The 144,179-nt window shown below is 44.1% G+C and overlaps 1 protein-coding gene across 3 annotated transcripts; it reads left to right on the forward strand.

Annotated features, from left to right (window-relative positions):
- Positions 1 to 1,275: 1,275 nt before the first annotated feature.
- LOC132891477 (zinc finger protein OZF-like) lies at positions 1,276 to 115,300 on the forward strand. Of its 3 annotated transcripts, XM_060929070.1 has the most exons (7): positions 1,276 to 1,436; positions 4,451 to 4,523; positions 4,642 to 4,819; positions 21,092 to 21,363; positions 109,264 to 109,331; positions 109,504 to 109,694; positions 111,989 to 115,300. In XM_060929070.1, the coding sequence occupies exons 2-7, from the start codon at positions 4,461 to 4,463 to the stop codon at positions 113,398 to 113,400; spliced, it is 2,184 nt and encodes a 727-aa protein (XP_060785053.1). In that variant the 5' UTR covers positions 1,276 to 1,436; positions 4,451 to 4,460; the 3' UTR covers positions 113,401 to 115,300. The 3 variants fall into 3 exon arrangements, with proteins under 3 accessions (XP_060785053.1, XP_060785055.1, XP_060785054.1); XM_060929072.1 differs by lacking the exons at positions 1,276 to 1,436; positions 4,451 to 4,523; positions 4,642 to 4,819; positions 21,092 to 21,363 and adding exons at positions 99,511 to 99,772; positions 99,846 to 101,648; XM_060929071.1 differs by lacking the exons at positions 1,276 to 1,436; positions 4,451 to 4,523; positions 4,642 to 4,819; positions 21,092 to 21,363 and adding an exon at positions 99,511 to 101,648.
- Positions 115,301 to 144,179: the final 28,879 nt, after the last annotated feature.

The raw sequence follows: 144,179 nt of genomic DNA on the forward strand, positions 1-144,179 counted from the left end.
CAAAGCCCCACTGCGCATGCGCAGAGCACAAAACGTCATTTCTTGGCATTTGAACAGATTTTTGTCCTACATCAGCTGTGCTATAAACGGTGCAGATTAACAGCACGCATTCAATCTTTACTACTTAATCTAACATAACATATTTTCAGTGGAGATTACTTTTAAACGTAAAGATAACTTGAAAGAGAACAAGTTATATTACTTCATTTATTTGAGGCAACAAGTTTCCACCTTTTTTTCAAGTAAGCTTAACTTATTCTTTTTTACAGTGAGTGTAGTATATTCTGGTGGGGTCATTTGAATTGTCAAAACTTCCTACATTCATATGTTAATGTAAAGGCATATTCTGATGGTCATTGAGTTGTCAGAAAGTCCTGCATTCATATATTAAAGTAAAAGAATATTCTGACGAGGTCGTTTGAACTGTCAGAACGTCCTACACTCCTATTTTAATGTAGAAGCATATGTCAGAACACCCTACCGGTACATTCAAACATATTCCGATGGTCATTTGAATAGTCAGAACGTCCTACTTACTGTAGAAGCATATTCTGACGGGGTCATATGAGTTGTCAGAACGTCCTGCGGCGTCATTTGAATTGTAAGAATGTCATACACTCATTTTAATAGAGCAAATGGTACTTGTGAATAGTGACAAAAAAAAACTATTAATTCTACATATTCTGACAGGGTTGATTGAAGAGTCAGAGCGTCCTAGATTCGTATGAATGTAAAAGCATATTCTGACAGAGTCATTTGAATTGTCAGAACGTCCTACATTCATATGAATTCTGACAGGGTTGGTGGACGTTGTATCAATGTAGAAGCATGTTGTTTGCAGAGGGAAAAATCGCGAACTATGACTAAAAGTTAAAGTTGAATCACACTGTAGGATTTCCGGCAATGTAGGACTGTTCGACAGACATGTCTGACATCCCCTCCTACCGTAGGACGCTTCGCGGATGTAGGACCGTTTATCAGAACACCGGCAGGGTGGCAATTCTCTGACCAATGGTGGCCGTGGCCCCCCCGGCCACGCCCCTGCTGCGACCTTCTACGGCGCTGAACACACGCAAGTCTCAAGCATGGCTTTGCCATTTTTATTTATTTCTTTATTTAATACCGTAGACCGCCCGTAATAGCACGTACGGCGGGTTGTGAGTGTGGTTTTGGGTTCGGATAGCGGTTTTCTACCCTGATATTCCACTCCACTCCAGTCCAGGTGGTGTCGGTAACGTGCCCAGTAGCTGCTTCTTCTCTGACAGAAAACATTGGCGAAGAAAAAGCTCCTGTTCGCCTGAATAGCTTTAGCCGACCGAGTTAATTATCACATTAATATATTAATATTTCTGACAGAGTATTGCAGTTAAAAATGAAAGCACGTTATTGTGTCTATTTCTGAGGATTTAAAACCTCATTCTGTTTTAAACCCTGAGGTAAGTTATAATGAAGCTGTGTGGTCGAATCCCAAATAGATCTCTACTTCACAGTTTAAGTGCACTACATTCAGTATGGAATAATGCGGTGTGCACTATATGTAGTGCACTCTTTATCGAAGAAGCAGATATTTGCAGTTCGGCCTTAGCGAGACGTTTTCATGTCGATAACCTGCTTCTTTTTATATTTAAAGTATTTAAATAATTTTAACTTATTCTGAGTCACTCCTTAGGACCAGCTTATGGTGATCAAGATATAAACAATTCGAATAAATTTTACTAACTAACGTAAACCTCTAAAAATATGTTCAGTATTTTTGTTATAGAGCGGCGCCTACAATTATCAACACCTTAACCGTCTTTTGGCCATTGCAAGTAGAAAATACTTTAAGTACGTAAATTGTGCATGAGTAGTTACGCAAACTTCCACTGGGGGAAAAATGAGTTGATTCCCAATTACTTAGTTTATAAGATCACGTGACACCGTTCCACAAGTACTGACACCTTTGTCCACAGTGATTGACACCGTTCCACAATTATCGACATCCAGATGATTATTTATCTAAAAAAAAATCTGTATGCGGTATTAAATTAACAAAACATAGTTTTTATTTAAAATGTGTTGAATATACACATATTTTGTACAAAATCTATTTTATATAAAGATATCAGTGTCAGTGCTTACGTAAATTAAGTATTTCTAATGTTTGTAAACAAATGAACTGTTAATGTTTAACCTGTGTCAAATATTTTTTTACACTTTCTAAGTATTTTTGTAGATCACATTTTGTTTATCATTCGCGGTTGTTTGTGTGAATTTCTAGTTTTGTAGTTTACCAATAAATGTCAACATTGTAACCACATGAAAATCCAGGTCAAAGGTCGCATATCATTCCTCAAACCAAAACTTCATCTTTTTACATCTAAAAATATAAAATGTCTACTGATATTGTAATATGTGGTAGATATTTACAACAAACTGAAAAAAAATTCTGAATGGAATAGAAAAATCTGTATTTCAAGTATGTAATTTTTTATATGCTAGGAATTTAATTTTGGTCCAATTCTATTTATTGCAATAGGATTCCAAATACTCTATAAGCATACTGTTATGAATCATAAAAAAAATTATTAATCACAGCACTTTTACTTTTTAAAAATACTTGATCTACTTCAACAATGTTACACAAAGATCAATACATAACAGTTGTAAATGTCACTTAGGCTACATCCACATGACAGCGGCAACGAGATTTTTTTTTTAGCGGGTAAAAAAAATATCACGTCCACATGGGCAACGGATCAGTAAAATATCGGGTACATATGGCAACGCAACGCTTGCTGAAAACGATGCAATACACATGCCACACCTCTACGTGCACTGTAAGACGGTCCCATCGGAGACACCAGAGCAATAGAAGAAGTAGGATGCATGCGCATAAACCCCTTCTTCTAGTCATGTGGTTGTGACATCATCGTAAACAAATCCGTTCTACTCATCCAGACGACTTCGCAATGGCGCCGTTGCCAGATTTTTCCACTCTGGAAACCGTTCTCAAAAAATATCGTTTTGGGGCACCCAAAACGCCGGTGCCGTGTGGACGCCAGGCCGAAACGATAAAAAATTTTATCGGATTCACCTGAATCCGTTGCCGTGTGGACAGGGCCTTAATTCCACAGGGTGTCGATAATGGTGGACACCGGTGAAAGTGATCACTATTATCGTGTCGATAATAGTGATCACTTTCACCGGTGTCCACCATTATCGACACCCTGTGGAATTAAGGCCCTGTCCACACGGCAACGGATTCAGGTGAATCCGATAAAATTTTTTATCGTTTCGGCCTGGCGTCCACACGGCACCGGCGTTTTGGGTGCCCCAAAACGATATTTTTTGAGAACGGTTTCCAGAGTGGAAAAATCTGGCAACGGCGCCATTGCGAAGTCGTCTGGATGAGTAGAACGGATTTGTTTACGATGATGTCACAACCACATGACTAGAAGAAGGGGTTTATGCGCATGCATCCTACTTCTTCTATTGCTCTGGTGTCTCCGATGGGACCGTCTTACAGTGCACGTAGAGGTGTGGCATGTGTATTGCATCGTTTTCAGCAAGCGTTGCGTTGCCATATGTACCCGATATTTTACTGATCCGTTGCCCATGTGGACGTGATATTTTTTTTACCCGCTAAAAAAAAAATCTCGTTGCCGCTGTCATGTGGATGTAGCCTAAGTGACATTTACAACTGTTATGTATTGATCTTTGTGTAACATTGTTGAAGTAGATCAAGTATTTTTAAAAAGTAAAAGTGCTGTGATTAATAATTTTTTTTATGATTCATAACAGTATGCTTATAGAGTATTATAGTTACCCGAGATGATCAGCAATTTGAGGAAAACCCAGATGTTATCATTGCAGGTAAGCATGGTGGAAAGATCATGGACATGTTTTTACTTCTTAAATGTACAGATATTTCATGATATCCTTGTTGAAACTTACTTTGTAACTAGAGTATTTATAGACTTCTCAAACGCTCGTTTAGATACAAAGTGGCAACTGCCAAATGAAAGAGTAAGAAACAAAGTAAGTTTCAACAAGGATATCATGAAATATCTGTACATTTAAGAAGTAAAAACATGTCCATGATCTTTCCACCATGCTTACCTGCAATGATAACATCTGGGTTTTCCTCAAATTGCTGATCATCTCGGGTAACTAGCTGTGTCATCAGATGATCAAAGGGCAAGGGGGTTTTCCGGTTGATTAATTAACCGATAATAACTGTTGTAACTGAAATTCACCTTTGTAAGATTGTTTGGTTTTTATTGGTAAATCTGAAAAGGTGTTGATAATTATGGACTGTCGATAATTGTAGCTGCCGCTCTAATTTTATTATTTTAGTTTCTTTTTAACAATAAAACGAATTGGCCTCTTGTTTCCTTTTATTTTTATAGACATGTACACATTATTATTATTATTATTATTATTATTATTATTATTTATCCTTGTTTAGAGCTGCTATAATGAATTCAGTAGGAGACAGACAGCACTCCTCCAGGAAGTCTCAGGCTCCTGATCACTCACAGGTAAAGCTTAATGATTTGGTTTGTTTAAAAAAAAAAAGTTTTCGGATTAGCAAACCATATAAACAGATTTATAAATAGTGTAGTTTTTTCTGAATCAGTGTTATTGTTTGATCTTTAGTTGTGTGAAGGCATGAAAATGGAGACTTCAGATGGAGGGACAGCTGATGCATCAGAAATCTGTGTGAAAAAAGAGGAGATGCTGGAACTGAACATCTACAATCATGGAGATGACCTTGACAACACACCTGAAGTTCTCTCCATTAAAGAGGAAGATCCTGATAATAAAGACTACCTCTGTAAGGCTACACTAGAGCTCAGTAACACTCTCACTGATTATTCTACCCTACACACTTGTCTCTTGCACAAATAGTCCAACAGGGGGTTATTTGGTATGTAGCCTCTGTCTCAGATTAGTCACCAAATTGTGACTAAGTGAAACTGAATATTTTTTTAATTGGTAAATTGTGAACTTGCAGGGTTTTTTTATATTTATAGAGGGTGTAATACCTAGGAGTGAGAGAAACTAAATAATTCTTTTTTTATTTCCTTGAAATACATTCCATACATCTCCATTATAAACAGATGATGATCACAGGGCTTGACATTAACTTTTTACTCCACTTGTCTAGTCGGACAAGCAGCAAGATTTTTCCTTTTTCCTGACCATGTATTAACCTGTCCTGACCATAACCTTTTTTATTACTATGTATTTACTAATTCAGTGAAAGGAAAGTGGTTAATAAAGTTTATCAAAAAGCAGGTATAGTTATGATGATCATTATGATTTAATAATTTATAATTTTTCAATAAAACTCAAACTTTAACTGTAACAATAACCCAAATCTATCCAATGCCCCATTATGGTGCATGTGTTGTTATAACCCATTACCTGATCTGCAGTTTTAAGAGTTAGACTCACCCAAATTCAAAGCTACTGGAGGAAATAAAGTTAAATCTTGATTAATCCAGTAAAACTTGAAGTATAAATTAATTTAAAGAAGTGAAATTGAAAGAAAAGGAGTTCAACATGATAAGGGTGACAGAATCACATTGTGAATGAAAACAAACTGTAAGGGAGTTCGGCACTGTTATAAAATTCCCCCGAAATATTTTACGACATTTGTGATGATTGATGTGTACTATACAAAATAAAAATGCAATGAATGTTTGAATGAAATGAAGAGTCACCACAGATATTTATTTTATTGCAGTATTTGAACATAATTTCTCCGATTTTGATGAATTCAGAGTCTGATAATCTATAATTACAACCCCGATTCCAAAAAAGTTGGGACAAAGTACAAATTGTAAATAAAAACGGAATGCAATAATGTGGAAGTTTCAAAATTCCATATTTTATTCAGAATAGAACATAGATGACATACAGTGGAGCAAAAAAGTATTTAGTCAGCCACCAATTGTGCAAGTTCTCCCACTTAAAAAGATGAGAGAGGCCTGTAATTAACCCCGCCGACAGTAGTCGGAGGGGTTATTATTTTCACCTGCGTCAGTCTGTGTGTGTGTGTGTGTATCTGTCTGTCTGTGTGTCTGCAAGATATCTCAAGAACCAATGGATCGATTTGGACCAAATTTTGTACATGTGTTGCCAATCACCCAGGAAGGAAACCATTAAATTTTGGAGGTCAAAGGTCAAGGTCATGGCAGAACTTCGAAATTTTCGCCCAATGTATTTTAATAGGGAAAAGGCGGGGTTTGCACTCGTTAGAGTGTCCCTGTCTAGTTTTCATCATAAGTATACCTCAACTATGAGAGACAGAATGGGGGAAAGAATCCAGGAAATCACATTGTAGGATTTTTAATGAATTAATTGGTAAATTCCTCGGTAAAATAAGTATTTGGTCACCTACAAACAAACAAGATTTCTGGCTCTCACAGACCTGTAACAACTTCTTTAAGAAGCTCCTCTGTCCTCCACTCGTTACCTGTATTAATGGCACCTGTTTGAACTTGTTATCAGTATAAAAGACACCTGTCCACAACCTCAAACGGTCACACTCCAAACTCCACTATGGCCAAGACCAAAGAGCTGTCAAAGGACACCAGAAACAAAATTGTAGACCTGCACCAGGCTGGGAAGACTGAATCTGCAATAGGTAAGCAGCTTGGTGTGAAGAAATCAACTGTGGGAGCAATTATTAGAAAATGGAAGACAGACAAGACCACTGATAATCTCCCTCGATCTGGGGCTCCACGCAAGATCTCACCCCGTGGGGTCAAAATGATCACAAGAACGGTGAGCAAAAATCCCAGAACCACACGGGGGGACCTAGCGAATGACCTGCAGAGAGCTGGGACCAAAGTAACACAGGCTACCATCAGTAACACACTACGCTGCCAGGGACTCAAATCCTTCAGTGCCAGACGTGTCCCCCTGCTTAAGCCAGTACATGTCCAGGCCCGTCTGAAGTTTGCTAGAGAGCATTTGGATAATCCAGAAGAGGATTGGGAGAATGTCATATGGTCAGATGAAACCAAAATAGAACTTTTTGGTAAAAACTCAACTTGTCGTGTTTGGAGGAGAAAGAATGCTAAGTTGCATCCAGAGAACACCATACCTACTGTGAAGCATGGGGGTGGAAACATCATGCTTTGGAGCTGTTTTTCTGCAAAGGGACCAGGACGACTGATCCGTGTGAAGGAAAGAATGAATGGGGCCATGTATCATGATATTTTGAGTGAAAGCCTCCTTCCATCAGCAAGGGCATTGAAGATGAAACGTGGCTGGGTCTTTCAGCATGACAATGATCCCAAACACACCGCCCGGGCAACGAAGGAGTGGCTTCGTAAGAAGCATTTCAAGGTCCTGGAGTGGCCTAGCCAGTCTCCAGATCTCAACCCCATAGAAAATCTCTGGAGGGAGTTGAAAGTTCGTGTTGCCCAGCGACAGCCCCAAAACATCACTGCTCTAGAGGAGATCTGCATGGAGGAATGGGCCAAAATACCAGCAACAGTGTGTGAAAACCTTGTGAAGACTTACAGAAAACGTTTGACTTCTGTCATGGCCAACAAAGGGTACATAACAAAGTATTGAGATGAACTTTTGTTATTGACCAAATACTTATTTTCCACCATAATTTGCAAATAAATTCTTTAAAAATCAGACAATGTGATTTTCTGGATTTTTTTTTTCTCATTTTGTCTCTCATAGTTGAGGTATACCTATGATGAAAATTACAGGCCTCTCTCGTCTTTTTAAGTGGGAGAACTTGCACAATTGGTGACTGACTAAATACTTTTTTGCCCCACTGTATCAAATGCTTAAACTGAGAAAATGTATCATTTAAAGAGAAAAATTAGGTGATTTTAAATTTCATGACAACAACACATCTCAAAAAAGTTGGGACAAGGCCATGTTTACCACTGTGAGACATCCCCTTTTCTCTTTACAACAGTCTGTAAACGTCTGGGGACTGAGGAGACAAGTTGCTCAAGTTTAGGGATAGGAATGTTAACCCATTCTTGTCTAATGTAGGATTCTAGTTGCTCAACTGTATTAGGTCTTTTTTGTCGTATCTTCCATTTTATGATGCGCCAAATGTTTTCTATGGGTGAAAGATCTGGACTGCAGGCTGGCCAGTTCAGTACCCGGACCCTTCTTCTATGCAGCCATGATGCTGTAATTGATGCAGTATGTGGTTTGGCATTGTCATGTTGGAAAATGCAAGGTCTTCCCTGAAAGAGACGTCGTCTGGATGGGAGCATATGCTGCTCTAGAACCTGGATATACCTTTCAGCATTGATGGTGTCTTTCCAGATGTGTAAGCTGCCCATGCCACACGCATCACACATCACACACATCAATGCAACCCCATACCATCAGAGATGCAGGCTTCTGAACTGAGCGCTGATAACAACTTGGGTCGTCCTTCTCCTCTTTAGTCCGAATGACACGGCGTCCCTGATTTCCATAAAGAACTTCAAATTTTGATTCGTCTGACCACAGAACAGTTTTCCACTTTGCCACAGTCCATTTTAAATGAGCCTTGGCCCAGAGAAGACGTCTGCGCTTCTGGATCATGTTTAGATACGGCTTCTTCTTTGGACTATAGAGTTTTAGCTGGCAACGGCGGATGGCACGGTGAATTGTGTTCACAGATAATGTTCTCTGGAAATATTCCTGAGCCCATTTTGTGATTTCCAACACAGAAGCATGCCTGTATGTGGTGCAGTGCCGTCTAAGGGCCCGAAGATCATGGGCACCCAGTATGGTTTTCCGGCCTTGACCCTTACGCACAGAGATTCTTCCAGATTCTCTGAATCTTTTGATGATATTATGCACTGTAGAAGATGATATGTTCAAACTCTTTGCAATTTTACACTGTCAAACTCCTTTCTGATATTGCTCCACTATTTGTCGGCGCAGAATTAGGGGGATTGGTGATCCTCTTCCCATCTTTACTTCTGAGAGCCGCTGCCACTCCAAGATGCTCTTTTTATACCCAGTCATGTTAATGACCTATTGCCAATTGACCTAATGAGTTGCAATTTGGTCCTCCAGCTGTTCCTTTTTTGTACCTTTAACTTTTCCAGCCTCTTATTGCCCCTGTCCCAACTTTTTTGAGATGTGTTGCTGTCATCAAATGAGCCAATATTTAGCATGAAATTTCAAAATGTCTCACTTTCGACATTTGATATGTTGTCTATGTTCTATTGTGAATACAATATCAGTTTTTGAGATTTGTAAATTATTGCATTCCATTTTTATTTACAATTTGTACTTTGTCCCAACTTTTTTGGAATCGGGGTTGTAGATATTACAACATGGTTATTTTTACACACGCACCTGCTGTACTCGACTTCCCTGGAATTTCGTAAACAATAACACGGCTGGATCACTGAGGTGATTTAACTAGTTTTGTTGGAACTTTATTAATGTAACTCTTGAATAATTGCTATAAAAATGGTGATTTTCAACAAATATTCAACTTGTCCTGTCGGACAGGCAGATGCAGATTTGACTTGTCCGGACCAAACATTTGGTTGTCCCAGACAGTCAGAACTACCGTTAGTGTTGAGCCCCAGATCACCTAAACAAAAAGTGTGGAATAACATATGATTGCTTATGTTGTTATTTAACAATTATTTGCCGAATGCGAGGTGAATATCGGCGAATAATAACTGAGACAAAGTCGAGGTTATTCTTCACTGATATTCACTGAGCCTGAGGTGGATAATTGTTTTAGTATAAATACACAGGTGATTATTATAATAAATAAATTGTATTTAAAAAATCATTTATTTCAGTCTTCAAAAGTGACATGCAAATGTAATGCGTGCAGGCTTCTAACTTATCTGTACCGAGTCACATAAAATACTTTGTTTTGAAATAGACAAAATAAATCACAATTCCACCTTACCTTTGAATAGTTTTAGACCAAACTTTCTAGCATCTTTAGTGCTTTGAGGAACAGCATTTTATTTCATAATTTGTAATTCTTCCTCGCTTATGGTGACGACACACTTGGCCACCATTTTGCCGAGTCACTGGAGGGGATTATTGAGAAATAATCCAAATCTCTTAACCAGTCAGCACGCGTGATTTCCTACAATCACCTCTATATTTATACTAAATAAAAATAATCTATGCCAGAGTGATTTATTTTCATATAACAACATAGTGCAGTGTCTTATTCCCCTTATACTGCAGTGATTTACCTACAATTAAATCTTATTTTTTAACAAATGACACATTGCACATTTTACATGTTTATAATTGCATTTAATGTTACAGGATGTCTGTGTTTCTGTTCTCATATTGCAGCTATAAACAGTTATCCTCTCTAGCCACTCCTGTGCTCGCTCTTGAAGTTAATGAGACAAAATATGCAGCTTCTCATGTGTCTGAGAAACCAGAATGCTCAAACTCCTCTGTACTGAAAACTGTTCCATCTCAGGAAACTTATGGACTAATACCTGGGACTCCTTCCATAGATGTTAAAGTGCTAGTTTTAAGGGAAATTACATCATAAAATCCTGGGCTTTCTGTGTGTGATATGCTCAAAAAGGTTGTAAAGTCACCGATAAATAAAAACTTGGTTCGAAAAATAATTTTTTTGCATTTGAATTCTGTTCCAAAAATCACTAAAAGTTTGTCCGCCATTATTAGATCACAGCGATTCACAGGCCAGTGGCGCTGCATGTGACGTCATATGTACCACTGCCTTCTTTTGTGTCCACGCAGACTCTATACTATTCTCTGCAATGGCATGCGTTCTTGATATCGATTCATTTGAAAAAGAAAATGAAAGCTCTTCAAATTCGCCCTCAATCTTTGGTTGGTTGTCTGAGGACGCTTTAGCCATGGAGTAAGAAGCGGATGAATATGCAAGCCAAGTCACTTGTGAAGAAGAGCAACAACTGCTTGAGTGGTTTTCTGGAACCCAGGAAGTTAATACATGGTACAAATCATAGTTTGCTTTTTTTTTTACTGATTTGGTGTTCAACTTTCACAGTTATAATAAAGCAGTATCTCTTTGTAATTGTCATCTTTGTAACCTCACTTGGTAGGCACAAGGCTAAATAATGGCAGTAATTAGGTACTTTCACTTTTTTTCCACTTTTTCACTTTCATCTTGCGCAAGTGTACAAAATTAACGGCGCACATACGAGAGTCCGCTCAGCGTGTGTGCGGTCTGAAACGTGCCCGAGAGTCCAGCTGATGCACATGCCACGGCGCGCAGGTGTGACAGGAAGATCATAGGTTTTGGAATTTTGAAAAAAATCTTTTATGGTTGCAGAGATATGGTGATTTTGTTAAAAATAAATAACGGTAATTGCGTGTTGACCTCCCCCACAACCCCCCCCCCCCCCCCCCCCCCCTTAACGTAGCACAAAATAGAAAGGATCTGCATGGTCCTAATTGGTACTGTTAGAACCAGAAAAGGTTGTAGTTTTATGAGCAGCTTAGTTTTGGAGATGAACCCTCACAAATTCCTGGCTGTTGCATGCTTGCTGTGCGCAATGTGTATGGCACAATGCGCCATTCACTCCTGCCAGCTCCAGCACTAAAAATGAAAGTGCCTCATTGCTGCCATTATTTACCCTTGTATAAAACTTCAGAACTGCTATCAGTGAAAAGGATAAAAGAATAAGGACAACTAATAAATTCAAGCAACAGGCTAAACACAAGCTTGACAAGCGGTGAGCACTTTGGGATGGCGCTTCTGACTTCTGTTTCCAGATCGTAGGAACTGCTCTGCATACCAGATGTCGCTCAAATCCTTCTTTGTGAATCTGTCTCACAAATTTATCTTTTTCAAAATGTATGGAGCGGACACCAAACCATCCTGTCGGCTTGAAGTTACTTCTCTTTGTCCATATAAATCGAACCCATTCCTTCCGTAAGTGTCCTGCCGACTTTGGGCTCTAATGGATCAAAATTCCAGTTTTTTCTCGGCTACACTTGAACAGCCTTGAATGACACACCTCTTAGGAGGCATGCTTTGGTTTTAGTTTTGTTGTGGAATTAAAAAAAAAAATCATTAAAAACATTCCACTTTGCAAAGCAGATGAAGCCAGAAATGCCGTGAACTTTCAAGCGTTGCGCATATGATGTCACTTCCTTTGAATTAACAGTAACTTACCAGGAACGCATTTGTGTAATGGTGGACTCAAAGAGCCAAACTTTACCAGCTAAATAGAACATGTTCCCAGTCTCCTATTAAAATACAATTTAGACAGTATACTATTTAATATGTCTAATTTTATAAGGTGTAATTTCCAGTGGTGATGTCATTTTCGTAAGACTAGCACTTTAAACAGACATCTCTTAACATCTTCACCACATTAATCATTCTAGGTTGTTGGTTTATTTTTCTTTTTTCCCCACCCATTTTTTTCCCCAATGCCGTCAACTACTAGTATCCACCCACCAGCCAGGTCTCTCTAATCATTAGGGTGAAGGCTAACACATGAATGAATGAATGAATGAATGAATGAACCCTTTATTATAACTAGTCACAAGTACCAGCGAAATTGACCATCAACCTGTCCTTACATACACACAAGGGGGAGTAACAGGACAGGAAGACAGGGATGAAAAGAAAAAATACAGAGTAACATGAGGAGAGGGGAGGAGAAAAAAAGCAACCCCCACACTATGCTCCTGTGAGGAGTACAGTGTGGGAACATTAAAAAACCTCAGCACATAAGCACAAAATAACACAAGTACACTTTACAACATGAAAACTTGGGACTTGGGGGGGAGGGGGGGCGATCACAGGTGGGGGGGGAGGGGAGGAGGTGGGGGGGAGGGGAGGAGGTAGAGGTAACCCAGCGCAAGCAAGCAGCCATCCGCTCCTGCAGCCATGATGGCGCTGGTCACGCACCCGCTTGTCACACTGGGGGTGAAGCAGCGACCGTGGGAAGAGGGGAGAGGAATATGAGAGAGTCTAACAGCAGTGACCTCTGGGGGGAATTGTTTCTCCAGCAATGGCCTTGGCCAAGGCCAGTGCTGTCGAAGGGAGCCAAAAGCAGATAAGATTGGGCTTGTTTGGGTTGAGCAGACGCATTCCTTTACATGACTACTCTGATTGTCCATACTGGCCTCTCGAATCCATTTTCCTCTGCAAAGCCAAAAGGTTCTCCATGATGTTATCCATGTTGTGGTTCAAGTTCTGAATAGCCACAGTCTGAGTGCCGACAGCTCTGCCCACTGCTTCAATCATGTCAGGTAGCTTTATGGGGCTTTGAACAGCTGTCACCGTTTTCTGATTTCCTCGATAAACCAGGGCAATGCCTAATCCAATCAGCAAAAGTCCTGTAATCATGGTTCCGAATAGGTAGATGTCTTCAGTGTCCTCCACAGAAAGAACCGCCAGGCACACGACCCGCCACCAGTCCCACGCATCCATCATGTAGCCAGCTGCGAACGTTCCGGCAGGACAGTCTGGTTCCCCCGAACCCAGGCTTCTCGTCAAGAAGATTGTTTCAATTGTGTGAAGAGACCAGTTTATCAATTCCATGGTTTTTAGTTTATAGAGCAGTGTGGAGAGAGTCTCTCAAAAGTATAGACACTAGACAGACGAGACAGCAGAAGCAGGAAAGATAAGGGAAGGGAGAGACAGAGAATGCGACCGCCTTCCACGAGAGCACGGAGAAGAACAACATGCTTCCTTCACGACATGTGAAGCCAGCCAACCTCATCTTTTCCAGTGCTGCTCATGCTACATCATGGGACAACAAAGCACACTCAGAGGAAAGCACTATATGGTTTCTTCCCCACGTGCATGAGCTCACAGCTGGCCACAATTGGCTGTGATTAATAGGGGACAGAGAGTATGTCCCTTTGTATGCCCCTGGAATGGGTTGTTCAACCAGCACATATGGGTGTGATGGTCAGGCGTCCAAATATCTGAATTTGTAGACAGACTGAGGGGCATCACAGTGACACAGCTTCAGGACCTCATAGCTTCAGGGTCTTGGATTCGATCCTGAGCTCATGCCTCTGTGGAGTTTTGCAAGTTTTCCCCATGTCCACGTGGGTTTCCTCCTGAGTCCACTTGTTTCTTCCAGAGACAGGCAAATTGGCTTTGCCAAGGTTGCCACTTAGTGTGAATGAGTGTGTGAATGTGTGGGTGCATGATGCCCTGAAATAGACTGGTGTGTGTAGACTGGTATATTCAGGTTTACTCCTGATATGGGCATGGCCTAAAACAATTTTTAAATTGCATATGAATCCTACAAAGATGCCACTAGAAAAATGCTTTGATCTATAAATGCCAGAACTGTCAGCATGATCAAATAGAGAAGTGCATGGGACTTATTTATTCTGCATACACAGTTATTTTTGTTTGTACCTGCTTGTGATTTCCTAGCACATTTAGTTGGTTCTGTTTCTCAAAATATAAACAAACAAGTAGCCTAATTTAAAACAACCATGACCCTGACCAGGCAGTTTCGAAGGATGCAGTAAATACATCACACAGCATTTCATATTACATTACATTACAGGCATTGAGCAGATGCTCTTGTCCAGAGTGATGTACAACAAGTGCAGAGGTGCTGAACTTCTGGACAAGAAAGTTCTAGTGCCAACTGTACAAGTGACAGAATAACATCTAATGTAATATTCTGTTGAAGTAACAACAATCAGCAAACAGCCAAGGAAAACAAGCCAACCATAAAAATTAGCTGAAGAGTACAGCAAAATATAGAAAAATTAAAACCCCAATGGCTAACACGAAGTCATCATGACCAGGCTAGACAGTACACAGCCTGGGTTGGTCAAGACAGCTACATGATTTACACAGTGGGCAGGGGAGAGGTGCAGCATGAAGAGGTGGGTCTTCAGTCTGTGGTTGAAGGTGGTCAGGGAGTCTGCAGTTCTGACCTTAATGGGAAGGTCATTCCACCAATGGGGAGCCAGGACAGACAGCAGTCTTGAGCGGGCTGGGCAGGAGCAGAGAGGAGTTGTCGTCAGGCGACCAGAAGCAGTGGAGCATAGGGATCTGGTTGACATGTAGGGTCAGATCAGTCTCTGGAGGTATGCTGGACCTGACCTCTTGACTGCCTGGTAAGCTAGCACCAACATCTGAAATTTGATGTGAGCTGCATCAGACAGCTAGTGAAGGACAGCAAGCAGAGGGGTAGCATGGGAGGAACAAAGGAGGTTGTAGACCAGGCGGGATGCAGTGTTCTGGATAAACTGCAGAGGTCTGGTGGCAGATGCTGGGAGGCCATTGAGGAGAGAGTTGCAGTTGTCCAAGTGGAAGAGGATCAGTGCTTGGACTAGGAGCTGAGTAGAGTAGGTGCTGAGGAAGGGGTGGATTCTTTGAATGTTGTAAAGGAAGAATCTGCATATCCAGGTGTGGCAGCGGGGGCGTGGTCAAGTGCCGGTCTGTGACAGGAGGGCGGAGCAAGGGAAGGTGAGTGGCAGAATCACTACACCTGACGGTAATTAACCTGTTTGTGTGTCTTCCCAGTAACTGCGCCCTATTTAAGGAGACAGAGGGAGAGCAGAGGAGAGCTCTTCCAGGGACGAGAACACAGCGTGTGTGTGTGTTACCTGAAATATTGTTAAACTGAAAAGTCTGGCAATAAAGCCTGTTCCTTACCTGAAGCTTTGTCCTGCCGTCCTCTGTGCTCCACCTACACCTAAGGGACATTCTACAGTGGTGCTGAAACCCGGGAAAAGGTGGAGCACCAACCCAGCAGCCCCATGGAATCCTCCCCGTTCACCGACCTGGTCCACGCCCTCGCCACGGCTCAGCAAAGCCAGCACCAGGCGCTCGTCACGCTCCGAAAGGAACAAGAGCGGCACTTCGAAGCCCTGGTGCTGGCCCAGCAGGAAGATCGCGAGGTGTTCCGGCATCTCCTCGCGTCGGCGGGGTCCACCAGCGCCCCGGCCGCGGGCCCGTCTCCCCTCACTGTGACCAAGATGGGCCTGCAGGACGACCCCGAGGCGTTCCTCACATTGTTTGAACAGGTCGCCGAAGCCTCAGGGTGGCCGATGGAGCAGCGCGCGGCGCGCCTCCTCCCCCTCCTGATGGGAGAGGCACAGCTGGCCGCGCTACAGCTCCCCGCTGACCGCCGGCTGGCCTACGCAGACCTCCGCCGGGCCATCCTCCAGCGCGTGGGGTGCACACCAGAACAACAGCGCCAGCGCTTCCACGCGCTGCGATTGGAGGAAGTCGGCCGGCCGTTCGCATTCGGCCAGCAGCTCCGGGACGCCTGCTGGCGGTGGCTGAGGGCCGACGATCGCGACGCTGAGGGAGTCATCGATCAGGTGGTACTGGAGCAGTTCATTGCCCGCTTACCAGCCGGAACCGCGGAGTGGGTCCAGTGCCACCGCCCAGCGTCGCTGGATCAGGCAGTAGGACTGGCGGAGGATCATTTGGCGGCTGTTCCGGCGGCAGGACAGCCGACGACGTCTTCTCTTCTCTCCTCTTCTCTCTCCCCCTCCACCTCCCGTCCTCGCCCCATTCCCCCACCACGGAGACGGGGGCCGGCTCCACCCCAGCCGGCCCGCCGCACCCGTGGTGCCCTCCTGTTTCTCCCTTCTGTGTCTGTCTCTCCCCCCCCCTCAGGTGAGTGAGCCCCAGAGCACTGGTGCAGATGGAAAGCCCGGGCCGGTTTGCTGGCGCTGCAGGGAGCCGGGCCACCTGCAACAACAGTGCGCAGCAATGGAGGTGGGCACGGTGGTACGGATCCCCGACGCGCCAGAGGCTGCCCTCGATCGGGCCGGAGTGTATCGCATAACGGTGAGTGTCCAAGGGGCTACATATCAGGTGTTGGTGGATTCTGGTTCCAATCAGACCTCGATCCGCCAAAGCCTGGTGCAAGACGAGGCATTGGGGGGAGCACAGGGGGTGAAGGTGTTGTGTGTGCACGGGGATGTTCACAGCTACCTTTTGGTGTCGGTCCACATATTTTTCAGAGGGGAAAAATCTATAGTAAAGGTGGTGGTTAATCCTCGCCTTACCCACTCTTTAATTTTGGGGACTGATTGGCCGGGATTTCGGGGTTTAATGACGCGCCTAGTAAAGAGTGGGTCCTGCCATTTGACAGGGGGAGGTCCCGGTGTCACTTTGGCTGGAGCTGCTGTCGCAGAGCCGTCTACGTCGTCATCGCGACAGAGTGAGGAGCTGCCGGCTCCTCCTCTTTCTGTTGGGGAATCCCTCGCGGATTTCCGATTAGAACAATCGCGAGACGAGACTCTGCGGCATGCGTTTGACCAAGTGAGAGTAATCGATGGTCAAACGCTCCAGCCGAACGCCACCCCGTCCTTCCCCTATTTCTCTATTATAAAGGATAGATTATACCAAGTGACGCAGGACACTCAGACGAAAGAGCGAGTCACACAGCTTTTAATTCCAAAGAGCCGCCGGGAATTGGTATTCCAGGCGGCTCACTTTAATCCCATGGCTGGACACCTATGGCAGGATAAGACACTAGCCCGAATAATGGCCCGATTCTATTGTCTGGGGATTCGCGGCGATGTCTGTAGGTGGTGTACGGCGTGCCGCGAATGCCAATTAGTAAATCCAGCAGCCATTCCAAAAGCGCCTTTGCGCCCTCTACCTCTAATCGAGACCCCGTTCGAAAGAATTGGGATGGATCTCGTCGGGCCATTAGATCGGTCAGCACGAGGGTACCGCTTTATATTAGTCCTGGTGGACTATGCAACGCGATACCCGGAAGCAGTGCCTCTGCGCAATATCTCCGCACGCAGTATTGCGGAGGCACTCTTCCGCGTCATCGCCCAAGTTGGAATCCCGAAAGAGATTCTGACTGATCAAGGCACTACGTTTATGTCACGGACACTGCGCAAACTGTTTGGGTTATTGGGGATTATTCCGATCCGCACCAGTGTGTATCACCCACAAACGGACGGTTTAGTAGAACGGTTCAACCGCACCCTGAAGAATATTATTAAAAAATTCGTAAGTGAGGACGCACGTAATTGGGATAAGTGGCTCGAACCCTTGCTGTTCTCAGTGCGAGAGGTCCCCCAAGCCTCCACGGGGTTCTCCCCGTTCGAATTGTTATATGGGCGTAAGCCGCACGGCATCCTAGACGTGCTGCGGGAAAATTGGGAGGAGGGACCTTCACAAAGCAAAAACGAAATCCAATACGTTATGGACCTGCGCGCAAAACTCCACATTCTCACCCACCTAAATCAGGAGAATTTGCGGCAGGCCCAAGAACGGCAAGCCCGCCTGTACAACAAGGGTACGCGCCTTAGAGAGTTCAATCCGGGAGATAAGGTACTCGTACTGTTGCCCACGTCGAGCTCCAAATTGATCGCCAAGTGGCAAGGACCCTTTGAGGTCACACGGCGAGTCAGGGACGTCGACTATGAGGTGAGGCGAACGGACAGGGGTGGGGCGCTACAGATTTATCACCTCAATCTGCTTGAACTCTGGAACGAGGAGGTCCCCGTGGCGTTGGTGTCGGTAGTTCCGGAGAAGGCGGAGCTGGGGCCGGAGGTTCAAAAAGGGACATTGGCATCACGTACCTCTCCGGTCCCCTGTGGAGACCACCTCTCCCCGGCCCAACTCACGGAGGTCGCCCAGTTGCAGGCCAAGTTTTCGGATGTGTTCTCGCCCCTGCCCGGTCGCACTAACCTCATAGAGCACCACATAGAGACGCCCCCGGGGGTGGTAGTGCGTAGCCGCCCTTACAGGCTACCCGAACACAAAAAAAAGGTGGCTCGGGAAGAACTTCAGACCATGCTCGAAATGGGCATCGTCGAGGAGTCCCACAGTGACTGGAGCAGCCCGGTGGTCTTGGTCCCCAAAGCCGACGGGTCGGTCCGGTTCTGTGTGGACTATAGAAAAGTCAACGCGGTGTCTAAATTCGACGCGTACCCAATGCCTTGTATTGACGAGCTGCTCGATCGACTAGGCACGGCTTGCTTTTATTCGACACTGGATTTGACGAAGGGATATTGGCAGATCCCCTTGACTCCACTATCCTGGGAAAAAACGGCCTTTTCCACTCCGTTCGGCTTACACCAATTCGTCACACTTCCTTTTGGGCTGTTTGGGGCGCCTGCTACGTTTCAGCGTTTGATGGACAGGGTCCTCCGGCCCCACGCCACCTACGCGGCCGCATATCTGGACGATATAATCGTTTATAGTAACGACTGGCAGCGGCACTTGCAACACCTGAGGGCCGTCCTTAGGTCGCTGAGGCGGGCGGGGCTCACTGCCAACCCGAAGAAGTGTGCGATTGGGCGGGTGGAAGTACGGTATCTGGGCTTCCACTTGGGCAACGGGCAGGTGCGTCCCCAAATTAATAAGACAGCAGCGATTGCGGCCTGCCCGAGGCCCAAGACCAAAAAGGGGGTGAGACAGTTCCTGGGGCTGGCTGGCTATTATCGTAGGTTTATACCTAATTATTCGGACGTCACCAGCCCGCTGACTGACCTCACTAAAAAGGGGGCACCAGATCCGGTCCAGTGGACGGAGCAGTGCCAGCGGGCTTTCTCTGAGGTAAAGGCTGCACTGTGTGGGGGGCCACTATTACACTCCCCTGACTTTTCTCTCCCTTTTGTGTTGCAGACCGACGCATCGGACAGAGGGCTGGGGGCGGTGTTGTCCCAGCAGGTGGAGGGGGAGGACCGCCCCATCCTGTACATTAGCAGGAAGCTGTCGGTGCATGAGGGGCGCTACAGGACTATTGAAAAGGAATGTCTAGCGATCAAGTGGGTGGTCCTCGCCCTCCGTTACTACCTGCTGGGGCGCCCTTTCACCCTCTGTTCGGACCACGCGCCCCTCCAGTGGTTCCACCGCATGAAAGATGCCAACGCGCGGATCACCCGTTGGTATCTGGCACTCCAACCCTTCAATTTCAAGGTGGTCCACAGGCCGGGGGCGCAGATGGTCGTGGTGGACTTCCTCTCCCGCCAAGGGGGAGGAGTCGGCTGCGGGCCGGACGGCCGCCCGGCCTGAGTCGGGCGGTGGGGGTATGTGGCAGCGGGGGCGTGGTCAAGCGCCGGTCTGTGACAGGAGGGCGGAGCAAGGGAAGGTGAGTGGCAGAATCACTACACCTGACAGTAATTAACCTGTGTTTGTGTGTCTTCCCAGTAACTGCGCCCTATTTAAGGAGACAGAGGGAGAGCAGAGGAGAGCTCTTCCAGGGACGAGAACACAGCGTGTGTGTGTGTTACCTGAAATATTGTTAAACTGAAAAGTCTGGCAATAAAGCCTGTTCCTTACCTGAAGCTTTGTCCTGCCGTCCTCTGTGCTCCACCTACACCTAAGGGACATTCTACACCAGGTCACTGCAGCGATGTTCACCAGAGAGGAGAGTCTGTCGTCAAACACCACCAGGTTCTTTGCACTGGATGAAGGTGATATAGAGCTGTCCCCCAGGGAGATGATGAAGTCCAAGGGTGGAGAGGATGGAGTGGGAATGTAGATCACCTCCGTCTTGCCTGGGTTGAGCATCAGATGATGGCTGTCCATCCAGGTCTGGATGTCACACAGGCAAGCAGAGATGCGAGCGGAGACCTATGTGTCAGAAGAAGGAAAAGAGAGAAACAACTGAGTGTTATGAGCATAGCAGTGGTAGGATAGACCAGAGATAATCAGGCCGAGAGACTGGGTGTAGAGGGAGAAGAGAGGCAGACCAAGGACTGAACCTTGGGGGACACCAATGGTAAGTGGCCGCGGTGCCAATACTGTACCGGCCCAGGAAACCTGGAAGGAGCTACCAGAGAGGTAGATCTTGAACCAATCCAGGGCTGTCCCACAGAGCCCCAGTGCTGATAGGGATGATAGGAGGATGGGGTGATCAATGGTGTCAAATGCAGCAGATGCAGATGTCTGCATATTAATGAACACAGTTTTGTTTGTCCTTCAAGCTTCATATCTGACCACTTGTTTTTGCCCACATTAAAGTAAAATCTTGTGTAAATTTTTTTTTCGTCCTGTATGATCTCGGTCCTGATCCATACCTCACGTCTCAACCAGATGCTGTGTGGACCATTCTCGCAAGCTTTCTTAGACAAATTTTTTTTATACAATTCTAATGTACATGTTCTTAGATACATGCACACATTTGGGCATCATTATTTCCCATTGTGTTTTTTCTACACCCAGATTGTGAGGTTTGCAAATCCTCCTTCTTCAACAAGTGTGAGGTTCATGGACCGCCCCTCTTCATCCCTGATACTCCAGTTCCCTTGGGAGTCCCGAACCGAGCCAGACAAACTCTTCCTCCTGGACTAGAGATTCAGAAGTCCGGTGTTCCTGACGCAGGCCTGGGAGTGTTTAATAAGGGAGAGACTGTTCTAGTAGGTGCGCACTTTGGACCCTACCAAGGAGAATTGGTAGACAGAGAGGAAGCCATGAACAGTGGATACTCCTGGGTGGTGAGTGTGTTATAAAGATTTTTAATACTTGCATATTTTTTAAGCAGCAAAATGTAACCACTGGATGATGGTAACTCCAATTAGTATCAAATTCTTCTTGCCAGTGATATGTGGAGATACATTAAACACACTTTCAGGTTCGTCAAACTGCTTGTAACTTACTGGTATTTGTACAGTTCACTGTAAACTCTATCCAGAGATATACTGTTTGTTTGTTTGTTTGTTTTTTCATAAAAAGTAACTAACTGATTTGCGAAAATGAACCGCTGGAAAAAATGTGTGGGCTTATTGTGAGGACTGTTACCTAAAAGATTTCATGTAAATTAATAGTGGAGCTCCTTGTGCATGAACCATAACTATAGTAATGATGTAAAGTGAAAGCGCTGGTTTACTGCTGTCCACCAGGCACCCAGCAGAGTCACACCATAATAAATGTTGTGGTGCTGTTTCTGGTGCATAGTATGTGGTGTCAAAGAAAGGAATAAATATGTATTTGTATCCGAGATGCATATCTCATTATTGGTATCACTGTCACAAGACAGTGCAGCAATTTGCTGACATGAAATACACTACACAATTTGATGGTTCATATGCTATAATATTATTCTATTCAAGTTGATTTTATGCCCTTGCAAATATTTTACTCATACACTCATTGGGAGCTCCACTTTTAGGCTGTGCCTATATGTATGTCACGCCACAGGATTTTTGTACCAGATACTCTGTTTACAGAACACGTAGAAACGACGTTGAAAAGCACACAATATTTTTCACCATTTTTGCAGGCTGATTCAGTAACTATCAACTAATAATTGCCTCAGTAGCACCCCTATGGGATACATTTACCACTTTTATGGTGCTTTTCAGGGGCGGCACGGTGGTGTAGTGGTTAGCGCTGTCGCCTCACAGCAAGAAGGTCCGGGTTCGAGCCCCGTGGTCGGCGAGGGCCTTTCTGTGCGGAGTTTGCATGTTCTCCCTGTGTCCGCGTGGGTTTCCTCCGGGTGCTCTGGTTTCCCCCACAGTCCAAAGACATGCAGGTTAGGTTAACTGGTGACTCTAAATTGACCATAGGTGTGAATGTGAGTGTGAATGGTTGTCTGTGTCTATGTGTCAGCCCTGTGATGACCTGGCGACTTGTCCAGGGTGTACCCCGCCTTTCGCCCGTAGTCAGCTGGGACAGGCTCCAGCTTGCCTGCGACCCTGTAGAACAGGATAAAGTGGCTAGAGATAATGAGATGAGATGAGATGGTGCTTTTCAATGCTGTTTCTACGCATTCTTTAAACAGAGCATCTGATACAAAAATCCCATGGCAACACACACACACACACGTATATATTATATATAAAATATTAAATTTAGTTTTTTATTTACAAACATGCATGCGGCACGGTGGTGTAGTGGTTAGCGCTGTCGCCTCACAGCAAGAAGGTCCGGGTTCGAGCCCCGTGGCGGACGAGGGCCTTCCTGTGCGGAGTTTGCATGTTCTCCCCGTGTCTGCGTGGATTTCCTCCGGGTGCTCTGGTTTCCCCCACAGTCCAGAGACATGCAGGTTAGGTTAACTGGTGACTCTAAATTGACTGTAGGTGTGAATGTGAGTGTGAATGGTTGTCTGTGTCTATGTGTCAGCCCTGTGATGACCTGGCGACTTGTCCAGGGTGTACCCTGCCTTTCGCCCGTAGTCAGCTGGGACAGGCTCCAGCTTGCCTGCGACCCTGTAGAACAGGATAAAGCATCTAGAGATAATGAGATGAGATTTACAAACATCTATAAAAGGAAACACTATAAAATATCTATAAAAGAGAGCTGAAAATTACAAAATGAACAAATAAAAAAGTGCCTCCTCGGCTTAAATGTTCTGTTCATGAAGCTCAGACTTAATTGCCTTAATTTTCTTTCTATCAAATCATTAACCTGAAACAACTTCTTGTTCTTCTACAAGCTGCTCCTGCTTCTCTCCGGGGTCACTGCAGCAGACAATCGTCTCCAGAGATCGTGGTCCATGTCATCCTCTCTCACAGACTTGATAATCTACATATGTTCCTTGATGTTGTCCCTCCACCTCCTGTTCGGTCGGCCCCTTTTTCTCCTTCCTGGCAATTCCATGTTCATCACTCTCTGTCCAACATATTCTCTCTCTTTTCTCACCACATGTCCATACCATCTCAGCCTTGATATTCTACATCTTGTAGTGATGTTTTGTACTCCCAAAGACTCACGCACCCTCTCGTTCCTCACATGGTCTCTCCTCGTCCATCCACATGCCTACCTACACATCCTCGTTTCTGTCACTTCTAACTGTCTCTCTTGCTTTGCTGTCAGGGGGACTGTCTCCATTGTATAAAGCATTGCTGGTTGCACCACCTTACTGTAGATCTTTCCCTTTACTTTTGATGGAACTTTCTTATCACACAGCACACCTGACATCATCTTCCAATTCCTCCACCCAGACTCGACTCTTCTTCCGACTTCTCTATCAGATGTTCCATTCTTTGTCAGCATACTCCCAAGGTACTTGAACTCCTGCACTTTCGGCACTTCAGCATTCTGCAGCTATATCCTCTCAGCTTCCTTTCCATGCAGGCATAGGTATTCAGTCTTGGTCCTTTATATCTTCAGCCCTCGCAATTCCAATGCCTCTCTCCACTTCTCAAGGTCTGCTTCCAGTTTTTCTTTGTTGGTAGCATATAGGTCCACATCATCCGCAACCATCATATGCCATGGGGCCCTTTCCCTGACAGGAATGCGCTGAGCGCTGAACCCTGATGAAGTCCCACATCCGCTGGGAATAGCTCAGTGGACCCAGCTGCACAGCGCACTATGGTCTCACTTTCTGTATACATATTTCACCACACGTATGTGTGGCACCAACTTCTCTCACATACACCAGTACAGTTCTTCTCTGGGCACTCTGTCATAAGCCTTTTCTAGATCAATGAAAACAGCATGCAAGTCCTTCATGGCCTTCATGGTGTTTCTGTTGAAGCTGCCTAAGTGCAAAAATCGCATCCACTGTCGATCTTCCTCTCATGAACCTAAATTGCTCATTGCTGATATTAACAATCTCTCAGTCTGTTCTCCACCATTCTTTCCAACAGTTTCCTGGTCTGGCTCATCAGCTTGATGCCTCTGTAGTTTCCGCAATTCAGGATGTCACCTTTGTTCTTGTAGATGGGTACTAGGGTGTTCTTTCTCCATTCTCCAGGTATTTTCTCTTCATCCATGATCATTCCAAACATCTCTGTCAGGTATTCCACTTCAACCTCTCCAGTATGCTTCCAGACTTCTACTGGGATGTTGTTGGGTCTAACTGCCTTACCATTCTTCATTTTCTTCAATGCTTTCACAACTTTTGCCTTTATGATGTTATTTACCTGCTCCTCCACTGTTGCTTGCTCTCCACTTCTTCTAACCCTGGGATTTTCTTCATTCACGAGTTTGTGGAAGTACTCACTCCATCTACGTAGAATTTCTTTGTTTGTAGACAAGACCACTCAATCACTATTCTTGATTAGCTTTGCCTGATAGATGTCCTTTGAGTCCTTGTTTTTCTTCTTTGCCATTCTCAGTGCTCTTTTCTGCCCTTCGTTGGTATCTATCAGGCAAAGCTAATCAAGAATAGTGATTGAGTGGTCTTGTCTACAAATGAAGAAATTCTACGTAGATGGAGTGAGTACTTCCACAAACTTGTGAATGAAGAAAATCCCAGGGTTAGAAGAAGTGGAGAGCAAGCAACAGTGAAGGAGCAGGTAAATAACATCATGGAGGCAGAGGTTGTGAAAGCATTGAAGAAAATGAAGAATGGAAAGGCAGTTGGACCCAACAACATCCCAGTAGAAGTCTGGAAGCATGGTCCTCACACAACCTCTCATAAGCCTGGGCTTTGGCAGTGGCCACTGCTGTCTTTGCTGCGTTCTTCTTCTCTTTGTAGGCTGCTTTGTTCTCTTCACTATTGTTTTCATCAGTAGCCTTCTTTGCCTCCCTCTTTGCTTGGATGCTCTCTTGTACTTTATCGCACCACCACCAAGTCTCTTTTCCACTTTGTTTTCCCAAGGACTTTCTCTGCAACTGTCCTGATGGTCCTGTGCTACATTCTCCCAGTTGTTGGTCCCATTTCTCCTCCTGCAGCCCAGTTTCTCTGACACTTGGTTCACAAAAGGCTCTCTGTGGGTCCTGTCCCTCAACTTCCACCATCTGATCTTTAGCTCTGCTGGCACCTTATTTGGTCAGACTATAACTGGTCTTGCAGTACACACTACTGGTCTGTGCTGCGTTGCCACACTCTCACCAAGGATAACTTTACAGTCTCTTATAGTTCCCCTACTTGTTTTCTGACACAGGATGTCATCAATCTGTGTTTTCACTCTGCCCCTCCTGTAGATTAGCTGTCTTTCAGTTTTCTTAAAGTAGGTGTTACTGATGGCCAGGTCCATGCTCAAGGCAAAGTCTATGAGTGTCTCACCCTCTTCATTTCTGGTCCCAAATCCATATTTCCCAATGACATCCTCTTTCCCGGTGTTATCACTTCCGACATGTCCGTTAAAATCTCCTCCAATCCAGAGTTCTTCTTGTCTCGGTATATCTGCTAGTTCTCCATTCACCTCTTCCCAGAATACGGCTTTTTCTGCCTCTTCACAGCCTGTCTGCGGTGCATAAATGCTCATGATTTTGACCATCTCACCTTTAAAGTCTATCTTTATCCACATCACTCTGTCCGATCTTCTCTTCTCTAGCAGCACGTTCTTCTTGAAGGCATCATCCAGAATTATGCCCACTCCATTTCTCTTGTTGTTGGTACCACAGTAGAACAGCTTAAAGCCATTACCAATCTAATCTGACTAATCTGACGCATGCGCGTTCTGTGTGACGTACTTCCTGTTTCCAAGTTGTTTGCGATGAGTCTTTTTTCCACGAGTGTTGGCATTAATCACTAATCTTTTTTATTTTCTCTACAAATAATTTCCAGTATTCTTTTCATTTTTATGCCTCTGCCACCGTAAGGTGCAGGAGGCATTATGTTTTCGGGTTGTCCGTCTGTCCGTGCGTCCATGAGTGCGTCCGTGCGTCCGTCCCGAAACCTTGTGAACGCCATATCTCAAAGGCTAATGAAAGGAATTTCACCAAACTTTCACCATTTGTGGAAACAGATAAACTGATTAGATTTTGAGATCAAAAGGTCTAAGGTCAAGGTCACTGTGAGGTCAAATATCTGTCCGTGTGCGTTCGTCCCGAAACATTGTGAACGCGATATCTCAAATGCTAATGAAAGGAATTTCACCAAACTTTCACCATTTGTGCGCTTTGGGACAAACATGAACTGATTAGATTTTGAGTTCAAAAGGTCTAAGCTCAAGGTCGCTGTGAGGTCAAATGTCTGTCCAAAAACCTTGTGAACACAATATCTCCAAGGCGAATGAAAGGAATTTCACCAGACTTTCACCATTTGTGCATTTGGGGACAAAGATAAACTGATTAGATTTTGAGATCAAAAGGTCTAAGGGCAAGGTCACTGTGAGGTCAAATGTCTGTCCGAAAACCTTGTGAACACAATATCTCCAAGGGAAATGAAAGGAATTTCACCAAACTTTCACCATTTGTGCATTTGGGGACAAAGATAAACTGATGAGATTTTGAGATCAAAAGGTCTAAGGTGAAGGTCACTGTGAGGTCAAATGTCTGTCCGAAAACCTTGTGAACACAATGTCTCCAAGGCTGATACAAGTAATTTCACCAGGTCACGATTACTGTGAGGTCAAATGTCCATCCCCAAATCACAACTTAATAAGGCATGTAGTCTACCGGGCGGAGGCATCCCCATCGACGCCGTTGACGTCGAGTTCTATCTAGTTTATTGTACTTTTGCTTTCCTTTTTCCGCACTTTAATTTTTTGGGAAAAACACCAAGACCGGAAGCTTTCTTTTTTTCTCCTCCTGCGTAAAGACCACAAGCGGAGGCCATCCACATCGGATCTGCTTTAATATCAACAGATCCTCAATTAAGGTACGTGAATCCTTTCATCATGGCACACCTTCAGCTTGTTCAGTGTGCTGAGTGCAGGATGTTTAGTCATTCTTCCTCCATCACTAGTGATAGCTTTATTTGTGATAAGTGCAGATTAGTTACACTTCTGTGATGGAGAAGATTGCAGCTTTGGAGGTGTGTATCCAGACTTTAGAGAGGGCTAGTGAGAATGAGAACAGTGTAGTTTCTGTAGGGGAAAGTCTGGATGCCCTAGGTGGAGTTAGTAATCCCCCAACTCTGGCACTAGAGCCCTCACAGCAGGGTGAAAGGGTGATGACTCAGCAGCATAAGCGTAGAGACAAAGCTCCTGCTGAGGCTCGCCCACTGAAGCACCATTCCTCTCCGCTTCATGTGTTGAACATGTTTGCCCTCCTCAGTGATTCACCCGCTGAGAAACCTGAAAGAACTCTGGTTATAGGGGACTCTATTATACGGCACATGAAATTAGCTAGGCCTTTAGGGGCACCAGCAGCTTTAGTCAGGTGTATACCAGGAGCCAGGGTGCCAGACATAGCAGGTAATCTTAGGGTTCTAGGCAAGCACAGGTTCTCAAAGATAGTTATCCATGTAGGAGCCAATGATATACACCGTCAGTCTGAGGTTCCTAAGAGTAACTTTGTAGAGGTGTTTAAATTATCGAAGGCGATGTCAGATGCTGTAGTATGCTCTGGCCCCATCCCAATGCGTTGTGGTGATATACAGCAGGGTTTTTTCTAAATAAGGGAACAGGGGCGCTGCGCCCTCATACTCCCGGCTTGCGCCCTCTTACCGGAATGCCGATTTAACCTAAGTCACACTTGGGCTGTGTACTTGCATGCTGCCGTACAACATACAATATTTCTCAAAATGATCTTTTCTCCGTGAAAATATCCCAGTACCACCACTTGACAATGTGTCTGTTCCCCAAATGTGTTATAATTACTCCAAAAATATTCCGATCCAAAAGTTTAACGGTGCAAAAACGATCCGAATCGGAGTTTCCCCAACCGAGTCGCCGTGTTGTTTTCTGTTCTCGCGAGATTTTATGTCTATGGGTAATATGTAAGATCAGCTGACTTGTAGAGCGTGATTTCTCGAGATTGAATGACCTTTCACCCACTAGCGCGGGCGCTTATGATTGCGAGTTTTGGTTTATGCTTGGGCATTTAAAGATGTCATCCCGCGGTACAAAACGGAAGAAAGCTAAAGAATGTCCGGGGCAGAAGAAGATGACTTCTTTTTTCGGTCACAAGCGGATAAAGATGTTTCCAATAGCGAGGTTGCGACAATCGAGGGATCGGTCCATGCCGACAGGTCCGGGTCCACATTGAAGGACGCGTCAACCGAGCGCTTTGACGGTGGCGCAGAATCAGCGACGAACGAAGACCAGGTGTCTTGTTCGGATGAAAGCACCGAGTGTTCAATGGAGAAGCAAAATGAGAAAAGGGCCAAGTTCCTGGAAAAGTTCAAGTATGTATTTTTTAAATACTTTTTTTTGCATGGTCTCAAACTTTAAAAGTTTGTTAATTGAGTTAGATTCCAACTTTACAAAATATACTTTATTTATAACAGTTTCCTTTTAGAGAAAATAATTCTGGAATTATTTTTTTCATTCATTATGAACAACTAACTCCAAGTATAAGAAAACATCAGATTTCTCTAATGAATGTTCATTTCTGTGCAACTTGAATGCATTTGAATTCTAAATATAAATTTCAATTTCAATCATAGTAGAGTAAGTCACAATTTGAATAATGAGGAATTAGTAGTTGTAGTTGTGTGTAATTTGAATTGAGTATTGTTTTTAGTTTGTGTCAAAGTGTTATTTAAATTTCCAATGTTGACAAAATAGACAAAGACCCCAGGTCTACAGTGAAGCTATGTCCATTTTTTGGTTTGTTTTCAACTTGTACATAGTAACATAAACTGAGACTCCGAAGACCCGATATAACGGGGTCTACAATGAAGCTGATTTTTTTTCTTTTTACCAATATGAAACGAAGGCCCAAGAAAAAGAACTCAGGACATCTGGTTGGATATCAGGAGGCATGGGAGAAGGGATACCCCTGGCTTTATCCTGTCAACAATAAAACAGGGATGATGTGCCACATTTGTAAGCGGCACAACCAGCGCCAACAAAATGGGGAATATATCTGGAGCAAGATTCCCTGCACCAGCTTGCAGGTTGACAAGGCGCGGGATCATGCAAAATCCAAACAACATCGAACAGCGCAGGCAACAGAAAACGCCCGCATTGAACAAATTCAGAATGTCCCATTTAAGCTTCAAATTTTCAAAGGCTTCACACTGCGGAAGGGGGGGAACCCCCCCCCCCCCCTTCCCCCCGGTTGCTTCGCTCCCTCGCATCCGTGCAAATGTGTGCTCCCTCATACTACTTTTTTCTAGAAAAACCCCTGTACAGTGCCTTGAAAAAGTATTCATACCCCTTGAACTTTTTCACATTTTTCCACCTTACAACCACGAACTTAAAAGTTTTTTTATTGAGATTTTATGTGATAGACCAACACAGAGTAGCACATAATTGTGAAGTGAAACAAAAATGATAAAAGGTCTTCAAAATTTTAAACAAATAAAAATCTGAAATATGTGGTGTGCATTAGTATTCAGCCCCCTGTACTCTGATACCTCTAAATACAATCCAGTGCAATCAATTGCCTTCAGAAGTAATCTAATTAGTTAATAGAGTCCTACTGTGTGTAATTTACTCTCAGCATAAATACACTTGTTCTGTGAAGGCCTCAGTGGTTTGTTAGAGAACACTGAAGAACAAACAGCATCATGAAGACCAAAGAACTCACCAGACAGATCAGGGATAAAGTTCTGGAGAAGTTTAAAGCAGGGTTAGGTTATAAAAAATATCCCAAGCTTTGAACATCTCAAGAAGCACTGTTCAATCCATCATTCAAAAATGGAAAAAGTATGGCACAACTGCAAACCTACCAAGACATGGCCGTCCACCTAAACTGACAGAGCGAGCAAGGAGAGCACTGGTCAGAGAAGCAGCCAAGAGGCCCATGATCACTCTGGAGGAGCTGCAGAAATCCACAGCTCAGGTGGGAGAATCTGTGCACAGGACAACTATAAGTTGTACACTCCACAAATCTGGCCTTTTTGGAAGAGTGGCAAGAAGAAAACCATTGTTGAAAGACAGGCATAAGAAGTCCCGTTTGCAGTTTGCCAGAAGCCATGTAGGGGACACAGCAAACATGTGGAAGAAGGTGCTTTGGTCAGATGAGACCAAAGTTGAATTTTTTGGCCTAAATGCAAAGCGCTATGTGTGGCGGAAAACTAACACTGCTCATCACCCTGCACACACCATCCCCACTGTGAAACATGGTGGTGGTAGCATCATGCTATGGGGATGCTTTTCTTCAGCAGGGACAGGGAAGCTGGTCAGAGTTGATGGGAAGATGGATGGAGCTAAATACAGGGCAATCCTGGAAGAAAACCTGTTGGAGGCTGCAAAAGACTTGAGACTGGGAAGGAGATTCACCTACCAGCAAGACAATGACCCTAAACATACAGCCAGAGCTACAATAGAATGGTTTAGATCAAAGAATATTCATGTGTTAGAATGGCCCAGTCAAAGTCCAGACCTAAATCCCATTGAGCATCTGTGGCAAGACTTGAAAATTGCTGTTCACAGACGCTCTCCATCCAGTCTGGCTGAGCTTGAGCTATTTTGCAAAGAAGAATGGGCAAAAATTTCAGTGTCTAGATGTGCAAAGCTGGTAGAGACATACCACAAAAGACTTGCAGCTGTAATTGCAGCAAAAGGTGGCTCTACAAAGTATTGATGCAGGGGGGCTGAATACTAATGCACACCACATTTTTCAGATTTTTATTTGTTTAAAATTTTGAAGACCATTTATTATTTTCGTTTCACTTCACAATTATGTGCTACTCTGTGTTGGTCTATCACATAAAATCTCAATAAAAAACTTAAGTTTGTGGTTGTAAGGTGCAAAAATGTGAAAAAGTTCAAGGGGTATGTATACTTTTTCAAGGCACTGTAGCTTACAGCAGGTTATGGTCGCTGAACTGCTGGTTGTCCAGGTGGTGCTCTGAAAACAGTGTGGGCTTTATAGATAATTGGGCTAATTTTGAGGGCACTGCTGGCCTGTTAGGGCAGGATGGCATCCATCCCACTCGGGAAGGTGCTGCTTTCATTTCTTGCAGCACAGCTCATAGTCTCAGAACAGGTCTGGTTAACTTCTGACAATCTAGAGCCAAGGCCAGGGAGCAGACGAACAGGCTAAACCGACTGCCTGCTAACTGCACAGAGTCGTCACTCAGGGTCCATAACATCGAGACTGTGTCTGTTCCCTGAGCTAAACAAAAAAATGGAAATACTCAGAGAGTTTGTTCCATTAACCTAATCAATAATCAATTGGATCATACAGACTGTACAGCCACTGCCAGCACCTTTGATCTAAAGGTAGGGCTATTAAATATTAGATCTCTTACATCTAAAGCACTAATTGTTAATGCATGGTAGCCGCGGGGTCTTAAAAGTCTTAAAAAAGTCTTAAATTTAATATTCCAAAATTAAGGCCTTAAAAAGTCTTAAATTGCTTTACCCAAGTCTTAATTTTTTAAACAAAGGTCTTAAATTTACTCATACTATTCTACAATGTGAAAACGTGGGTTTTGCGTAACATCAGTGAATTTCTTGGAGTATGCGCAAAGAAAGAAACAATATTGATACATTTTCGCGCCGGCGCAATCGTTGGAGTCCGTGGTGGAGAGGAGACTCCGTGAATCGCAGCATGGGGAAGTGTCGTTTTAATCAGCAGTGGCTTTCAGATGAAAGATATCGTGATTGGGTGAGGGAGGTTCCTGGAAGCGACGTTGAAGCAAGATACTGTTTGTTGAAAGACCTTCAAGTTGTCCACTATAGGTCATTTCGCTTTAGAGTCTCACATGAAGAGCTCAAAGCACATTGCATCTGCCCTCCACCACCACCAGCCCATCGCTCAGTTCTGCACGGTTCAATCTCCGAATGCACCTGGAGTTGGCACTAGCACCACTGTCGAATGTCAGCAGCATCAGCCAAGCCAGACATCATCGGCAAGGCTAGCAACAACACAAGGGCTGAGCAGTGGCATGATGGGTGTCGGTGGAACCCCGACACTTCGGGCAGAGGTGCTCTGGATTTTAAAAACAATTACGGAACACCACTCGTACAGCTCGAATGAGGGCATAAGCGAACCTGTTTAAGGCTGTGTTCCCAGACTCGGAAATCGCTACAACATTCTCCTGTGGAAAAAACAAAATGTCTTACATAACAAAATTCGGTCTTGCTTGTCTTGAATGTGAAGATTTGACAAGCAATGCACATAATGACTTAAGTATATAACTTTTATAATAAAAGTATTTTTACTTGAAACATTTGTCATTATTGGGAATTTGATCTGGTGTTCTACGACCGCATAATGGGTGCGATGTAGGTCTTAATTCTCATTTAAGTGGTCTTAAAAAGGTCTTATATTTATGGTGGTCAAACCTGGGGAAACCCTGTAATGAACTTATTACCGATCAGGAGTTTAATGTACTGTGTTTAACAGAAACATGGATTAAGCCAAATGAATACATAGCATTAAATGAAGCTAGTCCTCCTGGATACAGTTATATACACCAGCCTCGTCTAATTGGCAGAGGAGGAGGCGTTGTGGTTATTTATAATGATTATCTAGGTGTAACACAAAAACCTGGTTATAAATTTAGTACATTTGAAGTTCTTCATACTAATATAATGTATGAAGCCTCGAAAAATAAGTCTTCCCAGTTAATTCCATTACTTATTATTTACAGGCCCCTGGGGCTGTATTCTGGGTTTCTTTCTGAATTTGCAGATTTTATCTCAGACATGGTTATTTCCTTAGACAAAGCTTTAGTTGTTGGAGATTTTAATATTCACTTTGATGACCCAGAAGACCCTTTGAAAACAGTGTTTGTGTCCATTTTAGAGTCAGTAGGGGTTAATCAGAATGTTATAGAACTGACCCATAATGGTGGTCACATTCTTGATCTAATACTAACATTCGGGTAAAACATAGAAACTATAGTCACACTTTCGCATTCTGAAATTATCTCAGATCATTATCTCCTCTCATTCAAAATATGTCTGAGTAATAATATATGCACCTCACCATGCTACTGTATTAAGTGTACATTCACGTCAACTACTGCACAGAGTTTTATAAATGATCTCCCAGTTATCAATTTTGATTGGGTCACTGTCAGCCCCCGCAGAACTTGATCAGGCAACTGAATGCTTAGAGTCAATGTTCCACTATACTTTAGATAATATAACTCCACTTAAAAGGAAAATGATCAGAGAGAAAAAAATTAGCGCCCTGGTATAATGATGACACTCACACTTTAAAACAGACCACTCGAAAATTGGAACGTAAATGGCGTCAAATAAAATTGGTAGCGTTCAAATTGGCTTGGAAGGAGAGCTTCCTGAAGTATAGAAAAGCTCTTAGTGCTACTAGATCAACAAATCTCTCCTCCCTAATAGAAGATAACAAAAATAATTCTAGATTCCTATTTAATACTGGAGCAAAATTAATCAGGAAAAAAAGACCACTATAGACACATGCACACCTGCAGTATGTAGTAGCAATGACTTCATGGATTTTTTTCAATGACAAAATTGAAAATATCCCCCCAAAAATTCTAACTACTAATTTAAGGTCAGAAAACTTAAGTGACAATTTAAGAAACCCTGTAGTTAACAATATAACTGTGTCAGATCAGCAATTAGAATGTTTTACTTCCCTTAGCGAAATCGAACTCCTTTCATTAATCTCCGCATCAAAATTCTCAACTTGTGTATTAGATCCCTTACCTACACGTCTGTTCAAACAGATAATACCTGAAGTAATTGAAACGCTTCTAAAAATAATAAATTCTTCTCTTAGGATTGGGTATGTACCCAAATCCTTTAAACTTGCAGTTATTAAACCCCTGATTAAAAAACCTGACCTTGATCCCTGTCAGCTGTCCAATTATTGGCCAATATCAAACCTCCCCTTTATCTCCAAGATCCTAGAAAAAGCTGTCACACAGCAGTTATGCTCATATCTACATAGGAATAACATCCATGAAATGTGTCAGTCAGGATTTAGACCTCATCATAGCACTGAGACAGCACTGGTTAAAGTAGTAAATCACCTACTGTTGGCATCTGATCAGGGCTGTATTTTGCTGCTTGACCTTAGTGCAGCATTTGATACCATTGATCATTCCATTCTTTTGGATAGACTAGAAAACATTGTGGGAGTTAAGGGAATGGCCCTCTCCTGGCTCAGCTCTTATTTAACTAATCGCTATCAGTATGTTATGATAAGATAAGATAGCCTTTTATTATCCCACAAGGGGAATTTACATTGTTTCAGCAGCAAAATATAGAAAGAGATAAAGATAAGGCAGTGAAGGAGTAGTGCAAAAGTACTACTTGTTGTAAATTGTATGTTGATGTAAATGGTGCTTTTTCTAGACATACTGAGGTAAAGTTTGGTGTTCCACAAGGTTCTGTCTTTGGCCCACTGCTTTTTTCTTTATATATGTTACCTCTGGGTGATCTTATTCGTAAGCATGGTATTAGTTTCCACTGTTATGCTGACAACTGTGTGTTGTATGTTTCTGCAAAACCAGATGAGATACCAGCTTAAAAGAATTGAGGAATGTGTAAAGGACATTAGACACTGGATGCTTATTAACTTCCTTCTGCTTAACTCTGACAAGACAGAAGTACTTGTACTAGGACCACATGCAGCTAGAAGTAGGCTTTCTGATTACGCAGTAACTCTGGATTGCCTTTCTGTTTCTTCATGTTGTAGGTGCAATAGGCTTATCAAATCAGTCTCATGTAAAAAGGGATCAGTCTCATAAATTCATTAATCATTCATTCAAGTGTCTAATAGTTTATAGCTAAGCTGTTAAAATAACTGGAATAACTTGGTGGTGATGTTGCTATAGTTTATTGAGTATTGTAGCTCTAATGTAATATGTTTACTCTAGATCTATAACATTCACATAACAACCAAATGGGCGAAGGCAGTTAGAATACTTGTTTGGCAGAGGTTGGCATTCAGAGGATGTTGTAGCAATAAACAGGACACAGTTTATTCCAAAGATATCATTTATTGAAATAGCTGACATGACTTAGCAAACTAATACTGATCAGATATAGCAACAACAGCAGCCAAGGAATACTTCAGTATAAATGGTGATACAATGTATACAAATAAGAATCAGTAGTGTATATGATAATTAAGGCACTAATGGTGATTAGAAGTAATAAGCTATCTGCAAGTTTACAGTGTAGGGGTGAGTGGATGTTAAAATGTGAGAGGGAAATCACGTGTTTATATGTGTGTGTGTGTGTGTGTGTGTGTGTGAGAGAGAGAGAGTGTAGGTGTATGCATGCGTGTGCGCAGCTGCACACTAACAAGATAAGGAGGAGCTAGGGAGAGAGGGCGTGTGCACGACGAGGAGGGGAGTGAGGATGTGAATGGAATGTGCGAGCCTTTGTGCTAGGCCTCAAAGCCAAACTTCTACTCAACCTTAGCTACTCCTGAAATCCCAATGTGGAGGGGTGTGGTGCGATGGAGGGAGTTAAAAAGAGAGGGAGAGAGAAAGAACGCATGCACGATCTAACTAAATACAGATAGTAAACAAAGTAAATCAAACAACACGCGGTCTAAGACCGACTTTCACGTGAATCAAAATGCGTACATTTAAACCATAAATGAATTCAAATGAACAGCACTCTTCACATTAACTAGCCACAACTAAGACTCAGGGATGCAAACACAACCATGGTCAAAAAAGAGTGAGGTAGCGCGGCGACGCGGACCCCACCACCACCACTACCACACACACACACACAAAATATCAGTCAGACTTCATTACGGTCCATCCCGACACAAACGAATTTCGCTTCGCCCTCATTGACTTTGAAAGGAGGCAAAATTCGCCAATGTTTTTGCTTAACAGCCTAAGTGACTGTAATGTTGTGGCTACCATAGGGCTGCACGATTATGGAAAAAATGATAATCATGATTATCTTGATCAAAATTGTAATCACGATTATTAATCACAATTATTCTTGATGTTAGGTAAATCACTTAAATTTTATTTCACTATATTCAAACAAACAATATGAACAGCTTTCAGTGCAGAATGAAATTTAAAAGAGAAATTCTGATTTCCAAATGACAAATAAATGAAATTTATCCAAGAAATTACCAAAGGATGAAGGAACTGAAAACTCACTTGCAACAATTACATAGCATTATACTGAGGCCTACAAGTTTTTAGCTAGAAAGACCAGCCTATCAACATGCTCTGGCTTTAAACATGAGCGAAGGCAGGTCACAGCATTGCCTCCAGTGCTAAATAGTCTGTTGTTCCGACATAGTTAGCTTTTCTCTCTCACCTCAATCTGTTACCTACTCTCACGCCATTAGGGGGCGAACCGACGCATGTAAGGTTTCATTACTGTGACTTGGCTTGCTTGCTTATTTAGGCGGAGTAATGAAACCTTACATGCGTCGGTCCGCCCCTAATGGTTTGGCGGAGTACTGGTCAAAAAGTGCTTGATCAAATATGCAGCAGAGCTCGCATTTTAAATGGAAATAAATCGCGATTTTCATTTAATTTAATCATGGCAGCCAAAATCGCGATTTTCGATTAAATTCGATTAATTGTGCAGCCCTAGGCTACCACGGATGGATGTATGCACCACGAACTCATATAACACACACATGGGTTACACATTACCATTTGATCACTCGATGTTCTAAAATAGCAGCTAGTCGGGTGCTAACGGTTAGTATTTAACTAAGCCAGACAGCCACAAGCTTTAATAAGAGCAATTCTTGCACGTATAGAACGGTATTACGGCACTTAAATATTATCTAGGAACAAAAAACAAAAGTCATTAACCCATGTAGACACTACGTTGAGAACATATATACAGTCATCATGCAACTCCTCAAATAACATTACGGCGCCGAAAAGCGCGCCGTTTGCACGCCTGAAGACTAACAGAAGTGCGCCTTTAAAGGCCATTGGTACTTCCTATAAATGCTAAAAATTAAGAAAAACACACTCATGAGTGGGGTTTAGGGCCTTAAAAATACTAGAAAACAAATGTATTCATCTCCTATCACTACCTGGTCTTATTACAAACTAGATTGTCTGGTCACTTATATAATGGGAGCTCTCTAGATAGGGTATTTACAGAAATATGTCAGATTCAATTACATACCCCACAAAAAGTATCATATCTTTAAGACCCTGAATGGAAATGAAGCACAGGTAGCACAGGTCTGCAACTTGGTAAATAGTTTCATTAATTCGATCACTACAAACATGTGAAGTGTCATCTTGTTGTTATTTGTGCATCATTCTCTTTTTTCAATCCCAAATCATCCATTTTTAATGCCCTTGAATTTGTTGTTTTTGCTGTTACATGTACTCTACAGTTCACAAATAACTATATACTTGACCATGAAAAAGTTATTTAAGATCACAGATGCAGCACTCTCCTATTCATATGTTTGTCATGACTGATATTGGGTATACGCCAATGTCTGTTTTACAGTTGTATTTCTGACAGAGATTATATTTAGGGCCCGAGCCCTATGGGCGAAGGCCCTATTGTTCTTGTAAGAGTTCACTATTATTAGGGCCCGAGCCCTATGGGCGAAGGCCCTATTGTTCTTGTAAGAGTTCACTATTTAGGGCCCGAGCCCGAATGGGCGAAGGCCCTATTGTTCTTGTAAGAGTTCACTATTATTATTCTTCCGTCTTCTTCTTTATTTTTCTCCGCTGTTGGCCCATTTTCGGGGCGCTTGCCATGGGCGAAAACGCACGAAATTTGGCACCACTTCCGAGAATTGCCACCGCTACTCAGAACCAAAAGCCCAAACTTGGCCGGGGCTCAGGGCCTCTATAGCGCCCCCTAAGTCATTGTGATTTTGGCCTCCCGCATTAAGGTGCCTGGTTGCCATATAGTTTGTACTAGTGGCATGCCATTTGGTACGCATATGTATCTCACTAAGCCAGACAAAAATGTAATGCCAATGCATTAGCCACGCCCAACAGGAAGTGAGGTAATTTCACTTTTGTGCGAAATGCATGGCCACGAAGACGGCGCAACTCCTCCTAGACCGTTCATAGGAATGTCACCAAAATTGATAGACATCATCTACAGACATGGCTGACAAAAGTTACTAAATAGGTTTCACGTAGGATAAACCGTTCAGAAGTTATACGTCAATCAATTTTCACTTCAAAATTTTACATGCTAAAAAATTCATAACAAATCTTCTAATTGCTCAAAACTGCTCATACTTCACAAGCAAATCACTCATTGGGCTTCTGACATGTTACCCAATTTCTGTGATATTTCGCCACTGGGGGCGCTATTTTTGGGCAAAAAATCCAATCTTTCCTCAAATTTGGTCAAACTTCACGGCCACCCTCTTACTACCTCGCATGTCATGTATACCACATTTTGGGAATTTTCGCCCATGGGGGGCGCTGTTTTTGGCCGACGCAATTTCTCCAAAATGGGTTTTTGGTAAATAATTCCATAATGCTTTTCCTTCACACCACTACCTTGTGACAGTACGTTGCTGTTGTAGACACTTATTTTTCCATCTCATAATCGCTCATGTACAGCATAGCGCCACCTACTGACATGGGAAAAACCAAAAAATGTATTCTTCAAAAATCTATGTCTCATCTTCTATTTACTCAATTGTCATCAAACTTCATACGCAAACTCTTCATAGCTCACCTTACATATACGCCAAATTTTGTGCACTTTCGCCACTGGGGGTGCTGGTTATGGCAAAAATGATATTGCAGCTTCTGATTTGTCAAACTTGGCCAGCAAACTCTTTACAAGACCCTTATTGGGCCGCTTGCCATGGTCGCGAATGCTCGAAATTTTGCCCCTTTTTCTTGGACTGCCACCGCTACTGAGAACCAGAAGCCCAGATCCAGGCGGGCCTCAGGGCCTCTATAGCGCCCCTAACGTGTTGTGATTTTTGCCTCTCGCATTAAGGTGCCTGGTTGCCATGTAGTTTATAGTAGTGGCATGCCCTTTGGTACGCATATGTATCTCACTAAGCCGGACAAAAATGTAATGCCAATGCATTAGCCACGCCCAACAGGGAGTCAGGTAATTTCACTTTTGTGCGAAATGCATGGCCACGAAGACGGCGCAACTCCTCCTAGACTGTTCATAGGAACGTCACCAAAATTGATACACATCATCTACAGACATGGCTGACAAAAGTTGCTAAATACGTTTCACGTAGGGTAAACCGTTCAGAAGTTATACGTCAATCAATTTTCAATGCAGAATTTTACATGCTTAAAAATTCATAACAAATCTTCTAATTGCTCAAAACTGCTCATACTTCACAGGCAAATCACTCATTGGGCTTCTGACATGTTACCCAATTTCTGTGATGTTTCGCCACTGGGGGCGCTATTTTTGGGCAAAAAATCCAATCTTTCCTCAAATTTGGTCAAACTTCACAGCCACCCTCTTACTACCTCCCATGTCATGTATACCACATTTTGGGAATTTTCGTCCATGGGGGGCGCTGTTTTTGGCCGACGCAATTGCTCCAAAACGGGTTTTTGGTAAATAATTCCATAATGCTTTTCCTTCACACCACTACCTTGTGATTGTACGTTGCTGTTGTAGACACTTATTTTTCCAACTCATAATCGCTCATGTACAGCATAGCGCCACCTACTGACATGGGAAAAACCAAAAAATTTATTCTTCAAAAATCTATATCTCATCTTCTATTTACTCAATTGTCATCAAAATTCATACGCAAACTCTTCATAGCTCACCTGACATATATGCCAAATTTTGTGCACTTTCGCCCCTGGGGGTGCTGGTTATGGCAAAAATGATATTGCAGCTTCTGATTTGTCAAACTTGGCAAGCAAACTCTTTACAAGACCCTTATTGGGGCGCTTGCCATGGTCGACAACGCACGAAATTTGGCTCCTTTTTCTTAGACTGCCACCGCTACTGAGAACCAGAAGCCCAGATCCAGGCGGGCCTCAGGGCCTCTATAGCGCCCCCTAACGTGTTGTGATTTTTGCCTCTCGCATTAAGGTGCCTGCTTGGCATATAGTTTCTAGTTAGGGCCCGAGCCCTATGGGCGAAGGCCCTATTGTTCTTGTAAGAGTTCACTATTATTAGGGCCCGAGCCCTACTGGGCGAAGGCCCTATTGTTCTTGTAAGAGTTCACTATTATTATTCTTCTTCCGTCTTCTTCTTTATTTTTCTCCGCTGTTGGGCCATTTTCGGGGCGCTTGCCATGGGCGAAAACGCACGAAATTTGGCACCAGTTCCGAGAATTGCCACCGCTACTCAGAACCAAAAGCCCTAACTTGGCCGGGGCTCAGGGCCTCTATAGCGCCCCCTAAGTCGTTGTGATTTTGGCCTCCCGCATTACGGTGCCTGGTTGCCATGTAGTTTGTAGTAGTGGCATGGCATTTGGTACGCTTATGTATCTCACTAAGCCGGACAAAAATGTAATGCCAATGCATTAGCCATGCCCAACAGGAAGTGAGGTAATTTCACTTTTGTGCGAAATGCATGGCCACGAAGACGGCGCAACTCCTCCTAGACCGTTCTTAGGAATGTCACCAAAATTGATACACATCATCTACAGACATGGCTGACAAAAGTTACTAAATACGTTTCACGTAGGATACACCGTTCAGAAGTTATACGTCAATCAATTTTCGATGCAAAATTTTACATGCTTAAAAATTCATAACAAATCTTCTGATTGCTCAAAACTGCTCATACTTCACAGGCAAATCACTCATTGGGCTTCTGACATGTTACCCAATTTCTGTGATATTCCGCCACTGGGGGCGCTATTTTTGGGCAAAAATTCCAATCTTTCCTCAAATTTGGTCAAACTTCACGGCCACCCTCTTACTACCTCCCATGTCATGTATACCACATTTTGGAAATTTTCGTCCATGGGGGGCGCTGTTTTTGGCCGACGCAATTGCTCCAAAACGGGTTTTTGGTTAATAATTCCATAATGCTTTTCCTTCACACCACTACCTTGTGATAGTACGTTGCTGTTGTAGACACTTATTTTTCCAACTCATCATTGCTCATGTACAGCATAGCGCCACGTACTGACATGGGAAAAACCAAAAAATTTATTTTTCAAAAATCTATATCTCATCTTCTATTTACTCAATTGTCATCAAACTTCATACGCAAACTCTTCATAGCTCACCTGACATATACGCCATAATTTTGTGCTCTTTCGCCACTGGGGGCGCTATTTTTGGGCAAAAAATCCAATCTTTCCTCAAATTTGGTCAAACTTCACGGCCACCCTCTTTCTACCTCCCATGTCATGTATACCACATTTTGGGAATTTTCGTCCATGGGGGTCGCTGTTTTTGGCCGACGCAATTGCTCCAAAACGGGTTTTTGGTAAATAATTCCATAATGCTTTTCCTTCACACCACTACCTTGTGATAGTACGTTGCTGTTGTAGACACTTATTTTTCCAACTCATAATCGCTCATGTACAGCATAGCGCCACCTACTGACATGGGAAAAACCAAAAAATTTATTCTTCAAAAATCTATATCTCATCTTCTATTTACTCAATTGTCATCAAACTTCATACGCAAGCTCTTCATAGCTCACCTGACATATACGCCAAATTTTGTGCACTTTCGCCCCAGGGGGTGCTGGTTATGGCAGAAATGATATTGCAGCTTCTGATTTGTCAAACTTGGCAAGCAAACTCTTTACAAGACCCTTATTGGGGCGCTATTATTATTAGGGCCCGGGCACCGTACAGTGCGAGACCCTATCGTTGCCATGTGTCCAATTCTGTGCTTTGTCGCCATTGCGGGAGTAATGTCTCTTGCCGAAGAAGCTGTGGAAGGTATTTCGCGGGGACGCATGCCCCCGCCCCCCTTGGCCGCTGGCGCGAGGGCCCGTTGAGGCCGCTTGCGGCTTTAATTAGGGCCCGAGCCCTATAGGGCGAAGGCCCTATTGTTCTTGTAAGAGTTCACTATTATTATTCTTCCGTCTTCTTCTTCTTCTTTATTTTTCTCCGCTGTTGGGCCATTTTCGGGGCGCTTGCCATGGGCGAAAACGCACCAAATTTGGCACCAGTTCCGAGAATTGCCACCGCTACTCAGAACCAAAAGCCCAATCTTGGCCGGGGCTCAGGGCCTCTATAGCGCCCCCTAAGTCGTTGTGATTTTGGCCTCCCGCTTTAAGGTGCCTGGGTGCCGTGTAGTTTGTAGTAGTGGCATGCCATTTGGTACGCATATGTATCTCACTAAGCCGGACAAAAATGTAATGCCAATGCATTAGCCACGCCCAACAGGAAGTGAGGTAATTTCACTTTTGTGCGAAATGCATGGCCCCGAAGACGGCGCAACTCCTCCTAGACCGTTCATAGGAATGTCACCAAAATTGATACACATCATCTACAGACATGTCTTACAAAAGTTACTAAATACGTTTCACGTAGGATAAACCGTTCAGAAGTTATACGTCAATCAATTTTCGATGCAAAATTTTACATGCTTAAAAATTCATAACAAATCTTCTGATTACTCAAAACTGCTCATACTTCACACGCAAATCACTCATTGGGCTTCTGACATGTTACCCAATTTCTGTGATATTTCGCCACTGGGGGCGCTATTTTTGGGCAAAAATTCCAATCTTTCCTCGAATTTGGTCAAACTTCACGGCCACCCTCTTACTACCTCGCATGTCATGTATACCACGTTTTGGAAATTTTCATCCATGGGGGGCGCTGTTTTTGGCCGACGCAATTGCTCCAAAACGGGTTTTTGGTAAATAATTCCATAATGCTTTTCCTTCACACCACTACCTTATGATAGTACGTTGCTGTTGTAGACACTTATTTTTCCAACTCATAATCGCTCATGTACAGCATAGCGCCACCTACTGACATGGGAAAAACCAAAAAATTTATTCTTCAAAAATCTATATCTCATCTTCTATTTACTCAATTGTCATCAAACTTCATACGCAAACTCTTCATAGCTCACCTGACGGCTACGCCAAATTTTGTGCACTTTCGCCCCTGGGGGTGCTGGTTATGGCAAAAATGATATTGCAGCTTCTGATTTGTCAAACTTGCCAAGCAAACTCTATACAAGACCCTTATTGGGGCGCTTGCCATGGTCGACAACGCACGAAATTTGGCACCTTTTTCTTAGACTGCCACCGCTACTGAGAACCAGAAGCCCAGATCCAGGCGGGCCTCAGGGCCTCTATAGCGCCCCCTAACTCGTTGTGATTTTGGCCTCCCGCATTAAGGTGCCTGGTTGCCATGTAGTTTGTAGTAGTGGCATGCCATTTGGTCCGCTTGTGTATCTCACTAAGCCGGACAAAAATGTAATGCCAATGCATTAGCCACGCCCAACAGGAAGTGAGGTAATTTCACTTTTGTGCGAAATGCATGGCCACGAAGACGGCGCAACTCCTCCTAGACCGTTCATAGGAATGTCACCAAAATTGATACACATCATCTACAGACATGGCTGACAGAAGTTTCTAAGTACCTTTCACGTAGCATAAACCGTTCAGAAGTTATACGTCAGTCAATTTTCAATGCAAAATTTTACATGCTTAAAAATTCATAGCAAATCTTCTACTTCCTCAAAACTGCTCATACTTCACAGGCAGATCACTCATTGGGCTTCTGACATGTTACAGACTTTCTGTGATATTTCGCCACTGGGGGCGCTATTTTTGGGCAAAATTTCCAATCTTTCCTCAAATTTGGTCAAACTTCACGGCCACCCTCTTTCTACCTCCCATGTCATGTATACCACATTTTGGGAATTTTTGTCCATGGGGGGCGCTGTTTTTGGCCGACGCAATTGCTCCAAAACGGGTTTTTGGTAAATAATTCCATAATGCTTTTCCTTCACACCACTACCTTGTGATAGTGCGTTGCTGTTGTAGACACTTATTTTTCCAACTCATAATCGCTCATGTACAGCACAGCGCCACCTACTGACATGGGAAAAACCTAAAATTTTATTCTTCAAAAATCTATATCTCATCTTCTATTTACTCAATTGTCATCAAACTTCATACGCTAACTCTTCATAGCTCCCCTGACCTGTACGCCAAATTTTGTGTACTTTCGCCCCTGGGGGTGCTGGTTATGGCAGAAATGATATTGCAGCTTCTGATTTGTCAAACTTGCCAAGCAAACTCTTTACAAGACCCTTATTGGGGCGCTATTATTATTAGGGCCCGAGCACCGTACAGTGCGAGACCCTATCGTTGCCATGTGTCCAATTCTGTGCTTTGTCGCCATTGCGGGAGTAATGTCTCTTGCCGAAGAAGCTGTGGAAGGTATTTCGCGGGGACGCATGCCCCCGCCCCCCCTTGGCCGCTGGCGCGAGGGCCCGTCGAGGCCGCTTGCGGCTTTAATTAGGGCCCGAGCCCTACTGGGCGAAGGCCCTATTGTTCTTGTAAGAGTTCACTATTATTATTCTTCTTCCGTCTTCTTCTTTATTTTTCTCCGCTGTTGGGCCATTTTCGGGGCGCTTGCCATGGGCGAAAACGCACGAAATTTGGCACCAGTTCCGAGAATTGCCACCGCTACTCAGAACCAAAAGCCCAAACTTGGCCGGGGCTCAGGGCCTCTATAGCGCCCCCTAAGTCGTTGTGATTTTGGTCTCCCGCATTAAGGTGCCTGGTTGCCATATAGTTTGTAGTAGTGGCATGCCATTTGGTACGCATATGTATCTCACTAAGCCGGACAAAAATGTAATGCCAATGCATTAGCCACGCCCAACAGGAAGTGAGGTAGTTTCACTTTTGTGTGAAATGCATGGCCACGAAGAGGGCGCAACTCCTCCTAGACCATTCATCGGAATGTCACCAAAATTGATACACATCATCTACAGACATGGCTGACAAAAGTTACTAAATACATTTCACGTAGGATCAACCGTTCAGAAGTTATACGTCAATCAATTTTCACTTCAAAATTTTACATGCTTAAAAATTCATAACAAATCTTCTAATTGCTCAAAACTGCTCATACTTCACACGCTAATCACTCATTGGGCTTCTGACATGTTACCCAATTTCTGTGATATTTCGCCACTGGGGGCGCTATTTTTGTGCAAAAATTCCAATCTTTCCTCAAATTTGGTCAAACTTCACGGCCACCCTCTTGCTACCTCCCATGTCATGTATACCACATTTTGGGAATTTTCGTCCATGGGGGGCGCTGTTTTTGGCCGACGCAATTGCTCCAAAACGGGTTTTTGGTAAATAATTCCATAATGCTTTTCCTTCACACCACTACCTTCTGATAGTGCGTTGCTGTTGTAGACACTTATTTTTCCAACTCATAATCGCTCATGTACAGCATAGCGCCACCTACTGACATGGGAAAAACCAAAAAATTTATTCTTCAAAAATCTATATCTCATCTTCTATTTACTCTATTGTCATCAAACTTCATACGCAAACTCTTCATAGGTCAACTGACATATACGCCAAATTTTGTGCACTTTCGCCCCTGGGGGTGCTGGTTATGGCAAAAATGATATTGCAGCTTCTGATTTGTCAAACTTGGCAAGCAAACTCTTTACAGTATTTCGCGGGGACGCATGCCCCCGCCCCCCTTGGCCGCTGGCGCGAGGGCCCGTCGAGGCCGCTTGCGGCTTTAATTCTTCTTCTTCTTTATTTTTCTCCGCTGTTGGGCCATTTTCGGGGCACTTGCCATGGGCAAAAACGCACGAAATTTGGCACCAGTTCCGAGAATTGCCACCGCTACTCAGAAGCAAAAGCCCAAACTTGGCCGGGGCTCAGGGCCTCTATAGCGCCCCCTAAGTCGTTGTGATTTTGGTCTCCCGCATTAAGGTGCCTGGTTGCCATGTAGTTTGTAGTAGTGGCATGCCATTTGGTACGCATATGTATCTCACTAAGCCGGACAAAAATGTATTGCCAATGCATTAGCCACGCCCAACAGGAAGTGAGGTAATTTCACTTTTGTGCGAAATGCATGGCCACGAAGACGGCGCAACTCCTCCTAGACCGTTCTTAGGAATGTCACCAAAATTGATTCCCATCATCTACAGACATGGCTGACAAAAGTTACTAAATACGTTTCACGTAGGATAAACCGTTCAGAAGTTATACGTCAATCAATTTTCGATGCAAAATTTTACATGCTTAAAAATTCATAACAAATCTTCTGATTGCTCAAAACTGCTCATGCTTCACACGCAAATCATTCATTGGGCTTCTCACATGTTACCCAATTTCTGTGATATTTCGCCACTGGGGGCGCTATTTTTGGGCAAAAATTCCAATCTTTCTTCAAATTTGGTCAAACTTCACGGCCACCCTCTTACCACCTCCCATGTCATGTATGCCACATTTTGGGAATTTTCGTCCATGGGGGGCGCTGTTTTTGGCCGACGCAATTGCTCCAAAACGGGTTTTTGGTAAATAATTCCATAATGCTTTTCCTTCACACCACTACCTTGTGATAGTGCGTTGCTGTTGTAGACACTTATTTTTCCAACTCATAATCGCTCATGTACAGCATAGCGCCACCTACTGGCATGGGAAAAACCAAAAAATTTATTCTTCAAAAATCTATATCTCATCTTCTATTTACTCAATTGTCATCAAACTTCATATTCAAACTCTTCATAGCTCACCTGACATGTATGCCAAATTTTGTGCACTTTCGCCCCTGGGGGTGCTGGTTATGGCAGAAATGATATTGCAGCTTCTGATTTGTCAAACTTGGCAAGCAAACTCTTTACAAGACCCTTACTGGGGCGCTTGCCATGGTCGACATCGCACGAAACTTGGCTCCTTTTTCTTAGACTGCCTCCGCTACTGAGAACCAGAAGCCCAGATCCAGGCCGGCCTCAGGGCCTCTATAGCGCCCCCTAACTCGTTGTGATTTTGGCCTCCCGCATTAAGGTGCCTGGTTGCCATGTAGTTTGTAGTGGTGGCATGCCATTTGGTACGCATATGTATCTCACTACACCGGACAAAAATGTAAGGCCAATGCATTAGCCACGCCCAACAGGAAGTGAGGTAATTTCACTTTTGTGCGAAATGCATGGCCACGAAGACGGCGCAACTCCTCCTAGACCGTTCATAGGAATGTCTCCAAAATTGATTCACATCATCTACAGACATGGCTGACAAAAGTTCCTAAATACTTTTCACGTAGCATAAACCGTTCAGAAGTTATACGTCAATCAATTTTCAATGCAAAATTTTACATGCTTAAAAATTCATAACAAATCTTCAAATGGCTCAAAACTGCTCATACTTCACACGCAAATCACTCATTGGGCATCTGACATGTTACCCAATTTCTGTGATATTTCGCCACTGGGGGCGCTATTTTTGGGCAAAAAATCCAATCTTTCCTCAAATTTGGTCAAACTTCACGGCCACCCTCTTACTACCTCCCATGTCATGTATGCCACATTTTGGGAATTTTCGTCCATGGGGCGCGCTGTTTTTGGCCAACGCAATTGCTCCAAAACGGGTTTTTGGTAAATAATTCCATAATGCTTTTCCTTCACACCACTACCTTGTGATAGTGCGTTGCTGTTGTAGACACTTATTTTTCCAACTCATAATCGCTCATGTATAGCATAGCGCCACCTACTGACATGGGAAAAACCAAAAAATTTATTCTTCAAAAATCTATATCTCATCTTCTATTTACTCAATTGTCATCAATCTTCATACGCAAACTCTTCATAGCTCACCTGACATATACGCCAAATTTTGTGCACTTTCGCCCCTGGGGGTGCTGGTTATGGCACAAATGATATTGCAGCTTCTGATTTGTCAAACTTGGCAAGCAAACTCTTTACGGTATTTCGCGTGGATGCATGCCCCCACCCCCCCTTGCCGCTGGCGCGAGGGCCCGTCGAGGCCGCTTGCGGCTTTAATTAGGGCCCGAGCCCTACTGGGCGAAGGCCCTATTGTTCTTGTAAGAGTTCACTATTATTAGGGCCCGAGCCCTACTGGGCGAAGGCCCTATTGTTCTTGTAAGAGTTCACTATTATTATTAGGGCCCGAGCCCTATGGGCGAAGGCCCTATTGTTCTTGTAAGAGTTCACTATTATTATTCTTCCGTCTTCTTCTTCTTCTTCTTTATTTTTCTCCGCTGTTGGGCCATTTTCGGGGCGCTTGCCATGGGCGAAAACGCACGAAATTTGGCACCAGTTCCGAGAATTGCCACCGCTACTCAGAACCAAAAGCCCAAACTTGGCCGGGGCTCAGGGCCTCTATAGCGCCCCCTAAGTCGTTGTGATTTTGGTCTCCCACATTAAGGTGCCTGGTTGCCATATAGTTTGTAGTAGTGGCATGCCATTTGGTACGCATATGTATCTCACTAAGCCGGACAAAAATGTAATGCCAATGCATTAGCCACGCCCAACAGGAAGTGAGGTAATTTCACTTTTGTGTGAAATGCATGGCCACGAAGAGGGCGCAACTCCTCCTAGACCGTTCATAGGAATGTCACCAAAATTGATACACATCATCTACAGACATGGCTGACAAAAGTTACTAAATACGTTTCACGTAGGATCAACCGTTCAGAAGTTATACGTCAATCAATTTTCACTTCAAAATTTTACATGCTTAAAAATTCATAACAAATCTTCTAATTGCTCAAAACTGCTCATACTTCACACGCAAATCACTCATTGGGCTTCTGACATGTTACCCAATTTCTGTGATATTTCGCCACTGGGGGCGCTATTTTTGGGCAAAAAATCCAATCTTTCCTCAAATTTGGTCAAACTTCACGGCCACCCTCTTACTACCTCCCATGTCATGTATACCACATTTTGGGAATTTTCGTCCATGGGGGGCGCTGTTTTTGGCCGACGCAATTTCTCCAAAACGGATTTTTGGTCAATAATTCCATAATGCTTTTCCTTCACACCACTACCTTGTGATAGTGCGTTGCTGTTGTAGACACTTATTTTTCCAACTCATAATCGCTCATGTACAGCATAGCGCCACCTACTGACATGGGAAAAACCAAAAAATTTATTCTTCAAAAATCTATATCTCATCTTCTATTTACTCAATTGTCATCAAACTTCATACGCAAACTCTTCATGGCTCACCTGACATGTACACCAAATTTTGTGCACTTTCGCCCCTGGGGGTGCTGGTTATGGCAGAAATGATATTGCAGCTTCTGATTTGTCAAACTTGGCAAGCAAACTCTTTGCAAGACCCTTATTGGGGCGCTTGCCATGGTCGACAACGCACGAAATTTGGCTCCTTTTTCTTAGACTGCCACCGCTACTGAGAACCAGAAGCCCAGATCCAGGCGGGCCTCAGGGCCTCTATAGCGCCCCCTAACTCGTTGTGATTCTGGCCTCCCGCATTAAGGTGCCTGGTTGCCATGTAGTTTGTAGTAGTGGCATGCCATTTGGTACGCATATGTATCTCACTACGCCGGACAAAAATGTAATGCCAATGCATTAGCCACACCCAACAGGACGTGAGGTAATTTCACTTTTGTGCGAAATGCATGGCCTCGAAGACGGCGCAACTCCTCCTTGACCGTTCATAGGAATGTCACCAAAATTGATACACATAATCTACAGACATGGCTGACAAAAGTTACTAAATACATTTCACGTAGGATAAACCATTCAGAAGTTATACGTCAATCAATTTTCACTGCAAAATTTAACATGCTTAAAAATTCATAACAAATCTTCTAATTGCTCAAAACTGCTCATACTTCACAAGCAAATCACTCGTTGGCCTTCTGACATGTTACCCAATTTCTGTGATATTACGCCACTGGGGGCGCTACTTTTGGGCAAAAAATCCAATCTTTCCTCAAATTTGGTCAAACTTCACGGCCACCCTCTTACCACGTCCCATGTCATGTATACCACATTTTGGGAATTTTCGTCCATGGGGGGCGCTGTTTTTGGCCGACGCAATTGCTCCATAACGGGTTTTTGGTAAATAATTCCATAATGCTTTTCCTTCACTCCACTACCTTGTGATAGTACGTTGCTGTTGTAGACACTTATTTTTCCAACTCATAATCGCTCATGTACAGCATAGCACCACCTACTGACATGGAAAAAACCAAAAAATTTATTCTTCAAAAATCTATATCTCATCTTCTATTTACTCAATTGTCTTCAAACTTCATACGCAAACTCTTCATAGCTCACCTGACATATACGCCAAATTTTGTGCACTTTCGCCCCTGGGGGTGCTGGTTATGGCAAAAATGATATTGCAGCTTCTGATTTGTCAAACTTGGCAAGCAAACTCTTTACGGTATTTCGCGGGGACGCATGCCCCCGCCCCCCTTGGCCGCTGGCGCGAGGGCCCGTCGAGGCCGCTTGCGGCTTTAATTAGGGCCCGAGCCCTATAGGGCGAAGGCCCTATTGTTCTTGTAAGAGTTCACTATTATTATTCTTCTTTATTTTTCTCCGCTGTTGGGCCATTTTCGGGGCGCTTGCCATGGGCGAAAACGCGCGAAATTTGGCGCCACTTCCGAGAATTGCCACCGCTACTCAGAACCAAAAGCCCACACTTGGCCGGGGCTCAGGGCCTCTATAGCGCCCCCTAAGTCGTTGTGATTTTGGCCTCCCGCATTAAGGTGCCTGGTTGCCATATAGTTTGTAGTAGTGGCATGCCATTTGGTACGCATATGTATCTCACTAAGCCGGACAAAAATGTAATGCCAATGCATTAGCCACGCCCAACAGGAAGTGAGGTAATTTCACTTTTGTGTGAAATGCATGGCCACGAAGACGGCGCAACTCCTCCTAGACCGTTCATAGGAATGTCACCAAAATTGATACACATCATCTAGAGACATGGCTGACAAAAGTTACGAAATACGTTTCACGTAGGATAAACCGTTCAGAAGTTATACGTCAATCAATTTTCACTTCAAAATTTTACATGCTAAAAAATTCATAACAAATCTTCTAATTGCTCCACACTGCTCATAATTCAGACGCTAATCACTCATTGGGCTTCTGACATGTTACCCAATTTCTGTGATATTTCGCCACTGGGGGCGCTATTTTTGGGCAAAAAATCCAATCTTTCCTCAAATTTGGTCAAACTTCACGGCCACCCTCTTACTACCTCCCATGTCATGTATACCACATTTTGGGAATTTTCGTCCATGGGGGGCGCTGTTTTTGGCCGACGCAATTTCTCCAAAACGGGTTTTTGGTAAATTATTCCATTATGCTTTTCCTTTACACCACAACCTTGTGATAGTGCGTTGCTGTTGTGGACACTTATTTTTCCATCTCATAATCACTCATGTACAGCATAGCGCCACCTACTGACATGGGAAAAACCAAAAAATTTATTCTTCAAAAATCTATATCTCATCTTCTGTTTACTCAATTGTCATCAAACTTCATACGCAAACTCTTCATAGCTCACCTGACATGTACGCCAAATTTTGTGCACTTTCGCCCCTGGGGGTGCGGGTTATGGCAGAAATGATATTGCAGCTTCTGATTTGTCAAACTTGGCAAGCAAACTCTTTACAAGACCCTTTTTGGGGCGCTTGCCATGGTCGACATCGCACGAAATTTGGCTCCTTTTTCTTAGACTCCCACCGCTACTGAGAACCAGAAGCCCAGATCCAGGCGGGCCTCAGGGCCTCTATAGCGCCCCCTAACTCATTGTGATTTTGGCCTCCCGCATTAAGGTGCCTGGTTGCCATGTAGTTTGTAGTAGTGGCATGCCATTTGGTACGCATATGTATCTCACTAAGCCGGACAAAAATGTAATGCCAATGCATTAGCCACGCCCAACAGGAAGTAAGGTAATTTCACTTTTGTGCGAAATGCATGGCCACGAAAACGGCGCAACTCCTCCTAGACCGTTCATAGGAATGTCACCAAAATTGATACACATCATCTACAGACATGGCTGACAAAAGTTCCTAAATACGTTTCACGTAGAATAAACCGTTCAGAAGTTATACGTCAATCAATTTTCAATGCAAAATTTTACATGCTTAAAAATTCATAACATATCTTCAAATTGCTCAAAACTGCTCATACTTCACACGCAAATCAATCATTGGGCATCTGACATGTTACCCAATTTCTGTGATATTTCGCCACTGGGGGCGCTATTTTTGGGCAAAAAATCCAATCTTTACTCAAATTTGGTCAAACTTCACGGCCACCCTCTTACTGCCTCCCATGTCATGTACACCTCATTTTGGGAATTTTCGTCCATAGGGGGCGCTGTTTTTGGCCAACGCAATTGCTCCAAAACAGGTTTTTGGTAAATAATTCCATAATGCTTCTCCTTCACACCACTACCTTGTGATAGTACGTTGCTGTTGTAGACACTTATTTTTCCAACTCATAATCGCTCATGTGCAGCATAGCGCCACCTACTGACATGGGAGAAACCAAAAAATTTATTCTTCAAAAATCAATATCTCATCTTCTATTTTCTCAATCTTGATCAAACTTGATACGCACACTCTTAACAGGTCACCTGACATATGTGCCAAATTTTGTGAACTTTTGCCACTGGGGGCGCTGTTTTCAGGCAACAATTTATATCTCGGCTTCTGATTGGTCAAACTTGATCAAACTTTACAAAACAACTCTTCATAGGTCCCTTGACATGTATACCAAATTTCGTGAACTTTCACCACTGGGGGCGCTCATTGCGCTGTAGCAGTTGCAGGAGAGGTGTTTACAATCATGAGGCACCAGGAGTATGTTGTTTTGGTTGCCTTAAACACACATGACTTGTGGACCACTGGGGGCGCTCATTGCACTGTAGCAGTTGCAGGAGAGGTGTTTACAATCATGAGGCACCAGGAGTATGTTGTTTTGGTTGCCTTAAACACACATGACTTGTGGGGAATGGGTAGGCAGTCGGGAGCAAGTGTTGTAGCGTTACATACAGACTAATAGATGTCTAACAGAAGACAATCCTATGTAGCTATAGCTTGGTAACTGATGAGGTAAATACATTAATTTGGTTGGGAAGCCATGGCATAAAATGTTCTGTCCATGACAACATCTCAGCGCACCGTGTACTCTGTGTCCAATTCTGTGCTTTGTCACCATTGTGGGAGTAATGTCTCTTGCCAAAGAAGCTGTGGAAGGTATTTCGCGGGGACGCATGCCCCCGCCCCCCTTGGCCGCTGGCGCGAGGGCCCGTCGAGGCCGCTTGCGGCTTTAATTAGGGCCCGAGCCCTATGGGCGAAGGCCCTATTGTTCTTGTAAGAGTTCACTATTATTATTCTTCCGTCTTCTTCTTCTTCTTTATTTTTCTCCGCTGTTGGGCCATTTTCGGGGCGCTTGCCATGGGCGAAAACGCACGAAATTTGGCACCAGTTCCGAGAATTGCCACCGCTACTCAGAACCAAAAGCCCAAACTTGGCCGGGGCTCAGGGCCTCTATAGCGCCCCCTAAGTCGTTGTGATTTTGGCCTGCCGCATTAAGGTGCCTGGTTGCCATGTAGTTTGTAGTAGTGGCATGCCATTTGGTACGCATATGTATCTCACTAAGCCGGACAAAAATGTAATGCCTATGCATTAGCCACGCCCAAAAGGAAGTGAGGTAATTTCACTTTTGTGCGAAATGCATGGCCACGAAGACGGCACAACTCCTCCTAGACCGTTCATAGGAATGTCACCAAAATTGATACACATCATCTACAGACATGGCTGACAAAAGTTACTAAATACGTTTCACGTAGCATGAACCGTTCAGAAGTTATACGTCAATCAATTTTCAATGCAAAATTTTACATGCTTAAAAATTCATAACTAATCTTCTAATTGCTCAAAACTGCTCATACTTAACACGCAAATCACTCATTGGGCTTCTGACATGTTACCCAATTTCTGTGATATTTCGCCACTGGGGGCGCTATTTTTGGGCAAAAAATCCAATCTTTCCTCAATTTTGGTCAAACTTCACGGCCACCCTCTTACTACCTCCCATGTCATGTATACCACATTTTGGGAATTTTCGTCCATGGGGGGCGCTATTTTTGGCTGACACTATTGCTCCAAAACGGGTTTTTGGTAAATTATTCCATAATGCTTTCCCTTCACACCACTACCTTGTGATAGTGCGTTGCTGTTGTAGTCACTTATTTTTCCAACTCATAATCGCTCATGTACAGCATAGCGCCACCTACTGACATGGGAAAAACCAAAAAATTTATTCTTCAAAAATCTATATCTCATCTTCTATTTACTCAATTGTCATCAAACTTCATACGCAAACTCTTCATAGCTCACCTGACATGTATGCCAAATTTTGTGCACTTTCGCCCCTGGGGGTGCTGGTTATGGCAGAAATGATATTGCAGCTTCTGATTTGTCAAACTTGGCAAGCAAACTCTTTACAAGACCCTTATTGGGGCGCTTGCCATGGTCGACAACGCACGAAATTTGGCTCCTTTTTCTTAGACTGCCACCGCTACTGAGAACCAGAAGCCCAGATCCAGGCGGGCCTCAGGGCCTCTATAGCGCCCCCTAACTCGTTGTGATTCTGGCCTCCCGCATTAAAGTGCCTGGTTGCCATGTAGTTTGTAGTAGTGGCATGCCATTTGGTACACATATGTATCTCACTAAGCCGGACTAAAATGTAATGCCAATGCATTAGCCACGCCCAACAGGAAGTGAGGTAATTTCACTTTTGTGCGAAATGCATGGCCACGAAGACGGCGCAACTCCTACTAGACAGTTCATAAGAATATCACCAAAATTGATACACATCATCTACAGACATGGCTGACAAAAGTTACTAAATACCTTTCACGTAGCATAAACCGTTCAGAAGTTATACGTCTATCAATTTTCAATGCAAAATTTTACATGCTTAAAAATTCATAAATCTTCTAATTGCTCAAAGCTGCTCATACTTCACACGCAAATCACTCATTGGGCTTCTGACATGGTACCCAATTTCTGTGATACTTCGCCACTGGGGGCGCTATTTTTGGGCAAAAATTCCAATCTTTCCTCAAATTTGGTCAAACTTCACAGCCACCCTCTTACTACCTCCCATGTCATGTTTACCACATTTTGGGAATTTTCGTCCATGGGGGGCGCTTCTTTTGGCCGACGCAATTGCTCCAAAACGGGTTTTTGGTCAATAATTCCATAATGCTTTTCCTTCACTCCACTACCTTGTGATAGTACGTTGCTGTTGTAGGCACTTATTTTTCCAACTCATAATCGCTCATGTACAGCATAGCGCCACCTACTGACATGGGAAAAACCAAAAAATTTATTCTTCAAAAATCTATATCTCATCTTCTATTTACTCAATTGTCATCAAACTTGATACGCAAACTCTTCATAGCTCACCTGACATATACGCCAAATTTTGTGCACTTTTGCCCCTGGGGGTGCTGGTTATGGCAAAAATGATATTGCAGCTTCTGATTTGTCAAACTTGGCAAGCAAACTCTTTACGGTATTTCGCGGGGACGCATGCCCCCCGCCCCCCTTGGCCGCTGGCGCGAGGGCCCGTCGAGGCCGCTTGCGGCTTTAATTATTCTTCTTCCGTCTTCTTTATTTTTCTCCGCTGTTGGGCCATTTTCGGGGCGCTTGCCATGGGCGAAAACGCACGAAATTTGGCACCAGTTCCGAGAATTGCCACCGCTACTCAGAACCAAAAGCCCAAACTTGGTCGGGGCTCAGGGCCTCTATAGCGCCCCCTAAGTCGTTGTGATTTTGGCCTCCCGCATTACGGTGCCTGGTTGCCATATAGTTCGTAGTACTGGCATGCCATTTGGTACACATATGTATCTCACTAAGCCGGACAAAAATGTAATGCCAATGCATTAGCCACGCCCAACAGGAAGTGAGGTAATTTCACTTTTGTGCGAAATGCATGGCCACGAAGATGGCGCAACTCCTCCTAGACCGTTCATAGGAATGTCACCAAAATTGATACACATCATCTACAGACATGGCTGACAAAAGTTACTAAATACGTTTCACGTAGGATCAACCGTTCAGAAGTTATACGTCAATCAATTTTCACTTCAAAATTTTACATGCTTAAAAATTCATAACAAATCTTCTAATTGCTCAAAACTGCTCATACTTCACACGCAGATCACTCATGGGGCTTCTGACATGTTACCCAATTTCTGTGATATTTCGCCACTGGGGGCGCTATTTTTGGGCAAAAAATCCAATCTTTCCTCAAATTTGGTCAAACTTCACGGCCACCCTCTTACTACCTCCCATGTCATGTACACCACACTTTGGGAATTTTCGTCCATGGGGGGCGCTGTTTTTGGCCGACGCAATTGCTCCAAAACGGGTTTTTGGTAAATAATTCCATAATGCTTTTCCTTCACACCACTTCCTTGTGATAGTGCGTTGCTGTTGTGGACACTTATTTCTCCAACTCATAATCGCTCATGTACAGCATAGCGCCACCTACTGACATGGGAAAAACCAAAAAATTTATTCTTCAAAAATCTATATCTCATCTTCTATTTACTCAATTGTCATCAAACTTCATACGCAAACTCTTCATAGCTCACCTGACATGTACGCCAAATTTTGTGCACTTTCGCCCCTGGGGGTTATTATTATTATTTTTCTGTCGCATTTGACCTTATTTGAGGCATTTCCCCATGCACGAAAACTCATGAAATTTGATACACACATCAGTCACTGTAACCGCTTCTCAGCCACAGATGTTTGGCCCCGGGCGTGGCCCAGGGACTTCATAGCGCCCCCTGATTGAAACAAGTATCTTCAGAACTTATGGCCAGAACCTTACTCAGAACCCTTAGATCAGTACAAAAATGACATGAATCATGATAGTTGTCCTAGCAACACACACACACTGCAGACACAGGGAAGCTAAGATGACTTTAGATTACAGCGTGAGATGGAGATAAGGAGGAGACACATGTATAGTTTTGTACATATATAAATGTACATTTTCACACCACAGAAACACACACACACACACACACACACACACACACACACACACACACATACTTTAGTGTTTGTCTGTCTGTCTCTCATCCGTCAAGCAGTCATGGCATTTGCAACATGCACATCACCTTTGAACATTTGATGAATATATGACATGTGACTGTTTTGTTGGGTGGCGGAATGTCCTGGGTTGCGGAACCACATGGGCGAGGGCCCGTCAAGGCCGCTAGCGGCTTTAATTTTCTTCTTCTTCTTCTTCTTCTTCTTCTTCTTCTTCCGTCTTCTTCTTCTTCTTTATTTTTCTCCGCTGTTGGGCCATTTTCGGGGCGCTTGCCATGGGCGAAAACGCACGAAATTTGGCACCAGTTCCGAGAATTGCCACCGCTACTCAGAACCAGAAGCCCAAACTTGGCCGGGGCTCAGGGCCTCTATAGCGCCCCCTAAGTCGTTGTGATTTTGGCCTCCCGCATTAAGGTGCCTGGGTGCCATGTAGTTTGTAGTAGTGGCATGCCATTTGGTACGCATATGTATCTCACTAAGCCGGACAAAAATGTAATGCCAATGCATTAGCCACGCCCAACAGGAAGTGAGGTAATTTCACTTTTGTGCGAAATGCATGGCCACGAAGACGGCGCAACTCCTCCTAGACCGTTCTTAGGAATGTCACCAAAATTGATTCCCATCATCTACAGACATGGCTGACAAAAGTTACTAAATACGTTTCACGTAGGATAAACCGTTCAGAAGTTATACGTCAATCAATTTTTGATGCAAAATTTTACATGCTTAAAAATTCATAACAAATCTTCTGATTGCTCAAAACTGCTCATACTTCACAGGCAAATCACTCATTGGGCTTCTGACATGTTACCCAATTTCTGTGATATTTCGCCACTGGGGGCGCTATTTTTGGGCAAAAATTCCAATCTTTCCTCAAATTTGGTCAAACTTCACGGCCACCCTCTTACTACCTCCCATGTCATGTATACCACATTTTGGAAATTTTCGTCCATGGGGGCCGCTGTTTTTGGCCGACGCAATTGCTCCAAAACGGGTTTTTGGTAAATAATTCCATAATGCTTTTCCTTCACACCACTACCTTGTGATAGTACGTTGCTGTTGTAGACACTTATTTTTCCAACTCATAATCGCTCATGTACAGCATAGCGCCACCTACTGACATGGGAAAAACCAAACAATTTATTCTTCAAAAATCTATATCTCATCTTCTATTTACTCAATTGTCATCAAACTTCATACGCAAACTCTTCATAGCTCACCTGACATATACGCCAAATTTTGTGCACTTTTGCCACTGGGGGCGCTATTTTTGGGCAAAAAATCCAATCTTTCCTCAAGTTTGGTCAAACTTCACGGCCACCCTCTTACTACCTCCCATGTCGTGTTTACAACATTTTGGGAATTTTCGTCCATGGGGGGCGCTGTTCTTGGCCGACGCATTTGCTCCAAAACGGGTTTTTGGTAAATAATTCCATAATGCTTTTCCTTCACACCACTACCTTGTGATAGTACGCTGCTGTTGTAGACACTTATTTTTCCAACTCATAATCGCTCATGTACAGCATAGCGCCACCTCCTGACATGGGAAAAACCAAAAAATTTATTCTTCAAAAATCTATATCTCATCTTCTATTTACTCAATTGTCATCAAACTTCATACGCAAACTCTTCATAGCTCACCTGACATATACGCCAAATTTTGTGCACTTTCGCCCCTGGGGGTGCTGGTTATGGCAAAAATGATATTGCAGCTTCTGATTTGTCAAACTTGGCAAGCAAACTCTTTACAAGACCCTTATTGGGGCGCTTGCCATGGTCGACAACGCACGAAATTTGGCTCCTTTTTCTTAGACTGCCACCGCTACTGAGAACCAGAGGCCCAGATCCAGGTGGGCCTCAGGGCCTCTATAGCGCCCCCCGAGCACCGTACAGTGCGAGACCCTATTGTTGCCATGTGTCCCATTCTGTGCTTTGTCGCCATTGTGGGAGTAATGTCTCTTGCCGAAGAAGCTGTGGAAGGTGTTTCGCGGGGACGCATGCCCCCGCCCCCCTTGGCCGCTGGCGCGAGGGCCCGTCGAGGCCGCTTGCGGCTTTAATTAGGGCCCGAGCCCTATGGGCGAAGGCCCTATTGTTCTTGTAAGAGTTCACTATTATTAGGGCCCGAGCCCTATGGGCGAAGGCCCTATTGTTCTTGTAAGAGTTCACTATTATTAGGGCCCGAGCCCTATAGGGCGAAGGCCCTATTGTTCTTGTAAGAGTTCACTATTATTAGGGCCCGAGCCCTATAGGGCGAAGGCCCTATTGTTAGGGCTCGGGCCCTATTGTTCTTGTAAGAGTTCACTATTATTATTCTTCCGTCTTCTTCTTCTTCTTTATTTTTCTCCGCTGTTGGGCCATTTTCGGGGCACTTGCCATGGGCGAAAACGCACGAAATTTGGCGCCAGTTCCGAGAATTGCCACCGCTACTCAGAACCAAAAGCCCAAACTTGGCCGGGGCTCAGGGCCTCTATAGCGCCCCCTAAGTCGTTGTGATTTTGGTCTCCCGCATTAAGGTGCCTGGTTGCCATGTAGTTTGTAGTAGTGGCATGCCATTTGGTACGCATATGTATCTCACTAAGCCGGACAAAAATGTAATGCCAATGCATTAGCCACGCCCAACAGGAAGTGAGGTAATTTCACTTTTGTGCGAAATGCATGGCCACGAAGACGGCGCAACTCCTCCTAGACCGTTCATTGGAATGTCACCAAAATTGATACACATCATCTAGAGACATGGCTGACAAAACTTACTAAATACGTTTCACGTAGCATAAACCGTTCAGAAGTTATACGTCAATCAATTTTCGATGCAAAATTTTACATGCTTAAAAATTCATAACAAATCTTCTAGTTGCTCAGAACTGCTCATACTTCACACGCACATCACTCATTGGGCTTCTGACATGTTACCCAATTTCTGTGATATTTCGCCACTGGGGGCGCTATTTTTGGGCAAAAAATCCAATCTTTCCTCAAATTTGGTCAAACTTCACGGCCACCCTCTTACTACCTCCCATGTCATGTATACCACATTTTGGGAATTTTCGTCCATGGGGGGCGCTGTTTTTGGCCGACGCAATTGCTCCAAAACGGGTTTTTGGTAAATAATTCCATAATGCTTTCCCTTCACACCACTACCTTGTGATAGTACGTTGCTGTTGTAGACACTTATTTTTCCAACTCGTAATCGCTCATGTACAGCATAGCGCCACCTACTGACATGGGAAAAACCAAAAAATTTATTCTTCAAAAATCTATATCTCATCTTCTATTTACTCAATTGTCATCAAACTTCATACGCAAACTCTTCATAGCTCGCCTGACATGTACGCCAAATTTTGTGCACTTTCGCCCCTGGGGGTGCTGGTTATGGCAAAAATGATATTGCAGCTTCTGATTTGTCAAACTTGGCAAGCAAACTCTTTACAAGACCCTTTTTGGGGCGCTTGCCATGGTCGACAATGCACGAAATTTGGCTCCTTTTTCTTAGACTGCCACCGCTACTGAGAACCAGAAGCCCAGCTCCAGGCGGGCCTCAGGGCCTCTTTAGCGCCCCCTAAGTCGTTGTGATTTTGGCCTCCCGCATAAAGGTGCCTGGTTGCCATGTAGTTTGTAGTAGTGGCATGCCATTTGGTACGCATATGTATCTCACTAAGCCGGACAAAAATGTAATGCCAATGCATTAGCCACGCCCAACAGGAAGTGAGGTAATTTCACTTTTGTGCGAAATGCATGGCCACGAAGACGGCGCAACTCCTCCTAGACCGTTCATAGGAATGTCACCAAAATTGATACACATCATCTACAGACATGGCTGACAAAAGTTACTAAATAGGTTTCACGTAGCATAAACCGTTCAGAAGTTATACGCCAATCAATTTTCAATGCAACTTTTTACATGCTTAAAAATCCATAACAAATCTTCTACTTGCTCAAAACTGCTCATACTTCACACGCAGATCACTCATTGGGCTTCTGACATGTTACCCACTTTCTGTGATATTTTGCCACTGGGGGCGCTATTTTTGGGCAAAAATTCCAGTCTTTCCTCAAATTTGGTCAAACTTCACGGCCACCCTCTTCCTCCCTCCCATGTCATGTATACCACATTTTAGGAATTTTCGTCCATGGGGGGCGCTGTTTTTGGCCGACGCAATTGCTCCAAAACGGGTTTTTGGTAAATAATTCCATAATGCTTTTCCTTCACACCACTACCTTGTGATAGTGCGTTGCTGTTGTAGACACTTATTTTTCCAACTCATAATCGCTCATGTACAGCATAGCGCCACCTACTGACATGGGAAAAACCAAAAATTTTATTCTTCAAAAATCTATATCTCATCTTCTATTTACTCAATTGTCATCAAACTTCATACGCAAACTCTTCATAGCTCACCTGACATGTTCGCCTAATTTTGGTGCGAAATGCATGGCCACGAAGACGGCGCAACTCCTCCTAGACCGTTCATAGGTACGTCACCAAAATTGATACACATCATCTACAGACATGGCTGACAAAAGTTGCTGAATACGTTTCACGTAGGGTAAACCGTTCAGAAGTTGTACGTCAATCAATTTTCAATGCAGAATTTCACATGCTTAAAAATTCATAACAAATCTTCTAATTGCTCAAAACTGCTCATTCTTCACACGCAAATCACTCATTGGGCTTCTGACATGTTACCCAATTTCTGTGATGTTTCGCCACTGGGGGCACTATTTTTGGGCAAAAAGTCCAATCTCTCCTCAAATTTGGTCAAACTTCACGGCCACCCTCCTACTACCTCCCATGTCATGTATACCACATTTTGGGAATTTTCGTCCATGGGGGTCGCTGTTTTTGGCCGACGCAGTTGCTCCAAAACGGGTTTTTGGTAAATAATTCCATAATGCTTTTCCTTCACACCACTACCTTGTGATTGTACGTTGCTGTTGTAGACACTTATTTTTCCATCTCATAATCGCTCATGTACAGCATAGCGCCACCTACTGACATGGGAAAAACCAAAAAATTTATTCTTCAAAAATCTATATCTCATCTTCTATTTACTCAATTGTCATCAAACTTCATACGCAAACTCTTCATAGCTCACCTGACATGTACGCCAAATTTTGTGCACTTTCGCCCCTGGGGGTGCTGGTTATGGCAAAAATGATATTGCAGCTTCTGATTTGTCAAACTTGGCAAGCAAACTCTTTACAAGACCCTTATTTTATTATTATTATTATTAGGGCCCGAGCACCGTACAGTGCGAGACCCTATTGTTGCCATGTGTCCAATTCTGTGCTTTGTCGCCATTCTGGGAGTAATGTCTCTTGCCGCTGAAGCTGTGGAAGGTATTTCGCGGGGACGCGTGCCCCCGCCCCCCCTTGGCCGCTGGCGCGAGGGCCCGTCGAGGCCGCTTGCGGCTTTAATTAGGGCCCGAGCCCTATAGGGCGAAGGCCCTATTGTTCTTGTAAGAGTTCACTATTATTATTCTTCTTTATTTTTCTCCGCTGTTGGGCCATTTTCGGGGCGCTTGCCATGGGCGAAAACGCGCGAAATTTGGCGCCACTTCCGAGAATTGCCACCGCTACTCAGAACCAAAAGCCCACACTTGGCCGGGGCTCAGGGCCTCTATAGCGCCCCCTAAGTCGTTGTGATTTTGGCCTCCCGCATTAAGGTGCCTGGTTGCCATATAGTTTGTAGTAGTGGCATGCCATTTGGTATGCATATGTATCTCACTAAGCCGGACAAAAATGTAATGCCAATGCATTAGCCACGCCCAACAGGAAGTGAGGTAATTTCACTTTTGTGTGAAATGCATGGCCACGAAGACGGCGCAACTCCTCCTAGACCGTTCATAGGAATGTCACCAAAATTGATACACATCATCTACAGACATGGCTGACAAAAGTTACTAAATACGTTTCACGTAGGATAAACCCTTCAGAAGTTATACGTCAATCAATTTTCAATGAAAAATTTTACATGCTAAAAAATTCATAACAAATCTTCTAATTGCTCAACACTGCTCATACTTCACACGCTAATCACTCATTGGGCTTCTGACATGTTACCCAATTTCTGTGACATTTCGCCACTGGGGGCGCTATTTTTGGGCAAAAAATCCAATCTTTCCTCAAATTTGGTCAAACTTCACGGCCACCCTCTTACTACCTCCCATGTCATGTATACCACATTTTGTGAATTTTCGTCCATGGGGGGCGCTGTTTTTGGCCAACGCAATTGCTCCAAAACAGGTTTTTGGTAAATAATTCCATAATGCTTCTCCTTCACACCACTACCTTGTGATAGTACGTTGCTGTTGTAGACACTTATTTTTCCAACTCATAATCGCTCATGTGCAGCATAGCGCCACCTACTGACATGGGAGAAACCAAAAAATTTATTCTTCAAAAATCAATATCTCATCTTCTATTTTCTCAATCTTGATCAAACTTGATACGCACACTCTTAACAGGTCACCTGACATATGTGCCAAATTTTGTGCACTTTTGCCACTGGGGGCGCTGTTTTCAGGCAACAATTTATATCTCGGCTTCTGATTGGTCAAACTTGATCAAACTTTACAAAACAACTCTTCATAGGTCCCTTGACATGTATACCAAATTTGGTGAACTTTCACCACTGGGGGGCGCTCATTGCGCTGTAGCAGTTGCAGGAGAGGTGTTTACAATCATGAGGCACCAGGAGTATGTTGTTTTGGTTGCCTTAAACACACATGACTTGTGGACCACTGGGGGCGCTCATTGCACTGTAGCAGTTGCAGGAGAGGTGTTTACAATCATGAGGCACCAGGAGTATGTTGTTTTGGTTGCCTTAAACACACATGACTTGTGGGGAATGGGTAGGCAGTCGGGAGCAAGTGTTGTAGCATAGCACCACCTACTGACATGGGAGAAACCAAAAAATTTATTCTTCAAAAATCAATATCTCATCTTCTATTTTCTCAATCTTGATCAAACTTGATACGCACACTCTTAACAGGTCACCTGACATATGTGCCAAATTTTGTGAACTTTTGCCACTGGGGGCGCTGTTTTCAGGCAACAATTTATATCTCGGCTTCTGATTGGTCAAACTTGATCAAACTTTACAAAACAACTCTTCATAGGTCCCTTGACATGTATACCAAATTTGGTGAACTTTCACCACTGGGGGCGCTCATTGCGCTGTAGCAGTTGCAGGAGAGGTGTTTACAATCATGAGGCACCAGGAGTATGTTGTTTTGGTTGCCTTAAACACACATGACTTGTGGACCACTGGGGGCGCTCATTGCACTGTAGCAGTTGCAGGAGAGGTGTTTACAATCATGAGGCACCAGGAGTATGTTGTTTTGGTTGCCTTAAACACACATGACTTGTGGGGAATGGGTAGGCAGTCGGGAGCAAGTGTTGTAGCGTTACATACAGACTAATAGATGTCTAACAGAAGACAATCCTATGTAGCTATAGCTTGGTGACTGATGAGGTAAATACATTAATTTGGTTGGGAAGCCATGGCATAAAATGTTCTGTCCATGACAACGTCTCAGCGCACCGTGTACTCTGTGTCCAATTCTGTGCTTTGTCACCATTGTGGGAGTAATGTCTCTTGCCAAAGAAGCTGTGGAAGGTATTTCGCGGGGACGCATGCCCCCGCCCCCCTTGGCCGCTGGCGCGAGGGCCCGTCGAGGCCGCTTGCGGCTTTAATTATTTATTCTTCTTCCGTCGTCTTCTTTATTTTTCTCCGCTGTTGGGCCATTTTCGGGGCGCTTGCCATGGGCGAAAACGCACGAAATTTGGCGCCAGTTCCGAGAATTGCCACCGCTACTCAGAACCAGAAGCCCAAACTTGGCCGGGGCTCAGGGCCTCTATAGCGCCCCCTAAGTCGTTGTGATTTTGGTCTCCCGCATTAAGGTGCCTGGTTGCCATGTAGTTTGTAGTAGTGGCATGCCATTTGGTACGCATATGTATCTCACTAAGCCGGACAAAAATGTAATGCCAATGCATTAGCCACGCCCAACAGGAAGTGAGGTAATTTCACTTTTGTGCGAAATGCATGGCCACGAAGACGGCGCAACTCCTCCTAGACCGTTCATAGGAACGTCACCAAAATTGATACACATCATCTACAGACATGGCTGACAAACGTTGCTAAATACGTTTCACGTAGGGTTAACCGTTCAGAAGTTTTACGTCAATCATTTTTCAATTCAGAATTTTACATGCTTAAAAATTCATAACAAATCTTCTAATTGCTCAAAACTGCTCATACTTCACAGGCAAATCACTCATTGGGCTTCTGACATGTTACCCAATTTCTGTGATATTTCGCCACTGGGGGCGCTATTTTTGGGCAAAAAATCCAATCTTTCCTCAAATTTGGTCAAACTTCACGGCCACCCTCTTACTATCTCCCATGTCATGTATGCCACATTTTGGGAATTTCCGTCCATGGGGGGCGCTGTTTTTGGCCGACACAATTGCTCCAAAACGGGTTTTTGGTAAATTATTCCATAATGCTTTCCCTTCACACCACTACCTTGTGATAGTACGTTGCTGTTGTAGACACTTATTTTTCCAACTCATAATCGCTCATGTACAGCATAGCGCCACCTACTGACATGGGAAAAACCAAAAAATTTATTCTTCAAAAATCTATATCTCATCTTCTATTTACTCAATTGTCATCAAACTTCATACGCAAACTCTTCATAGCTCACCTGACATATACGCCAAATTTTGTGCACTTTCGCCCCTGGGGGTGCTGGTTATGGCAAAAATGATATTGCAGCTTCTGATTTGTCAAACTTGGCAAGCAAACTCTTTACAAGACCCTTTTTGGGGCGCTTGCCATGGTTGACAACGCACGAAATTTGGCTCCTTTTTCTTAGACTGCCTCCGCTACTGAGAACCAGAAGCCCAGATCCAGGCGGGCCTCAGGGCCTCTTTAGCGCCCCCTAAGTCGTTGTGATTTTGGCCTCCCGCATAAAGGTGCCTGGTTGCCATGTCGTTTGTAGTAGTGGCATGCCATTTGGTACGCATATGTATCTCACTAAGCCGGACAAAAATGTAATGCCAATGCATTAGCCACGCCCAACAGGAAGTGAGGTAATTTCACTTTTGTGCGAAATGCATGGCCACGAAGACGGCGCAACTCCTCCTAGGCCGTTCATAGGAATGTCACCAAAATTGATAGACATCATCTACAGACATGACTGACAAAAGTTCCTAAATACGTTTCACGTAGGATAAGCCGTTCAGAAGTTATACGTCCATCAATTTTCAATGCAAAATTTTACATGCTTAAAAATTCATAACAAATCTTCTAATTGCTCAAAACTGCTCATACTTCACACGCAAATCACTCATTGGGCTTCTGACATGCTACCCAAATTCTGTGATATTTCGCCACTGGGGGCGCTATTTTTGGGCAAAAATACCAATCTTTCCTCAAACTTGGTCAAACTTCACGGCCACCCTCTTACTACCTCCCATGTCATGTATACCCCATTTTGGGAATTTTCGTCCATGGGGGGCGCTGTTTTTGGCCGACGCAATTGCTCCAAAACGGGTTTTTGGTAAATGATTCCTTAATGCTTTTCCTTCACACCACTACCTTGTGATAGTACGTTGCTGTTGTAGACACTTATTTTTCCAACTCATAATCGCTCATGTACAGTATAGCGCCAGCTTCTGACATGGAAAAAACCAAAACATTTTTTCTTCAAAAATCAATATCTCATCTTCTATTTACTCAATCTTGATCAAACTTGATACGCACACTCTTAACAGGTCACCTGACAAATCTCCCAAATTTTGTAAACTTTTGCCACTGGGGGCGCTGTTTTCAGGCAACATTTTATATCTCGGCTTCTGATTTGTCAAACTTGATCAAACTTGCCAAAACAACTCTTCATAGGTCCCTTGACATGTATACCAAATTTGGTGAACTTTCACCACTGGGGGCGCTCATTGCGCTGTAGCAGTTGCAGGAGAGGTGTTTACAATCATGAGGCACCAGGAGTATGTTGTTTTGGTTGCCTTAAACACACATGACTTGTGGGGAATGGGTAGGCAGTCGGGAGCAAGTGTTGTAGCGTTACATACAGACTTATAGATGTCTAACAGAAGACAATCCTATGTAGCTATAGCTTGGTGACTGAGGAGGTAAATGCATTAATTTGGTTCGGGAGCCATGGCATAAAATTTTCTGTCCATGACAACATCTCAGCGCACCGTGTACTCTGTGTCCGATTCTGTGCTTTGTCACCATTGTGGGAGTAATGTCTCTTGCCGAAGAAGCTGTGGAAGGTTTTTCGCGGGGACGCATGCCCCCGCCCCCCTTGGCCGCTGGCGCAAGGGCCCGTCGAGGCCGCTTGCGGCTTTAATTCTTCTTCTTCTTCTTCTTCTTCCGTCTTCTTCTTCTTCTTCCGTCTTCTTCTTCTTCTTTATTTTTCTCCGCTGTTGGGCCATTTTCGGGGCGCTTGCCATGGGCGAAAACGCACGAAATTTGGCACCAGTTCCGAGAATTGCCACCGCTACTCAGAACCCGAAGCCCAAACTTGGCCGGGGCTCAGGGCCTCTATAGCGCCCCCTAAGTCGTTGTGATTTTGGCCTCCCGCATTAAGGTGCCTGGGTGCCATGTAGTTTGTAGTAGTGGCATGCCATTTGGTATGCATATGTATCTCACTAAGCCGGACAAAAATGTAATGCCAATGCATTAGCCACGCCCAACAGGAAGTGAGGTAATTTCACTTTTGTGCGAAATGCATGGCCACGAAGACGGCGCAACTCCTCCTAGACCGTTCATAGGAATGTCACCAAAATTGATACACATCATCTACAGACATGGCTGACATAAGTTACTAAATACGTTTCATGTAGCATAAACCGTTCAGAAGTTATACGTCAATCAATTTTCTATGCAAAATTTTACATGCTTAAAAATTCATAACAAATCTTCTAATTGCTCAAAACTGCTCATACTTCACACGCAAATCACTCATTGGGCTTCTGACATGTTACCCAATTTCTGTGATATTTCGCCACTGGGGGCGCTATTTTTGGGCAAAAAATCCAATCTTTCCTCTTTTCCTTCACACCACTACCTTGTGATAGTACGTTGCTGTTGTAGACACTTATTTTTCCAACTCATAATCGCTCATGTACAGCATAGCGCCACCTACTGACATGGGAAAAACCAAAAAATTTATTCTTCAATAATCTATATCTCATCTTCTATTTACTCAATTGTCATCAAACTTCATACGCAAACTCTTCATAGCTCACCTGACATATACGCCAAATTTTGTGCACTTTCACCCCTGGTGGTGCTGGTTATGGCAAAAATGATATTGCAGCTTCTGATTTGTCAATCTTGGCAAGCAAACTCTTTACAAGACCCTTATTGGGGTGCTTGCCATGGTCGACAACGCACGAGATTTGGCTCCTTTTTCTTAGACTGCCACCGCTACTGAGAACCAGAAGCCCAGATCCAGGCGGGCCTCAGGGCCTCTATAGCGCCCCCTAACGTGTTGTGATTTTTGCCTCTCGCATTAAGGTGCCTGCTTGGCATATAGTTTCTAGTTATTATTATTATTATTATTATTAGGGCCCGAGCACCGTCCAGTGCAAGACCCTATTGTTTTTGAAGGATTATTATTATTATTATTAGGCCCCGAGCACCGTACAGTGCGAGACCCTATTGTTGCCATGTGTCCAATTCTGTGCTTTGTCGCCATTGTGGGACTAATGTCTCTTGCCGAGGAAGCTGTGGAAGGTATTTCGCGGGGACGCATGCCCCCGCCCCCCTTGGCCGCTGGCGCGAGGGCCCGTCGAGGCCGCTTGCGGCTTTAATAGTATTTATAATTTTCCATAGATCATGTATACACCAGTATTTTAAAATACATGTATATAATTTATATCACTTTTTATTTGATGATATTTCCTTTCTGTTTTCATCTAAACATACAACAAATTCGAGGGCATTAAAAATGGATGATTTGGGATTGAAAAAAGAGAATGATGCACAAATAACAAGATGACACTTCACATGTTTGTAGTGATTGAATTAATGAAACTATTTACCAAGTTGCAGACCTGTGCTACCTGTGCTTCATTTCCATTCAGGGTCTTAAAGGTATGATACTTTTTGTGGGGTATGTAATTGAATCTGCCATATTTCTGTAAATTCTAGAGAGCTCCCATTATATAAGTGACCAGGCAGTCTAGTTTATAAGACCAGGTATTGATAGGAGATGAATATATTTGTTTTCTAGTGTTTTTAGGGCCATAAACCCCACTTGCGAGTGCGTTTTCCTTAATTTTTTAGAATAGAATAGAAAGCCTTTATTGTCATCACACAGAGTATAACGAGATTCAGAGCTGCTCCATAAAGTGCACACACACATAGAATAAAAAGAAAAGGTATGTACAATATACAAAATACAAAAACTACTATTGAACTACTAGCTACTATATACAGACACATTTGTATAGGTCCTGCATGGAGCACAGTAGATAAAACCTTAAGGCAAGTAAAGTGGCTGATAGTAGCAGCATCCAGTGGTGTGCAACCATGTGTAACATTATAATTACAGTTCAAGTATATTGGCATTATAATTACAGTATATACATATATATATTCATATACATACACACACACACATATATATATATATATATATATATATATATATACACACACATACATACAGTTCAAGTATATTGGCATCAATACTCCAGTAGTATAAGTAAAGTGGCTAGTGATAGCAGCATTCAGTGATGAGGTGACATTTGTATTGACAGTGCAAAAAGACATGATGCAATATACACACACACACACACACACACACACACACACACAAGCATACACAAAGTTACCTTTTGAACAGTTCACAGGTAGGCCAGTTCTCAAAGCACCAGTTCCTCAGTGCAGACTGGAGTTGAGTATGGTGACTGCTTTAGGAAAGAAGCTGTCCCTGAGTCTGTTTGTTCTGGCCGGTATGGACCTATATCGCCTGCCAGAGGGTAGCAGTTTGAACAGATGGAAGCCAGGGTGGGTGATGTCCCTTATGATGTTTTTTGCTCTGTTCAGACATCTAGAGTTGTAGATGTTAGTTAAGGAAGGCAGAGGGCTGCCGATGATCCTTTGTGCGGTGTTGGTCACCCTCTGCAGCCTCTTCCTGTCAGCCACTGTGCAGCTAGAGTACCACACTGACACTGCGTAGGTCAGCAGACTCTCTATGGTGGAGCGGTAGAAGGTCACCAGCAGGCTTGTGCTCAGTTGCTCCCTCTTGAGCACTCTGAGGTAGTGTAGCCGCTGCTGGGCCTTCTTGACCAGGGCTGACGTGTTGGTTGACCAGGAGAGGTCAGCAGAGATGTGGACACCCAGGAATTTGAAGGTCTGCACTCGCTCAACACACTCGCCGTTGATATACAGGGGGGCAGGGGTAGCGCTGTTCCGCCGGAAGTCCAGGATGAGTTCCTTTGTCTTAGAGATGTTCAGTGCTAAGTTGTTGGTTGCACACCGCCTCTCCAGGTTCAGGACCTCATCTCTGTAGGCCTCCTCGTTCCCCCCGTTATCATCCCCACCACTGTTGTGTCGTCAGCGAATTTGACGATGATGTTCTCTGGGTGGGTTGCACTGCGGTCATATGTGTAGAGCGAGTACAGGAGTGGGCTCAGCACGCAGCCCTGCGGTGAGCCAGTGCTGAGGTTGCGGGCAGATGAAAGGTGGCGGCCCAGCTTCACCTGTTGGGGTCGGTTGATTAGAAAGTCTTTGATCCAGGAGCAGGTGGATGATGGGAGCCCCAGGCTGGTTAGCTTGGGGATCAGGATGTCCGGTATTATGGTGTTGAAAGCTGAGCTGTAGTCGATGAAGAGCATTCTGACATAGCTCCCTTGTCTCTCCAGATGGCTCAGCACAGAGTGGAGAGCAGTGGCTATTGCATCCTCAGTCGATCTGTTAGGCCTGTATGCAAACTGGTGGGGGTCCAGGGTGGGGGGGAGACAGGTTTTTATGTGGTGCAAGACCAGTTTCTCAAAGCACTTCGTTATGACGGGGGTGAGTGCTACGGGGCGGTAGTCGTTGAGGCTGGCTGTGGGTGACTTTTTGGGGACCGGGATGATGGTGGCAGACTTCAAACAGGTCTGGATGATGGCTTGTTCCAGTGACCTGTTGAAGATGTCCGTGAAGACCTGTGCAAGTTGGTCAGCACAGGCCTTGAGCACCTTCCCTGGTACGCCATCCGGGCCAGTTGCATTCCTGGGGTTTACGGCCTGGAGCACCTGTCTCACATCCTCAGGCTCGACCTTCAGAGTGAGCGGGGGAGTGCCAGTGATTGCTGTCGGTTGAAGTGGGGGTTGGGGTGGAGTGCTGGGGGGAGGTGTGAGCTGTAGTGGGAGCTGGGGAGATGGTCCGGGGGGTGGTTTGGCTGTGTGCTGCGCCTGAGCTTCAAAGTGGGCGAAGAAGCTGTTCAGCTCCTCCGCAAGTGCCGCATCTGAGTCCCCGGCTGACACAGCACAGCCCCTGTAGTTTGTTATTGCCTGAATGCCCTGCCACAGCTGCCTGGGGCTTGTCAGCTGCTCCTCAATCCTTCTCCTGTGGTCCGCTTTGGCTGCGCTGATGCCTTTCTTCAGGTCGGCCCGAGTCCTACTGTATAGCGCTCGGTCGCCGGATCTGAAGGCTGCATCCCGGGCACGTAGGAGTGCACGGACCTGGCCAGTCATCCATGGTTTCTCATTCGGGAACACCCGAATGGTCTTTACCACGGTGACCGTGTCAATGCAGTGCTTGATGTAAGCTAGCACTGCATCCATGTATGTGGCCAGGTCCTCGTGATGGAAAACTTCCCACTGTTTTCATTCAAAGCAGTCCTGGAGTCGGGGGAGGGCGTCGTCAGGCCAGGTGGTAATTGTCCATCTTTGTGGCTTTGATTGCTGGCTGAGGGGGGTGTATGCGGGGGGTAGGAACAGGGAGAGATGGTCAGACTGTCCGAGGTGGGGGAGGGGAATAGCTCTGTAGGCATGTTTAAGGTTGGAATAAACATGGTCCAGAGTATTTACTCCCCTCGTTGCACACTTCACATGTTGGTAAAATTTAGGCAACACCGTTTTGAGGTTTGCCTTATTGAAGTCTCCTGCAATGATGTGCGCGCCGTTTGGGTAGGCTCGCTGGTGGTTGTTAATGTTGTTTGCGAGCAGAGAGAGAGCGGTTTTGACGTTAGCGTCCGGTGGTATGTAGACTGCAGTGATGATAACAGCTGCTAGCTCCCTCGGCAGAAAGAAGGGTCTGCATCTTACGGACATGAACTCTAGGTCAGGAGAACAATGCTTGTCTAAGACTGTACTGTTGTTGCACCAACCTTCATTCACGTAAACGCAGAGCCCCCCTCCTCTGTTTTCCTAGAAGCGTCGGGGATTTGCGGTTTAGCATTTTTAGGAAGTACCTATGGCCAGGATTTTCTAGATAGATGGCTCTGTGTTTTCCTATCAGATTAGCAACATGTAGAGAGTTAATTTACCAAATTTCAAACCTCTGTGTAGCCTAGAAGCTGAGAAAAATGCATTTAAAATCCCTGGTGAGGATTTAGGGGGTACATTCTAGTCTAATTTAGTAATTTCTCAAAATGGCATAAGTAAAAAAACTTCTGGGTCTAGAAAGTTGAAATTTTGAAAACTAATTTAGATTTACATACATTTTCATCAGTAACTTCCACCATTAAAATAAAAATGTTGCTGCAACCAATTTTCTGTATATTGGGTCTTTTTGGCTTGGACTTACCCTTCTTAAATTGTTATTGCTACTATTTGTCCGATCGTCCAAGACGACTAAAGTCTGTGCAAGGACGAGTAAAATGGTAATGGTAATCGTCCGATCGGATGACAAAAGTTAGTGCTGGCAACCTAAGCAACACAGGCAACTGCTCCGTGGTGCAGGTTTGAACTGTCAATCCGGCAGTAGCATATTTCAATTATTATTATTATTATTATTATTATTATTAGGGCGGCACGGTAGTGTAGTGGTTAGCGCTGTCGCCTCACAGCAAGAAGGTCCGGGTTCGAGCCCCGTGGCCGGCGAGGGCCTTTCTGTGTGGAGTTTGCATGTTCTCCCCGTGTCCACGTGGGTTTCCTCCGGGTGCTCCAGTTTCCCCCACAGTCCAAAGACATGCAAGTTAGGTTAACTGGTGACTCTAAATTGACCGTAGGTGTGAATGTGAGTGTGAATGGTTGTCTGTGTCTATGTGTCAGCCCTGTGATGACCTGGCGACTTGTCCAGGGTGTACCCTGCCTTTCGCCCGTAGTCAGCTGGGATAGGCTCCAGCTTGCCTGCGACCCTGTAGAACAGGATAAAGCGGATAGAGATAATGAGATGAGAAATCATTCAAATTTCCTTGTTTTTGGTTAGAATTTGTCAAAGTATGCATGTGTTCGAGTGTACTGGAAAAGCTCGGCTCAGAGCGGTCCACGTAATGACGTAATTATAATATATAGATTTAGGCACTGCCTAAAAGCAGAGCTCCCATCTGTTTCTGGGTCGTAGAATTTTCTTATAGCCAGGCTCTTTTGTGATAATTACTAACACTGGCCACTAGGCGGTGTGTATGACTGGCAATTACTAGCACTGGCCACTAGGTGGTGTGTATGACTGGCAGTTACTAACACTGGCCACTAGGTGGTGCATATGACTGGCAGTTACTAACACTGACCACTAGGCATTGTGTATGACTGGTAATTACCAACACTGGCCACTAGGCAGTGTGTATGACTGGTAATTACAAACACTGGGATGGTGGTGGGCACGGACAGGACTGAAACCATCAGAAAACAATTCGATGGGTTTCTTTATGTATCCACACTCTATGCCTATGGGGCTCTGCTTGTGCGGGCCTTTGGCCCGTGCAGGAGCTCCACTACCAATTGGCTAAGGGCGATGAGGGTCAAGGACATCGTGTGCCAGCAGCGCTTTTGAAGTGGGAAGGTGTCAAACTTGGAACTTTTATATCACGATTGGAGTTAATAATAAACGATATCACTGAATAATGTTCCTTACCTTATATTATGGTTTTTTAAATTGTTTTTGATGGTTTCATATATTTCATAATGATATCATTTTTATTTTCTAAATATTTATCAGCATGCCACCATTGTGGCACAGGAGCCTGTGATCGGTGGACAGCCGACAAAGGGTGTCTCCCATTGGTTGTAAATCATGACATAAAAATCATAAACACATACAGTGTACAGGACCCGCTGATTGGCTGTTCACATACTGAAGCCAAGCGGAGATGTCCGACATCTGTTGCTGTTGTCCGAAGAAAACTACAGCTAAAAAAGCTCTACTACCAGATTACTTGGACAATCTTAGTCAGGAAGAAGCGAAGAAAAAAAAATCAACTGCATTCTGTCCTCTCCAAAATAAAATAAAGCTCTGGGCAAGTGGAATTGTGTTTCGGGCAAGTATGTTTTGGGTGCTACTTGCCCATTGGGCAAGTAAGGCTGGGAGATTTTTTTTCGAGGACTGCACAGTCTTTCACAAAGTGATGAGACCCTCCCCATGTTCTGAAAGACTCAACCTCTCTGGTACCCCTTTTTGGGAGCAGGTTCTGTTCTGATTTGTGCACCAAATTCTGAACCCTTCAGAGCATTTCAACCAAAAAATAAATTGGTGCAATGGAGAATGCAATGGAAAAGGATACAACTTCAGAACAAAAATGGACCGAAAACAAATATCTGCAATAACCGAGCAAAAGCTCACAGGTAATCAGGGTGCTCTGCCATTTTGCTACTACTGTTTACTCTAGGGTGACCAGATTTCCCTAGTCTGAAACCGGGACACTTTTGTGCACGACGATGCTCATGCACACGCACCTTTTTTTTACGTAAACGTGACACTCAGAGAGGTGCTCTTATCATTTTGTTGAAGCTCACATTTATCAACATCTCACATGAAATAAAACAAACAGGCATTTTGTTATCTAGTAGCATAGTGGTATACAGATCAGTTAAATTATGGTCAGACAACAGATTTTGTAATGGCTGAGAATAGGCCAGGCTATGTCCATAGGCCAAATTTAAACTGATTTATTTCACCTGTTTGTGAGAACACCAAGAAGAATGCATATGCACATGTAGGCTATATCTCTAAAATTGTATGCACTATAGCATGAACTTAAAAAGTAGATATGTGACCTCAACATAGCCTAGGTCAGAATCAACCTTACTAACCATTCCCCACAACTGAATGAATAAAGCAAGAAGATGTGTACAAAAGTGAACACTTTAATGGAAGGTGCAACAAGCTGTTCAACACGGCAATATGGCCAAACTGTCAGAATGGTATGTTAAACAGAAACAAAAAAGAGACAAGTGATTTGAGAATATATACTACGGAAGCCGAGAGAGGCCCTTCATATAATCCTTTTTTTAATTCACCTTGTTATCCCGAGATAACGACATAATTAATTCAGAATCTCGAGAAAACAACACAACTAATTCGAGATCTCGAGAAAACAACACAACTAATTCGAGATCTCGAGAAAACAAAACCGTTATTCCGAGATCTCGAGAAAACAAAACAATTATTCCGTGATCTCGAGTAAACAGCTGAGAAATGGTTCATTCAGGTGCGCCAAGAGACTTGTGATATGCTGACTTTGGGGCTATTTCTCATTCTGTATAGACGCAACTTTGGTCATTAGAATGTCTGGAATAATTGATCACCTAATAAGGCAATATTTTGATCAGGGGTTGACATAGGGAGAGATTGCATTAAGTCTTTTAATAAGGGATAATTTCAAAATTAGTCCGCGGCACCTCCGCAGAAGACTGGCCCGGCTTCGTCTCTACCGACGGAGATACAGTGAGATCACGGAATAATTGTTTTGTTATCTCGAGATCTCGGAATAATGGTTTTGTTTTCTCGAGATCTCGAATTAGTTGTGTTGTTTTCTCGAGATCTCGAATTAATTATGTCGTTATCTCGGGATAACAAGGTGAATAAAAAAAAGATTATATGAAGGGCCTCTTGCGGCTTCCGTAAATATACACTCAAACAAAACAGCAGTAAAGGAGGAGAGGGGCGACAGCCCGAGGAAAGCCCCCACAGGAGCGCACAGCATTTGCAGCATAGGCTACCCAACTCAGTACAGGAACAAAGCACTTACAGTGTGCGCAGTAGGCTTCGTGCGCATTGTTCTGCACCTCTCGGAGGAAGGGGTAGGTGCCCTGTAAATCTTTGGAAAAGGTACATTTTTCTTTTCGGCATAATTGCTGCGGCATTACTGCTGCTAGCTGCTAGACAAAGAACATTCACGCCAGTTAATGTTTATTTTATTGTTGCATAGCAACACGTTCTGTTGTCTGGAATAATGTGGCTAAATAAACACCCACGCCACAGGGCCAGGGGCAGTAACCAGGAAAGTTTGCGATTCCTGTCAGTTCATCAAAATAGTAAATGCAGACATTTCTCCACTAATGATTCCCACGCTGCTCAGTCGCAAACGTCGCGAGTGGCGAAAACCGGGACATATCCATGTCCCGACAGACTTTTGTTGGGACTCGGGACACACAACCCCAAATTGGGACTGTCCCGGTAAAACCGGGACGTCTGGTCACCCTAGTTTACTCCCATTGTGCATTGCCTACCGGTCATGATGCATCCTTGATTACAATGGTTCTGCTCAAAACTGGTGCAAAACACAGGCTGGTTTGCTAGCTGGCACCAAGTTTCAAAGAATCCTGAATGGAACTGGTTCAAGAACCCCTTCCCTGTTGGTTGAATAGGGGCATTTTTTGCTCTTTTTACATCCAGTTATGTTACTGGCTAACCTAATTACTTGTGAGATGTTCCACCAAGTGTTTTTATCATTTTTTTAGTAGTACACAATTTTTCCAGTATTTTGTTGCCCCATCCCAACTTTTTTGAAACGTGTTGTTGACATCAAATTCAAAATGAACATATATTTTTCAAACAACAATAAAATTTCTCAGTTTTGGCATGTGCTGACACTACTATTTGTACTATTTTCCATCAAATACAGTATATCGTTTCCATGATTTGCAAAACATCACATTCTGTTTTTATTTCTATATTACACAGCATCCCAACTTTTTTGGAACCAGAGTTGTAGTAAATATTCATTTATTTATCAAACACTACTAAACTACATAGATCACATTGTTCTCCCCAAAACACTTTTGCGCATTGGGGCTGACACACTTTAATTTCATGCCGACACATTATTTTTTTGTTCCAACGTTCACTGAAAAATCATGTCAGATTCCTACCTTGCAATGTTTGGGCATATTTTGAAGGAAAATCAGTGTTTTGGGCTGGTTTGCTGCCATGATGCACTCAGGCAGACCGGAAATCCCCCTGGGAAATCCCCAGCCAACCTCAATCACTTTGCTGCTGCACTGGTACCATGACGCTTCAGTGCATGGGCAAGATCGTAGTTTATGGTTTTTGTGTGGTGGGTATACAGCTCCACGTTTCAATCAATCATGCCAAAAAGAGGCGCGAATGGCGCTCAGTGCCCCATAGATTTGTATTTTTGACAGCTGAATGAAAGTAAAACAGAAGAGTCAGAAAGAGAAGAGGAAAGAAGTGAAACTGAAGACGTTGACACAGTAGCACAGTAATAATACTAGTAATAGTATTATTGCTGGGCGGCACGGTGGTGTAGTGGTTAGCGCTGTCGCCTCACAGCAAGAAGGTCCGGGTTCGAGCCCTGTGGCCGGCGAGGGCCTTTTTGTGCAGAGTTTGCATGTTCTCCCCGTGTGCGCGTGAGTTTCCTCCGGGTGCTCCGGTTTCCCCCACAGTCCAAAGACATGCAGGTTAGGTTAACTGGTGACTCTAAATTGACCGTAGGTGTGAGTGTGAATGGTTGTCTGTGTCTATGTGTCAGCCCTGTCATGACCTGGCGACTTGTCCAGGGTGTACCCCGCCTTTCGCCCGTAGTCAGCTGGGATAGGCTCCAGCTTGCCTGCGACCCTGTAGAACAGGATAAAGCGGCTAGAGATAATGAGATGAGATGAGTATTACTGCTCAAACATGTTCATTCAAAAGTGCTTTGTTAAGGTGCTTGAAGTTGTTTGAAGTATTAAGTAGGCCTAAGTATAAAGGTGCTATTTAAGATTGTGGCATTTGTGCAGTAAAAGCAGTCTTCAGGGAGTATTATTTTAACTGCAACAGAAATCATTTAAACTTTTGGTTAGTGGTGTTCTAGCAGTGGTTCAGGTAATAAAACACCATTATTATATACTAGATTGTTGTCAGATGATTACTTTATTTATTGCTCATGAATCCCATGCTGCAAACCACAGCATCACAGACCTCCGCTTGTTGTAGCAACCTTTTCAATCATGTTAACAGTAAAAAGTGACAGTGTCAGTACCACCATAAAATGTTCCTAAAAGTCACCAGATGCTACCAAATGGGTTCCCTTTTTTCAAAACCCCCCTCTCATACTCTCCCCTTGCGTGCCCTTGGTACACCGTGCGGCCCTGCGGGCCACACAGGATAGCCAGCCACCCAAAAGTTAGGGCTTTATTTTAATCCTGGGGAGAACAATGAGAAGTGTTTAAATTGAAAATGAACTTATTTTCAGCGCTAGGTAACAAACAGAATTGATTGTGTCAAGGCTTAACATTAACTTTTTAATCCACTTGTCCAGTTGAACAAGCAGCACGATTTTTCACTTGTCTTGACCATGTATTAACTTGTCCTGACCATAACCTTTTTATTAGTACGTGTTTACTATTTTAATGAAAGGAAAATGATTAACAAAGTTTACAAAATAGCAGGTACAGTTATGATAATCATTATGCTTTAATGATTTTTAATTTTTTAATAAAACTCAAACTTTAACTGTAACAATAAACAAAAACTAGCCCGTGCCCCATTATGGTGCATGTGTTGCTATAGCCCATTACCTGACCTGCAGTTTTAAGAGTCAGACTCACACAAATTCAAAGCCTCTGGAGGAAATAAAGGTAAATATTGATTAGTCCAGTAAAACTTGAAGTATAAATTAAGGCCACACCAATTTAATTAGTTGGTTCTTGGATTTTTTCAGGAAAAATATGAAGCGAGTGAGCGAAATAAAAATAAAATTTTAAAAATGCTCTGATGGTAAAATTAGCGGTGGAAATAGACCAAACAATACAGGCAAACCAGTAAACAGATAGGCTAAATAAACGATTGAATTACAGTCAATTGAACATCTACAATGCACAGAAAAAAAGATTTGACCAGGAGTAGGCTACTTCTGATGGTTAAATACTTCGAATGATTTTTTGTTTGCCCCTCACATCAATCAATGAAATGTATAAATCAAACCCACCTCCACAGAGTTGTTGTCCAAGTTGGCACATCACAGGGTAACAAGCTCACAGCATCTTGAGTACAACTGTGCAAAGTTTTCCCCCTCTTGAATTTCGACACACCTGTCAAAGATTTTACGCTTCTGTTCGCTGAATATCCTAACAATCACAAACACAGGCTTTGCAGGATTCCCCTCCACAGGCATGTTTCTTCCACAAGTCTTTATCTAAAGTGAAAGGGGCGATTTGATTGGTTTTCGACGTCACGTGACCTTTTCTGTTGGCGGGAGTTGGATTTCGATTTTTTTTTTTCATTTTGCATTTTTTTCAAGCGGCGATTCCGAGAACCAACTAATCAAATTGGTGTGGCCTAATTTAAAGAAATGAGGCTGAAAGAAAACAAGTTGGAAATGATAAGGGTGACAATCATGTTGTGAATAAAAACGAATCGTAAGTGAGTTTGGCACTGTTGAAAATTCCCGCAAAATATTTTACGACATTTGTGATGGTTAATGTGTACCATACAAAAGAAAAATACAATGTCCAAATGAAATGAAGATTCACCAGAAATATTTATTTTATTGAGGTATTTGATCACCATTTCTCTGATTTTGATGAATTCAAAGTCTAATAATCTATAATTAGATATTACTACATGGTTATTTTTACACACGCACCTGCTGTACTCGCCTTTTCCAGAATTTCGTAAATAATAACATGGCCAGATCACTGAGGTGATTGAACTAGTTTTGTTGGAACTTTATTGATGGAACTCTTGAATAATTATGATAAAAATGGTGATTTTCAACAATCCCTAAAAGACATGGACCCTAAAAGATATAGAAGCATTGGGGATAAATTAAGGATAAAATTAGCTCATGTTTAAAGTCTTTCATTTTCTGTAAAGCTGCTTTGTTACCATGTCTGTTGTTAAAAGCACTGTAAAAATAAACTTGACGTGACTTGACTTAATTCAAAATCTGAGGAACAGAGACTCCAGTGCCTGTGTCTTTCCCCCAGGTCAGACTCTGAGAAAGCAGCAGAAGCAAAAGGTACTGTAGGTTATCTGGTGTGTGCAGAACAGTACGGCCTTATTCAAATGAGATAGAACAATTGAGCTTTGTCAAAATTTCACAACCTAATAGATTAAAACAGGGATCTAAGTATAATGACAAAGTGATGAGCACTTAACATAAGTTTATTGAAGGGATGTCTAATTTATAATGAACATGCTTTTGTGGGAATTCATTCTTTTATTCATTTTTTATATTTTTGAATATCATATACAATAACTGTTAATGCAGCATTCCAGAGAGAAATCTAGTAGTCACTAGAATTTTCCATCTTCACATTAGAAGCTCTTCTACAACAAGATTGTATTTTAGATGTTAGGAGAAAAACTGCTCGGTCTGACAATTCAAGTTCATGACAGCCAGTGATGTAAGACAAGAACATTGAGTGAGGCTGTGAACTCAGCAAGGAGGGACTGGTAGTGGGACAGGTTGGTAGGGGCCCTGGATTTTCTCCACTTCCTCTCTGTTGCACATAGACCGATTCTGTAGGAGCAAAGTGTTTCAGACATCCAGGGACTAGGAAGGGAAGATCTTACTGGCCTGGAGACAAGAGGAGATGTGTCCAGTGATGAGGAGAGAAAGGAAAGCAGGAAGGATGCAGCAGATTCACTTGGGAGACTGGCAAAGGATTCAAGCTGGGGGAGGGAGGCAGTGACAGAGGAGGCAAGAGAGGAGGGAGAGAGGGAGCGGAAGTTTCAATGGACTGTAACAGTGGGGGTATGAGGGGGATGATGGGTGGAGAGGGAGAATGAAATGAAGTGGTGGTCAGACAGATAGAGATGCAGGGTTTTTTCTAGAAAAATTTAGTATGAGGGCGCTCACCATGGCGAGGGAGCGAAGCGGGGGGGGGATGGTGCCGGTTGTCCCCCCCCCGGCCGTGCAAAGCCTTTGAAAAATGCTCCAATGGGACATTCTGAGGCTATCTGAGAGGGAAATTGTAACAAATTGTCTGTCAACATTGAAAAAGAAAGAAGTAAGGCCAAAAAAAAAAAAAAAGTGTGTTTCCGGTAACATGAAATACTAAAATAAGGTTGGTAGGTAGGAAAGGTTTTTTTTTTCTTAATTTTTTTTATTTTGTTCGAAAAAATTAACACAAGTAAACATCTTACAGGCGGCACGGTGGTGTAGTGGTTAGCGCTGTCGCCTCACAGCAAGAAGGTCCTGGGTTCGAGCCCCGGGGCTGGCGAGGGCCTTTCTGTGTGGAGTTTGCATGTTCTCCCCGTGTCCGCGTGGGTTTCCTCCGGGTGCTCCGGTTTCCCCCACAGTCCAAAGACATGCAGGTTAGGTTAACTGGTGACTCTAAATTGACCGTAGGTGTGAATGTGAGTGTGAATGGTTGTCTGTGTCTATGTGTCAGCCCTGTGATGACCTGGCGACTTGTCCAGGGTGTACCCCGCCTTTCGCCCGTAGTCAGCTGGGATAGGCTCCAGCTTGCCTGCGACCCTGTAGAAGGATAAAGCGGCTAGAGATAATGAGATGAGATGAAACATCTTACAAAATATTTTTTTAGCACAGAATCCTTTATACCACACATCATAATAAAATAAGTGTTTTAAATCTTTAAACGAATAAAAAAAATATCGCGAGAGTTCGAGTTATGATCTACGGAAGCGATATTTCATGATATTTTCGTGTGAAAACACCTTATCAAGAAATAACCTGAAAATAACGTCCTAGGCTAGGCTACTTCCATTAAAAGCAGACGGCCTAGCCTAGCCTACTGTAGAACTTGGGTCGAGCAAAAACATGGCTGAATCCTGAATGACTCCTATTTGTATAAATAGGGGACTACATAGGCGGCAAAATGTAGTGTTTTTCCCTGCCATGGAAGTGCACTTGTATACTGAAAAGGAAGCAATTTGCATTACAGCCTTGAATGAGGATTCAAAATGGCGGCTCGGCTCAGTTTATGGAGGAGGGCTGATAGAAGTGGCGAAACATTTTACTTTTTATCGTTTCTTTCACAACTTGAATGCGTTGAAACAAAAAATTATGACAACGCAGCTTACACTAAAATATCGAGGGAAATTTGTAATAAAAACTTTACGGTTGGCAATTTCGACGCGGAAATTCTCGATCAGTCGGGTTACCGGAAACACTTTTTTTTTTTTTTTTATTTGGCCTAATCTTCTTCTGCCCCGGACAGTCTTTGGCTTTCTTCCGCTTCGTGCCGCGGGATGACATCTTTAAATGCCCAAGTGTCAACAAAAACAACTCGCAAACTACTTCTGTCAAAAGCTCCCGCGCTGGTGGGTGAAAGGTCATTCAGTCTCGAGAAATCTCACGCTACAAGTCAGCTGACCTTGTATGTAACCCATGTCAAATCTCGCGAGAGCAGCCGCGACAAGTAAACAACTAAACAACATGGCGGCTCAGTCTGGAAAACGCCAATTCAGATTGTTTTTGCACCGTCTGGCGGTGTATCTACTATGATTGGAATATTTTTGGAGCAATTATAACGTATTTGATGATCAGACACATTGTCACGTAGTGTTGCTGGGATGTTTTCACGGAGTCGGTAAGGGGGCGCACGCCGAGAGTAAGAGGGCGCAGCGCCCCTGTTCCCCCGTTTAGATGAAAGCCTGGAGATGGATAACTGTGGGATCTGAGGCAGAGCAGTTTCTGAGGAAGACCAGGTCGAGAAGGTTGCCAGCTTTACGGGTTGGAGGAGAGTTCAGCAGGGAGAGATCAAAGGAGTGGAGTAGGGAAAGGAAGGCAACAGAGTGAGAGGCTTCTAGATGGAGGTTGAAGTCTCCTAGGAGCATCAGTGGGGTGCCATCTTCTGGGCACACATTGTGGCCTAATTAGAAGAATCTGCAATATAGTAGCCAGCTAGCCCCAGGAACTGTCTCACCCACGTTTTGGTCTTGGGCCTCAGGCAGGTCATAATTGCTGCAGTCTTGTCAATTTGGGGACGCACCTGCCTATGACCCAAGTGGAAGCTCAGATACTGTACTTTCACCCGTCCATTTGCACACTTCTTCGGGTTAGCCATGAGTCCCTCACACCTCAACAATCCCAGCATGGCCATGAGGTGTTTTATGTGCTGTGGCCAGTCATTGCTGTATATAATAACGTCATCGAGGTAGGTAGTGGCATGTGGGCGGAGGATTTTGTCCATAAGCCGTTGAAATGTTGCGGGAGCCCCAAATAACCCGAACGGAAGGGTGACAGATTGGTGTGAGCTGAATAGGGTGGAAAAAGCCTTTTTTTTTTTCTTGGGATAGGGGAGTCAAGGGGATCTGCTAATATCCCTTTGTCAGATCCAGTGTTGAATAAAAATGAGCTGCGTCTAACCGATGGAGCAGTTCATCAATGTGAGGCATTGGATATGCATCAAATTTAGACACCCCACTGACCTTGTGATAGTCCACAAAGAACCAGACTGGCCCATCAGTTTTGGGAACCAGAACTGCCGGGCTGCTCCAGTTGCTGTGCAACTCCTCAATTATTCCCATCTCGAGCATGGCCTTGAGTTCATCCCAAACTATCATTTTTTTGTGTTCAGGTAAATGGTAGGGGCAGCTGCGCACCACCACCCCTGGGGGCGTCTCGACATGTTGTTCTATGAGGTGTGACTGGGGAGAGGCGAGAACACATCAGAAAGCTGTTTGCAATCTGTTGACCTGAGTGACTTGTACCAGTGAGAGGTGGTCTCCACAGGGGATCGAGGTGGATCGTATGGCAGATTTTGTTTTTAGATCCAGCCCCAGCTCCTCCCTCTCCAGAATTCCCATTGCCAACTCCATAGGGACCCCCTCATTCCATACTTTGAGCAGACTGAGGTGGTATATCTGCTGTATCCCGCCAATATCCATTCGCTTCACCTCATAGTCGATGTCCCAAGCCCGCCGTGTGACCTCAAAGGGCACTTGCCACTTGGTGGTCAATTTAGAGCTCGATGTGAGCAATAATATAAGAACCTTATCTCCTGGTGTGAATTCTCTAAGGTGCGACCCCCTGTTGTACAGCTAGGACTGATGTTCCTGCGCCTGTCACAAATTCTCCTGGGTTAGGTGGCTGAGTGTGTGGAGTTTTGCATGTAGGTCGAGAACATATTGAATTTCATTTTTACTGTCAGAAGGCCCTTCCTCCCAATTTTCCCGGATGACATGCAAGAGGCTTGCGCCCATATAGTAGTTTGAATGGTGAAAACCCCATGCAGGTTTGTGGGACCTCTCGTACTGCAAACAACAGGACTTCAAGCCATTTATCCTATTATGAGTGTCTTTGAACATGAACTTATGAATTAAGTTCTAAAAGATTTGGTTAAATCGCTCGACTTAGCCGTCTTTGTGAATGATGAACATTTGTATAGATTGATTTAACCCCCAATAACTTGTAGAGTTTGCGAAGTGTGCATGACAAACATAATGCCCTGATCAGTCAGGATTTCTTTTGGAATCCCAACTTGGGATATTCACAAATAATCCAGTCGCAAAACCATCAGAAGAGAGCCTGACCACTTTCCTGTGACTCAAAAATCACTGGCAGTTTCCTCACATCCTGTAAGCAAAGAGTGCACTTTGTTGTACCAACTTCAACCTGCTGTTACTTCTAAAGTACCGAACAGATCTTAATGAAATGAATTTCTTTGGAAAGCAGAAATTATAAGCTTTTTAGTATTCACAATAGAAAATATTCAAGAGTTAAGCAATGACAGATTTGGAAACTTAGATGATTGTCTGCATGCACAATTTTCACAGCACAGCCAGCAAGTGTCTGATATGCTTATTTTTATTAGCATAGCAGCAACTTTTTAGGCGTGTCGGCAATATTGTGGGCGTAGCAGTAAAGGAACATTGCATATCAGCCTGATACGCTGAAAAAGGCCTAGTTAGAACCCTAGGATGGGAGGGAGGGGAGGAATGAGAGTAGGGTGCAGGACAACAGAGAGAGAGAAGCAGCAAGATGTCCACCTGCCACTGGAACCATCACCAGATGGTCCTCTGCCATCTCAATTGCTCGATCCAGCAACACCAGTCGGTGGCACTGGACCCACTCCGCGGTCCCCCTCGGTTGCTGAGCAATGAACTGCTCCAGTGCCACCACATCGATGACCCCCTCAACGTCATGGTCTTCTGCCCCCAACCACCGCTGGTAGGCGTCCCACAGCTGCTGGCCATATGCGAATGGCCAGCCGACTTCCTCCAGTCTCAGCTCGGGGGGTACATCCAACTCCATGCAGGGTAGCATGCTTCAAGTCCGCATAGTCCAGCCTGTTGTTAGCGGACAGTTGCTGGGCCATGAGCTATGCTTCCCTGGTGAGGAGCGGCAGTAGGCGAGTCACTCACGGCTCGTCCAGCCACTCCCATGACTTTGCAGCTCTCTCGAAGAGTGCACAGAGTCCTCAGGGTTGTCATGGGACCGCATTGTTGCAAGGGTGATGTGGTGGAAGCCTGCTGACTCTGCGGCTGGCGCACCTGCAGATGTGATGTGACGCAGGAGCGTCTGGTGGTCCTCCTGCAGGGCCTGCAACAGGGCTTTGAAGTGCCGCTCTTGCTCATTGTGCATCACGACCAATGCCTGGTGCTGGTTTTGCTGGATGGTGGTGGCAAGGGCATGGACAAGCTCCTTAAATGGGGAGGACTCCATGATGACAGTTTGCTTCAGTGTTCCTGGGTTTCAGAATCAGTGTAGTACTCTGTTGGGAGTGGTGGGACATTGAAGCACTGGGACAGGTGGGTACAGTACTATGGCACCTTTATTTAAGCTTTTCAGCTCAAAAAGAGTCACACTGACTCACTCTGACATGCACGCACACGCACGCACACACAAACAGTGTGCAGGGAAACTCTCTTCTTCTCTCCTCTCCACCCTTTTATCTGCTGCCTGTCACTGGGAAAGCACATACACAGGACATTAATTACCCAGAGGTGCGATCACTTTGCCACTCACCTGCCCTGGCTTCACTCTGTATTCACAAACCACCGCTCAACCATGCCCCCACTGCCACAACGAGCATTTTCTGGAAGCAAGTTATTCAAAAAGATTATGAAAAGTATTGTGAAATGCCTATCATAAGAAGCATCCTTGTCCCATGCTTTTCCATTTGAAATGTGTAAAGAAAACAGTACAGAATTCATTGTCATGTTTTAACAACTGTTACTTGAGAGAGACTAGAAACAGATTCAAATTTATTCTTAACTGTTCAACCATTACAACATTAGAGTGGACATTTGTGGCAGCAGGGACGTGGTCAGGCATCGGCTGTGAACAACAAGGAGGCAGGTTGAACCAGCAGGTAACATGATGAGGTGCACCTGTGTCAAATTACTGGCTGTCTATTAACCTGTGTCTTTGTGTGTCTTTCAGACAGTCAGAAATGAGAGAGAGAGCTGTGACACCCCGTTTAGCTGCCCCTAAACGCTTTTCTTCTGGTCAGAATTAAGCCACGCATAGAGTGATGTTTTTATTATCTTCAAGAATCTGTCCCCAAACACCAAACACCGTGAAAAACTGAAATGAAATAAATATTACATTCTTAACATTGTTACATCTTCCCAACCAATGAATATCTTAGGCCAATATCTTTTACAGTCCGTGAGTGTCCATGTGGCCTTCATGAAACTTTAACATAAAATCTTAAGGAAACTTAAACACATGAAATAAACATAGAATGCACAAGAAATACAATTTTCATATTGTGTGCACCTTCTGACCGGAAAATCAGGAGCTGCTAAGGCTTTACGGACAAACTGTTACACACATCTTGCTCCATGAGCATCGCAGGTCCAAAAGACTGAACGCATGATTTCCCAGCTACTCATTGCGCTAGTCACATGACTACCTGTGCACGTCATTACGTCATTATTACAGCTCAAAATTACAATTCACATTTTTTCCCAATTATATAAGAAATATAGAAAGAATAAGGATATAAAAATATCTTAAAACAAAAATATTGTATAAAAATAATATACAAAAATATTAAATGCAACAAAGAAATTGGCACACTTTTCAGCGCCAGCTACACTGCCACCAAAATTTCAGAGATTTGTTACCTGTATTTGAACCATGGAAATAAATCTTGGAATTTTCCCAAAATAAGAAACAACTTTCACACCTATTCTTGTGTAAAATCTGAAACTTTAAAGATCAGCCTTAAGTGCTGTTTGATACTTGTCTATGGATTCTGTTCCACTAGCACAACTAGTTTTTGAACTGGTCTTTCAAGAAAGGTTGGTTGAGTTAAGCGTTCACCTCGCTTTCCTAATTTACTTTGTCCTATCTGGATTTTAACCTTGCGCACCAGACCATCATCCTCCTGTCTTGCTTCCACAACTCTGGCAAGTCTCCATTCATTTCTGGGAATATTATCCTCCTTGACAATGACAATGTCTCCCACTTTCATGTTTCTTCTGGGCACATGCCATAGTTGTCTGAGGCTTAGATTAGACAGGTATTCTTTTCGCCACCTACTCCAATATTGCTCTGTTAAGTATTGCACTCTCCGCCACCTTTTCCTGGCATATAATTCTTCTCTCTTAAAACTGCCTGGTGGTGGGAGTGGCACAACAGTCTTCATGGTGAGCAACTGATTCGGAGTTAGAGGTTCAAGACTCTTCAGATCACTGATGGTATTCGTGGTGAGCGGACAACTGTTTACGATTGACATAGCCTCATAGAAAAATGTCCTCAATGAGGTGTCATCAAGTCTTCCCTTGGCTTGTGCCAAAACGGTGCTCATGACGCTCCTGACAGTCCAAATTTGGCGTTCCCAAATCCCACCCATGTGGCTTGCCTCGGGAACGTTCATGAGGAAATCACACTGCTTTCTAGCAAGGTAAGTTGCAATCCTCTCTTTGTCTAGATCCTTCAGACCCTTCTCCAATTTGTTCTTAGCTCCGAGGAAATTTGTCCCCTGGTTGGAGCGGATCTGTCTTATGAAGCACCTCAAAGCATTCAAGAATGCGTCTGTTGAGAGATCCTCCAACATTTCTATGTGGATGGCTCTGGAGCTCAAACATGTAAACAATAGACCGTATCTCTTGAATTCTTTACGACCCTGTTTGGTGTAAAAAGGGCCGAAGCAATCGATCCCACTGTATGAGAACAGAGGCGAGGGATTGACTCGGTCACTGGGTAGGTCTGCCATACGTTGTTGCTCTGTCGGACCACGTACCTTTCTGCACGTGACACAGTTTTTAATATGCTTGGCCACTAACTTGCTAGCACCTAATATCCAATAACCATTGGCCCTGAGCTCATTCAAAGTCTGACCTCGGCCTTGGTGCTGCGTCTTCTTGTGACAGTGGTCAAGAATGAGCTGGGTGACAATGCCCTCTTTAGGTAAGATCACTGGATGCTTCAACTCTAGGGATGCAGAAGACATTCTTAATCTGCCTCCTACCCTAAGCAATCCATCTTCAAATATTGGATCAAGTTGATGCATCTTGTGAGTCTTTGGCAATTTTGTGGACCCTTGGCTGAACCATTTGAGTTCTTCTTCAAAGGCCTCTCTCTGTGCTGCTCTGACTAGCACAAGACCAGCTTCTCTTCGTTCTTCAACACTGATGGGACCGGTTCTTTCTTTATGTGCCAGTCTTTGGATTCGCACAATGACATTGAGGGCTGTGTTCCAATCCGAGAATCTTGAGAGCCTTTTCAGGAAGCTGTCTGGTTCAACTGCATCAGTTCTCAAGACCTTTACCTCGGGGTCGCCCACAAGAAGTTCTGGTGTTCTTTGGTCTGTGACAATTTCTTGTTGCCACAAGAAATCTGATCCTCTCAGCCAACTTGAGTCTAGCAGCTCTGCCACCTTGAGACCCCGTGACGCATGGTCTGCTGGATTCTGACCCGTCTCAACCTAGAACCATTGACTAGGATCAGTTGTGTCTCTTATTTTCTGAATGCGGTTGGCTACAAATACATGGAAGCGCCTGGCTTCATTCTTTATGTACCTGAGCACTACCTGTGAATCGGTGCAGAAAAACTCTTGATCTATTTCCAGCTCTTCTCGGAGGGTGTTACTAACAGCAGTAGAGACTGTTGCTGCTGTGAGCTCAAGGCAGGGAATGCTGGTAACTCTTATTGGTGCCACTCTGGCCTTACCCATGACTAATGCACAGTGCACTTTCTCATCTGCAACAACCCTAATGTACGAGCATTGGCCATATCCATTAGTGCTGGCATCTGAGAAATGATGCAGCTCAATTTTTCTGACTGCGCCGAGGGTTTCAGGGATGAAACATCTTGGAATTTCAATTTTTTGAAGACCTTCTAAGTCTTGGAGCCATGCTTCCCATTTTGGCTTCAGTTCAGGGGGAATGGGTTCATCCCATCCCATGCCCTGTCTGCACATCTCTTGCAGCACTCTTTTACCGTTCAAGAGGTAGGGAGCTAGAAATCCCAGTGGGTCGTAAACACTGGCGACTGTTGATAGGATTCCCCTCCGTGTGGCTGCCTTTTCTGTGAGGATGACATTGAATGCAAATGCATCCCGCTCAATGTTCCATCTTATGCCAAGTACACTCTGCGTCGGAAGCTCACTGTAATTCAGGTCTACATCTTGGACAGCACTGGCATGTTCACTCTCTGGTATTGCATCCAAAACTTCTCTGTTGTTGGAGACGAATTTATGTAAACGCAGCCGTCCCTTGCTGCAGACCTGTCGTGCTTCACTGACAAGCTGGTTGGCCTTTCCAACAGAATTGACACTGACCAGCCCATCATCCACGTAAAAATTCTTGCGAAGGAAGGTCGCTGCCAGTGGGAAGTCCTCCTCATATTCAGTGGCAAGGTGTTTCATGCCATAGTTAGCACATCCCGGCGATGATGCAGCGCCGAATATGTGGACACGCATGTGGTATTCCTTAGGCTCGCTTTCTGTATTTCCATTGTCCCACCAAAGAAATCGCATGTAATCACGATCCTCTGGGCTGACGTGGAAGCGATGAAACATTTTTTCCACATCGCAATTGATTGCGATCTTGTGTTGGCGAAATCTGCACAGGACTCCAGTCAGAGTGTTCATTAAGTCTGGGCCTGTGAGCAGATGGTCGTTCAGGGAAGTGCCTTCAAATTTGGCGGAGCAGTCAAATACGACCCTAATTTTTTCAGGCTTCCTAGGGTGATACACCCCGTGGTGTGGAATGTACCATGTGTTGCCTTCTTTGGGGTCCGCACTTGCCTCTTCTGCATCTCCATCTTTAAACACACCGTCCATGAACTTGATGTAATCCTCTTTGTATTTAGGATGCTTCCCCATTTTTCTCCTTAAATGTTTCAGGCGCACTGTAGCAAGCTGCCTATTGTTTGGCAACTGCGGACGTGCCCTAAATGGTAGCGGCATCTCCAGATGTCCTGCTTCATTGTGCCTGACTTTGTCATTCAACAGGTGTAGAAACTGAATGTCTTCCTGTGATATTGTTTTTTCTTTTGGGTTCGTGTCGAGAAAATCAGTCTCCAGTGCCTTAATCACAGAGGTGGGTGTGATGGGTGGAAGTTCTTTCACAGACACACGGTGGCAGAATCTGGTCTCATTGCTTGTGCTAGAGTAAGGCACAGTGGCTCCAACTATACTCCAGCCTAATGCTGTCTTGACCGCATAGGGTTCATGTTCTTCCCCAGATACCACTTCCTGTGGTTTCAGAGCCCTTGCACAGTCATAGCCAGTCAGGAGTCCAACTGGACAGTTCAACAAACTTGGCATCTCTTCAGCCACGCTATGAAGATGGGTCCACCTCTTTGCTGTTTCACTTGTTGGAATACTATTTTCCTCCAACGGAATGTATTCCTGTGTATACATTGGTGGTAGCTCAATGCTCTCTTGTGAGCTATACCCTCTCACCCTCAGTCCAACAGCTCTGTGGCAATTCACTATAGAACTCTTGTCAGTCATTGTTGACAGTTTCAATTTCACAGGTTCTGTGTGAGCTTGAATTTTTTTGCAGACATCTTGGTCTATGAAAGTACTGCTGCTTTGTGTGTCCAATAATGCATAGACTAAGAGTTCTGGGCTATTCTTTGCCGCACTGGAAAGCCAAACTGGGACAATCATGGAAGTACGGTCACCGCTGTCCATTCTCACATTGCACAAGTTTGTGGAAGTACTTTCATTTTGCAGTGGCACTTCTGGCTTTTCACCTTGAGGAAGATCCTCATGGAGTGGAGATGGGTGATTCCGCTTGCAGATGTTACAAGTGGCTCTCTTTCGGCATTTTTTGGCAACATGGCCGACTCTGAGACACCCAGAGCACATGTTGCTTATCACGAATTTTTTCTTGTCTTCAAGAGGCATTGCTGCGAATTTCTCACACTTGTAGATGAAATGATTTTCTTTGCAGCAGACACATTCTAAGGGCTTTTTTGGTTGAGTGACAGGCAGGCTGGCAGTAAAACCCTCTGTTGAGTTTGAGTTTTCCTTTGGCATCTTTGCTGTCGTCACCAATGCGTTGGCCTTAGGACGCTTCTGCTCTTTAGCAGCTTTCTCATCCATGTGTTTCAGTGCATGAAAGGATGAGACTGGGTTGCACACGATGCGCGCTTCTTCTGCCACAAAGCTTGAAAACTCCTCGAAGTTAGGATATGGTTTTCCTTCATCCAATGCTTTAGTCACAAGCCGGTTCCAGCGGGTAGTTAACCAGTCAGGCAGCTTTTGTAGCAATTTCTGGTTTTCTTCACAATCATCTAACACCATCAGACCAGCTACATGTGGCATTGCGTTCTTGCAAGAGATGAGGAAATCACTAAATTCTCTCAACTTCAGAGACTCCTTGGGTCCAATTTTAGGCCAGCTGCTCAGCTTGCCCCGGAATGCTCTTTGAATAACGAAGGGATGGCCGTAACGTTTATTCAGGGCTTCCCATGCCTGGGCATAAGCTTCTTCGTCACTCCTATAGAATGTGCCTTCCAATACACAAAGTGCTTCTCCACTAATGTATTTTTTCAAATAAAAGAGCCTGTGCGCTGAATTTGTGCAACTTGTTTCAATTAGCGCCTTGAAACTAGTGCGCCACTCTGTACATTTGAGTGGGTCTCCTGTAAACGTGAATGGCTCTGGTGCTGGTAATCTAGTCATTACCAGGGACTGTTTTAAAGCTTCAACCAGCAAGGTTTCATTGGAAGTTGGTGCTACTTTGCTTTCAGCGCTAGGCAGGCCTGAGAGATTTTGGGGCGCCTGAATGGGTGGAATGCTGTCATGCTGTATTGGAAGCTGATGTGGAGACAATGTGATCATTTCTCTTTCTCCTTTTTCAGCATTTAACTTTGATTCTTCTTCAGCATATACATTGTATTCAGTCTCCATAGCCTCAATATCCCTCTGATCTTCCATCATTTTTAACCTCTCTTGTTGGGCTAACACCTCTTTCCTTTGTGCAGATATTTCTTTTTCCCTGGTAATTGCAGCACGCTTCGAAGCCAATCGCGCTGCCACCTCTGCCTTCTTTTGTGACACATGGCTACCTTGCAGACTGCCCCCTGCAGCTCTTGACACTGTCGAACCATATATTGACCTGGTGTCATCTCTTTCGAGCAATTTCGAGAGTGATTCTTTCACTGTCTCGGGGTCAAACTCTTTATCTGCTTCTGTGTAGAGTGTTTTTAGAAGTGTGACTACTTCTGTTGTCACTGAAGAGCAGCTATCCATTCTTCTCCTAATGTCTGGAGATGGTGTGGTCATGGTGCACAAGCTCTCATATTCTTGCTTTAATATTGGCTCATATACAGTACACCTAAGGATTGAATCATGTTGCCTAGTTCCTTTTTAGTGCATTCTTGCTTTAATTTGGTCCTAATGAACTGAACCTTAGCCTTAAAGTTTACATAAGCATACATGAACTTCTTTTCCTTTTTGGAACTCTCCTCTTTTATGTATTGAATTCCCTTTTCAGTAGGATGCTTTTCTCTTTCAGATCGCCTCAATACTGTCTGAGGTGTTGGCTCAAGCCCTATTTTATGAATATGAAGATCTGCATTAATTTCAGCTATGCGCTCTTCAATTTCCTGTCTTTCTGACTCTTCAAGTTCAGTGTCTAATTTTGCCTCTAACTCTGTCTTCTCTTTTACCAGAGCTTCAATTACTCCTTCTAGGACACTTGTATCTGGTTTGCCCTCTGCCATTTTGCTCAACATTTTTAGCACGCAACACAATGCAAATATTAAATCTTTAAATGTAATGCAAACTGTAGAACCATAACTATAGAACTGTCATGAAAAGACAAATAAACAAATATAAAGAAGTTACATAATTCTGTTCAATTTACAAATTGTCAAAATGCAACATTTTCTTCTTTTCTTTTTTTCCTTTTTTTTCTTTCACCAACAAATGAGCAAGAAATATTCAGTTCAATTCTGTCCAGTTGAATGAACGAAAATCAAATTGGAAAATATACAGTCTGACCTGTTGTCCGTTGCAATAGTAGGCTTATTCGTCAGCTGAATTGTCCCTGTGCACCATCTTCTTCTTGCACTGTGCCCTTTTCCCGCGCTGGTTTGCAGCTCGCGCTGCCTTGCTGAACAGATTCCAGAGCGAGTAGGCAGGTCCTCGCGCAGGCCTACAACGCCAAGCCAACGCTCCGGAAACGCAGGCCCTCGGATCTTCACAGGAAAGCTGGCGCAGCTCGTTCTCTCTCCCGACGGCCGTTGTTCCCTCTCGCGGGTGGTGATGCCGTCCTCCTTCCATCGATGGTCTCACGAGTGTTTCTGCAGTGCCCGCTCTCGTCAGGTGGATGCTGCGTTTCACTCGGTCGAGATACATTTCCCTTGTCGACACATTCTTCACTTTATCCACTTTCTGCTTGGACAACCTGTTTCCACTCCCCTCGGAGGACACGTTTTTCACTTTAGCTGCCCCTAACGCTTTTCTTCTGGTCAGAATTAAGCCACGCATCGACTGATGCTTGATGAGAGTGATGTTTTTATTATCTTCAAGAATCTTTAATGTCTCCAAACACCAAACACCGTGAAAAACTGAAATGAAATAAATATTACATTCTTAACATTGTTACATCTTCCCAACCAATGAATATCTTAGGCCAATATCTTTTACAGTCCGTGAGTGTCCATGTGGCCTTCATGAAACTTTAACATAAAATCTTAAAGAAACTTAAACACATGAAATAAACATAGAATGCACAAGAAATACAATTTTCATACCGTGTGCGCCTTCTGACCGGAAAATCAGGAGCTGCTAAGGCTTTACGGACAAACTGTTACACACATCTTGCTCCATGAGCATCGCAAGTCCAAAAGACTGAACGCATGATTTCCCAGCTACTCATTGCGCTAGTCACATGACTACCTGTGCACGTCATTACGTCATTATTACAGCTCAAAATTACAATTCACATTTTTTCCCAATTATATAAGAAATACAGAAAGAATAAGAATATAAAAATATCTTAAAACGAAAATATTGTATAAAAATAATATACAAAAATATTAAATGCAACAAAGAAATTGGCACACTTTTCAGCGCCAGCTACACCCCGTCATGTTTGTTTGGCAAAAAAATCACTAAAAAGTGTGCAAAAATAAAAGAACTTACCTGTTCTGAAGCCTGCTTCCCATTCCTCTGTTTCTCAAAATCAGAGATCTGTTACACTGGTGCTGAAACCCAGGACTGAGGAACAAACACCACCATGGGATCCAAACCAGTCCAAGAACTCCTCCAAATGCTTGCCGATGACGTCCAGCGCCAGCAGCACCCCTATGTCATGCTTTCTGTCGACCTGGACCGGCGCTTCTGGGATTTGCTTGAAGCCCAGGAAGAGGATCGGCAGGTAATACGGAGCTGGGTCCAGTCTGCACATACTGCAGCCGCCATTCCTTCAGCTAGCATGCCCGTCCAGCTGGTGAAGATGGGGCCGTAGGACAACCCTGACGGCTTCATCCAATTGTTTGAGCGTGTCGCAGAGGCGAGCTCCTGGTCAACCTCATGGTGGGCAGCTCGCCTACTGCTGCTCCTGGCAGGGGAGGCCCAGCTCGACAGCTCCCAGCCTGCAGCATGTTGGAGTACCCCCACCTGAAGCGGCCCAAAAGAGCCGCACCAGCACTTCTGCACACTGGCTTATGGCAAAATGAGCCGACCGTTCGTGTTCACCCAACAGCTCTGGGATTCCTGCCAGCAGGGGCTTCTGACCAGTGAGTGTAACATCGAAGTCATCATCGAGCGAGTGACACTGGAGCAGTTCATTGCTCAGCTGCCGAGCAGGATGTCAGCATGGCTCTGGGGTCACCGAACGACATTGCTGGAGGAGGCGGTCCGACTGGCTGAGGATCATCTGACGGCGTGTCCGGAAGCAGGATCTGTGACAACTCCCTCTCTCTCTCAATCACTTTCTCTTTCCCCCCCTCCATCGCCTCACCCCTCCCCTATCCCAGCCCTGTGGAAACAGGGGCCAACTCCCCTAAAACCCGCTCCCCACACCCATGTCTATCCCCGTGTTTCCAGTCTCTCTTCTTCTGTGTCTGTGCTGCCATTATACCCACTCTCTCCACAGATTAACTCATCCATGCCACCAGAACCGCAAGCAAGCCTGAGCAGGTCTGTAATTGTGGAGGGAAGGGGAATCAGTGCTTCCACAAGGAGGCGGGGCAACTGATTCACATTCCTGATGCACCTCAAGATTTCTCTGGTCAAGTGGGGGTGTAAAGAATAGCTGTGAGTATTCAAGGGGTTACACATCAGGCTTTGGTGAATTCAGGTTGTAATCAGACCTCCATACATCAAAGCCTGACTCAGTGCGAGGCACTGGGAAAAGCACGTTTGGTGAAGGTTAAGTGTGCGCGCGGTAATATACACAGATATCCACTGATGCCCGTTGTTTTCCACTTCCGGGGAGAAAAGCATAGCATAGAGACCATGATTAGTTCAAGTCTCTCACCCACTGATCCTGGGAACTGATTGGCCAGGGTTTAAAACATTAATGAAACAAATAGAGGGTGAGTCCTGCAATAGCACATCATGGGGGGATCCCAACGCAACGTTGGCTGGGGAGGCGGTCTCAGGTACGCCTGCATCAGCTCTGCATCATGATGCCACAGAGAGTGGTGACAGCCCTCCTCTCTCTCTGGGAAATCCCTTAAGTGACTTCCCATTGGAGTAGGCACGTGATGAGTCTCTGAGACATGCCTTTGACCAAGTGAAAGTAATTGATGGCCTAATCCTCCAGCCTAACATTGTGATTTCCTGCCCGTATTTTTGTACTATCAAGGATAGGCTGTATTGAGTGATGCAGGACACTCAAACTGAAGAAAAGATAACACAGTTGTTGGTCTCAAAGAGCCGCAGGGAACTTTTATTCCATGTGGCTCATTATAATCCTATGGCTGGGCATTTGGGGCAGGATAAAACACTAAATCGACCAATGGTCTGTTTCTATTGGCCAAGGATTTACACCGATGTCTGCAAGTGGTGTATGGCTTGTCATGAATGCCAGCTGGTAAATCCAGTGGCCGCACCAAAAGCGCCATTGCGCCCATTGCCGCTGATGGAGATCCCCTTCAAAAGAATTGGCATGGATTTCATCAGGACATTAGATTGATCTGCATGCGGGTATCGCTTTGTATTAGTCATTGTGGATTATACAACGTGATACCCGGAAGCAGTGCCGCTCCGCAATATCTCAGCACGCAGTGTTGTGGAGGCGCTCTTCCGCGTTATCTCCTGAGTCAGGATTCCGAAATAAATCCTGACTGATCAAGGCCCAACGTTTATGTCACGCACACTGCGTGAATTATATGAATTATCAAATCGATTCCTACTAGTGTTTATCATCCACAAATGGACAAGCTGGTCGAATGATTTAACCAAACACTTAAGAACATGATTTGTAAGTTCGTTCACAGGGATGCTAAAAATCAGGACAGGTGGCTCGACCCTCTGTTTGCAGTGCGCGAGGTCCCACAAGCCTCCGCCGGGTTTTCCCCGTTTGAATTGCTGTATGGGCGTAAGCCCCGTGATGCCTTAGATCTATCATTAAAGAAAATTGGGAGGAGGAGCCTTCTCAAAGTAAAAATGAAATTCAGCACATTCTTGACCTGAGAGCAAAACTCCATGTACTGAGTCACATAACTCAGGGAAATTTGCTACAGGCCCAAGAACATCAAGCTTACCTGTGTAACAGAGGGGCACAGCTAAGGGAATTTGCACCAGGAGATAAAGTCCTCATTTTACTGCCCACCTCAAGCTCAGAATTGCTCGCTAAGTGGCAAGGGCCCTTCGAGGTCACTCAGCGAATTGGGGAGGTCAACTATGAGGTCAAACGGCCAGATAGGGCCACGTCAAATTTACCACCTCAATCTCCTGAAACCATGGAGAGTTCCTGTGACTCTGGCAACGGTAGTCCCAGAGAGGGCAGAGCTGGGACTGGAGGTAAGTCCAAAAAGCGTGGCCCAATTCACCCCGGTCCCCTGTGGAGACTACCTCTCACCGTCCCAGACAGGTAATTACGTTGCAGGAGGAATTCTCGGATGTGTTCTCGCCTCTGCCTGGTCGCACTAAATTCATAAAACGGCACATTGAGACTCCCCCAGGGGTGGTGGTGCACAGCCGCCCATATCAGCTCCCTGAACACAAGAAAAATGTGGTTCGGGATGAAATTCAGGCTATGGTTAAGACGGGAATAATTAAGGAGTTGCACAACAACTGGAGCAGCCCAGTGGTCTTGGTTCCCAAGACTGACAGGTTGGCCCAGTTCTGTGTGGACTATAGAAAAGTCAACGCTGTGTCTAAATTTGATACATATCTGATGCCTAAATTTGACGCGTATCCAACGCATTGATGAACTGCTCGATTGGTTAGGTGCGGCTTGCTTTTACTCGACACTGGATTTGACAAAGGGATATTGGCAGATCCCCTTGACTCCATTATCCCGCTTGAAAACGGCCTTTCCCACTCCGTTTGGCTTACACCAATTTGTCACCCTTCCTTTCGGGTTGTTTGGGGCTCTGGCGACGTTTCAGCGTCTCATGGACCAAATTCTCCGTCCCCACAATGCGTATGCGGCGGCCTACTTAGATGATATAATCATTTATAGTAATGATTGGGAGCTTACAACTTACAACATCTGAGGGCGGTTCTGAGGTCACTGAGGCGCGCTGGGCTCACAGCAAACCTAAAGAAGTGTGCAATGGGACAGGTGGAAGTATGGTATCTGGGCTTTCACTTAAGTCATGGGCAGGTGCGTCCCCAAATTGATAAGACTGCAGCGATTGCTGCCTGCCCGAGACCTAAGACCAAATAGGGGGTGAGGCAGTTCCTAGTACTGGCTGGCTATTGTAGGCAGTTTGTGCCTCACTTTTCAAATGTCAACAGCCTGCTGACTGACCTCACTAAGAAGGGGGCGCCAGATCCAGTCCAGTGGATGGAGCCATGCAAACGGGCTTTGCTCAAGTAAAGGCGGTTTTGTGTGGGGGCCCGCTGTTGCATTCTCCTGACTTTTCTGTCCCTTTTGTTTTACAGACCGACGCATTAGACAGAGGGCTAGGGGCCATTTTGTCCCAGGCGGTTGAGGGGGAGGAGCATCCAGTGCTATACATCAGTCACAAGCTCTCCATGCAAGAATTGAAGTATAGCACCATAGAAAAGGAGTGTCTGGCCATCAAGTGGGCGGTCCTCACTCTCCACTACTACCTGCTCAGATGCACATTCACCCTGTTCTGACCATGCCCTGCTCCAGTGGCTCCACCACATGAAGGATGCCAACACAGATCACTCGTTGGTATCTGGTCCTGCAGCCCTTTAAATCTGAGGTGGTCCACAGGCTCAGGGCACAGATGGTGGTGGCAGATTACCTCTTCTGCTGGGGAGGTCAGCTGCAGGCCGGACAGCTCCCCGGCCTGAGTCGAGCAGTGGGGGTATGTGGCAGCGGGGGCATGGTTGAGCATCGGCTGTGAACGGCAAGGAGGCAGGTTGAACTAACAGGTAATATGTGATGAGGTGCACTTGTGTCAAATTACTGGCGGTCTGTTAATCTGTGTCTCTGTGTGTCTTTCAGACAGTCAGGAACGAGAGAGAGCTGCAACACCCCGTCATGTGTGTTTGTTTGTTTGGTGAAAAGTCACTGAAACGTGTGCAAAAATAAAAGAACTCGCCTGTTCTGAAGCCTGCTTCCAATTCCTCTGTTTCCCAAAATCATAAATCTGTTACAACATTGATTGCATTCTTTTCAGCAGGGGGACTTGATTCAGAGTCTGGACTGATCTCCTTCGGCTCCACCGTGTTAAAAGGAAGTGAAGCTTGCACACACACATTTGCAGACAATACAGAAACAGACGGGCACACCACCAATGCACGTTTAATCAACTTTACACTTTTTGAGTTTTCTCTGTTATCATTACCAACCTTTTTCTTATGCGCACGGGCATGGTAGCTTGTCATTTACTATCAAACTAATGCTTAACAAATAGTTCTCATCAAAAGTACCTAGGATAAGTGGACCCTCCGTCCATCTGGCCAAATTATCAATGAAAGGTTGCACAAAATAGGCAGCATGGTGGTGTAGTGGTTAGCACTGTCGCCTCACAACAAGAAGGTTCTAGGTTTGAGCCTAGTGGCTGATGGGGGCCTTTCTGTGTGGAGTTTGCATGTTCTCCCCATGTCTGCGTGGATTTCCTCGAGGTGCTCCAGTTTCCCCCACAGCTCAAAGACATACAGGTTAGGCCAATTGGTGCCTCTAAATTGACCATAGGTGTGAATGTGAGTGTGAATGGTTGTCTCTATGTGTCAGCCCTGCGATGATCTGGCAACTTGTCTAGGGTGTACCCTGCCTCTTGGCCATAGTCAGTTGGGATAGGCTCCAGCTTGCCCGCAACCCTGCACAGGACAAGCGGTTATGGATAATGGTGGATGGTTGCACAAAATAGCCAAAGTCCTTATCATACATGAATTGATTTGGAGTCTTACATTTGCTCTTAGACTGATCACTACCACCCATCTTGATACACATAAAACACAACACACAAAAAGAAAAAAAAACAAAATGAGGAGAATTTCCTTGGCAGAGTGAGGTAAAGTTTCAACAAATTATAATATTGGGAAATAATTTTTCTGCTTTGAGTGTACAAACTTCTCAACCTGCCTCTGAGAATGTCACTGAGACCATATCCATAGAGTATATGACAGTTTTAGGACACATGTGACTGAGTAAGACTCAACAGCCCTCTTTTTCCCAGAAACAATCGGAGATAAAGATAACTTGGGCAAATCAGACAAATCAAATCACAGTTCCTTCCAGTTGGCCCTAGAAAACACCATAGGGCTATTTATACAATGCACGTATGTGTGCATTTGGGATAACCAAATCTCAGATCTCTAGATGGAAGAAGAGAATCCAGGATACTTAAAAAAATAATTTTCTTACCTTCCACGTGGAGATCCCAAACGAGCCCCCCAAAAATGAATAGGTTTTGTCCGTACTGAAGGAGTATAATCTAGGAATGTTGACCTCTGCTGCCTAGGAGATTCTGCCTCATGGATATCCGGAAGCAACATTCACTGACGCAGACACAGCTGTTCAGCGATGTTTCTCAGTTTATTGAAAGACAAACATGAGTATATATCCACATTCAAGAGTGTGTTGTAACTAAATGATTGGAAGATGGGATTTATGAAGTGAAGTTATCTGTGTATGACAGGGTAACATCAGTGGGTGATGAAGCATTACCTCACTGGTCAGGATAACCTTATGGAAACAAAGAGCAGATGTGCAAGCGAAGATAAGTTTCAAGGATTTAACTAGAGCTAGCCAAAACAAGAAGCAATCAAACCAGCCTGTTCCAGTTGCAAGCATGCCACACAGGTATTTCTATCATATATTTTATTCCATTTATTTTTATTAATGATGTAATTTTTAAATGAGTGATTAGACATGCAAGTTAATTGTGCTACATAAAACCCAGGGTTAGTCTTGGCACCTACAGCATGTCAAGAGCACAGGCACTTACGATTGCAGGTGCAGGGGAGAGCAGGCGCAGTGCAAACTGCAGCTGAAGCCAAATTGTGAGACAGAAATCGTAGTCAGGAAACGGGTGTAGGTCAGTTGATCAGTGAACAGAGTAATGCAGGAGAGATGAGGAAATGAGGTCGGAATAATAACAAGAACTGTGGTCTAAATCGGGAAGTCAGTCAGGACACCAAACGGCTCAGTATATTCAGGTACAGGACACAGAACAATACTTCATGTTGACTGAGTGTGAGAGCTGGGCTTATTTAGGGGAAGTGTCCATTCATCCCTTTTCTACTGCTTATCCGGGTCGCGGGGGTAGCAACCTAAGCAGAGCAGCCCAAACTTCCCTCTCCCCGGCCACCTCCACCAGCTCTTCCGGGGGAATACCGAGGCGTTCCCAGGCCAGCCAAGAGATGTAATCTCTCCAGCATGTCCTGGGTCTGCCCCAGGGTCCCTCCCAGTGGGGCATGCCCAGAGAACCTCCCTTGGGAGGCGTCCAGGGGGCATCCTAATAAGGTGCCTGAACCACCTCAACTGACTCCTTTCAATGTGGAGGAGCAGTGGTTCTGCTCTGAGTCTCTTCCAAATGACCAAGCTTCTCACTGTGTCTCTAAGGGAGAGCCCAGCCACCCTGCGAAGAAAGCTCATTTTTACTATTTGTATTGGCGATCTCATTCTTTTGGTCACTACCCACAGCTCGTGACCATACAGTGGTGTTTGAAAGTTTGTGAACCCTTTAGAATTTTCTATATTTCTATATTATAGAAATATATTTCTATATCACCTAAAACATCATCAGATTTTCACACAAGTCCAAAAAGTAGATAAAGAGAACCGAGTTAAACAAATGAGACAAAAATATTATACTTGGTCATTTATTTATTGAGGAAAATGATCCAATATTACACATCTGTGAGTGGCAAAAGTATGTGAACCTTTGCTTTCAGTATCTGGTGTAACCCCCTTGTGCAGCAATAACTGCAACTAAATGTTTGCAGTAACTGTTGATCAGTCCTGCACACCAGCTTGGAGGAATTTTAGCCCATTCCTCCATACAGAACAGCTTCAACTCTGGGATGTTGGTGGGTTTCCTCACATGAACTGCTTGCTTCAGGTCCTTCCACAACATTTTGATTGGATTAAGGTCAGGACTTTGACTTGGCCATTTCAAAACATTAACTTTATTCTTCTTTAACCATCCTTTGGTAGAACAATTTGTGTGCTTAGGGTCGTTGTCTTGCTGCATGACCCACCTTCTCTTGAGAGTCAGTTCATGGACAGATGTCTTGACATTTTCTTTTAGAATTCACTAGTATAATTCAGAATTCATTGTTCCATCAATGATGGCAAGCCATCATGGCCCAGATGCAGCAAAACAGGCCCAAATCATGATACTACCACCACCATGTTTCACAGATGGGACAAGGTTCTTATGCTGGAATGCAGTGCTTTCCTTTCTCCAAACATAATGCTTCTCATTTTAACCAAAAAGTTCTATTTTGGTCTCATCCGTCCACAGAACATTTTTCCAGTAGCCTTCTGGCTTGTCCATGTGATCTTTAGCAAACTGCAGATGAGCAGCAATGTTGTTTTTTTTTTGAGACTAGTAGCTTTCTCCTTGCAACCCTGCCATGCACACCATTGTTGTTCAGTGTTCTCCTGATGGTGGACTCATGAACATTAATATTAGCCAATGTGAGAGAGGCCTTCAGTTGCTTAGAAGTTACCCTGGGGTCCTTTGTGACCTCGCCGACTATTACACGCCTTGCTCTTGGAGTGATATCTGTTGGTCAACTACTGCTGGGGAGGGTAACAATGGTCTTAAATTTCCTCCATTTGTACACAATCTGTCTGACTGTGCATTGGTGGAGTCCAAACTTTTTAGAGATGGTTTTGTAACCTTTTCCAGCCTGATGAGCATCAACAACGCTTTTTCTGAGGTTCTCAGAAATCTCCTTTTTTTCATGCCATGATACACTTCCACAAATGTGTTGTGAAGATCAGACTTTGATAGATCCCTGTTCTTTAAATAAAACAGGGTGCCCACTCACACCTGATTGTTATCCCATTGATTGAAAACACCTGACTCTAATTTCACCTTCAAATTAACTGCTAATCCTGAGGTTCACTTACTTTTACCATGCACAGATATGTAATATTGGATCATTTTCCTCAATAAATAAATGACCAAGTATAATATTTTGTCACATTTTTTTAACTGGGTTCTCTTTATCTACTTTTAGGACTTGTGTGAAAATCCAATGATGTTTTAGGTCATATTTATGCAGAAATATAGAAAATTCTAAAGGGTTCACAAACTTTCAAGTACCACTGTAGGTGAGGGTGGGAATGTAGATGGACCAGTAAATTGAGAGCTTTGCCTTTTGGCTCAGCTCTCTCTTTACCACAGCAGACTGGTTTAGCGTCCGCATCACTGCTGACGCTGCCCCGATCCGTCTGTCCAACTCTTGTTCCCCCTTACCCTCACTCGTGAACAAAACCCTGAGATACTTAAAGTCCTCCACTTTAGGTAGCAACTCCCCCCTGACCCGAAGTAGGCACTCCACCCATTTCCAACTGAGCACCATGGCCACAGACTTGGAGGTGCTGATCCTCATCCCAGCCGCTTCACACTTGACTGCAAACCGTCCCAGCGCATGCTGTAAGTCATAGATTGATGAAACCAACAGGACCACGTCATCCGCAAAAAGCAGAGACGTGATCCCATTGCCACCAAACCAGACACCCTCTACCCTTTGGCTGTACCTAGAAATTCTGTCCATAAAAGGTATGAACAGAACCAGTGACAGGGCAGCCCTGGCGGAGTCCCACATGCACCGGGAACAAGTCTGACTTACTGCCGGCAATGCGAACCAAACTCCTGTTCCGGTCATACAGGGTCCGAATGGCCCACAGTAGTGGGCCCTGAACCCCATACTTCCGAAGCACCCCCCCCCACAGGGCACCATGAGGGACACGGTCGTAAGCCTTCTCCAGGTCCACAAAACACATGTAGACCGGTTGGGCAAACTCCCATTCACCCTCCAGTACACTTTGCAGTGTTCCACGACCAAGACGAAAACTGCATTGTTCCTCCTGAATCCAAGGTTCGACTATCGACCGGACTCTCTTCTCAAGCACCCCAGCATAGGCTTTCCCAGGGAGGCTGAAGAGTGCGATCCCCCTATAGTTGGATCACACTCTCCGGTCCCCCTTTTTAAAAGGAGGACCACCACCCCAGTCTGCCAATCCAGAGGCACTGTCCCCGACCTCCACACAATATTGAAGAGGTGTGTCAGCCAAGACAGCCCAACAACATCCAGTGCCTTCAGAAACTCGGGACAAATCTCATTCACCCCCAGAGCCCAGCCACCGAGGAGCTTTTTAACCACCTCGGCAACCTCAGCCCCTGTGATGGGTGAGTCCTCCCAAGCACCCTCATTCTCTGCGTCCTCCTTGGACAACATGAAGGTGGAATTTAGGAGATCCTCAAAGTATTCCTTCCACCGCCAGACGATGTCCCCAGTTGAGGTCAACAGCACTCCATCCTCAATGTGAACAGTAGGGACAGAGCACTGTCCAAATGTGTAGTGAGGGTATGCTGGGAACATCTGGCGGACGCTCTCGTCCGTCGGATCTTCAGCTGCCACCTCCGGCAGAGCTTCAACTGCATACCAGGGGAGGATGGGGATGTTGAGTCCAAGTGGACTATGTTTCGCACCTCCATTGCTGAGACGGCCATACAGAGCTGTGGCTGCAAGGTTGTTGGTGCCTGTTGTGGCGGTAATTCCTGAACCCGGTGGTGGACACCTGCAGTGAGGGGAGCTGTCAAGCTGAAGAAGGAGTCCTATCAGGCTTGGTTAGCCTGTGGGTCTCCAGAGGCAGCTGACAGATGCCAACGGGCTAAGCGGAACACAGCTCTGGCAGTCACTGAAGCAAAAACTTGGGTGTGGGAGGAGTTCAGTGAGACCATGGAAAGTGACTTTTGGTCAGCCTCAAAGAGATTCTGGCAAACCATCCGGCGGCTCAGGAAGAGGAAGCAGTTCTCTGTCCCTATAGGGGAAGTGATTGCAGGATAATTGAAGACAGGTGTTGTAGTTAATACTCTGGTGATGGAGGGTGCTGTGGATCTTGGGACGTGTAGTCTGGAGCAGCCATGTTAGGAGGCTGCTCCGAACTCCGATTTTCAGTGCTGTTACTGACACAGCAAAATAATTTTGATAAAAATCAAGTGTTTATTGCTAATTTTTACTTTTTATTTTCTGCAAACAAATTGAAAATAAACAATTATTTGCTCTATATTCTTTCTAATAAAGACACAACTCAATTTAATAAAATCAATATAATAAAATGTTATTAATTTAATAATAGATTTGCCCCCGGTGCTCTGAAACAGATGTTACAGGCAACATAAGCATCACTGCACCTCACTGACCAGTGCTAGTTAACATTACACTTACTGATGGCAGCAGACACCTACAGTACCTTTAGCTAGTAGCTACCTTTGAACAGTTAAAATGTCTAAATAGCCTTATATATTGTTCAATTTGAAGCTCAGGTTTGCCTTAGAAATATAAAAGGCACTCTTTAATGTCATCAGTCTTTGTTTGTGTGTGTGTGTGTGTGTGTGTGTGTGTGTGTGTGTGTGTGTGTGTGTTTTAAATATTGGTTTAGGCACAATTTAGGCACCAGGGCCGTTTTAAAAGTATTATATTTCATTTTCATATTTTAAAAGTATTATATATTCCATAGCACTGCTATGGAAAACCCCCAAACAATACCCAACCCTACTTCTGTTTCAATTTCTTAATAATAAACAATATTTCTTTACAATCATTTGTAAAGGTTGGAGTAAAATATAATAGCCTGTTAACTAAAATATTCCTTTTATTAAAAATGAAAAATTTAATACCAAATAGACGTTTTTAATAACCATTTATGACCATTTGTGAAAGCTGTAATCAGGCTTAAACATAAAGCAACTGCAGTGTCTTTCAAAAGTATTCATCCCCCCATTGGTGTTTGTCCTGTTTTGTCGCATTACAAGCTAGAATTAAAATAGATTTTGGGGAGGGTTAGCACCATTTGATTTACACAGCATGCCTACAACTTTAAAGGTGCAAATTGTTTTTTTTAGTGTGACACAAACAATTATTAAGTTGAAAAAACAGAAATCTGGAGTGTGCATAGATATTCACCACCCCCCCTCCCCCCCAAAGTCAATACTTTGTAGCGCCACCTTTTGCTGCAATTACAGCTGCAATTCTCTTGGGGTATGTTTCTGTTAGCTTAGCACATCTACCCACTGGGATTTTTGCCCATTCCTCAAGGCAAAACTGCTCTAGCTCCTTCAAGTTAGATGGGTTGTGTTGGTGTACAGCAATCTTCAAATTATGCCACAGATTCTCAGTTGGATTGAGGTCTGGGCTTTGACTAGGCCATTCCAAGACATTTAAATGTTTCCCTTTAAGCCACTCCAGTGTAGCTTTAGCAGTGTGTTTAGGATTATTGTCCTTCTGGAATGTGAACCTTCATCCCAGTCTCAAACCTCTGGCTGACTCAAACAGATTTTCCTCCAGGATTGCCCTGTATTTAGTGCCATCCATATTTCCTTAAATCCTGACCAGCTTTCCTGTCCCTGCAGATGAAAAACATCCCCACAGCATGATGCTGCCACCACCATGCTTCACTGTAGGAATGGTGTTCTCAGGGTGATGGGAAGTGTTGGGTTTGCACCACACATGGCATTTCCCATGATGGCCAAAAAGTTCAATTTTAGCCTCATCTGACCAGATAATCTTCTTCCATGTGTTTGGGGAGTCTACCACATGCTGTTAGGCAACCTCCAAACGTGATTTCTCTTTTTTTTTTCTTTAAGCAATGTTTTTTTTCTGACCACTCTTCCATAAAGCCCTGCTGTGTGGTGTGTATGGCTTAAAGTGGTCCGATGGACAGATACTCCCATCTCTGCTGTGAATCTTTTCAGCGCCTTCAGTGTTATCTTTGTTTTTACCTTTGTTGCATCTCTGATTAATGCCCTCCTTGCCCAGTCTGTGAGTTTTGGTGGGCAGCCTTCTCTTGTCAGGTTTGTAGTGGTGCCATATTCTTTCCATTTTACTATAATGGATTTAATGGTGTTCTGTGGGATATCCAAAGTTTGCGATATTTTGTTTCTATCCCAACCCTGATCTATACTTCTCCAAGACTTTGTCTCTGACCTGTTTGGAGTGCTCCTTGGTTTTCATGTTGCTGCTTAGTAGTGCTTAGTAGTAGTAGTCAGGGTCCTTCCAGAACAGGTTGAGTTATATAGACCTCATGTGACAGACCATGTGACACTTTGATTGTACACAGGTGGATCTTAATCAACTAATTATGTGACTTATGAAGTTAATTTGTTGGACCAGCTCTTATTTAGGGGTTTCATATGAAAAAGGGTGAATACCTATGCACACTCCAGATTTCTGTCTTTTCAAGTTAATTATTGTTTGTATCAATATCCATCCATCCATTGTCTATAGCCGCTTATCCTGTTCTACAGGGTCGCAGGCAAGCTGGAACCTATCCCAGCTGACTATGGGCGAGAGGCGGGGTACACCCTGGACAAGTCGCCAGGTTATCGCAGGTTTGTGTCAATAAAAAAAAAAAAAAATTTGCACCTTTAAAGTGGTAAGCATGTTGTGTAAATCAAATGGTGCTAACTCTCCAAAAATCCATTTAAATTCCAGCTTGTAATGCAACAAAACAAGACAAACACCAAGGGGGATGAATACTTTTGCAAGACACTGTACCTCAATTTGCTTTGCTTTTCCGTAAAAAGATAGCTCATGTTTCTTGTCTAAATCTGTTTGCACAGTCAATCACACCTCAGCACTTTACCATTTTAGATCTTTGTGATGTTGCAACATCAGAGCCATGTTACTTCCACCTATAATCACTTCATATGCATTCCCTTTATAAACAATGCTATTACAGTTAGGACAAACTAAGAGATTACTCAGCCTAATAATAATAATTGCAGTTCATTTTTTATTTCCACAGTTTCAATCATCATACATTTCTACAACAATTTATTGTCGCACACGCGCGCGCACATACTTTTTTTTTAACACATGCCATGTGGGTGTGTATGTGTGTCTCCCCTGCCTTCTCTCTCTCACACATGTGGAAGTGGGCATTTCCGATAGCTAGCCATAACCCCCAGGGACACTAATTCTCAGGCAGTGAAATGAAACTAAAAATACTTCAGAAATATCAATGGCAACACATCCAGGTTCCTTTTTTTTAAATAAAGTTCTGGTGTTCATGTATCCACAAGCACAGTATTGTTTAAGGAATAAAGGTTTTCCTATAGCAGATGTGTCTTTAAGTATTGTGGTCATCTGCAGCCTTTGCAGTATAATTCTTCCAGGCCATTGGTGGCCGGTATGGAGCATAATGAAAAAAAATAAAATATGTAATTTTTCTGCAGATATACAGGAGCAGGCAGTGTGAAGAATACATAGATGCCAAAAGAAAAATGCATGCGAACTGGATGAGGTGAGGAATACACTGGTTGTTGGGTCTTTGTTTAGTCTTTGATTTTATAACATCTAATTTGTTGGAAGAACTTTTGCTTCCTGCTGTCACTGTTATCTGCCCCATGCTTTCTCTCAGTCTGTAACTCTGATCTGATTTTTACCTTGTCTGCCACTTTGTCTCATTCTTTTAGGTATGTGAATTGTGCCCGTAATGATAATGAACAGAATCTGGTGGCATTTCAGTATCGAGGGGAGATTCTGTATCGTTGCTGTCAACCCATTAACCCAGGACAGGAGCTCTTGTTGTGGTATGAAGAGGAGTATGCCAAAGAACTCAGTCCGGCTTTTGACTACCTCTGGAACAGAAAGTGCTCCACGAATGGTAAAGTCTATTCATACATACTGTAAATCAGTTCAGTTCTATTCAAATATATTTGAATAGTGGAGGAGCCCTGACAGTCAATGTTTATCTGGATCAGGCACTGGCATTCCATCAGGCATTAGAACTAACATGTATCACTCAAACCATAGGTCTCATGAAGTCATGAACCACCTTTACCCTTGAGAAAAGCTCTTTAACAAAATACCTGAATAAACCAATAGGGTGTAAGACTTGAAGATTGAGACTGTACCTCAGTCCGAAAAAACTAATTGGATAATTGTTTCATAATTGCAGAGTTTTATAGGTAAAGGCTCTACCCCCTGCTATAGTCTTCTATATTCTATGTTATTATTATTACCTTTTGATTAAAGCAGGCATGGAAGATCATAAAAGACCAAAAGTTTGGTACTGCAAGGTGAGACTATTCAGTGCTTTTTAGGTCAGTACTAGTATACTTAAAGGAATAGAAAATGTAAAGTAAATACATGCATGGGTTGGTAGCTTTTAATATTGAGAGCCTGTAAGAAAAGTTTCAGGCATGTTTGACCATTTATGAAAAGGTTGTGAGCGTTTTTGTATCACTCACAACTACTCTACAACTAGTAGAGATATGACGACTAAGGCATTTGAAGTCATCAGATTTAATGTTTTATGAAAAGTCAGAAATGGGGAAATCTGCTTATAAATTTTACTGCCTGAAACCTTAGCAAAGCATATTTTAAAAAAATATTAAAATGAGGGTAGCATGGTGGTGTAGTGGTTAGCGCTGTTGCCTCACAGCAAGAAGGTCCGGGTTCGAGACCCGTGGCTGGTGAGGGCCTTTCTGTGTAGAGTTTGCATGTTGTCCGCGTGGGTTTCCTCCGGGTGCTCCGGTTTCCCCCACAGTCCAACGACATGCAGGTTAGGTTAACTGGTGACTCTAAATTGACCATAGGTGTGAATGTGAGTGTGAATGGTTGTCTGTGTCTATGTGTCAGCCCTGTGCAAAGAAATCTGCTAATAAATTGCTCAACTTTGAACTATTCTTGTAACTTTAGTTTAAGAGCTTTGCAAATTCTCCTGTCTTGGTTCATACAGGAAATGGGCTGTGTACTGTGAACTGCACATATGAAGGTGCAGTGCAGCCAATCAGAAGTCTTCTTATAAACCATGCATTACAGCAATGTGTAAACAAATTTTGCTCTTTTTACGAATTTATACCAGGATTTAAATAGTCCATCTCAATATAAGCATGCTTTAAAGGGCAAAATGTATGAATTTCTGCTAAATTCATTCAAAACATGAAAGTGTAGACATACTGTGATATTATGATAAAATCTAAAATTCGACTACAGCCCACACAATTGCTCCATGTATCTCAATTGCGCTGACTGGTTTTGTAATGGAAGGTCATATATTTCTAGAAATTATCTTTATATCCCAATAACAGTGAATAAATCAAATGCTCTGATGATTAAAAGGAAGAAAATCCATTATGCACAGTGCTGTAAAAATCCTAACTGCCTGCCTATCTACCTACCTACCTACCTTCTTACCTGCAAGCACTTTGCCCCTTCACTCATTGCGCGTGTCCGGAGTCTTCCACAAGACGAGGGAGACATATTGCTAAAGTTAGTGTGCTAGTCGCACAAGGATGGCAAAAAAAGGGCAGCAAAAATTTCGAGTTACACCTAATGTTATAACTACAGCAGGGTGCACTGCTAAACAAAGCAAGAAAAGAAAGACTGAAGTAGAAAAGGTTATAATGAAAAAGAGGTTGGATAAATGTTGCCTTCACGTGCTATCAGAATTATGGTCAATTTTAGTTGTCAACTTAGAAGTTGCACATGAACGCCCCCTCAACTCATACTTTTAAATGGAAACTTCTGAAATAATTTTGATACCCAAGTTCCTGAGTTGTGATGACCTTTAACCTTTTACTTGTGTATATAATCTTTCAAAATCTAGCTTACTCTTGCTTGTTTCTCTAAAATCACATATTCTGACTTTAAGTAGATGTGTTCACTGTCACAGGCATCACCAACAGCCCTCTGCAGTTTTTTTTCTTTTTTTTAATCCATGCTGGAAACCCTTAGCTTTTTTTTAATTTGCACACAATCAGAGCCATTCTCAGATACACTTATTCTGGGTTATTGGTTTCTTGAATTACAGATCAGTATTTCATTCATGTAGAACTTTGAATGTTTTCAGTTAATCTCAAACACTCATTTAAATTGGGATAATGTTGTTACATTTCATAATCTTGTTGAATGTCATGTTCATGTTCTGATATTTTTGTCCTTTCACTTCTCTAGAAGTAAACAGCGCTCTGTTGCAAGTCTTTTCTTGCTTGGCATGTCCTCTTTCCTATGCATCTCAAATTTACCTAGACAAGCACATACAGAGATGCCACTATGAAGAGTATGCGAGACTGCAGGAATCAGGAGAGATTAAGTATGAGCTTCAGGTCCCCACCAAAGGCTCCAATTACCAGTCAACATCATCCGATTCTCTCAGTTCTCACACTTCTCACAGTAATATACAGAAGGAAATTCACCACTGCTCGGAGGGTGGAAAGAGTTTTGGTGATCAAAATTACTTCAGAATCCACCAGTGCAGTAAAGCAGGAGAGAAGCAACATTACTGCATGCAGTGTGGACAAAGTTTCTATCAGCGGAACAGTTTCCAACGACATCAGCGTGTTGACACAGGAGAGAAGCCGTATCACTGCTCACAGTGTGGAAAAAGTTTTAGTCATCAGTGTACACTTGAACGACAGCACATTCACACAAAAGAGAAGCCGTATCAGTGCTCACTCTGTGGAAAGAGTTTTATCCAACAGAGTCATCTCCATTTACACCAGCGAATTCACACAGGAGAGAAGCCAAATCACTGCTCACAGTGTGGAAAGAGTTTTAGTTGTCAGAGTGCTCTCCAGAAACACCAGCAAATTCACACAGGAGAGAAGCCGTATCACTGCTCACAGTGTGGAAAGAGTTTTTCTCATCACTGTACACTCCAACGACACCAGCGTATTCACACAGGAGAGAAGCCGTATCAGTGCCCACTCTGTGGAAAGAGTTTTACTCAACAGAGTCATCTCCATCTACACCAGCGCATTCACACAGGAGAGAAGCCGTATCACTGCTCACAGTGTGGAAAGCGTTTTACTCATCAGAGTCACCTCCATCTACACCAACGCATTCACACAGGAGAGAAGCCATATCACTGCTCACAGTGCGGAAAGAGTTTTACTCAACAGAGTCATCTCCATCTACACCAGCGCATTCACACAGGAGAGAAGCCATATCACTGCTCACAGTGCGGAAAGAGTTTTACTTATCAGAGTCATCTCCAGCTACACCAACGCATTCACACAGGAGAGAAGCCATATCAATGCTCACTATGTAGAAAAAGTTTTACTCAAAAGAGTCATCTCCATCTACACCAGCGCGTTCACACAGGAGAGAAGCCGTATCACTGCTCACAGTGTGGAAAGAGTTTTACTCATCGTAGTCATCTCCAGCGACACCAGCGTGTTCACACAGGAGAGAAGCCGTATCACTGCTTACAGTGTGGAAAGAGTTTTACTCAGCAGAGTAATCTTCACCTACACCAGCGTGTTCACACAGGAGAGAAGCCGTATCACTGTTTACAGTGTGGAAAGACGTTTACTTATTCAGTTACATTTAAAACGCACAAGTGCACTAAATCAGATATTGCATAATTTAATGTTGTCAGATTAAATATGTTTATTACGATTTTGGCTAAAAACGATTTGTATTTCATGCTGTATTTTTTTCATTTTAATTACCTTTCTTGTAGAATGCAAAATGTGTAAGCTTATAGTACTGTTTAAAATAAGATTATTAATGTTTTCTTTCACCTTTAAGTAGTTGTTGCATGCAATTTCAGTCAGAAGTATACATACAGAGACACGAATATCATGATATGCTACCTGGGAGCGTTCTATGGGGAAGGCCAGAGGTTGCAGCTCGAGGATCAACAAACACTGAGACAAAAACGATCTGCAAGTACCTGGTTCTCCATTGTAGGGCTGAGGCGCTGGAAGTCTCGGTGCGTGGAGAAAGGCGGTGGCAGGAGCTTAAGTAGGAGATGGCTGGGCAGGGGTAGGCACGGCTTGACAGCGCTGCATCTGCGTGGTGAGAAGGTTAAGTGAGTTGAACAGGGTGGCGAGGTTCTGGGTAATTTGTTGTAGGGCTTGTTGGTGGGTCCCGAGGAGAGTCACTTGCTGCTGGATGGCCGTTCTCAGATGGGCGAGTTCCGCTGGATCCATGTTGGCCAGAACGTACTGTTAGGATTGATGGAGGTGTGGTGAAGTTAGGATCCAAGAGCAGAACACAGACAGTAATCCAATAAATAACATGATTTAATTCAGGGAAGAAAGGGTGTGGCAACAAGGTAAACAAAACTGTAGCAAATCAGAAGCGAGCTTTTTGGTACCCCAATGTTGTCACGATGAGCAGCCAATCAGCATCAAGCTTTCATACAGTGTAGCTGACGTGATTGAAGGTCAAGCCAATAAAGTCACCACAAGTACATAACACAGTAAAAAGTTTAGAAGAACATGAAAATAACCACTGATAACCATAGGAAAGAAAAGGTTTTGGAAAATAGGAAATCTACTATCATTGTTGGTTGAGAAACTTTGTAAAGTAATTGGCGCCAGGCTGATCATAGCCAGATTTTGCACCAGGCACCAGCCCTGTGATCCTTATCCTTCACAGGTAACACTTCATGGTTTGTGTTACAAAAAACAGTAATATGATGTTAAAGTTTGACCTGTCTTCTGCATTTTACTGCCTTGCTTCACTGCTAATCACCCACAACCTCGTGACATTCAATGAGTGAAACAGAAAATCTAAAGCTGTTTTCAATTCAGCAAACCAGTCTCTACAAACTTATCAACAGATTTATAAAGTATTTGTGTTATTTGCTGAATAAAAGTTATTGTTTGAGTATTAGCTGTGTGAGGACCTGAAACCAGACACTATAGGTGGAGGGACATCAGATTCAGAGGACCCCTCTGGGGACCAGCAGAACAGAGTCTATGGAACTCATACACTCACCGGCCACTTTAATAGGAAATTGTTCATGATTCTAAGATTCCTGCTCTTAGCAGGCAGAAGTGGAACCCAATGTGGTCTTCTGCTGTTGCATGCTGAGATGCTTTTCTGCTCACCATGGTTGTAAAAAGAGTTGCTATAATCTATCCTGGCAGCTCGAACCAATCTGGTCATTTTCCTCTGACCTCTCTTATCAACAAGGCTTTTCCACCCACAGAACTATCACTCACTCAAAGTTTTTTGTTTTTCGCACTATTCTGTGTAAACTCCAGAGACTGTTGTAAGTGAAAACCCTAGGAGATCAGCCGTTTCTGAAATACTCAAACCAGTCCATCTGGCACCAACACCCATGCCACAGTGAAAGTCAAAGAGATCACAATTTTCCCCCATTCTGATGTTTGAAGTGAAAATTAGCTGAAGCTCTTGATTTGTATCTGGATGATTTTATGCACTGTGCTGCTGTCAAGGGATTGCCTGATTAGATAACTGCATAAAATGGCAGGTGTTTTGGTGTTTCTAATAAAGTGGCAGGTGACTGTACATTGGGCAGTGTAATTTATTACAAGCTAGCTGAGACATGTTTTCAAGGTCGCAAACTTTTGATGCTTATTTGTCATGAGATTGACAAAGACTGATCAAATATTTTAGCATTAGATGAATTTATTTTCATGTTATCCAGAGATGGGACTGAGGTTAGATGACCTTTGTCATCCAGAAAATCTAAACATCTCCATGAGACAGGGATTACACCAATGAGGTTAAAGCTTCACAATCTTTCACAAATAGCACTGGGAGGGATGTACACTCTGCTGTCAGATTGTCATTTTTTCCTGTTAGCCAAGAATGAGACAGATCACTACTGTACTTGTGTCTTATACTAAGCTAACATAATCAGAACCATACTAATGCAGGGCTCGACATTTAGGACTACCCGACTGCCCAGGGCAAGTGGGATATGTCCCCGAAATGCCTGACCAGGCAAGTTGGAATGGGCATATATTATGAACTAGCACCACAAAAATTACGCTTTTTGATCTTTTATTCCAGTTCCTAAAAACATCCCTCACTACTTATCCACCATTATGTCTTGGCTGTTTTCTTAGTCTTGGTTTCATTTACTGCTTTGCAAGTTATTTTATATACCCCCACTGTTGTAGTATGGTACGCATACTGTTTATAGACCCCTTGAGCATGACGTCACGCAATTACAGCTGGGGTCAGACAGACACCGTCTTTCATGCAAGCAAGGCTTAATCTGTCTTCAATATGGTTAAATTTTGCGCTATTTTTGCTTGTTCAAACAGAGAAATATATAAAAGGCATTACCGTCTCCCCGCCATCAAGAAAAATGTGAACAAATAGAAACAAATGCTTCAAGAACAATGAGGAAATGAGTGGTGAAAGAATACGATGAGAGAAGCTCAGCCTGAAAACTCCAGAGAAATTCACGATTGTATTTAAAATGTATTTTACAAAAACAGAAAGTCAGGAGTGAGTTTGCTTAAGAATCTCGTTTTATTTTTTTTTTCTGCTCACATTTGAGTTAGCTCCTTCATGAAAGTGCTTGATTTTCTTAAAGGTGAAGCAGCTTCTTTATTCAACACAGAAAAGCCAGATTGGTTTCAAACAAAAAACTCAACAAGGAGAGATATGAGTGATATATCCTGAAAGAACAGATTAAGAGCAGAGAGAGCTGGAGCTTTGTTTCTGTTATCAGAGGAACACAGTCCTGTGCAAAATATTTATATATTGGGTTTTGTTGGTTTTATTTTTAAATCATCCACCTCTAGGTTTATTTAAAAAAAATAATAACACCACGCTGCATCAGGACACACCGGCTGCACTGATTCAGTTACAGGTTGCCAGGTCTGTATAAAACACCCACAACCTACACACTAAACAATTTTAAACTCAAACATTATCCTGTCTGGGGTCGGCATGGTGGTGTAGTAGTTAGCGCTATCGCCTCACAGCAAGAAGGTCCGGGTTCGAGCCCCGTGGCCGACGAGGGCCTTTCTGTGCGGAGTTTGCATGCTCTCCGTGTGGGTTTCCTCTGGGTGCTCCGGTTTCCTCCACAATCCAAAGACATGCAGGTTAGGTTAACTGGTCACTCTAAATTGACCGTAGGTGTGAATGTGAGTGTGAATGGTTGTCCGTGTCTATGTGTCAGCCCTGTGATGACCTGGTGACTTGTCCAGGGTGTATCCTGCCTTTCGCCCGTAGTTAGCTGGGATAGGCTCCAGCTTGCCTGCGACCCTGTAGAACAGGATAAAGCAGCTAGAGATAATGAGATGAGATGTGATTATCCTGTCTGTCATGACGCAGCACTGATTTTTTTTTCTTTTAAACCTAGAGGTGGATGATACAAAAAAAAGATATATAAATATTCTCAAACACAGTACTGTTCAAAAGTCTTGGCACCCTTATTGTTTTCTTCATGCAAACTTTGTTATAGATTTCTATTTTATGATTTCTACATTAGGGGCGGCACGGTGGTGTAGTGGTTAGCGCTGTCGCCTCACAGCAAGAAGGTCCTGGGTTCGAGCCCCGGGGCCGGCGAGGGCATTTCTGTGCGGAGTTTGCATGTTCTCCCCGTGTCCGCGTGGGTTTCCTCCAGGTGCTCCGGTTTCCCCCACAGTCCAAAGACATGCAGGTTAGGTTAACTGGTGACTCTAAATTGACCGTAGGTGTGAATGTGAGTGTGAATGGTTGTCTGTGTCTATGTGTCAGCCCTGTGATGACCTGGCGACTTGTCCAGGGTGTACCCTGCCTTTCGCCCGTAGTCAGCTGGGATAGGCTCCAGCTTGCCTGCGACCCTGTAGAACAGGATAAAGCGGCTACAGATAATGAGATGAGATGAGATTTCTACATTAATGAGTAATAAACCTACAGTCAGAGAGTTCTACACAAACACACTGAACTTTACAACAGCTGCATGCATGTGAAATGGAAATAAATCAACTAAGGCAGGAAAAATTATTTTGGATAAAATTGTTATTGTCTGTTACAAGTAAAAAGTAAGCAATAAACAAATTTAATAATAAACTTAATCAATAACCAAACTTTAACTCAATGTGTGATCTTCATTTTATGTTACAATTCACAACTATTCTATGGTTTTCCTAAAAAAAAAAAAAGTAGTACTCGCAAAATAGGGGGCAAATGATAATATTGGGGGGACAAGTGGAAATTAACCCCCACTTGACCCCCAGGGCAATTGGGTTTAAAAGTTAATGTCGAGCCTTGTAATGCTGACATATCTAATGCTGGGGGATGCTAACAGACAAAGAGCAGCTAGTCAATGAAATTACCTTTACAAAATTTGACACAAAGTGATGCAAACTTGGGTGGCAAGCTAGCCAACAAAGCTAGACAGCAACCGATGCAAGAGCACTTGTTACCAGTGCCAATGTCTGAGTGTTATCTAGCAAGTTTGCTAACATCATCTCAAGATGTCTAAACCTCTGTCAAAATCGACTGACTTGGCTTGTGATCAAAAGCTAGTGACCCGACAACTTTGCTAACACAGCCAAACAAATAAATGCAACAACACAAGACATAGTGAGGCAGCTAATGTAATATTAAGACAGTCAGCTCAGAATCTGTCTTGCAGCCTTTTATTTTTCTTAGCTTTTGCCAACAAGTAAAATCCAGTCCAAGCTGTACTCTTGTCCAGTCTCTTGCTTGGTCCTCCTTCTTTTTCTCTTCCTGGCTTCCTCTGACAGCATCTTCTTTGGTCTCTCCCCTTCTGCCTTGAGGTTCACATTGAGAACACAGAGCTAACTTCTTCATAGTTGTCGGTATGTGTCATGGTGCCATAAAGCATTAAGCAGTTCTCACGAGTGGTCTCAGGGACACTCCAGCAGAGTCACATTTCAATTACAAACTAAGTTACAAACTTCTCTCACTATTACAATTCAGTGTACCATCAAAATGATTTTAAAGCTGATATTTTAAGGTAAAATTCCTACAAAATGTTACCTTAAGCTTGGCATTGAAAATAATAAAAATGGCATGCATGCTGTTTATCCCCACCTTCATGCTCCAGACAGTAAATATCTGGCTCCTACTGCCACATCCATTCTATGCACAAATATTTTTAGTAATACCAAGTGCAAATTTCAAATAATTGAAGCTCACCATCTTTTAAAAGATTTAAAACAGAAAACATTTTAGCAACATATTACTTTTTATTTCATCAAAATTGAACAATTAAATCCAGAGGTATTGTAATTTAAATGTAGGTAATCTGTAAGCTTCTTTGGAAATGTGACCTGGTAGATCTATTGTTAGGTTTTGATCTGTCTGGACCAAAGTAGGTCAAAATTACAAAGTATGATCTAGGAATGTAGACCTCTGCTGCCTAAGAGATTCTGCCTCACGGATCGACCTAGGAGCAGTCAGTCACTGACACAGCTGTTCCGAGATGTATCAGAACAAACATGAGAACAAACATGAGCCTTTCATTTGCAAAATAATGTCTTTTCTTCCATTACTGTAGTTGGTCTTTCATGTTTCATTCGCACACTCATGTCCTCCATTTTCTCTCCTGTTTCAAATTTGTATCCTCCAATGCCTTGCATGAATGGGGAAAGCCCACCACATGATACATGACGTAGTATCTTGAATTGGATCATGGTGAAACAGGAAAAAAATAGCAGAGAATTTAGGGCCACATGGCCCTAAATTCATTAATTGTTCCATTTGAAAAACCTAGTAAAATTGGAAGTCTGTGATTCGAATTCAGTAGCTTTTGGTCTACTAAACAAAAATAATTAGGTGTCAGGGAAAATTCTTTTTATGACCTACACTTGAAAAATCTGAAAGGCAATCTACCTTTAAATGCAGAGAAAGAATTTCACTGTGCTGTAATATCTCATCTCATCTCATCTCATCTCATCTCATCTCATTATCTCTAGCCGCTTTATCCTTCTACAGGGTCGCAAGCAAGCTGGAGCCCATCCCAGCTGACTATGGGCGAAAGGCAGGGTACACCCTGGACAAGTCGCCAGGTCATCGCAGGGCCGACACATAGACACAGACAACCATTCACACTCACATTCACACCTACAGTCAATTTAGAGTCACCAGTTAACCTAACCTGCATGTCTTTGGACTGTGGGGGAAACCGGAGCACCCGGAGGAAACCCACGTGGACACGGGGAGAACATGCAAACTCCACACAGAAAGGCCCTCGCCGGCCACGGGGCTCGAACCCGGACCTTCTTGCTGTGAGGCGACAGCGCTAACCACTACACCACCGTGCCGCCCATGCTGTAATATATATGTGACAATTCTAAAAATCTAATCAGAAATTTTCTGTAACCAGGTGATTTTTACTGGCAACGAAATACACGAATCAACAGACTTCACTTTTATGAAGTTTAACTCTCGTAGCTAGATAATGCCCATGCAGTCCTGACAGATGTCAGTAGAGGCGCTGGAATCAACAGCGCAAATTGAACGACAAACATGGCCACTCAGAACTACAACCCCCTGTCACCAGAATATTGAACTCAGCTGTTGCTCATTATCACCATGCTACTTAAGCCCCTCACTGGCATTGCTTCAGTGCGAAGTATTGTTCTGAGTTTACAGTCCATACCGAGCCTTATTTTCTCTGCCTGTCCTTACTGTTATTGACTCTCGCTACCCTCGTTTCGTCCATGTTTCTTGATTTGCCTACGTCACCCTGTTCGCCATTCGACTGACCCTCGCCTGCCTTCTCACTTCATGATTTGGCTTAGTAGTGTTTGCTCGTTGCTTCTTACTGCAATTACATCAGTAAGTGCCTACATCCTGACAGGATACTTTGCCTACAATGGATGTAGTGGAAGAAGCCAAACAAACCGCACTGAATGCCCAGGGAAGGTTGTTAGGAGAACATCAACAGATACTTGCTGACCTTAACACATGGATGATGCAACTTGCAACTATGATGTCGCAGCCCCTCCTTTCACACCCTGAGGCATCTTCCAGTGCCACATTACAACTCCCTGCTACTAAAAAGTACACCAGAGACACAACCGCCTGTAAAGTGTTTCTGCTACAGTGCTCTCTGTACTTTTCCGCCATGCCTCATCTTTCAGATGAACACAAAATTGCCAAGTTTCTGTCCTTCCTCACTGGTAAGGCTCTACTGTGGGCCAGCGCTGTATGGAGAAAAGGAGAACACACGATTTCCTATGAGCGTTCCCTCAAGCTCTTCAAATGAGTGTTTGATCATGAACCTGAGGTCATTGAAGTCAGTGAAGGTCTCCTCACCATGCAACAAGGCATTAAAAAAGTGGCCGAATACGCTTTGGACTTTCGGACCCTTGCCACAGCCAGTGGATGGAACGAGCCAGCTTTGAAAGCAGTGTTCCATCAGGGCCTCCGTCCAGAGGTACTCAGCGAAATGACATGTAGAGATGAAAACACGACACTAGACTCTCTTATTGACCTGGCTGGACCATTTGCTCACCAATCGGCCCTCTCTCAAGGAACCCTCCGGGCAAGCTCGTCATACAGAAGAGAGTGTACCTATGGAAGTTTCCCACACTCATCTGAGAAGAGCTGAACAAGAAAGGAGGAAGAGGGAAGGTCTCTGTTTTTACTGCGGGAGTTCAGAGCATAGGATAAACCAGTGTCCCATTCATCTGCCATGCTCCAAGCCAGTGGAACCAACTACTCTTGGGGTGAGTCCCAATCATAAATTCAATGCACAGTCTTTCAAAGTACCTGTATTATTAAAGCTGGTATACTCCACACACGTCCTGTCTGCATTCATAGACTCCGGGGCAGAGGGAAATTTCATCAACTGTGCAATCATACAAAAAGTATGACCTGCCCACAATCCCTTTGCAAAGTCTGCTCAGCATCCAAACCATTGACAGGACCCACAGGTGATGGTCGGGTCACTGTCAGAACTGCTCCCATCCTCATTCAGTTGGAAGCACTCTATTCAGAGCAAATCTCTCTCTATGTAACCACCACTGTACATCACAACATTATTCTGGAGTATCTTTGGTTACAACTTCATGATTCATAAATCCCTCTTGGCATAACAAAGAAATTCTTCAGTGGTCTCCCACTTGCTTTCAACATTGTGTTGCACGTCCACAACTATGCATCTCTTCCACGTCAGTTAAAAGTCTGCAGCCAGATTCCATTGACAATGTCCCAGAGTGTTACCTAGACCTGAAGGAGGTCTTTAGTAAAGGGAAGGCTTGTGGTCTACCACCTCACAGACCATATGACTGTGCCATTGACCTTCTACCAGGTATGTCATCTCCACGTGCCCTTTCCCAGAAGGAGCATGCTGCCATGGAAGAGTACATCCAGGAAGCCCTCAACCAGGGATACATTTGTCCCTCCAAGTCCCCAGCTTCAGCTGGTTTCTTCTTTGTCGAGAAGTGAGGTGGCAGCCTCAGGCCATGCATTAATTACAGAGGACTAAACCAGGTAACTGTGAAGTACCCGTATCCCCTTGTTCAATCTGCCTTAGAGCAACTTCATTCAGCCAAGATATTTTCAAAGCTTGACCTGCATAGCGCATATAATCTAATCAGAATCAGGAAGGGTGATGAATGGAAAACCACATTCAGTACAGCCATTGAGCACTTTGAATACCGGGTAATGCCATATGGCCTTTCTTTGGCTCTCAGCATTTTTCAGTGTTTAATTAATGACATACTTGGAGACATGTTGGGATGATGTGTCATAGCTTACATTGATGATATCTTGATTTACTCTCCTGATGAAGGGAGTCACTGAGAACATGTCAGAGCGGTTTTTCAACCATCTATATGTAAAGGCTGAAAAATGTGAATTTCACTGAAATCAAATATCCTTCCTAGGCTATATCATAAGCTCTGAGGGGGGGTAAGCATGGACTCCTCCAAGGTTTCCGCCATCATGTCCTGGCCTGTACCCACGTCTGTCAAGGAACTTCAATGATTCTTGGGTTTTGGGCGCATGCACATTCTGTGCTTCCTGGTTTCCGAGTTGTTTGCGACAAGTCTTTTTTCCACGAATGTTGGCATTAATCACTAATCTTTTTTATTTTTTCTACAAATACAGTGGTGCTTGGAAGTTTGTGAACCCTTTAGAATTTTCTATATTTCTGCATAAATATGACCTAAAACATCATCAGATTTTCACATAAGTCCTAAAAGTAGATAAAGAGAACCCAGTTAAACAAATGAGACAAAATATTATACTTGGCCATTTATTTATTGAGGAAAATTATCCAATATTACATATCTGTGAGTGGCAAAAGTATGTGAACCTTTGCTTTCAGTAACTGGTGTGACCCCCTTGTGCAGCAATAACTGCAACTAAACGTTTGCAGTAACTGTTGATCAGTCCTGCACACCAGCTTGGAGGAATTTTAGCCCATTCCTCCGTACAGAACAGCTTCAACTTTGGGATGTTGGTGGGTTTCCTCACATGAACTGCTCGCTTCAGGTCCTTCCACGACATTTTGATTGATTAAGGTCAGGACTTTGACTTGGCTGTTACAAAACATTAAATTTATTCTTCTTTAACTATTCTTTGGTAGAACGACTTGTGTGCTTAGGGTCGTTGTCTTGCTGCATGACCCACCTTCTCTTGAGATTCAGTTCATGGACAGATGTCCTGACATTTTCCTTCAGAATTTGCCGGTATAATTCAGAATTAATTGTTTCATCAATGATGGCAAGCCGTCCTGGCCCAGATGCAGCAAAACAGGCCCAAACCATGATACTACCACCACCATGTTTCACAGATGGGATAAGGTTCTTATGCTGGAATGCAGTGTTTTCCTTTCTCCAAACATAATGCGTCTCATTTAATCCAAAAAGTTCTATTTTGGTCTCATCTGTCCACAAAACATTTTTCCAATAGCCTTCTGGCTTGTCCACATGATCTTTAGCAAACTGCAGACGAGCAGCAATGTTCTTTTTGGAGAGCAGTGGTTTTCTCCTTGCAACCCTGCCATGCACACCATTGTTGTTCAGTGTTCTCCTGATGGTGGACTCATGAACATTAATATTAGCCAATGTGAGAGAGGCCTTCAGTTGCTTAGAAGTTACCCTGGGGTCCTTTGTGACCTCACCAACTATTACACGCCTTGCTCTTGGAGTGATCTTTGTTGGTCGACCACTCCTGGGGAGGGTAACAATGGTCTTGAATTTCCTCCATTTGTACACAATCTGTCTGACTGTGTATTGGTGGAGTCCAAACTTTTTAGAGATGGTTTTGTAACCTTTTCCAGCCTGATGAGCATCAACAACACTTTTTCTGAGGTCCTCAGAAATCTCCTTTGTTCATGCCATGATACACTTCCACAAACATGTGTTGTGAAGATCAGACTTTGATAGATCCCTGTTCTTGAAATAAAACAGGGTGCCCACTCACACCTGATTGTCATCCCATTGATTGAAAACACCCGACTCTAATTTCACCTTCAAATTAACTGCTAATCCTAGAGGCTCACATACTTTTGCCACTCACAGATATGTAAAATTGGATCATTTTCCTCAATAAATAAATGACCAAGTATAATATTTTTATCTCATTTGTTTAACTGGGTTCTCTTTATCTACTTTTAGGACTTGTGTGAAAATCTGATGATGTTTTAGGTCATATTTATGCAGAAATATAGAAAATTCGAAAGGGTTCACAAACTTTCAAGCACCACTGTAATTTTCCAGCATTATCTTCATTTTCTATTGTACTTTTGCTTTAATTTTTGTACTCTCCACTTTTACTTTCCTTTTTCCATTTTTTCCCTCTCTTTTTTTTTCAAAAGAACGCCAAGACCCAAAGCTTTCTTTTTTCTCCTCCTGCATAAAGCCATGTCTGTTCCCAGAGCTAAACAAAAAAGTAGAAATACTCAGAGTTTGTTCCAGTAACCTAATCAATATAAAATTAGGTCATACTAACTGTAGAGCCACTGCCAGCACCTTTGATCTAAAGGTGGGGCTATTAAATATTAGATATCTTACATCTAAAGCTCTAATTGTTAATGAACTTATTACTGACCAGGAGTTTAATGTACTTTGTTTAACTGAAACATGGATTATGCCAAATGAATATATAGCATTAAATGAAACTAGTCCTCCTGGATACAGTTATATACACCAGCCTCGTCTAACTGGCAGAGAAGGAGGAGTCAAAGTTATTTATAATGATTATCTAGGTGTGTGGCAGCGGGGGCGTAGTCAAGCGCCGGTCTGTGACAGGAGGGTGGAGCCAGGGAAGGTGAGTGGCAGAATCGCTACACCTGATGGTAATTAACCTGTGTTTTGTGTGTGTTTTCCCGAGTAAACCGCTCCCTATTTAAGGAGGCTGAGAGAGAGCAGAGGGAGCGTGACCCGGGCTTGGAGGAAGAGTGTGTGTGTCTGAGAGTGCGTGTGCTTACGTTGCCTAGACTGAAAAGTTGGGGAAAATAAATAAGCCTTCTCTACCTCCAAAACGTTGTCCTGCCGTCCTCTGTGCTCCACCCACACATTGTTCGCGCTACAGTGGTGCCGAAACCCGGGAAAGGTGGAGCACCAGTCCTGCAGCTCCATGGAATCCTCCCCGTTCGCGGACTTGGTCCACGCCCTCGCCACGGCTCAGCAGAGCCAGCACCAGGCACTCGTCACGCTCCGAAAGGAGCAGGAGCGCCGCTTCGAAGCCCTGGTGCTGGCCCAGCAGGAAGATCGAGAGGCGTTCCGGCGTCTCCTCGCGTCGGCGGGGTCCACCAGCGCCCCGGCCGCGGGCCCGTCTCCCCTCACCTTGACCAAGATGGGCCCGCAGGACGACCCTGAGGCTTCCATCACCTTGTTCGAGCAGGTCGCCGAAGCCTCGGGGTGGCCGATGGAGCAGCGCGCAGTGCGCCTCCTCCCCCTCCTGACGGGAGAGGCTCAGCTGGCCGCACTACAGCTCCCCGCCGACCGCCAGCTGGCCTACACCGACCTTCGCCAGGCCGTCCTCCAGCGCATGGGGTGCACGCCGGAGCAGCAGCGTCAGCGCTTCCACGCGCTGTGGATGGAGGAAGTCGGCAGCCCGTTCGCGTTTGGCCAGCAGCTCCGGGATGCCTGCTGGCGGTGGCTGAGGGCCGAAGATCACGACGCCGAGGGAATCATCGACCAGGTGGCGCTGGAACAGTTCATCGCCCGCTTACCAGCCGGAACCGCGGAGTGGGTCCAGTGCCACCGCCTGGCGTCGCTGGATCAGGCTGTAGGACTGGTGGAGGATCATCTGGCGGCTGTTCCGGCGGCAGGACAATGGACGACAGCGTCTTCTCTCTCCTCTTCTCTCTCTCTTTCTCCCCCCCCTCCTCCCGTGTCCCGTCCTCGCCCCATTCCCCCACCACGGAGGCGGGGGCCGGCTCCACCCCAGCCGGCCCGCCGCACCCGTGGTGCCCTCCCGTTTTTCCCTTCTGTGTCTGTCTCTTCCCCCCCCTAAGGTGAGTGAGCCCCTGAACACAGCTGCAGAGGGAAGGCCCAGGCCGATTTGCTGGCGCTGCGGGGAACCGGGCCACCTGCAGCAACAGTGTGCAGCGATGGAGGTGGGGGTGGTGGTGCGGATCCCCGACGCGCCAGAAGCTGCCCTCGATCGGGCTGGAGCGTATCGCATACCGGTAAGTGTACAAGGGGCTACATATCAGGCGTTGGTGGATTCAGGTTGCAATCAGACCTCGATCCGCCAAAGCCTGGTGCAAGACGAGGCATTGGGGGGAGCACAAGGGGTGAAGGTGTTGTGTGTGCATGGGGATATTCACAGCTACCCGTTGGTGTCGGTCCACATACATTTCAGAGGGGAAAAATCGATAGTGAAGGCGGCGGTTAATCCTCGCCTTACCCACTCTTTGATCTTGGGGACTGATTGGCCGGGATTTCGGGGTTTAATGGCACGCCTAGTAAAGAGTGGGTCCTGCCGGTTGACAGGGGAAGGTCCCGGTGTCGCTTTGGCTGGAGCTGCGGTCGCAGAGCCGTCTACGTCATCTCTGCGACAGAGCGAGGAGCTGCCGGCCCCTCCTCTTTCTATTGGGGAATCCCTCGCGGATTTCCCACTGGAACAATCACGAGACGAGACTCTGCGACACGCGTTTGACCAAGTGAGAGTAATCGATGGTCAAACGCTCCACCCGAACGCCACCCTGTCCTTCCCCTATTTTTCCATTTTGAAGGATAGGTTATACCGAGTGACGCAGGACACTCAGACGAAAGAGCGAGTCACCCAGTTGTTAATTCCAAAGAGCCGCCGGGAATTGGTATTCCAGGCGGCTCACTTTAATCCCATGGCTGGACACCTCGGGCAGGATAAGACACTCGCCCGGATAATGGCCCGATTCTATTGGCCAGGGATTCGCGGCGACGTCCGGAAGTGGTGTACGGCGTGCCACGAATGCCAATTAGTAAATCCAGTGGCCATTCCAAAAGCGCCCTTGCGCCCCCTACCATTAATCGAGACCCCGTTCGAAAGAATTGGGATGGATCTCGTCGGGCCATTAGATCGGTCAACACGAGGGTACCGCTTTATATTAGTTCTGGTGGACTATGCAACGCGATACCCGGAAGCGGTGCCTCTTCGCAATATCTCAGCACGCAGTATTGCGGAGGCCCTCTTCCACGTCATCTCCCGGGTTGGAATCCCGAAAGAGATTCTGACTGACCAAGGCACCTTGTTTATGTCACGAACACTGAGCGAACTGTATGGGCTACTGGGTATTAAGCCGATCCGCACCAGCGTTTATCACCCACAGACGGACGGTTTAGTAGAATGGTTCAATCGCACCCTCAAGAATATTATCAAAAAATTCGTAAGTGAGGACGCACGTAACTGGGATAAGTGGCTCGAACCCTTGCTGTTTGCAGTGCGAGAGGTCCCCCAAGCCTCCACGGGGTTCTCCCCGTTTGAATTATTATATGGGCATAAGCCGCGCGGCATCTTAGATGTACTGCGGGAAAATTGGGAGGAGGAACCTTCACAGAGCAAAAATGAAATTCAGTACGTTATGGATCTGCGCGCAAAACTCCACACGCTCACCCACCTAACTCAGGAGAATTTGCGGCAGGCCCAGGAACGGCAAACCCGCCTGTACAACAAGGGCACGCGCCTTAGAGAGTTCACTCCGGGAGATAAGGTACTCGTCCTGTTGCCCACGTCGAGCTCCAAATTAATCGCCAAGTGGCAAGGACCCTTTGAGGTCACACAGCGAGTCGGGGACGTCGACTATGAGGTTAGGCGAACGGACAGGGAGGGGGCACTACAGATCTACCACCTCAATCTGCTGAAACTCTGGAACGAGGAGGTCCCCATGGCATTGGTGTCGGTAGTTCCGGAGAAGGCGGAGCTGGGGCCGGAGGTCCAAAAAGGGACATTGGCATCACGTACCTCTCCGGTCCCCTGCGGAGACCACCTCTCCCCGACCCAACTCACAGAGGTCGCCCAGTTGCAGGCCGAGTTTTCGGATGTGTTCTCGCCCCTGCCCGGTTGCACTAACCTCATAGAACACCACATAGAGATGCCCCTGGGGGTGGTAGTGCGTAACCGTCCTTATAGATTACCCGAACACAAAAAAAAAGGTGGTTCGGGAAGAACTTCAGGCCATGCTCGAAATGGGCATCGTCGAGGAGTCCCACAGTGACTGGAGCAGCCCGGTGGTCTTGGTTCCCAAGGCCGACGGCTCGGTCCGGTTCTGTGTGGACTATAGAAAAGTCAACGCGGTGTCTAAATTCGACGCGTACCCAATGCCTCGTATTGATGAGCTGCTCGATCGACTAGGTACGGCTCGCTTTTACTCAACACTGGATTTGACGAAGGGATATTGGCAGATCCCCTTGACTCCATTATCCCGGGAAAAAACGGCCTTTTCCACACCGTTCGGCTTACACCAGTTCGTCACACTTCCGTTTGGGCTGTTTGGGGCGCCCGCTATGTTTCAGCAGCTGATGGACAGGGTCCTCCGGCCCCACGCCACCTATGCGGCCGCTTACCTAGACGACATCATCATTTATAGTAATGACTGGCAGCGGCACCTGCAACACCTGAGGGCCGTCCTTAGGTCGCTGAGGCGGGCGGGGCTCTCTGCCAACCCGAAGAAGTGTGCGATTGGGTGGGTGGAAGTACGGTATCTGGGCTTCCACTTGGGTAATGGGCAGGTGCGTCCCCAAATTAATAAGACAGCAGCGATTGCGGCCTGCCCGAGGCCCAAGACCAAAAAGGGGGTGAGACAGTTCCTGGGGCTGGCTGGCTACTATCGTAGGTTTATACCTAATTATTCGGACGTCACCAGCCCGCTGACTGACCTCACTAAAAAGGGGGCGCCAGATCCGGTCCAGTGGACGGAGCAGTGCCAGCGGGCTTTCTCTGAGGTAAAGGCTGCACTGTGTGGGGGGCCACTTTTACACTCCCCTGACTTCTCTGTCCCTTTTTTGTTACAGACGGACTCGTCGGACAGAGGGCTGGGGGCCGTTTTGTCCCAGCAGGTGGAGGGGGAGGATCGCCCAGTCCCTATACATCAGCCGGAAGCTGTCAGTGCGTGAGGGGCGCTACAGCACAATTGAGAAAGAGTGCCTGGCGATCAAGTGGGCGGTCCTCGCCCTCCGTTACTACCTGCTGGGGCGCTCTTTCACCCTCTGTTCGGACCACGCGCCCCTCCAGTGGCTCCACCGCATGAAGGATGCCAACGCGCGGATCACCCGTTGGTATCTGGCACTCCAACCCTTCAACTTCAAGGTGGTCCACAGGCCGGGGGCGCAGATGGTTGTGGCGGACTTCCTCTCCCGTCAAGGGGGGGGGGGGGGTGTCGGCTGCGGGCTGGATGGGCGCCCTGGCCTGAGTCGGGCAGTGGGGGTATGTGGCAGCGGGGGCGTGGTCAAGCGCCGGTCTGTGACAGGAGGGTGGAGCCAGGGAAGGTGAGTGGCAGAATCGCTTCACCTGACGGTAATTAACCTGTGTTTTGTGTGTGTTTTCCCGAGTAAACCGCTCCCTATTTAAGGAGGCTGAGAGAGAGCAGAGGGAGCGCGTCCCAGGCTTGGAGGAAGAGTGTGTGTGTCTGAGAGTGCGTGTGCTTAAGTTGCCTAGACTGAAAAGTTGGGGAAAATAAATAAGCCTTCTCTACCTCCAAAACGTTGTCCTGCCGTCCTCTGTGCTCCACCCACACATTGTTCGCGCTACAAGGTGTAACACAAAAACCTGGTTATAAATTTAATACATTTGAGGTTCTTCATACTAACACGTATGTAGCCTCGAAAAATATGTCTACCCAGTTAATTCCGTTACTTATTATTTACAGGCCCCCGGGGCCATATTCTAACTTGCTTTCTGAATTTGCAGATTTTCTCTCAGACCTGGTTATTTCCTTAGACAAGGCTTTAGTTGTCGGAGATTTTAATATTCACTTCGATAAGCCAGAAAATCCTTTGAAAACAGCGTTTGTGTCCATTAAAGATTCAGTAGGGGTTAATCAGAATGTCACAGGACCGACCCATAATGGTGGTCACAATCTCGATCTAATATTGGCATTAGGGTTAAACGTAGAAAATATAGTCATACTTCCACAGTCTGAAGTTATCTCAGAGCATTATCTCATCACATTCAAAATATGTCTGAGTAATAATATATCCATCTCACCATGCCACTGTATTAAATGTACATTCACGTCAACTACTGCCAGGGGCGTAGCAAGGACATTATTTCTGGGGTGGCCAGCTCTGGCCAGTCTTTTATTTGGGGTGGCACTCGATTGTCAAAAACTACTATTTTAAAACTCACACACTGCATCACTCAGAGCAGCAGTTTTCTAACGGCTCATCTAGCCATAAACAATGGATTGAACCTTCTTATGGACACTAATGATGTATTATTGATAATCCCATGTTATTGGAATGGGTGCTTAAATAATGTGTGAGTGTGATGTGTCATGATTATGTGAGGGGGTTTGGGACCTTAACATGAGATGGGGATGTTTTTAGTGCAAATGACAGAAAGACACGATATGAATTGTCATTTTAGGCGATAATTTATTTAGGTAAACTGTAGCATTTTAAGTGCAATATTCCATTCATTTGCGATAATATATACATATACATATGTATATATAAAGGGAGAGAAAAGCAAAAACATTACATCACACACACATGTCCCATAATACATAAATAAAAACAAATATCAACAATATGTACAATGTACATTGAACAGTATCACTACAAACAGTGAACAATATCACTAGCTTACTACATCAAACAGATTGTGGTGCTGAATGAAAACAGAGCACTGACAAACCAGGTCTAGAAAGGGCACTCTTTGTTTGCTTGTGTGTGTGTGTGTGTGTGTGTGTGTGTGTGTGTGTGTGTGTGTGTGTGAGAGAGAGAGAGTAGGTAGATCCATGTAAATAATTTTACATCATTGTCTTTTGTGTTTCTTAGCTTATTTGTTATTCTTGAGAACATATCTGAGAGTGTCTGTCTGGGAAGCTGACCAGATATGTCTAAATAGAACAGACATGTATTAACATTGTAATACCCATGTCCCATAATACACTCTAGGAAAAACTAAAGATGTAAGATGAACAATATCACTACCTCTTTATTGTTGAGGCTGTTTATGATCCAGAACTGTCAGATATAACAAACAGATGCTGGTTACTTAGCTGTTAGTTTACAGCAGCTGTATTCTCCGGTTGTGATGATTTCTAGCAAATCGATCAACAAACTCATCTAAATTTAAAGATGCTGCCCTCGTGTGTTCTATGCTCAACACCCCAAGATCACTCAGCCTATCCTCTCCTGTTGTAGTTCTCAGGTTTGTTTTGACAAGCTTCAAGCAGGAAAAACTGCATTCACAAGCAGCTGTGCTGACAGGTATTGCCAGTGCAATTTTGCAAAGCCTGGATAAGACATCAAAGACCTCCTGATATGGTTCAATAAAAGCTGCCAGGTCTACAATTGTAGGTGGTCTCTGCATCCCTTGTTTTACTTTACGATCTAAAACTCTTTTAATTTGGTAGAGCTCATGCTCAAGGTCGACAAGGTCACACCCATACAATTTGGCAAATGCAAAAAGGCTATCTTTGTCACAGAAGCTTTTGCTACTTGGATTTAAAGCTTGTATTCCACGCATTATGTCACAATTCTGATTGGAGAATTTGTTCCTGAGCTCATTGAGCATCCGGTCCAAAACCAGATTAAAGATTCCTGTCCTGTAATAATCTTTGCCATTGCCTGTTTCTTGGTTGCCCACAGTAGACAGAACATGGTATCCCTGTAGCTTTGAACTTAGTGTTCTCTTACGTTTTGGAGCAGTATAGAGACATCACATTGCTTTGCAAGCTCCAAAACAGTGTCCCACAAATCACCAAACACTTGCTCACTCCTGTAAGATTCAAAAGTACTAATAAGTGCCTCCACAAGATCCACTGCTTTGGCCAAATCAAGAGAGGAAGACAGGAGCATGTCTGACAGTAACTTTGCATCTCCCAGAAGTTTCTTAAATATGGCAAGAAATACAATGAATTGGAAATCAATCTGAGGCAAAAGGCCTCTAGCACCTACTGACCTCTCACCACTGTTCTCATCACTCAGTTCCTCAAGTGCCTTTACAACTGCTGGCAACCTATCCCACAAATTACGGCAGGCATAATATCTGGAGGCCCACCGTGTGTCACTCAACACTCGCAACTCTCTGGGTGCACCTGTATACATCTCCTGTTGCACCTGTAACCATTTGGGATGCACTGCCGATCCAGACATGTAGATGTACAGCTGTTTTAACAAGGAAAATAAGCATTCAATCTCGGGGATCCCTCTCACGGTGTCCACAAGCACCAGATTAAGGCAATGCACGTTACAGTGAATGTAGAAAGCCAGCTTTGCTTCTTCCTTAATTCAGGCCTGCACACCGCTGTGCTTGCCACTCATGACTGCAGCCCCGTCATAAGACTGCCCAACAAGGTTACTCTTATATTCTAGACCATATCTTGACAAGAGGTGAATTATTTTTTTTGTCAAGCTCTCCGCATCTAGCTTCTCTGCTACCTCAAATTCCAAAAAAACTTTCAAGGATTTCACCATTGTAATAGTATCTCAAAACAAAATACATTTGTTCCATTTTTTGTCTTTAGTCTCATCCACAAGTATGCTAAAAGAACCACTTTCCTTGACTTCTTTTATTATTGATGTGCGCACCATCTCTGCTAAGCATGACAAAATCTCATTTTGTATGTCAGGACTTGTATATTTAGCATTTCTGGGACCATCCATCTTTTTAAAAATCTTTTCGTCATGGTTTGCTATGATATTCAACATACCAAAAAAGTTCCCTTTCCTGCTTGAGGCCACAGATTCACGATGCCCTCGCAGAGCAATGTTCTCGGTTGCACAATGAAGAACCACTTCAGCAAGCGTTTTGATGTACCACCTGTTCTCTTCTACAGTTTTGTTGTACTCTTTATTTAATTGTCCCATTAGAGATCACTGATTTTTTTCTGCGATTTGGTGTTCTTTCCATGCTAGCATGGCATTCTTGTGATACTCAGATGTACTATGTGCAGCATACCCTCCATCTGTATAGGTAGCTTTTTTCCAGTTTTTGAAACCTGAAAATGTAGACTCAACATGGCCAGGTAAACTGAAATGCCTGCAAGCATAGCAAAAGGTAGAGTCTTCACTTATGGAATATTCCAACCAGGGGTGGACTGCATACCACTCACCCTTGAAGCTCCTGTTTCGGTCTCCCTGGAGTGTCTTGGGGAAATTGAGTTGAGGTTGCGTTGGAGTTTCACCCCTGGACTTGGAAATGTCTTTAAAACACCAGAGAATCTCATTAGTATCAGCTTTTAACATAAATGCTATCCACTTCCAATTACATGTTGTTCTTTTGTTGTTTTTTAAGACTAAACATGCAATCATTAACATTTTACAGATTGAATAAATATATGTTTATTATATGGCCAGCCTTAAAATTTTTTTTGTTTGCCATAACCCGACTGACCCTGTCCCATTCTTCAGCTACTGATAACCACTCACCTGGAGGGCAGACTTGTTTATCATTCAGTTCTCTTCTCCCAGAATCAATCTCCTCCTCCTGCTCTGTCTCTGACAACTTGTCTCCTGAACATTCACTGGCTTCTTCCCTTTCTGCACCTGTTCTGCTTTCTTCACTAGCTCCTTCTGGTTCCCTTACATCTCTTTCTGCGACATTCTCTGTCGTGCTAGTTGCTGCTTGTGGGTCTCTGGTGCGTGTGCTGGCAAAAAAAGCATGGATTTTCCTGTCTCCCCCTGAGGCACTTATCCTTTTCATTGTGTCATCTTTAAAAGAAAAGTTTTACACAACATTAACTATAGACTGCTTTTATTTCAATTTCAAGTGTAAACTAGCGACAGTGTGTTATCTATGACTAAGTGACACCTGGGAATGGACTTAAGCTAACTAGCTAGAGCTAGCTCGCTAGCCAGAGATAATCTTACAAGTTTGCAAAAAAAACAGTGGCAGCCTAACTGAAGTCACTCTGCCACAATTCCTCAATGTCGACACATTCTTACACATTAAATTGAGTGTGAAGATAACTATATGATCTTATCATTTCAATGATCCTTTCAAGTATCATCAACTTACTCACCTGTTAGTTACAGTGGTATCCAGTGGTTAGCTGCTAGTCTCCATTGAAGTGCTGTCCGAATGCAGACACGTTGGTTTGTGTCTTGCGCTGTTGATGGGGGCGTGGCCCAACATGTTGCAAATATGGGGCTTGTAGCATAAGTTACAAATGACAATATAAGACGACTTGATTAAAAAAATAACAATGCATTTATTTCAGCTTTATAGGCTACCATTTCTGTTCAGGAGGGTTCTTTGTATTTTTTTTTTTTTTTTTTTGCCATGCCGTGAGGTTGGGGGGCCGGCAGGGTGGCAATTCTCTGACCAATGGTGGCCGTGGCCCCCCGGCCACCACATGGCCATGCCCCTGGAGGGGCATACAAGGGAGTTTAGAGAAGGGAGTAGTTGTGTATTTTAACAAACTTAATGCAACTTCACGTGTATCTACCTGGACTGGTGTATCGGGCGTTTCTGTGTAGTCTTGCTGTTGCATGCAGGTGCTGCTACTAATGTGTTTAATGCTCTGTGAATGCGTATCATCAGGTGCGTGTGTGTTACCTCCCCTGTTCTCTGTGCGGGGCCCGTTCCCAGAGTCCGCCTGTCAGTCTGCTTTGCTGTACTCCTCACGGGGCCTCTGTTTGCTACTGTGGAGACAATCTCGAGCAATGTGTCCCTTCTGATTACAGTTGTAGCAGGTTGCGCCTTTTATCCAGGATGGGTCACCCCAGGTCATCCTGCCTCAGCCTCTACCTCAACCTCTTCCTCTTTGTCCAGGCTGAACAGTCTGGAGAAGAGTGAGAGTGGCGGCGTGTAGGTCTTGGTCTCTTTGTGTTGACTTTGTCTTCTCCTTCTCTTTCATCAGCCTTTCTGCATGCACAGCTTACTGCTCGATCTTGGTGAGACTGGTGGTTTCCCACAGGAGACAGAGCTGCTTTACTGACTTGGCCACTGCTGGATTCAGACCGTTCATGAAACTGTTCTGCAGGTGCACTTCCCAGACCTCAGAAGTGCCTTCCACTCCAGCCAGGGTCACGGGTCTGGTCAGGCCACTGTGTTTCTCGTGCATGGCAGTGAGACGAGCAAGAAACGCTGACACCACCATCTTCTTGCTTACACATACTGATCTTAGTAATGTCTATGTTCAAGGGAAAAGCACTGTCCAGACAAGCACAGAGAGCAGTGATGGTATCTCTATACTCACCATTGCCATCCACTGGTCAGCTTCTGGCTGCTCTCTGGAAACCTTGTTCCAATCTATACCCATCTTGGTCATGAGTAGGCAGCGAAGTTCATGGGTGGTCGGTCGGAATTCTTTGGAAAACATCAACAGTTCGTTACCAAATCTCTTTCCTCCTACCTCTCTCACATTGGGAAGAGAAGCCATGCTTTCCTTCATGTCAGCTGTCGTCCAGGGTCTGTGGACTAGAAGCAAGCTGTCAGTTCCAGCCACTTCCACCATTGGAAGATGAAGGACTTCAGACTTTAGGTTATGGCCTTGTGGACCCACTGGTGAGCATGTGGTCAGGTCCAGGAGGGTGTCTCTTCCATCGCCATATGCAAGACCGGATCTCATGTGTGACGGAGAAGCGAGGAGAGGCACTGATGCTGGAGGTGGCTGATAGGCTGGGAGAGATTCCAGAGGCTCAGTTTTTTTTTTGCTTTGTCTCGACTTCTCCCCCTTTCTGTGAGTGAAGCGCTTGTGGGAATGATGCTCCGCCTTGCTGAGGAGGCAGTGTGTGTTGGGGTGGTGGGGCAGACTCCAGGTCAGGGTCCATCTGAGATTTCAAACACTGAGAAGAGGGTGAGAGCCCTGCCTGTTGTTTCTCTCTCTTAAGTGTTTCTTCTTTCCATGCAGAAAACGCCCTCCAGTCCCCTAAGAACTTAACATTATCTGCAGACTCTTCTTTTCCCTTCTGTTTCTTTTTTTTAAAGATTTTTTTGGGCTTTTTTTTCACCTTTATTGGATAGGACAGTGTAGAGACAGGAAATGAGCAGGAGAGAGACGGGGAGGGATCGGGAAATGACCCCGGGTCGGAATCGAACCCAGGTCCCCGGGTTTATGGTATGGCGCCTTAGCCACCTGAGCCACGACGTCCCCCCTTCTGTTTCAACTTTTCTTCTAACTGTTCTATCTGCCTGGGACTAAAACTGCCCTTCTCAGGGAATCCTAAGTCCTTTACCCATATGTCAAACTGTGCCAAACAATCCTCACCATACGAGGTTTTCATAAACTGGATGTTTGGGCTGTCATAGGAACACCCAATTCTTATTATAGCACATGTAGCCTCAGGCTTACTTGCTTTTTTCTTTTCTTTCCCTAACTTACCATTTCTGTTCCCCATTGTACACTGTTATATCAATAGGTTATGACAACAATGGCTGAGTTTTTATCAGGATCACAAGAAGAACAAGTTGGACTATGTCCAAAAATGCGACACAATCATTTAGGTATGTTCTTATTAGTAAACAATTTATCTGACATTTGCCTTAAACTAAAGTAGGTATCATTTAGCACAACAACCTCAAAGACAACTCACGCATGTGTACAAAATCTATTTCTCTGTTTCAGAATTTGGAGGAGGACAGTACTCTGTTAATTCATCAATATTTTGCGTGCACACCGGTGTGTCTTGGCAACTTCGTGATCGAACCTCTCTATCCCATTCCTACAACGGGTCAGTTGTTCACACAGAACAAAGGGAGCAAGATTCAATTCTTTCCCAGTTATGAATCGCTGAACGTGAATCCGTCGAAACACGCACCCGTACTTCCCTTGCTCAAGTAGATGAGCCATTACCCAGTCGTCACTTAGGCGGATTTTCTCTTACACAACCCAATAAACTTCTCGTGGTTTATTGCCTCAAAATTGTTTTATACGTTTCTGCAAACATATTGATGGTACCACAGCTTAGCAGTCCTCCTGGGCTCAGACAAACTTCTGTCCATCTCTTATATCAGTCTTCCTTGACTGGGACAATCTCTGTCCATCTCTTATATCAGTCTTCATTGACTGGGACAATCTCTGTCCATCTCTTATATCAGTCTTCATTGACTAGGACAAATCTCTGTCCATCTCTTATATCAGTCTTCATTGACTAGGACAAATCTCTATCCGTCTCTTGTATCAGTCTTTAAATACTGTTTCCACTAATTTCTTTACACAAGAATGCAAAGTTATCACTTACTGGTTTGGTGAGCCCTGACAGTCTGGTCTCTCATCCGAGTTCTCAGCTCCGCACCGTGGCCTTGGGAGTGTCCCGTCGTCCGAGGATCAGATGCGTAGGGCCCACCCAGGTACACCAAACTGTAATGGAAACTTCTAATAAACACTTCAGAACGCTTAGCAGTTGTCTTTTCAGTTATTTATTATAGTAGATCGTATAAAACAGATATATAAAATAGGAAAGGAAAGAAGAAGAAGAGAAGAAGAAGAAAAGAAGACACCACTTCAGTGATGCCAAGAGTACGCTCACTCTGAGTTGTGTTTTAGTGGCTGTTATCTATTATACTCTAAAGGCATTCGCTTACTGCTTGTGTCTTCACGTGATTGGCTCAATATTTTCTATGAAGCTTTGTTAAAGCGTGCACCTGGCATGCTCTGGAATATGCAGGAACTCAGACACCCTGCTTATCACCAGCCAAGGCCACAGAAAGGTGATTACAGCATGTGGAAAAACAACTCTTCTCAGTACACTAGGCCACTTGAGCTCAACACACAGAAATACAGAGAATAGGAATGTTCATTCACTAAATTTCCTTCACACTATATAAGCGCAATAGAATCACTATAGAAGTGCAACAGAAGTGCTATATTTACTGTGATGAAAGCACTATATCTGACTGCTACAAAAGTGCTACACAAGTGCAACGTTTGAGCACTGAAAGTGGTTACACCTGTAGCTATTCTATAGCACTATAAAAGCGCTCATGAAAAGCGCTTTTATCTTGAGTTGTAAGTGCTGTTGTGCACAGAAATCTTCTTTGCTCATGTCATAATACACTTCCACAAACGTGTTGTGAAGATCAGACTTTGATAGATACCTGTTCTTTAAATAAAACAGGATGCCCACTCACACCTGATTGTCATCCCATTGATTGAAAACACCTGACTCTAATTTCACCTTCAAATTAACTGCTAATCCTCAAGGGTCACATACTTTTGCCACTCACAGATGTGTCATATTGGATCATTTTCCTCAATAAATAAATGACCAAGTATAATATTTTTTCTCATTTGTTTAACTGGGTTCTCTTTATCTACTTTAGGACTTGTGTGAAAATCTGATGATGTTTTAGGTCATATTTATGCAGAAATATAGAAAATTCTGAAGGGTTCACAAACTTTCAAGCACCACTGAGTATACAAAAGAGAGTGGGAGCGAGCTTACAGCCCTGCTTTACACCATTGTTATACTCAGTGGGCTCAGACAGCTCTCCATCTATTATCAGTCTTGCATGTACGTCTGTATATAGTTTCTTGATCATGTGACTGAATTTGGCAGGGCACCCAATTTTCCCAAGATCTTGAGAAATAGCACACAATTTACACAGTCAAAAGCCTTGGTGAAGTCAATAAAGGCAATGTGAAAGTTCTGTTGCTGCTCTCTGCACTTCTCCATTATCTGACATAAGGTGAAAACACCATTGACAGTGCTTCTATTTCAAGTCAAGTCAAGTTTATTTCTATCATGCTTTTAACAATAGACATTGTCACAAAGCAGCTGTACAGAATTTGAATGACCTTAAACCTAATCTAATTTTATCCCTAATCTATCCCCAATGAGCAAGCCTGTGGTGACGGTGGCAAGGAAAAACTCACTCAGATGACATGAGGAAGAAACCTCGAGAGGAACCAGACCCAAAAGGGAACCCATCCTCATTTGGGCGACAACAAATAACATGATTATAACATTAACAGTTTTAACATGAAGTCAGTTTCATTGATGTTATAACTCTTCATTGATGAAAACTTGAATGCAAAACTGTTCATGACAACTGCAGTCCTAAAGTTAGCAAGTCAACTGTAGTCCTCAGCCATAAGAGTATTACTATAAGTGTCCAGAACATCTTCCAAGTGTGACTTTCAACTGTCCATATGGGGCCATCCTCCATAGGAGCAATGTAATGAGACTCCAGCCAGACATAGGGCATCAGGATGGATCAGACAGGTCAGAGGAGCAGAAGAGGTCAGCATCTCGATCTCAGGATTGACATGTAACTCAGAGGGACAGGCGGGGGGGAGAGAAAGAAAGAGAAAACACAGGTTGTTAGATATGCCCAATGTCACCTGAATAAGTAGAAACAGTATACATTTTGTGCTGAGTGCAAGCAGGGACTCCAGCAAAACTATGACAGAATAACTAAAAAGGGAGAGCTAGAAGGTAACACAGGCATGAGGGAGCCCCAGGACATAAAGCAGCCAGCCACTACACTGTCATCAAACTCGAGTGAGCAAGCAAGTGGAGGGCTGACAGCATCCATACATCCCAGTTTACCAAAACACTCTATGTCTGAGGACCCTCCAGATCTACTCCTTTATCTCATAAACACTATTAACAAAAGGCTTGACTAAACAGATATGTTTTCAGCCTAGACTTAAATGCTGAGACTGTGTCTCAGTCTCCAACACTACTTGGAAGGCTGTTCCATAACTGTGGGGCTTTGTAAGAAAAGGCTCTGGCCCCTGATGTAGCCTTCACTATACGAGGTACCAGCAGATAGCTTGCACCTTTTGATCTAAGTAGGTATGGCGTGTCATAAAGGACCAGAAGTTCGCTCAGGTACTGTGGCGCAAGACCATTCGGTGCTTTAAAGGTCAATAGTAGTATTTTATAATCAATACAAAATTTGATTGGGAGCCAATGCAGTGTGGGTAAGATGGGGTGATGTGATCATATTTTCTAGTTCTAGTAAGGACTCTTGCTGCTGCATTTTGAACTAACTGGAGCTTGTTTATGCACTTATTGAAACATCCAGACAGTACGGCATTACAGTAATCCAACCTGGAGGTAACAAAAGCATGAACTAGTTTTTTTGTGTCATGTAGTGACATTAAATTTCTTATCTTAGCAATATTTCTGAGAAGAAAGAAAGCTATCTGGGTAATTTTATCGATATGAGTTTCAAATGAAAGACTGGGGTTCAATAATCACTCCGAGGTCTTTTACTGCTGCACGTGAAGAAACAGAAAGGCCATCCAGAGTTTTTATATAATCAGAAAACCTACTTCTAGCTGCATGTGGTCCTAGTACAAGTACTTTGGTCTTGTCAGAGTTAAGCAGAAGGAAGTTAATAAGCATCCAGTGTCTAATGTCCTTTACATATTCCTCAATTCTATTAAGCTGGTGTCTCTCATCTGGTTTTGCAGAAACATACAACTGTGTGTCATCAGCATAACAGTGGAAACTAATACAATGTTTACGAATAATATCACCCAGAGGTAACATATATAAAGAAAAAAGCAGTAGACCCAAGACAACATTTTCTAGTCTATCCAGAAGAATGGAATGATCAATGGTCTCAAATGCTGCACTAAGGTCAAGCAACACAAGCAGTGAGAGACAGCCCTGATTAGACGCCAACAGTAGGTCGTTTATTACTTTAACCAGAGCTGTCTCAGTGCTATGATGAGGTCTAAATCCTGACTGATACATTTCATGGATGTTATTCCTATGTAAATATGAGCATAACTGCTGTGCCACAGCTTTTTCAAGGATCTTGGAGATAAATTTCTCTAAGGGGAGTAAAACATTCTAATTGCTGATCTGATACAGTTATGTTGTTAACTACAGGGTCACTTACATTGTCTGACCTTAAATTAGTAGTTTGAATTTTTTGTCGGATATTCTCAATTTTGTCATTGAAAAAAATTCATGAAGTTGTTGCTACTACATACTGCAGGTGTGCATGTGTCTATAGTGGACTTATTCCTGATTAATTTTGCTACAGTATTAAATAGGAATCAATGATTATTTTTGTTATCTTCTATTAGGGAGGAGAGATATGTTGATCTATCAGCACTAAGAGCTTTTCTATACATCAGGAAGCTCTCCTTCCATGCTAATTTGAATGCTACTGATTTTGTTTGACGCCATTTTACATTCCAATTTTCGAGTGGTCTGTTTTAAAATGTGAGTGTCATCATTATACCAGGGTGCTAAGTTTTTCTCTCTGATCATTTTTCTTTTAAGAGGCGCTACATTATCTAAAGTATAGCAGAACGTTGACTCGAAGCATTCAGTTGCCTGATCAAGTTCTGCAGGGGCTGACAGTGACCCAGTCAAAGTTGATAACTCGAGGAGATCATTTGCAGACCTGTGCAGTAGTTGACATGAATGTACGTTTAATACAGTAGTGTGGTGAGGTGCATATATTATTACTCAGATATATTTTGAATGAGATAATGATCTGAGATAACTTCAGACTGTGGAAGTGTGACTATATTTTCTACATTTAACCCAAATGTTAATATTAGATTGAGGGTGTGACCACCATTATGGGTCAGTCCTATGACATAATGATTAATCTCTACTGAATCTAATATGGACACAAACACTGTTTTCAAAGGGTCTTCTGGGTTATCGAACTGAATATTAAAATCTCCGACAACTAAAGCTTTGTCTAAGGAAATAACCAAGTCTGAGATAAAATCTGCAAATTCAGAAAGAAACTCAGAATATGGCCCAGGGGGCCTGTAAATAATAAGTACCGGAATTAACTGGGTAGACTTATTTTTTGAGGTTACAAACATTATATTAGTATGAAGAACTTCAAATGTATTAAATTTATAACCAGGGTTGTGTGTTACACCTAGATAATCATTATAAATAACTGCGACACCTCCTCCTCTGCCAGTTAGATGAGGCTGGTGTAACTGTATCCAGGAGGACTAGCTTCATTTAATGCTATATATTCATTTGGCTTAATCCATGTTTCTGTTAAACACAGTACATTAAACTCCTGATCAGTAATAAGTTCATTAACCATCGCGCTTTAGATGTAAGAGGTCTAATATTTAATTGCCCCACTTTTAGATCAAAGGTGCTGGCAGCGGCTGTACAGTCAGTATGATCTAATTTTATATTGATTAGCAGGCCTCGACATGAGCACTTGCCCGATGGCCTGGCGGTGTTTTTTACATCTTTTGGGCCAGTTTGGGCCACTAAATTTGGCCAAACAGTGGCCCGGGCGGGCCAGTATGTTTTTGATACAAATTAACAAATTTTATTACTCATATTTTACCCAGAATTGTGAAGAAATTGTTCGTAAAATGTACCTTTTCGATACGATGTCCGCTATCTTTGTTTTTGTCACCCTCCGCTCCACTGCAGGAGTGTGTTGTCTTCGTGCATCTTTGGAGATGTTCGGCGCTGTTCGGAAGCGTCATTTTGACACCATGGCAGCAGGATGTGCACACATTTTAGATGAGTGTGTGGAAGAGGAAAGCTATTGCACTAAACTATAAACCTTAAATTGGCTTTATTGCTATTTCAGTGCAGTGCACATTTTCAGAAGCAAAGCATTTTATATATTTATTTCAATTTGATTTGACTGTTTTTGGGTCCATTGCTGGTAATTTGGACTGAGTTACTGTCTTTTGTCAGTATTGTTTTCAGGTACAAAATCAAAATATAAGTTGTGATAATCTTGAGAAGGATCTTTTTAATTTTAGGGGGCGGTCATTATTTATGGGGGGCTATGAATTTATGGGGGGTCATGAAAAAGTGACACTACTTGATGGGGGGGGGTCATGAAAATGTGACCCTACTTTGTATGGAGATGAGGAGATTGCCTCCTACAATGATGTAGCTTGGGGATATTCTGAAAACATTTTCAGCCTCGCTGCACTCGGCATCAACATATACCCCTAAAGTCTACTTTTCTAGCCAAAAATCAATGATCATAGTGTATTATGAACTGTATGAAATGTGGTGGCCCGAATGTGGGTACCGCGTGCATTCGGGCCACCACATTTTCCATTTGGGCCAGTAACTTTTCAATTCCACTGGCCCAGTGGGCCACCAGTGGTAAATGCTTAATGTCTAGGCCTGATTAGGTTACTGGAACAAACTCTCTGAGTATTTCTACCTTTTTGTTTAGCTCAAGGAACAGACACAGTCTCGATGTAGTGGATCCTGAGTGACAACTCTGTGCAGCTAGCAGAAGGTTGGTTTAGCTTGTTTGTCTGCTCCCTGGCCTTGGCTCTGGATTGTCAGAAATTAACTAGGCCTGTTCTGAGACTATGACCTATGCTGCAGGAAATGAGAGCAGCACCTTCCCGAGTGGGATGGATACCGTCCCGCCCTAACAGGCCAGCAGTGCCCTCAAAATTAGTCCAATTATCTATAAAGCCCACACTGTTTTCAGAGCACCACCTGGACAGCCAGCAGTTCAGCGACCATAACCTGCTGTAAGCTATATCGCCATGCCGCTTTGGGATGGGGCCAGAGCATACTACAGCGTCAGACATCGACTTCGCTAATTTAAACACCTCTACAAAGTTACTCTTAGGCTACGTTTACATTAGACCGTATCTGTCTCGTTTTCTTCACGGATGCACTGTCCGTTTACATTAAACCACCTGGAAAAGCCGGGAAACGGGAATCCGCCAGCGTCCACGTATTCAATCCAGATCGTATCTGATCCGGTGCTGTGTAAACATTGAGATACGCGAATACGCTGTGCTGAGCTCTAGCTGGCGTCCTCATTGGACAACGTCACTGTGACATCCACCTTCCTGATTCGCTGGCGTTGGTCATGTGACGCGACTGCTGAAAAATGGCGCGGACTTCCGCCTTGTATCACCTTTCATTAAAGAGTATAAAAGTATGAAAATACTGCAAATACTGATGCAAATACTGCCCAT

This window comes from Neoarius graeffei, chromosome 9 (assembly GCF_027579695.1).
Source record: "Neoarius graeffei isolate fNeoGra1 chromosome 9, fNeoGra1.pri, whole genome shotgun sequence".
In the NCBI taxonomy this organism is placed as follows: Eukaryota; Metazoa; Chordata; class Actinopteri; order Siluriformes; family Ariidae; genus Neoarius; species Neoarius graeffei.

What these genes read in the sequence shown, in the direction of transcription:
- LOC132891477 (XM_060929070.1), top strand. Translation starts at nt 4,461, where the DNA reads ATGAATTCAGTAGGAGACAGACAGCACTCCTCCAGGAAGTCTCAGGCT. An exon ending in AGGCTCCTGATCACTCACAG is followed by an intron (nt 4,524 to 4,641) that starts GTAAAGCTTAAT and finishes TTTGATCTTTAG; the next exon opens with TTGTGTGAAGGCATGAAAAT. An exon ending in CAGAAAGTGCTCCACGAATG is followed by an intron (nt 109,695 to 111,988) that starts GTAAAGTCTATT and finishes TCACTTCTCTAG; the next exon opens with AAGTAAACAGCGCTCTGTTG.